The sequence below is a fragment of the Prinia subflava genome, chromosome 8, assembly GCF_021018805.1.
Source record: "Prinia subflava isolate CZ2003 ecotype Zambia chromosome 8, Cam_Psub_1.2, whole genome shotgun sequence".
Lineage (NCBI taxonomy): Eukaryota > Metazoa > Chordata > Aves > Passeriformes > Cisticolidae > Prinia > Prinia subflava.
Window position 1 is genome coordinate 17,901,559 of NC_086254.1, and position 137,367 is coordinate 18,038,925.

Sequence of the window (137,367 nt, forward strand, 5' to 3'; positions counted from 1 at the left end):
CTCTCCTTCTTCCTCTCCTTCTTCTTCTTCCTCTCCTTCTTCTCTTCTTCTTCTCTCCTTCTCTTCTTCCTCTCCTCTCTTCTTCTTCCTCTCCTCTCTTCTTCTTCCTCTCCTTCTCCTTCTTCGTCTCCTTCTTCTTCTTCTTCTTCTTATTCCTCTCCTTCTCCTTCTTCCTCTCCTTCTTCTTCTTCCTCTCCTTCTTCTTCTTCCTCTCCTTCTCCTTCTTCTTCTTCTTCTTCCTCTCCTTCTCCTTCTTCCTCTCCTTCTCCTTCTTCTTCTTCTTCTTCCTCTCCTTCTCCTTCTTCCTCTCCTTCTTCTTCTTCTCTCTCCTTCTCTTTCTTCCTCTTCTTCTTCCTCTTCTTCTTCCTCTCTCTTCTCTCTCTTCCTCTTCTTCCCTTCCCTTCCTCTTCTTCTCTCTCTCTTCGTCTTGCTCTCCTTCTCCTTCTCCTTCTTCTCCTTCTCCTTCTTCTCCTTCTCCTTCCTCTCCTTCTCCTTCTCCTTCTCCTTCTTCTCCTTCTTCTCTTCTTCTCTTCTTCTTCTTCTTCCTCTCCTTCTTCTTCCTCTTCTTCTTCCCCTTCTCCTCTCCTCTCCTCTCCTCTCCTCTCCTCTCCTCTCCTCTCCTCTCCTCTCCTCTCCTCTCCTCTCCTCTCCTCTCCTCGAATCTCCTCTCCTCGAATCTCCCTCTCCTCGAAATCTCCTCTCCTCGAATCTCCTCTCCATCCCTTTCCAATAAAATCCACATCAATATTCATCAATATTCGTCAATATTCATCAATATTCATCAACATTCATCAACATTCATCAACATTCATCAATAGTCATCAACAGTCATCAACATTCATCAATAGTCATCAACAGTCATCAACAGTCATCAACAGTCATCAATAGTCATCAATAGTCATCAATAGTCATCAATAGTCATCAATAGTCATCAATAGTCATCAATAGTCATCAATATTCATCACATTCATCAACAGTCATCAATAGTCATTCAATAGTCATCGATATCATCAATATTCATCAATATTCATCAATATTCATCAATATTCATCAATATTGATCAATATTTCCGTGCCATCCCAGGACAGCGTTGGCATGAACAGAGCAGCCGTAATTCCCTTCCAAAGCCTGCCTGCAGCCTCAGAGTGGCAATTAGCATCAGTAAATTGATGGCAAAATGAGATTTGTTTACTAACAAGACGCAGCTGATGGAGTGTGTGAATCCCCCACTCTCCAGGATTCTTTGTGACAGGAATTTACACAGAAAATAAAAATAAAGATATTTTCTTCCCCTCAAAGCCTTCCAATCAGGCATTAAACTTCATTATCCACTGGGGAAGGAGGTAAAAAACACGTGAGAAAATCACTTTAGCACGGAGACAAACCCACAGCTGCAGCAAAACTTGGCTGCTGCTTAGCACAGAGCAGCAACTGGGTGATGGTTTGAGGAAAAAAACCCTGTTTTCCATCAATTAGAGCATGATTAATCAGTATCCACGCTAACGACGCGAGGGAAGAGTGAATCTTGTAGTCAATAATTCCTCTGGATGCTTTGAGATGGGAAAAATTCCAAAAAAGCATCCCCTGGTGAGAGGAAACTCAAGTTAGTCCTGATAAAAAAGTGCTTGGAAAGGTGCTGGAAAGGATTCACCTAAAAAAAGCTGGAAAATGGGAATATTCAACAACCTCCCATGGCCAGGGCAGCCAGGGAAATGAGCAGGGAAATGAGCCCCATCCTTGCTGGAACACCCGGGAAAATCTGATTTTCTCTCCCAAAAATGAAAAGAGCTCTTGGAAGGTGGATTTGAATGGGAAAAAGGTTCCTGGAAGGTGGATTTGAATGGGAAAAGGCTCCTGGAATGTGGATTACAACAGGAAAAGGCTCCTGGAATGTGGATTTGAACAGGAGCTCCTGGAATGTGGATTTGAGCAGGAAAAGGCTCCTGGAATGTGGATTACAACAGGAAAAGGCTCCTGGAATGTGGATTTGAACAGGAGCTCCTGGAATGTGGATTTGAACAGGAAAAGGCTCCTGGAAAGTGGATTTGAGCAGGAAAAGGCTCCTGGAATGTGGATCTGAATGGGAAAAGGCTCCTGGAAGGTGGATTTGAGCAGGAAAAGGGTTCCTGGAATATGGATTTGAACAGGAGCTCCTGGAACATGGATTTGAACAGGAAAAGGCTCCTGGAATGTGGATTTGAATGGGAAAAGGCTCCTGGAACGTGGATTTGAGCAGGAAAAGGCTCCTGGAATGTGGATCTGAATGGGAAAAGGCTCCTGGAAGGTGGATTTGAGCAGGAAAAGGGTTCCTGGAATATGGATTTGAACAGGAGCTCCTGGAACATGGATTTGAGCAGGAAAAGGCTCCTGGAATGTGGATTTGAGCAGGAAAAGGGCTCCAGGAACATGGATTTGAGCAGGAGCTCCTGGAACACAGATTTGAACAGGAAAAGGCTCCTGGAATGTGAATTTGAATGGGAAAAGGGCTCCTGGAAGGTGGATTTGAGCAGGAGCTCCTGGAAGGTGGATTTGAACAGGAAAAAGGTTCCTAGAACATGGATTTGAGCAGGAAAAGGTTTCTGGAATGTGGATTTGAATGGGAAAAGGGCTTCTGGAGGGTGGATTTGAACAGGAAAAGGCTCCTGGAATGTGGATTTGAACAGGAAAAGGCTCCTGGAATGTGGATTACAACAGGAAAAGGCTCCTGGAAGGTGGATTTGAGCAGGAAAAGGGTTCCTGGAATATGGATTTGAACAGGAGCTCCTGGAATGTGGATTTGAATGGGAAAAGGGCTCCAGGAATGTGGACTTGAACAGGAAAAGGTTCCTGGAATGTAGATTTGAGCAGGAAAAGGGTTTCAGGAATGTGGATTTGAATGGGAAAAGGGCTCTTGCAAGGTGGATTTCAACAGGAAAAGGGTTCCTAGAACATGGATTTGAACAGGAGCTCCTGGAAAGTGGATTTGAACAGGAAAAGGCTCCTGGAATGTGGATTTGAACTGGAAAAGGCTCCAGGAATGTGGATTTGAATGGGAAAAGGCTGCTGGAACATGGATTTCAACAAGAAAAGGCTCCTGGAACATGGATTTGAACAAGAAAAGGCTGCTGGAACATGGATTTCAACAAGAAAAGGCTGCTGGAACATGGATTTGAGCAGGAAAAGGCTGCTGGAATGTGGATTTTAGCAGGAGCCCCCGGATGAGCAGCTCGGGAGCCCAGCCTGGGTCAGTGCAGGGTCAGGCAGGGCCGTGGCCGCGCGCTGCTCCCTGCAGAGGCTGGGAAGGGGCAGACCCAGGAGCAGCTCCTGGATCCGAGCATTCCCCGCTCCCTGGAAGTTCCCCTGGAATAACAACGAGCTCTGGCAGCGCTCCTGAGGGGCTGGAGACGGCTGCTGCTCCAGCCCGGCCTCCGGAGCTGCCTCGGGCAAGATCCATGGGACAACAGAGCCCCCATCCCACAGAAACGGGAGGTTTGTGCCTCATCCCCACAAAAATGGGATTTTTGTGCCTCTCCCCATCTCACAAAAACGGGATTTTTGTGCCTCTCCCCACACAAATGGGATTTTTGTGCCTCTCCCCACAGAAACGGGAGGTTTGTGCCTTTCCTCATCCTCACAAAAATGGGATTTTTGTGCCTCTCCCCATCTCACAAAAACGGGATTTTTGTGCCTCTCCCCACACAAACGGGATTTTTGTGCCTCTCCCCACACAAACGGGAGGTTTGTGCCTTTCCTCATCCTTACAAAAACGGGAGGTTTGTGCCCCATCCCCACACAAATGGGAGGTTTGTGCCTCTCCTCATCCCCACAGAAACAGGATTTTTGTGCTTCTCCCCCACAAAAACGGGATTTTTGTGCCTCTCCTCATCCTCACAGGGGAGGTTTGTGCCTCTCCCCATCCCCACAGAAAAAAGGGAGGTTTGTGTCTCCCATCCCCACAAAAACGGGAGGTTTGTGCCCCTCCCCATCCTCACAGAAACGGGAGCTTTGTGCCTTTCCTCATCCTTACAGAAACGGGAGCTTTGTGCCTTTCCTCATCCTTACAGAAACGGGAGGTTTGTGCCTCTCCCACTCAAAAACGGGAGGTTTGTCTCTCCCAGCCTCACACAAACGGGAGGTTTGGGTCTCCCATCCTCACAAAAATGGGATGTTTGTGCCTCTCCCCACAGAAATGGGATGTTTGTGCCTCATTCTCACAGAAACGGGAGGTTTGTGCCTCTCCCCATCCCCACAAAAACGGGAGGTTTGCATCTGTCGTCATCCTCACAGAAATGGGAGGTTTGTGCCTCTCCCCATCCTCACAGAAACAGGATTTTTGTGCTTCTCCCCCACAAAAACGGGATTTTTGTGCCTCTCCCCACAAGAACGGGTGGTTTGTGCCTCTCCCTCACACAAACGGGAGGTTTGTGCCTCTCCCCATCCCCACAGAAACGGGATTTTTGTGCCTCTCCCCTGGCACCAGCCACAGCCCCTGGGTTTTTTTCCAGCTGCAGCAGCGTTACAGACACAGATCCACACTCTGGAATCTGGAAATCCACAGGGATCAAACGCTGGGATCCCCGAGCCTCCCGCAGCAGCACCTTACAACCGTTTCCATGGCTGCCAGAGCATCCCACAACACTCAGCTCCTGGCTCTGCACGGGAGGCGGCTGCTCCTTCCAGAACCATCCCAACTTTGCCATCCCGGGCACGTGGATCCGGCCAGGGCACGGAAAACACACCTGGAGCTGCACACCTGGAGCTGCACACCTGGAGCAGCACACCTGGAGCACAGCACACACAGAGCACAGCACACACAGAGCACAGCACACCTGGAGCAGCACACCTGGAGCTGCACACCTGGAGCACAGCACACCTGGAGCTGCACACCTGGAGCTGCACACCTGGAGCAGCACACCTGGAGCTGCACACCTGGAGCTGCACACCTGGAGCACAGCACACCTGGAGCTGCACACCTGGAGCCGCACACCTGGAGCCGCACACCTGGAGCACAGCACACCTGGAGCACAGCACACCTGGAGCTGCACACCTGGAGCACAGCACACCTGGAGCACAGCACACCTGGAGCACAGCACACCTGGAGCAGCACACCTGGAGCTGCACACCTGGAGCAGCACACCTGGAGCACAGCACACCTGGAGCTGCACACCTGGAGCACAGCACACCTGGAGCTGCACACCTGGAGCTGCACACCTGGAGCACAGCACACCTGGAGCTGCACACCTGGAGCTGCACACCTGGAGCTGCACACCTGGAGCTGCACACCTGGAGCAGAGCACACCTGGAGCACAGCACACCTGGAGCACAGCACACCTGGAGCACAGCACACCTGGAGCTGCACACCTGGAGCTGCACACCTGGAGCTGCACACCTGGAGCAGCACACCTGGAGCTGCACACCTGGAGCTGCACACCTGGAGCTGCACACCCGGAGCAGCACACCTGGAGCACAGCACACCTGGAGCACAGCACACCTGGAGCACAGCACACCTGGAGCTGCACACCTGGAGCTGCACACCTGGAGCAGCACACCTGGAGCTGCACACCTGGAGCACAGCACACCTGGAGCACAGCACACCTGGAGCACAGCACACCTGGAGCTGCACACCTGGAGCACAGCACACCTGGAGCTGCACACCTGGAGCACAGCACACCTGGAGCACAGCACACCTGGAGCTGCACACCTGGAGCTGCACACCTGGAGCACAGCACACCTGGAGCACAGCACACCTGGAGCAGCACACCTGGAGCTGCACACCTGGAGCTGCACACCTGGAGCTGCACACCTGGAGCAGCACACCTGGAGCACAGCACACCTGGAGCACAGCACACCTGGAGCACAGCACACCTGGAGCTGCACACCTGGAGCTGCACACCTGGAGCACAGCACACCTGGAGCACAGCACACCTGGAGCAGCACACCTGGAGCTGCACACCTGGAGCTGCACACCTGGAGCACAGCACACCTGGAGCACAGCACACCTGGAGCACAGCACACCTGGAGCAGCACACCTGGAGCACAGCACACCTGGAGCTGCACACCTGGAGCTGCACACCTGGAGCTGCACACCTGGAGCACAGCACACCTGGAGCTGCACACCTGGAGCTGCACACCCGGAGCAGCACACCTGGAGCTGCACACCTGGAGCACAGCACACCTGGAGCACAGCACACCTGGAGCTGCACACCTGGAGCTGCACACCTGGAGCACAGCACACCTGGAGCTGCACACCTGGAGCAGCACACCTGGAGCTGCACACACAGAGCCAGCCCCCAGGAGCCGCAGCTCCTCTGCCAGTGCCGTGACAACAGCAGGAGAAGCTTCCCCAGGAGCTGTCCCCACGCCTGCTGGAGTCACAAATCGAGGCTGAGCCTCAGTGGTTCCACTTTTACACAAGTTCTCCCCTCCCCTCCGTGGTTTTCTGGTCCAAAATTCAAATTGTTTGAGTCACACCAGCCCCGTTTGGCCGTGCTCACGCCGGCCCCACCCTGATCACGATCACAACCCTGGCTGGGGACCACCAGGACCACCAGGACTCCAAACTGGTGTTCCAGCAGCTCCTGCTCTTGGGGTGCTCCTGGTGCTCTCCAGAGCCAGCCCTGCCCGTGCTCCCCAGCCTCTTTCAGGGGATTTCTGCGGCGCCTTGCACAAAATGGTTTTTTGTTTGATTTGCCTGTGAAAAAGTTCATTCCAGCCCCAAGGAATTCTGACAGGACCTTCCTGGCACAGCCCTGGGCTTGTGCTCAGAGTTGTTTTCTCCTCCTCTCCCTGCAAGGATCCCAGGGCAGAACTCCCTGGACACAGCCCAGAACCTCCCTTGCTCACCCCTCCTCATCCAACACAGCCAAAATTCAACAACAAATATTCACCGCCCTAAAGATTTCCACAAAACTTAAAGATATTCTCAAATAATCTCCAAACCAGCTGCAGGCACAGTAATTCCAATCCCCACGGAAACAGGGCAGGATCACAGCCCAGCAGCAAAACCTCAGCCCAGCGTGGCAGAGAGATTTACTGGGAAATCCTAAACGCCTTTCCAAAGGTCAGCAGGTCACGGCTGAACTTCTCTCACCTCCTTTCCCAAGCCCCCTCAGCTCCTTCCTGGCAGCAATTTCTTCCTAACACACATCCGATATAATCTCATTAGCAGCTTAGTGTCAGCTCGCCTTCCTCCCTTTGCCCAAATATTTCACAGCCAGGAGCTCCCAAAGTTATTCCGTGCTGAGATTCCAATTCTCAGCCCCTGAGAATCCAGGGACTCCAATTCCTGCCAGGCTCCCACTGCCCACACAGCTACAACAAAGAAAAACCCCCAAAAAACCCCCCAAAAACCCCCAAAAAGCCCAAAACCCCCCCCCCAAAAAACCCAAAAAAAACCCTCAAGAAACCCCCCAAAAAAACCCCTCAAAAACACCAAAAAACCACTCAAGAAACCCCCAAAACCCCTAAAAAAAACCCCAAAAAACCCCCTCAAGAAACCCCAAAAAACCCCAATAAAACCCCCCAACCCCCCCCCAAAAAAACCCCAAAAAACCCCCAAAAAAACCCTCAAGAAACCCCCCCAAAAAACCCCCCAAAAAAACCCTCAAGAACCCCCCAAAAAAACCCTTAAGAAACCCCCCAAAAAAACACCCAAAAAACCACTCAAGAAACCCCCAAAACCCCTAAAAAACCCCAAAAAAACCCTCAAGAAACCCGCCCAAAAAACCCCCAAAAAACCCGCCCAAAAAACCCCAAACCCCCCCAAAACCCACAAAACACCCCCAAAAAACCCACAAAACCCCCCAAAAAAAACCCACAAAACCCCTCAAAAAACCCCTCAAGAAACCCCCAAAAAACCCCCAAAAAACCCCCCAAAAAACCCAAAAAACCCCTCAAGAAACCCTCCCAAAAAACCCACAAAACCCCTCAAAAAACCCCTCAAGAAACCCCCAAAAAACCCCAAAACACCCCCCAAAAAACCACCCAAAATGGGCCAATTACCAGCAAACAACCACCAATGAGGCCACCAATGAAACTCGGGAAAATCCCCCGATTTCCATTTCTTCAGGGCTGCTAATGGCACCGCTGATCAAAGGCTGATTAAACTCATTATGCTGCTTCCTGGGCAAGGCTGGGAGCACTGGGAACATCCTTTGCCTCAAAGCCAGCACGGTGCTAAACCACATTTGGAAAATTTCACTCCAGCCAGGCAGGCCAGGAATGAAAGCAGGATTTTTTTTTTTTAAATTCTCGGTGTGTTATTTGTTTTGGGAAAATAAAAACCCGAGCCTGAATCCCTTTCACTCTCTAGGAAACATCCACTAATCCACTGGAGAACTAGGTGTGTCTGAGCCCTAAAAGTGGATTAAGTGAGGAAGGGATGAAGCTTCAGGGTTCTTTGGCCACCAAGAGCAGCACCCAGCACCCACAGCCGAGGATCAATCCTGGCATCATTAAAGGGGAGAAGTTTCCAGAGAAAACACAGGGGTGGTTTTAGGAATCACCCGAGGAGGTGGAACAGAGCTGAGCCACCACTGACACTCCCTCACAACCTGTTCGCAGAGGAACTGAGGCCAAAGGGACACGTGTGACAATCAAAGGTGACAAATTCGGCGACAAACCCTTCGTTTTGCGGGGATGGAGATGGGAGACACGGTGTGCAAGTGAGGCACAGCGCTGTCCCCTCTGGCTGTGACACGGGGGAATCCCCGCCTGGGACAGCCACAGGGACAACCCCGGGGCAGGGACAGGGGACAAATTGGTGTCCTCAGGGTGTGGGATTGATCCACAGCAGCATCACCCGGACAGGCATCAATCCATCCCCTGCCCATTCCCGGGAGAGCGGGGCTGGAAAAGGTGCCGGGGGTGGCAGCGTGGGGACACAGGGACACCCCGACACTGCCTGGGGACACTGAGCCAGCACAGAGGGACCTCAGAGCCCGGGAGGGGCTGGGTGGGGATGGAGAGGGAGGCAAGGCTGGGTTCAGAGAGTGCCGGGGGAGAAAAAGAGAAAAAGCTGCTCTGGAGGGGAGGGAAAAGGCCGAGCCTGAGGGGAGCGGGGCAGGGGCTGAGGGGGTCGGGCATGGCTGAGGGGCAGGGCCGGGAATGAGGGGAGGAGGAGGATGAGGAGGAAGAGGAGGATGAGGAGGATGAGGAGGAAGAGGGGGATGAGGAGGAAGAGGAGGAAGAGGAGGAAGAGGAGGAAGAGGAGGAAGAGGAGGAAGAGGAGGAAGAGGAGGAAGAGGAGGAAGAGGAGGAAGAGGAGGAAGAGGAGGAAGAGGAGGAAGAGGGGGATGAGGGGGATGAGGGGGATGAGGGGGATGAGGAGAATGGGGGGGAAGAGGAGGATGAGGGGAAGAGGAGGATAAGGAGGATAAGGAGGAAGATGAGGAGGATGAGGGGAAGAGGAGGAAGAGGGGGATGAGGGGAAGAGGAAGATGAGGAGGATGAAGGGAAGAGGAGGATGAGGAGGATGAAGGGAAGAGGAGGAAGAGGAGGATGAAGGGAAGAGGAGGATGAAGGGAAGAGGAGGATGAGTAGGATGAGGAGGAAGAAGCGAAGAGGAAGAAGAGGAGGAAGAGGCCCCGAGGCCCCGCTCCGGGGGCTGTGAGGGCCGGGGGTGTGGGGGCCGCGCCGCCCGCTCTCACCGTGTGGTTCGCCCCCCACATCAGGACGCTGAGCAGCGGCTCCGAGGCCCGGAACAGCTTCACCTTCTGGCACACGAAGTGTTTCTTCTTGGTCTTGGTCTTGCTGGCGCTCAGGGCCGAGCCCACCGCGGCCACGGCTCCCGCCGCCGTCCCCGCGGCCCCCGCGCAGTTCGCGGCCATGGCGGACCCGACCGACCCCCTCCCCGCGCCCCCCTACCAGCGCCTCCGCATGGTTCCGCCCGGCCCGGCTCGCTCCCCCCTCCCGGGCAGTGGTACCGCCCGGCAGCCCCGGCCCGTTTCGCTTCCCCCTCGCCGGCCCTGCTCCGCCCCCCCCCGCCGCCGCCGCCGCGGTGGTTCGGTCCCCGTCCCCCCCCCCCGCCCGCCCCCGCGGTGGTTCGCTCCGCCGCGGCCGGCCGAGCCCGCTCCGGCCGCGCGCCGAGGAGGCGCCAAGATGGCGGCGGGCTGAGGGGGGCGGCGAGCGGGACGTGCCATGTCCCGCCCGAGCGGGGGGAGCCGCGGGCGCCAGCGGCGGGAGAGCTCCGGTTCGGGCGGCGGCAGGAGCGGGGAGAGCCGCGGAGCGCAGCTGGGCTGTGAGAGGCAACAACGGAGAGGGAGAACGGACGGAGCAGGAGCCAGAGGGGAAAAAAGCCTCGTTCCCTCCTCCTCTTCCCGGAGATGGTCTCGCCCAGTCGGGCGCCGGGCAGGACCACGCCCCGCTGCGAACGGACCAATCAGCGGCGAGGCGGCTGGAGTTATGAATGGGCTGTTACACACGTCACGCGCCGCCGTTTAAAGGGCCCGAGGCTGCGCGGGGACCCCGGCGGGAGCCTCGGGGGGACCCCGGCGGGAGCCTCGGGGGGGACCCCGCCGGGAGCCTCGGGGGGGACCCCGCCGGGAGCCTCGGGGGGGACCCCGCCGGGAGCCTCGGGGGGGACCCCGCCGGGAGCCTCGGGGGGGACCCCGCCGGGAGCCTCGGGGGGGACCCCGCCGGGAGCCTCGGGGGACAGCGGGGACCCCGCCGGGAGCCCCGGGGGACAGCGGGGACCCCGCCGGGAGCCTCGGGGGGGACCCCGCCGGGAGCCTCGGGGGGGACAGCGGGGACCCCGCCGGGAGCCCCGGGGGACAGCGGGGACCCCGCCGGGAGCCTCGGGGGGACCCCGCCGGGAGCCTCGGGGGGACCCCGCCGGGAGCCTCGGGGGGACCCCCCCGGGAGCCTCGGGGGACACCGGGGACCCTCCAGCCCCGGGCACATCCCGGGGCTGCCGCAGCCTCCCGAACCCCGAGCAGCCCTTCCCGCCCACAGCCAGTTCACCCCCGGCCCTCCCATCCCCAACCCCGGAGCCACAAAGGACATTTAACAAACGCCAGCGAAGTTTCTTAATTAAAAAGGCAAAATGAATCTACAGTGCTGTACATATACACATTACTTACATTACAAAATCCCAGAGAAATATTGGCTGCGTCAGCTACGCCCTGCTCATTCCCTTTTCTTTCCCCCTCTCAGAAACTGCTTCTTTTGGGGTCAAAGATTAAGGAAATAAATCTTGTGAGCCACCAAATGCCACCAAATGCCACCAAATGCCACCACGCTGTGAGGTGTGGATGCAAACGGTGACAGCGTGGAACGGGGGCCGTGCAGCTCTGTCAAACTCCACGGAATCACCTCTCCCGTGGGTCTGCTCTGCTCTGGATTTTAAGGGTTAATAAAAATAGACTTTAAACTCTGGCACGAAGAGCAGAATTTGGTGGTGATGTACAAAAGTGGCACCGCTCAGGAGAGGAGGAGAAGCTGTGGCAGGTCACAGGTGGGACACAAAGGACTCCCAAGGCACCAGGTCCTGAACTCCCAGAGCTGGAATTATTCTGGAATGTTCCTGGAGAGCTCTCACCTCTGGGAATAAACATCCACAGGGGCAGGATGGGTTTCACCTCTGCATGAAATTCTTCTCCAGGGCAGCAGGAGTCCTCTGCAGGGAGTGGATGTTGCGTTTGACCCGATCCTCCAGGCTGGAGGTGGAGGCGCTCTCCAGCTTCAGACGCCTGCAGGGGACAGGGCACAGAGAGAAATCCCAGCTCTGACACCCAGGGACAGCAGCTTGGGGTGAGGGAGGGGATTTGGGGATGGAATTCCTCCCTGCCAGGGGCTGGGATGGGATTCCCAGGGGAGCTGTGGGTGCTCCTGGATCCCTGAGGTGTCCCAGGCCAGGCTGGAGCACCCTGTGACAAAGGGAGGTGACAATGGGAGGTGGCCCTGTCATGGCAGGGGTGGCACTGGAGGGGGTTTAAGGTCCCTTCCCACCCAAACCATTCCAGGATTTTGTGAGCCCAGCTCTGGGAATCTTCAGGGCTTTGCTGCCACAAACACAAGGGATTAAATCCCCCCTGTGTCATTGTTTTATTGCCAGACACAGATTCCACTCCCACGGGGACTTACACTGCTACAAACTCCCAAAACCAGAGGATTTCTAAATATCTGCACATAAAACACCCCAAAAACCAGAGAATTTCTAAATATCTGCACTGCTACAAACTCCCAAAAACCAGAGGATTTCTAAATATCTGCACATAAAACTCCCCAAAAACCAGAGAATTTCTAAATATCTGCACATAAAACACCCCAAAAACCAGAGAATTTCTAAATATCTGCACATAAAACACCCCAAAAACCAGAGAATTTCTAAATATCTGCACATAAAACACCCCCAAAACCAGAGAATTTCTAAATCTCTGCACTGCTACAAACTCCCCCCAAAAAAGAGAATTTCTAAATCTCTGCACATAAAACACCCCAAAAACCAGAGAATTTCTAAATCTCTGCACATAAAACACCCCAAAAACCAGAGAATTTCTAAATATCTGCACATAAAACACCCCCAAAACCAGAGAATTTCTAAATCTCTGCACTGCTACAAACTCCCCAAAAACCAGAGAATTTCTAAATATCTGCACATAAAACACCCCAAAAACCAGAGAATTTCTAAATATCTGCACATAAAACACCCCAAAAACCAGAGAATTTCTAAATATCTGCACTGCTACAAACTCCCCAAAAACCAGAGAATTTCTAAATATCTGCACATAAAACTCCCAAAACCCAGAGAATTTCTAAATATCTGCACATAAAACACCCCAAAAACCAGAGAATTTCTAAATATCTGCACATAAAACTCCCCAAAAACCAGAGAATTTCTAAATATCTGCACATAAAACACCCCCAAAACCAGAGAATTTCTAAATATCTGCACATAAAACACCCCCAAAAACCAGAGAATTTCTAAATCTCTGCACTGCTACAAACTCCCCCAAAACCAGAGAATTTCTAAATATCTGCACATAAAACACCCCCAAGGGTGGCAAAACACCAGCAATGCCCAGCTTGGGTCTGATTCCTGAGCAGCAAGAAGCATTTTTTGGGCTTGAGGGGAAAATTAAACCTCTGTAAGAGCCAGGGGAGATGTGGAACTCGACGACCTGAACCAGCCCAGACCTGGAGGAGCTGAGTGAGGAGGAGGAAAAAAGGAGGAGGAAAAAAGGAGGAGGAAAAAAGGAGGAGGAAAAAAGGAGGAGGAAAAAAGGAGGAGGAAAAAAGGAGGAGGAAAACAGGAGGAGGAAAAAAGGAGGAGGATAAAAGGAGGAGGAAAAGAGGAGGAGGAAAAAAAGGAGGAGGAAAAAAAGGAGGAGGAAAAAAAGGAGGAGGAAAAAAGGAGGAGGAAAAAAAGGAGGAGGAAAAAAAGGAGGAGGAAAAAAAGGAGGAGGAAAAAAGGAGGAAGAAAAAAAGGAGGAGGAAAAAAAGGAGGAGGAAAAAAGGAGGAGGAGGAAAAACCGAGGAGGAAAAACCGAGGAGGAAAAAACGAGGAGGAAAAAACGAGGAGGAAAAAACGAGGAGGACAAAAGGAGGAGGACAAAAGGAGGAGGACAAAAGGAGGAGGACAGAACTCACTGGAAGAATTTGCCGTCGCTGCTGTGCAGTTTCTGCTGCTCCCTCTCCCTCTCCTGGTCCCTCCTGTGCCTCCTGACGCTGTTGGCTCTCTCCTCCTCTCTGAGTTTGGCGTTTTCCATCATTTGCTGCCGTTTTCTCTCCAGTTCCTCGGGGCTGAGGTTTCTGTTGGGGTGGAAATCGTGTCTGGAGGGGTTTGCTGGGACCCCTCGTTCTCCTCTCTCTGGGGGAATTGTTCAGGTTGGGGAAGGTTCAGCTCAAACAAAGCTGGGGCAGATTTGGGGGATTTTTTTGCAAAGCTTGTGAGGATATTTTTAAATATCTCATCTCCCAGCAAGAAAGTGGAATATTTAAAAAGATTTTTTAAAATATATAAGTATTTTTAATATTTTTATTAAAATTCTATTTTTAATATTTTTATTAAAATTCTATTTTATTTTATTGTTATATTTTTATTCTATTTATATTTAATATAAATAGTTTTAATTGTGGTGAATATTCAATATTATATTAAAATATTGTATAAATATATATTGAAATATTATATAAATATATATTAAATATTTTAAAATATTTTTTAAAAATATAAGTAGTTTTAATATTTTTATTAAAATTTTATTTTATTTTATTATTATATTTTTATTTTATTTATGTTTAATATAAATAGTTTTAATTGTGGTGAATATTCAATATTATATTAAAATATTATATAAATATATTAAATATTATATAAATATATTAAATATCATATAAATGCATATTAAATATTATATAAATATATTAAATATCATATAAATGCATATTAAATATTATATAAATATATTAAATATTATATAAATATATTAAATATTATATAAAATATTATAATTTTAATTTAATATAAATATATTTTTAATTTATATTTATTTTTAATTTTTCAATTAATTAAATTTTAATTTTAATTTTTTAATTTTTTAATATTTTTTTAATTTTTTTTTCTCCCTCTTTAATTGCTCTCCTAATTGGTTTTAATTGATCACCAATGATGTCAGGATCCTTTTTTTTTGCCTGAAGGAACAAAACCTCCCAATTAACACTCCCTGGGAGTGTTATTATTATATTTTCATTTTATTTATATTTAATATAAATAGTTTTAATTGTGGTGAATATTAAATATTATATTAAAACATTATATTGAAATATTACATTAAAATGTTACATTAAATATATATAAAATATTATATAAAATATTATAATTTTTAATTTAATATAAACATAGTTTAATTTATAAATATTTTTAATTTTTCAATTAATTTAATTTTAAAATTATTTTTTACTTTTTTAATATTTTTTAATTTTAATTTTTTTTCTCCCTCTTTAATTGCTCTCCTAATTGGTTTTAATTGATCACCAATGATGTCAGGGACAGGGGACAGGGACAGGGGACAGGGATGGGACAGGACACTCAGGGACAGGGGACAGGGGACAGGGACGGGGGACAGGGGACAGGGACGGGGGACGGGGACAGGGACACTCAGGGACAGGGGACAGGGACAGGACACTCAGGGATAGGGGACAGGGGACAGGGGACAGGGGACTCAGGGACAGGACACGCAGGGACAGGGACAGGGGACAGGGACAGGGGACAGGGACAGGGGACAGGACACTCAGGGACAGGGACAGGACACTCAGGGACAGGGACAGGGGACAGGGGACAGGGACAGGGGACAGGGACAGGCCCCACTGACCTGGTGTAGCCCGAGGGGTGCTGGCGCTTGAAGCTCTTTTTTGGGGAAGGGCTCCTGGTTCTGCCTTTCTCCTCCCGGCTGCTGTGGCTGCAAGGCCAAAATTCCCTCATTAGCACCAAAATCCTCCTCGTTAGCACCAAAATCCTCCTCATTAGCACCAAAATCCTCCTCATTAGCACCAAAATCCTCCTCATTAGCACCAAAATCCTCCTCATTAGCACCAAAATCCTCCTCATTAGCACCAAAATCCTCCTCATTAGCACCAAAATCCTCCTCATTAGCACCAAAATCCTCCTCATTAGCACCAAAAATCCCTTTATGAGCACCAAAAATCCCTTTATGAGCACCAAAAATCCCTTTATGAGCACCAAAAATCCCTTTATGAGCACCAAAATCCCCCTCGGGAGCACAAAAAAACCCTCATGAGCACCAAAAAACCCTTCAGGAGCACCAAAAACCCCCTCGGGAGCACCAAAATCAACCCTGGGAGCACCAAAAACTCCCCTGGGAGCACCAAAAAACCCCTCGGGAGCACCAAAAACCCTTTATGAGCACCAAAACCCATTCATTAGGCCAAAACCCATTCATGAGCACCAAAATCCCCCTCGGGAGCACCAAAATCCCCCTCGGGAGCACCAAAAACCCCCTCGGGAGCACCAAAAACCCCTCAGGAGTACCAAAATCCCTTTATGAGCACCAAAATCCCTTTATGAGCACCAAAAATCCCTTTATGAGCACCAAAATCCCCCCCGGGAGCACCAAAATCCCTTTATGAGCACCAAAATCCCTTTATGAGCACCAAAAATCCCTTTATGAGCACCAAAAATCCCTTTATGAGCACCAAAATCCCCATTTAATCCCATTTATAAACCCTCCCAGGGGTTTTTAACACATCCTGAGGCCTAGGGGTCTCCCAGAGCTGCAGGGCTGTTCCCTGGTCACTCTAGAAACAAATCCTACTCTGAATTCATTTTTTAATTGCTTTATCAGCAAGCGACAAATTACCTGCTTTTATAACTTTATCTGTATTAAATAAAGGTAACTTAACAGCTCTGAATGATCAGCTTGAAGAGAACTGGGATTCCATCAGCAATCAACAAATAAATATTTTTATAATTTTATCTGTATTAAAGACAATTTCCCAGCTCTGAATGATCAGCTTGAAGAGAACTGGGATCTCATCCAATCATGAAATACCTGTTTTGTTATAATTTTATCTGTATTAAATAAAGATAATTTAACAGCTCGGAATGATCAGCTTGAACTGGGATCCCATCAGCAATCAACAAATAAATATTTTTATAATTTTATCTGTATTAAAGACAATTTCCCAGCTCTGAATGATCAGCTTGAAGAGAACTGGGATCCCATCAGCAAACAAATAAATCGTTTTATAATTTTATCTGTATTAAATAAAGATAATTTCCCAGCTCTGAATGATCAGCCTGAAGAGAACTGGGATCCCATCCAATCATGAAATACCTGTTTTGTTATAATTTTACCTGCATTAAATAAAGGTAATTTAACACCTCTGAATGATCAGTTCAAAGAGAACTAGGATCCCATCAGCAATCCACAAATATCTGTTTTGTTATAATTTTATCTGTATTAAATAAAGATAATTTCCCAGCTCGGAATGATCAGCTTGAAGAGAACTGGGATCCCACCCAATCATGAAATACCTGTTTTTAGGACTTTATCTGTATTAAATAAAGATAATTTAACAGCTCGGAATGATCAGCTTGAACTGGGATCCCATCAGCAATCAAGAAATACCTGTTTTGTTATAATTTTATCTGTATTAAATAAAGATAATTTAACACCTCTGAATGATCAGTTCAAAGAGAACTAGGATCCCATCAGCAAATCCACAAATATCTGTTTTGTTATAATTTTCTCTGTATTAAATAAAGATAATTTAACAGCTCGGAATGATCAGCTTGAAGAGAACTGGGATCCCATCCAATCATGAAATACCTGTTTTGTTATAATTTTATCTGTATTAAATAAAGATAATTTCTCAGCTCTGAATGATCAGCCTGAAGAGCACTGGGATCCCATCAGCAAACAAATAAATTGTTTTATAATTTTATCTGTATTAAATAAAGATAATTTCCCAGATCTGAATGATCAGCCTGAAGACAACTGGGATCCCATCCAATCATGAAATACCTGTTTTTAGAACTTTATCTGTATTAAATAAAGGTAACTTAACAGCTCTGAATGATCAGCTTGAAGAGAACTGGGATCCCATCAGCAATCAACAAATAAATATTTTTATAATTTTATCTGTATTAAAGATAATTTCCCAGCTCTGAATGATCAGCTTGAAGAGAACTGGGATTCCATCAGCAATCAACAAATACCTGTTTTTATAATTTTATCTGTATTAAATAAAGATAATTTAACAGCTCGGAATGATCAGCTTGAAGAGAACTGGGATCCCATCAGCAAACAAATAAATGGTTTTATAATTTTATCTGTATTAAATAAAGATAATTTAACAGCTCGGAATGATCAGCTTGAAGAGAACTGGGATCCCATCCAATCATGAAATACCTGTTTTGTTATAATTTTATCTGTATTAAATAAAGATAATTTAACAGCTCGGAATGATCAGCTTGAAGAGAACTGGGATTCCATCAGCAATCAACAAATAAATATTTTTATAATTTTATCTGTATTAAAGATAATTTCCCAGCTCTGAATGATCAGCTTGAAGAGAACTGGGATCCCATCCAATCACAAAATACCTTTTTTTATCATTTTATCTGTATTAAATAAAGATAATTTCTCAGCTCTGAATGATCAGTTCAAAGAGAACTAGGATCCCATCAGCAATCCACAAATATCTGTTTTGTTATAATTTTATCTGTATTAAATAAAGATAATTTCCCAGCTCTGAATGATCAGCTTGAACTGGGATCACATCAGCAATCAACAAATAAATATTTTTATAATTTTATCTGTATTAAATAAAGACAATTTCCCAGCTCTGAATGATCAGCCTGAAGAGCACTGGGAGCCCATCCAATCATGAAATACCTGTTTTGTTATAATTTTATCTGTATTAAATAAAGATAATTTAACAGCTCTGAATGATCAGCTTGAAGAGAACTGGGATTCCATCAGCAATCAACAAATAAATATTTTTATAATTTTATCTGTATTAAAGATAATTTAACAGCTCTGAATGATCAGTTTGAACTGGGATTCCAGCAGCAATCAACAAATAAATGTTTTTATAATTTTATCTGTATTAAAGATAATTTAACAGCTCTGAATGATCAGCTTGAACTGGGATTCCATCAGCAATCAAGAAATACCTGTTTTGTTATAATCTTATCTGTATTAAATACAGGTAATTTAACAGCTCTGAATGATCAGCTTGAACTGGGATTCCATCAGCAATCAACAAATAAATATTTTTATAATTTTATCTGTATTAAAGACAATTTCCCAGCTCTGAATGATCAGCCTGAAGAGCACTGGGATCCCATCAGCAAACAAATAAATTGTTTTATAATTTTATCTGTATTAAACAAAGATAATTTCCCAGCTCTGAATGATCAGCCTGAAGAGCACTGGGAGCCCAGGCCTGCAGGGTGTGACCGCAGAGGGTGACCCCAACAAACCCTGGCACTGTCCCCTCCTGGGAGCGCCAGGACAGGGCTGGGGACAGCGGGGACAGCAGGGGTGGCACTCAGTGACCCCACTCACAGTCTGCCGTGCCTGCCGGGCAACGCCGGGGCCGTCTCGGGGCTGCTCCTGCCGGGCCGGCTCCGGGGGGCTCTGCCGTGGCCCGGGGGGCTCCGGGAGCGCCGGCTCTGCTCGGGCTCCTTCACCTGCAATGCAGAAATCCCCGCTGAGCACGGAGAGCTGGGGGCTGGAAGGGAATTCCTGCCCGGGGTGGGATTCCCTGAGGGGCTGGAAGGGAATTCCTGCCCGGGATGGGATTCCCTGAGGGGCTGGAAGGGAATTCCTGCCTGGAGTGGGAGAGGTGGGGGCTGGAAGGGAATTCCTGCCCGGGGTGAGATTCCCTGAGGGGCTGGAAGGGAATTCCTGCCCAGGGTGGGAGAGGTGGGGGCTGGAAGGGAATTCCTGCCCGGGGTGGGATTCCCTGAGGGGCTGGAAGGGAATTCCTGCCCGGGGTGGGAGAGGTGGGGGCTGGAAGGGAATTCCTGCCTGGAGTGGGATTCCCTGAGGGGCTGGAAGGGAATTCCTGCCCGGGGTGGGAGAGGTGGGGGCTGGAAGGGAATTCCTGCCCGGGATGGGATTCCCTGAGGGGCTGGAAGGGAATTCCTGCCCGGGGTGGGATTCCCTGAGGGGCTGGAAGGGAATTCCTGCCCGGGGTGGGATTCCCTGAGGGGCTGGAAGGGAATTCCTGCCCGGGGTGGGATTCCCTGAGGGGCTGGAAGGGAATTCCTGCCCGGGGTGGGAGAGGTGGGGGCTGGAAGGGAATTCCTGCCCGGGATGGGATTCCCTGAGGGGCTGGAAGGGAATTCCTGCCCGGGGTGGGATTCCCTGAGGGGCTGGAAGGGAATTCCTGCCCGGGGTGGGATTCCCTGAGGGGCTGGAAGGGAATTCCTGCCCGGGGTGGGAGAGCTGGGGGCTGGAAGGGAATTCCTGCCCGGGATGGGATTCCCTGAGGGGCTGGAAGGGAATTCCTGCCCGGGGTGGGATTCCCTGAGGGGCTGGAAGGGAATTCCTGCCCAGGGTGGGATTCCCTGAGGGGCTGGAAGGGAATTCCTGCCTGGGGTGGGATTCCCTGAGGGGCTGGAAGGAAATTCCTGCCCGGGGTGGGATTCCCTGAGGGGCTGGAAGGGAATTCCTGCCCAGGGTGGGAGAGGTGGGGGCTGGAAGGGAATTCCTGCCCAGGGTGGGATTCCCTGAGGGGCTGGAAGGGAATTCCTGCCCGGGGTGGGATTCCCTGAGGGGCTGGAAGGGAATTCCTGCCCGGGGTGGGATTCCCTGAGGGGCTGGAAGGGAATTCCTGCCCGGGATGGGATTCCCTGAGGGGCTGAGGCTGCTCCTGGAGCCCTGGGGTGGTCTGGGACAGCGGCAGCCGGCCCTGCCCACGGGACAGGAGGAATTCTGCTGTCCCTTCCCACCCATTCCAGGATTTCTGTGTCCCTTCCCACCCATTCCAGGATTTCTGTCCCTTCCCACCCATTCCAGGATTTCTGTGTCCCTTCCCACCCATTCCAGGATTTCTGTCCCTTCCCACCCATTCCAGGATTTCTGTGTCCCTTCCCACCCATTCCAGGATTTCTGTGCCTTCCATGATTCCTGGCCCTTCCCACCCATTCCATGATTCCTGTGTCCCTTGCAGCCCATTCCACAATTCCTGTCCTTTCCCACCCATTCCATGTCTGCTGGCCCTTCCCATCCATTCCATGATTCCTGTCCCTTCCCTGATTCCTGTCCTTTCCCACCCATTCCATGATTCCTGTCCCTTCCCACCCATTCCAGGATTCCTGTCCTTTCCCACCCATTCCGTGATTCCTGTCCCTTCCCACCCATTCTATAATTCCTGTCCCTTCCATAATTCCTGTCCCTTCCATAATTCCTGTCCCTTCCAGCCCATTCCCTGATTCCTGTGTCCCTTCCTCACCCATTCCAGGATTTCTGTCCCTTCCTCACCATTCCATGAGTCCTGTCCCTTCCCACCCATTCCCTGTTTCCTGTCCTTTCCCTCCCATTCCAGGATTCCTGTCCCTTCCCACCCATTCCAGGATTCCTGTCCCTTCCCACCCATTCCATGTCTGCTGGCCCTTCCCATCCATTCCAGGATCCCTGTCCCTTCCCACCCATTCCATGATTTCTGTCCCTGCCATGATTTCTGTCCCTTCCCATCCATTCCCTGTTTCCTGTCCCTTCCCATCCATTCCAGGATTCCAAGAGGAGCATCTGAACAAACTTTATCCCAAATTCTGAACAATAATCAAGCCAAGCCCTGAATAATTTGAATTTTAAGGCTTAGATGGCTCCAAATTGAATTTAAAAAAATTATTCATTCATATTCCACTCCTAATCCTGTTCTAGTTGCTGCAGCAATTCCCAAATCCTTGGTTTTCCCTGGTTTTTCCCTGGTTTTTCCCTGGTTTTTCCCTGGTTTTCCCCTGGGTTTTCCCTGTTTTTCCCCGGGTTTTCCCTGGTTTTTTCCTGGTTTTCCCCGGTTTTTCCCCTGGTTTTCCCCTGGTTTTCCCTGGTTTTTCCCTGGTTTTCCCTGGTTTTTCCCTGGGTTTTCCCTCTTTTTTCCCTGGTTTTTCCCTCTTTTTTCCCTGGTTTTTCCCTGGTTTTTCCTGGTTTTTCCCTGCTTTTTCCCTGTTTTTTCCCTGGGTTTTCCTGGTTTTTCCCTGGGTTTTCCCTGGTTTTTCCTGTTTTTTCCCTGGGTTTTCCCTGTTTTTTTCCCTGATTTTTCCCTGGTTTTCCCTGGGTTTTCCTGTTTTTTCCCTGGGTTTTCCTGTTTTTTCCCTGGGTTTTCCCTGGGTTTTCCTGTCCCTTCCCACCCATTCCAAGATTCCATGGAAAATGAGGAGCATCCAAATTATCCCAAATTCTGAGCAATAATCCAGCCAAGCCCTGAATAATTTGAATTTCAAGGCTTAGATGGCTCCAAATTGAATCTAAAATTTATTAAATCCTATCCCAAATTCTGAGCAATAATCCAGCCAAGCCCTGAATAATTTGAATTTCAAGGCTTAGATGGCTTCAAATTGAATCTAAAATTTATTAAATCCTGTCCCACCCCTAACCCTGTCCCAGCTTTTCCCAAAAATCCCAATTTTCCCTCTCCCAGGGTTTACCTGCAATCCATATCCTGGAATTTTGGATGATGCAGCTTTCCAGGAGGAACTGTCCACCCTTTTCTGAGACCTAAAAAGAAAATAAAACCCTATTTTATATAGAATTTTTTTTTATTTAGAAATTTTTATTATTTAGAAAATTTAGAAGCAGATAAACAGCGAGAATAAATCAATTTTTTAATAATTAAACTCATTTTATCACATTAATAACGCAAAACCAGCGGAGCAAAGCCACATCCAACAAAACATTTAATTAAAAGCGTTAATTAGGAAGACAAAGCTCGGGGAGAGGAGGTAAGAAACAGGCTGGAATGAAATTAAATTAATTAAAATTAAATAAAACTCACTTATTTCTGCCCCTGTCCTCGTCAGAGCTGGAGCTGTGGCTGCTGGAGCTGCGCCTTCGGTGCTTTTTGTGCTTTTTTTTCTTCTCCTTCTTCTTCTTCTTCTCCTTTTTATCCAAACTGTTCTGCAGCTGCAAAAGGGGCAAAAAATTCCCTCAAAATCACCAAAATTCCCTGGGGGAAAGCTCCAGAGGAAAAAAAAAAAAAAACCTTTACAAGGAATAGGAAAAATAAAATTACGGCCGCTCTGAATTGAGGGGCGTTTGTGGGATTTTGCTGATTTAAAAATGGATTTGGAGGAGAAATGTCTGGATAAAAATATTTATATTAAAATATAAGATTAAAGATATTTATAAATTTAAAAATGTAAAGGTAAAAAAACTCATTTAATGAGATTTTTGTTCAAAATTGAGGGGTTTAAGGAGCAAGCAGAGCTCAGATCCTTGTGCTGAGCAAGAAAAATTCTGATTTTTGCTCCTCCCCTGGCTCACCAAGGCTTTGATTTTCTTCATTTTCACCGGATTGTTCAGAACTTCTCTTTTCTTTTCCTCCTCCTTCTTCCTAAAGCAGGAAAAAATAAAAAATCAGATTTTTTATCACATTTTACAGAGAGGATGCAGCACAAAAACAGAAAGCAGGAAAAAAAGAGAAATATTTTGTATTTATTACAACTGAGGAGGAATTTCACATTTTCTGCTCCTTTTTAGAATAAAAGGATTTGTTTCCAAGAGAATACCCTTACAAAAATGTTATATTATTTCATTATATTATTATGTTATTATTATATTAAATTATTATATCATTATACTACCATTATATTATTATATTATTTCATTTGTCATTATTATATTATCATATCATTATAATTAATATTATTTATAATAATTTGTATACTTTTATTAATAATTTATACATATTAAAATATCTATCTATTAATTAATATAATAAATATTTATACTTATATTTAATTTTATTTCTAATGATCTATAAATATCATAAGTATTATAAATACATATTATATATTTCTATATATATTTGTATATATTTCGTATCTTTTTATATTTTATATTTTATATTTTATATTTATTTTATATAATATATTACATATTATAAGATATATTTATAATTTACTAATATATAATTACAATATAATTATATATATTTAAATATATATATTATATTATATAAAATATTTTTATATTTATTTATTTTAGATATATGCCCTGATCTCTGCCAAGCTCTTGTTACTGATTTCTCCTTTATTATCCATCATGAAACTTTTAAAAATCCCACAAAAAATTGAATTATTTGCGAAGGGATGCCCTGACCTCTGCCAATCTCCCGTTACTGATTTATCCTTTATTATCCCTTATGAGAACTTTGAAAAATCCCAAAAAAATGTGGATTACTTTGTGGAGGGACGCCCTGACCTCTGCCAATCTCCTGTTACTGATTTATCCTTTATTATCCCTCACAAAACTTTGAAAAATCCCCCCAAAATTTGGATTACCTTGTGAAGGGATGCCACAACCTCTACCAAGCTCCTATTACTGATTTCTCCATTATTATCCCTCACAAAACTTTGGAAAAATCCCAGAAAACTGGAATTACTTTGTGGAGGGACGCCCCAACCTCTGCCAAGCTCTGTTATTGATTTGTCCCTTATTAGCACTCACAAAACTTTGAAAAATCCCCCCAAATAATTTGGATTACTTTGTGCAGGAATGCCCTGACCTCTGCCAATCTCCTGTTACTGATTTCTCCCTTATTATCCATCATGAAACTTTGAAAAATCCCCCCAAAATTGGGATTACCTTGCAGAAGAATGCCCTAATCTCTGCTGAGCTCCCATTACTGATTTCTCCCTTATTAACCCTCACAAAACTTTGAAAAAAACCCCAAAAAAGTGAATTATTTGCAAAGGGATGCCCTGATCTCTGCCAAGCTCCCATTACTGATTCATCCCTTATTATCCCTCACAAAACTTTGAAAAATTCCCAAAAAACTGGAATTACTTTGTGGAGGGATGCCCTGACCTCTGCCAAGTCCTGTTACTGATTTCTCCTTCATTATCCATCATGAAACTTTTAAAAATCCCACAAAAAACTGAATTATTTGCAAAGGAATGCCCTGACCTCTGCCAATCTCCCGTTACTGATTTATCCTTTATTATCCCTTATGAGAACTTTGAAAAATCCCAAAAAAATGTGGATTACTTTGTGGAGGGACGCCCTGACCTCTGCCAATCTCCTGTTACTGATTTCTCCCTTATTATTCCCTCATGAAACTTTGAAAAATCCCCCCAAAATTGGGATTACCTTGCAGAAGAATGCCCTAATCTCTGCTGAGCTCCCATTACTGATTTCTCCCTTATTATCCCTCACAAAACTTTAAAAAATTCCAAAAAAAAAGGGATTATATTGCAGAGGGATGCCCTGATCTCCACCAAACTCCTGTTATTGATTTGCCCCTTACTGTCCCTCATGAAACTTTGAAAAATTCCCAAAATTTGGGATTACTTTGCAGAGGGATGCCCCAACCTCTAACAAGCTACTGTTACTAATTTCTCCCTTATTATCCCTCACGAAACTTTGAAAAATTCCCAAAAAACTGGAATTACTTTGTGGAGGGATGCCTCAACCTCTGCCAAGCTCTGTTACTGATTTGTCCCTTATTAACCCTCATGAAACTTTTAAAAATCCCACAAAAAATTGAATTATTTGAAAAGGGATGCCCTGACCTCTGCCAAGCTCCCATTACTGATTCATCCCTTACTACCCCTCACAAAACTTTAAAAAACCCCCCAAAAATGTAAATTATTCACAGAGGGATCTCTCTCTCCCCCACCTGATCATGAAGAGCGGGTCCTCGCGGATCTTGGTGGCCATGTCCAGCACGGAGCTGGCCGCGGGCCTGGCGAAGGTGGAGCCGGGCAGCAGCGCCGTGTCCCCGTCCCCAGCCCCGACCTTGTCCAGGATGAATTTATCCACGGGGCGCCCCATCAGGTACTCGTCCCTGCTCACCATGCCCCCAGGGCCCTGGTACATCCATTCCAGCTTCTCCTCGCGCTTCCTGGGGAAAAAAAATAAAACTCTTTTTATTTATCCTTCCAGGGTGGTGTTTGAAGGGTGTGGGGTGTCGGAGTGAGGCCCCGAGGATGGGGTGGGAGGGATGGGGCTGCTCTGTTGGGAGGGCTGGGGTTGTTCAGACTGAGGGGGTTGGGATTGTTCATCTTGGGAGGGCTGGGATTGTCCAGACCAGGAGGGTTGGGATTGTTCAGCCTGGGAGGGTTGGGGTTGTTCAGCCTGGGAGGGTTGGGATTGTTCAGCCTGGGATGGATGGGGCTGATCTGTTGGAAGGGCTGGGATTGCTCAGCCTGGGAGCATTGGGATTGTTCAGTCTGAGAGGGTTGGGATTGTCCAGCCCCAGAGGGTTGGGATTGTTCAGCCCGAGAGGGATGGGATTGTTTAATCTGGGATGGATGGGATTGTTCAACCTGGGATTGTTCAGCCTGGGATGGATGGGATCATTCAGCCCGGGAGGGTTGGGGTTGTTCTCTCTGTCCTGTCCCCGTGCTCTCTGTGCTGTCCCTGTGCTGTCCCTGTGCTCTCTGTGCTGTCCCTGTGCTGTCCCCATGCTCCCTGTCCTGTCCCTGTGCTGTCCCCATGCTCCCTGTCCTGTCCCTGTGCTGTCCCCGTGCTCTCTGTGCTGTCCCTGTGCCTTCCCCATGCTCTCTGTCCTGTCCCTGTGCCTTCCCCGTGCTCTCTGTGCTGTTCCCATGCCCTCTGTGACCTCCTCATGCCGTCCCCATGCTCTCTGTCCTGTCCCTGTGCTCTCTGTCCTGTCCCTGTGCCATCCCTGTGCTCTCTGTCCTGTCCCTGTGCTGTCCCCATGCTCTCTGTGCTGCCCCTGTCCCCTCCCCGTGCCCTCTGTGTCATCCCTGTGCTCTCTGTGCTGTCCCTGTGCCCTCCCCGTGTTCTCTGTGCTGTCCCTGTGCTGTCCCCGTGCTCTCTGTCCTGTCCCTGTGCCTTCTCCATGCTCTCTGTGCTGTCCCCGTGCTCTCTGTGCTGTCCCTGTGCTCTCTGTGCTGTCCCTGTGCTCTCTGTGCTGTCCCTGTGCCTTCCCCATGCCCTCTGTCCTGCCCCCGTGCCATCCCCGTGCTCTCCGTGCTGTCCCTTGTGCTGTCCCTGTGCTCTCTGTGCCATCCCCGTGCTCTCTGTCCTGTCCCTGTGCTGTCCCCATGCTCTCTGTGCTGCCCCTGTCCCATCCCCGTGCCCTCTGTCCCCTCCCCGTGCCCTCCCGGTGCCCTCTGTCCCCCCGTGTCCCCTCACTGCACGGTGCCCACGTCCTCTGTGCTGTCCCTGTGCCCTCTGTCCCGTCCCTGTCCCCTCCCCGTGCCCTCTGTCCCCTCTCTGTCCCCCCCTGTCCCCTCACCGCACGGTGCCCGGTGCCCTCTGTGCTGTTCCCATGCCCTCTGTCCCCCCGTGTCCCTCACCGCACGGTGCCCATGTCCTCTCTGCTGTCTCTGTCCCTGTCCCCTCTGTCCCCCCGTGTCCCCGTGTCCCTCACCGCACGGTGCCCATGTCCTCTCTGCTGTCCCTGTCCCTGTCCCCTCTGTCCCCCCGTGTCCCCGTGTCCCTCACCGCACGGTGCCCATGTCCTCTCTGCTGTCCCTGTCCCCTCCCTGTCCCCCTGTGTCCCCTCACCGCACGGTGCCCATGTTCTCTCTGCTGTCCCTGTGCTGTCCCCTCCGTGTCCTCTCCTCGTGTCCCCGTGTCCCTCACCGCACGGTGTCCATGTCCTCTCTGGTGTCCCCGTGCCCTCTGTACCCCGTGTCCCCTCACTGCACGGTGCCCATGTCCTCTGTGCTGTCCCTGTCCCCTCTGTCCCCCCGTGTCCCCCTGTGTCCCCTCACCGCACGGTGCCCATGTCCTCTCTGCTGTCCCTGTCCCCTCCCTGTCCCCCCGTGTCCCCTCACCGCACGGTGCCCATGTCCTCTCTGCTGTCCCTGTCCCCTCCCTGTCCCCCTGTGTCCCCTCACCGCACGGTGCCCATGTCCTCTCTGCTGTCCCTGTCCCCTCCCTGTCCCCTCTGTCCCCCCGTGTCCCCTCTGTCCCCCCGTGTCCCCTCTGTCCCCCCGTGTCCCCTCACCGCACGGTGCCCATGTCCTCTCTGCTGTCCCTGTCCCCTCTGTCCCCCCGTGTCCCCTCCTGTCCCCTCACCGCACGGTGCCCATGTCCTCTCTGCTGTCCCTGTCCCCTCTGTCCCCCCGTGTCCCCTCTGTCCCCCCGTGTCCCCTCACCGCACGGTGCCCATGTCCTCTCTGCTGTCCCTGTCCCCTCCCTGTCCCCCGTGTCCCCTCACCGCACGGTGCCCATGTCCTCTCTGCTGTCCCTGTCCCCTCCCTGTCCCCCCGTGTCCCCTCACCGCACGGTGCCCATGTCCTCTCTGCTGTCCCTGTCCCCTCCCTGTCCCCCCGTGTCCCCTCACCGCACGGTGCCCATGTCCTCTCTGCTGTCCCTGTCCCCTCCCTGTCCCCCCGTGTCCCCTCACCGCACGGTGCCCATGTCCTCTCTGCTGTCCCTGTCCCCTCCCTGTCCCCCCGTGTCCCCCCGTGTCCCCTCACCGCACGGTGCCCATGTCCTCTGTGCTGTCCCTGTCCCCTCCCTGTCCCCTCCCTGTCCCCCTGTGTCCCCCCGTGTCCCCTCACCGCACGGTGCCCATGTCCTCTCTGCTGTCCCTGTCCCCCCGTGTCCCCTCACCGCACGGTGCCCATGTCCTCAGCGTAGCGCTGCATCTCCTCGCGCGCCCGCTCCTCCTGCAGCTCCCGCTGCAGCTCCTCGATCTTCCTCCGCTCGGCCTCGTGCTTCTGCTCCGCCTTCCACACCTTCTCCACATTGCGCAGCGTCTGCGGGTGCCAGCTCTTCTTCAGGTTCTGTGGAGAGAGATTGGCACTGGGATTGGCACCGGCACCGGGAATGGCACCGGGATTGGCACCGGGAATGGCACCGGGACTGGCACCGGGATTGGCACCGGGATTGTCCCAGCCCACCAATGCCAGGAGCCAGGCCCGGAGAACGGCCCCGGGAGCGGCCTCAGGTCCCGGTGAAGCCGCACATCCCCACCCCGAGGGCCCCTCAGCCCCGCCGGGCCCCTCCCGGTCCCTCCCCGGCTCCTCTTGGTCCCTCCCGGTCCCTCCCCGGCCCCTCTCAGTCCCTCATGGCCCCTCTCGGTCCCTTCTCGGCCCCTCCCGGTCCCTCCCCGGCCCCTCCCGGTCCCTCCCCGGCCCCTCCCGGTCCCTCCTCGGCCCCTCCCGGTCCCTCCCCGGCCCCCCACGGCCCCTCACGACCCCTCTCCCACCCCGGCCCCCTTCAGCACCCACTGACCCCCCCTCAGTCTCCCCTCAGCGCCCCCGGCCCTGCCCCGACCCCTTCAGGCTCGCCCGTCCCCCCTCACTCCCCTCATACCTCCTGAACTCTTTGATTTCCCCTCCCGGTCCCACTCAGCCCCCTCTGCCCCCCTCAATCCCCGCTTCCCCTCACGGCCCTCCCGGCCCCCTTCACGCTCCCCTGGCCCCTCACAGCTCCTCCGGTTCCCCTCACAAACCCCCCGGTTCCCCCGTTCCTCTCACAGCTCCTCCGGTTCCCTCATTCCCCGGTTCCCCGTTCCCCTCTCAGCCCCTCCGGTTCCCCGTTCCCCTCACAGTTCCCCCAGGTTCCCCCGTTCCCCTCACAGCCCCCCCGTTCCCTCATTCCCCGGTTCCCCGTTCCCCTCACAGCCCCCCATTCCCCTCTCAGCCCCTCCGGTTCCCCGTTCCCCTCACAGTTCCCCCAGGTTCCCCCGTTCCCCGGTTCCCCTCTCAGCCCCGCCGTTCCCCTCACAGTTCCCCCGTTCCCCTCTCAGCCCTCCCAGTTCCCTCATTCCCCGGTTCCCCGTTCCCCTTTCAGCCCCGCCGTTCCCCTCACAGTCCCCCCGGCTCCCCCGTTCCCTTCACAGTTGCCCCGTTCCCCTCACGCCCCCCCTCCGGTCCCCTCACCAGGTCTCCCCCCCCCATCTTGGCTGCCGGGCGAGCGCGTCCCCCGCCGCTACCGGGACAGGAAATGCGTCACCACCGCGCGCTGCCGCTTGGGTTTCCGCGCGGCTTCTTTCCTTCCTCCCTAAGTGCGTCACTTCCGGCGCGCCGCTGAGGCGGTGGGAAATATGGCGGCGCGCAGTAGGGGCCGTGCGGAAGGAGGAGGAGTGAGGAAAAAAAACGGCGGAGGCCCCTCAGTACCGGGCCTCGGGTGTGTTTTTATTCCTTTCATAAAATCCAGAATGGTTCGGGTGGGAAGGGAGCCCAAAGCTCGTCCATTCCCACCCCCGCCATGGTCAGGGACGCCTTCCGCTACCCCTGGTTGCTCCAAGCCCTGTCCAGCCTGGCCCTGGGCACTTCCAGGGAATTAAGACAAGATCTGAGGCTGTTTCAAATGAGGCTGGTTGCAGCAATCCCAAAGAATCGCCTGGAGGTGATGAAGTGAGTAATTAAAAAAGCACCTAAACCCACGGGACGAGTCCGTCCGGCTCTGCTCGCCACAAAACGCGCGGAGGGGGCGGGCAGCGCCTCTGGCTCGGATCTTTGGTGCCAAAGTGCTCCGGCCCAGAGTTCAGTGACGCGCAGCCTGCCCCGGGCCAGAGCCCGGGCGGTTCTGTCACCTCCGGGTCAGAACCTGCGACCTCCCGGTCTGTGGTGGGGTAGAACTGAGGGTCTGCTGTGCCGGGGCGGGCCAGAGCTGGCGGGATACAGCCGGTGATGTCCCGGGATACAGCCGGTGATGTCCCGGGATACAGCTGGTGATGTCCCGGGATGCAACCGGTGATCTCCCGGGATACCGCCGGCGATCTCCGGGGATACCGCCGGCGATCTCCCGGGATGCAGCCGGCGATCTCCCGGGATACCGCCGGTGATGTCCCGGGATACCGCCGGCGATGTCCCGGGATACCGCCGGCGATCTCCCGGGATGCAGCCGGCGATCTCCCGGGATGCAGCCGGCGATCTCCCGGGATACAGCCGGCGATCTCCCAGTTTGGAGTTTGTGATCTCCCAGGACAGAACTGGCGGCACCCCGGCGGAGCCAGGCCGGGTCTCGAACCCGTGACCTCGCGGTCCCCAGCCCGCCGCGCTGCCCCCGCGCCACCCTGCCCACGGCGCCCCCCGCGCCCCCCCCGCTCCGCGCGCCCTGGGCGTGGCTCAGGGGCAGCGCTGCCGCCTGCGGGGCGGGAGGTCACGCGTTCGAGCCCCGGGGCTGCCCAGCCGGACAGGTTCGGACCTCAGAGCCTGCAGGGAACAGCTCAGAAATTCTAATTATCCACATAATTATTAAATTAAGGGTAATTACTCCAACAGGAAAAACTGGCAGCTGGTGAGTTGGTGTGGCCCTGCAGAGGGGGACGTGGCAAAGTTGAGAGTTCAAAACATCCCTGAGTGATTCCCGAGACCTCAGAGGGGTAAGAAGGGCTCCCCATGGGCTCTGTGTGAGGGATTTATGGGGAAAAAAAGGGGAAAAAAGGAAAAAAGCAGCAAAATAGAAAAGAGAGGGGGCACCTGGAGTTGAACCAGGGACCTCTTGATCTGCAGTCAAATGCTCTGCCACTGAGCTATACCCCCTGGGACACTGCTGGGAAAAACAGCAATAAAATCCATGGAAAAATAGAAAAAATTATATTAAAAAGAGCAGTAAAATCCCTGAAAAAAAATAAGTTAAATAAAAATAAAAATGAGAAAAAAAATCCCTGAAAAAAATTTTTAAAATTTTATAAAAAAGAGCAATAAAATCCCTGAAAAATGTAAAAAAAATTGTAAAAAAGAGAAATAAAATCCCTGAAAAAAATTTTTAAAAACTTTTAAAAAGAGCAGTAAAATCCCTGAAAAATTTGTAAAAAAAGTATTAAAAAGAGCAATAAAATCTCTGAAAGAAAAAATTTTTTAAAAATTATTAAAAGGAGCAATAAAATCCCTGAAAGAAAAAATTTTTAAAAATATATAAAATAGAGCAATAAAATTCCTGAAAAAAATTTAAAAAAAAATATAAAAAAGAGCAATAAAATAATTTCTGCACAGGACAAGGAAAAATGTCTGCAGGCACAGACACCGTGGGTATAAAAAGGGGAAATCTCATTTTTTAATGGAAAAAAAGGAGAAAAGAGAGGGGGCACCTGGAGTTGAACCAGGGACCTCTTGATCTGCAGTCAAATGCTCTCCCACTGAGCTATACCCCCTGGGACAGTGCTGGGAAAAACAGCAATAAAATCCATGGAAAAATAGAAAATATTATATTAAAAAGAGGAATAAAATCCCTGAAAAAAAATAAATTAAAAAAAAATAAAAATGAGAAATAAAATCCCTGAAAAAAATCTAAAAAGGTATTAAAAACAGCAATAAAATCCCTGAAAAAATGTAAAAATAATTGTAAAAAAGAGCAATAAAATCCCTGAAAAAATGTAAGAAAAAAAAACTGTAAAAAACAGCAATAAAATCCCTGAAAAAAAAAATTAAAAAATATATAAAAAAGAGTAATAAAATCCTTGAAAAAAAATTTAAAACATTATAAAAAAGAGCAATAAAATCCCTGAAAGAAAAATTTTTAAAAGTATATAAAATAGAGCAATAAAATCCCTGAAAAAAAATTATAACAAAGAGCAATAAAATCCCTGAAAAAAAATTTAAAAATTATAAGAAACAGCAGTAAAATCCCTGAAAAAATTTTTTAAAAATTATAAAATAGAGTAATAAAATTCCCGAATCCCAGCTCGGGTTTTATTCCCATTACAGGTAAATGTCCCAGGCACATCTGCACAGAAACAAATTCTGTGTCTGGGCTTTGTCACTGCCCCAGAGGTTGGGTTCCTGCAGGATTTGTGTCCTTCAGGGCTCAGATTTTAATCCTGCAGTTTTTAATTCTGCAGGCACAGAAACCGTGGGTATAAAAAAGGGGAAATCTCATTTTTTAATGGAAAAAAAGGAGAAAAGAGAGAGGGGGCACCTGGAGTTGAACCAGGGACCTCTTGATCTGCAGTCAAATGCTCTCCCACTGAGCTATACCCCCTGGGACAGTGCTGGGAAAAACAGAAATAAAATCCATGGAAAAATAGAAAAAATTATATAAAAAAGAGCAGTAAAATCCCTGAAAAAATGTAAAAAAAATTGTAAAAAAGAGAAATAAAATCCCTGAAATTTTTTTTTTTTAAATTATAACAAAGAGCAATAAAATCCCTGAAAAAATTTTTAAAAATTGTAAAAAAAAAGCAATAAAATCCCTGAAAAATGTAAAAAAAATTGTAAAAACGAGCAATAAAATCCCTGAAAAAATGTAAGAAAAAAAAATTGTAAAAAAGAGCAATATAATCCCTGAAAAAAATTTTAAAATTTTATAAAAAAGGGCAATAAAATCCTTGAAAAAAAATCTAAAACATTATAAAAAAGAGCAATAGAATCCCTGAAAGAAAAATTTTTTTAAAATTATAAAAAAAGAGTAATAAAACCCTGAAAAAATTAAAAAAAAAATCATAATCAAGAGCAATATAATCCCTGAAAAAAATTTTAAAAAAATATATAAAAAAGAGCAATAAAATCCCTGAAAAAAAAATTTAAAAATATATAAAAAAGGGCAATAAAATCCTTGAAAAAAAATTTAAAACATTATAACAAAGAGCAATAAAATCCCTGAAAAAAAAGTTAAAAATTATAAAAAACAGCAATAAAATCCCTGAAAAAAATTTTTAAAAATTATAAAAAAGAGCAATAAAATCCCTGAATCCCAGCTCAGGTTTTATTCCCATTACAGGTAAATGTCCCAGGCACATCTGCACAGAAACAAATTCTGTGTCTGGGCTGTGTCACTGCCCCAGAGGTTGGGTTCCTGCAGGATTTGTGTCCTTCAGGGATCGGATTTTAATCCTGGAGCTCCCAGCCCTTGGAAAAAAAGCAATAAAATCCATGAAAAAATGTTTAAAAAATTATAAAAAGAGGAATAAAATCTCTGAAAAAAAATTTAAAAAAAAACCTGAAAAATCCGTGAACAAATTAAAAAAAATTATAAAAAAGAGCAATAAAATCCCTCAAAAAATTAAAAATAATTATAAAAAAGAGCAATAAAATCCCTCAAAAAATTAAAAAAAAATTATAAAAAAGAGCAATAAAAAAATTTCTGCAAGGAACAAGGAAAAATGTCTGTAGGCACAGACACCGTGGGTATAAAAAAGGGGGAATTCTCCTCATTTTTTAATGGAAAAAAGAAGGGAAAGGGGGCACCTGGAGTTGAACCAGGGACCTCTTGATCTGCAGTCAAATGCTCTCCCACTGAGCTATACCCCCTATTAATATGAATATATATTATTAATACTATATATGAGCCATATTAAATTCATTCAAAATGAATTGAAATTTATACAGTTAAATTCAATTTTAAAGACTCAGGTTTTTCTCTCTGTGGGTTGGATCCCTTCACCTGAGAGGCCAAAGGCTGTGCAGGGAGTAAAATGTGATTAATTATGAGAAATGATGGGGATTATGAGAAATGATGGGAATTATGAGAAGTTATGGGAATTATGAGAAATGATGGGGATTGTGAGAAATTGTGGGAATTATGAGAAATGGTGGGAATTATGAGAAATGGTGGGAATTGTGAGAAATGATGGGAATTATGAGAAATGATGGGAATTATGAGAAATGGTGGGAATTATGAGAAATGGTGGGAATTGTGAGAAATGATGGGAATTATGAGAAATGATGGGAATTATGAGAAATGGTGGGAATTATGAGAAATGGTGGGAATTATGAGAAATGGTGGGAATTATGAGAAGTTATGGGAATTTATGAGAAATTCTGGGGATTATGAGAAATTCTGGGGATTATGAGAAGTTATGGGAATTATGAGAAGTTATGGGAATTATGAGAAATTCTGGGGATTATGAGAAATTCTGGGGATTATGAGAAATTCTGGGGATTATGAGAAGTTATGGGAATTATGAGAAATTCTGGGGATTATGAGAAATTCTGGGGATTATGAGAAATTGTGGGAATTATGAGAAATTGTGGGAATTATGAGAAATTCTGGGAGTTATGAGAAGTTATGGGAATTATGAGAAATGATGGGAATTCTGAGAAGTTATGGGAATTCTGAGAATTATGAGAAGTTATGGGAATTATGAGAAATGATGGGAATTATGAGAAGTTACAGGGGTTGTGAGAAGTTATGGGAATTATGTGAAGTTATGGGGATTATGAGAAGTTGTGGGAATTATGAGAAGTTATGGGAATTATAACTGGAGTTCAAGTGGATAAATGATGAAAAAGTGATAAATTCTGGTAGATCTGGTGTTTACAGAGAATTAAAAACAGGAAAAGCGACCCAGGGAGTGGTTACTCAGGTAAAGCACAATCCCTTCACTTCTCCAGCAATCAGGATTTCCTGATTAATTTCTGGATGAATCCAGATTGATTTCTGGATGCTGAACCAACACCCCACACACAGCACGAGCTCAGGGCTCTCCGTGGATTTTTGCTGTGGGGAATTTTTGGGAAAAGGAAGAGGAAAAGAGGGAAAAAAGAGAGAGGGGGCACCTGGAGTTGAACCAGGGACCTCTTGATCTGCAGTCAAATGCTCTGCCACTGAGCTATACCCCCTGGGACAGCTCCTGCACCAGGGAAAATTAAAAATATCAAAAATCCAAACAAAGTTTTGCTGTCTGTGCTTGGATCCCTTTCCTCAACAGCTCCCTGAGCACCTTGAGTTACCTGCCCGAGGTACAGGGAGTTAAATTTTATAAATGATGGTGAAAATTATAATTTCTGGTGATGATCACTGAGAATTAAGGATGGAGAAAAGCCCCAAAATTTCCTCTGTTCCTGGGGTGCTGCAGCTCAGAACCAACACCCCACACACAGCACGAGCTCAGGGCTCTCCGTGGATTTTTCCTGGGGGGAATTTTTGGGAAAAAGGAGAGGAAAAGAGGAAAAAAAGAGAGAGGGGGCACCTGGAGTTGAACCAGGGACCTCTTGATCTGCAGTCAAATGCTCTCCCACTGAGCTATACCCCCTGGGACACTGCTGGGAAAAACAGCAATAAAATCCATGGAAAAATATTAAATAAATATATAAAATATAACAATGAATTCCCTGAAAAATTAAAAAAAATATTAAAAAGAGCAGTAAAATCCCTGAATCCCAGCTCAGGTTTTATTCCCATTACAGGTAAATGTCCCAGGCACATCTGCACAGAAACAAATTCTGTGTCTGGGCTTTGTCACTGCCCCAGAGGTTGGGTTCCTGCAGGATTTGTGTCCTTCAGGGCTCGGATTTTAATCCTGCAGTTTTTAATTCTGCAGGCACAGACACCGTGGGGATAAAAAAGGGGAAATCTCATTTTTTAATGGAAAAAGGGAGAAAAGAGAAGGGGACACCTGGAGTTGAACCAGGGACCTCTTGATCTGCAGTCAAATGCTCTGCCCCTGAGCTATACCCCCTGGGACAGCTCCTGCACCAGGGAAAATTAAAAATATTCATTGGGAAAGAGAGAAGATTTTCTTTCTGTGGGTTGGATCCCTTCATTCAACAGGGGAATGAAGGGATCCCATTCCGTTTTCCAGTCTGGATCCAGTCCCGGTTTTTCCCCCATTCCGTTTTCCAGCCCAGATCCAGTCCCGGTTTTTCCCCCATTCCGTTTTCCAGCCCGGATCCAGTCCATGTTTTTCCCCATTCTGGATCCAGTCCCGGTTTTCCGCCATTCTGGATTCCAGCCCCGATCCAGTCCTGGTTTTCCCCCATTTTCCAGCCCAGTTCCAGTCCTGGTTTTCCCAGTTCCGCTTTCCAGCCCGGATCCAGGCTCAGTTTTCCCCCATTCCGGATTCCAGCCCAGATCTAATCCCGGTTTTCCCAGTTCCATTTTCCAGCCCAGATGCAGTCCCGGTTTTCCCAGTTCAAGATTCCAGTCCTGGTTTTCCCCATTCCATTTTCCAGCCCGGATCCAATCCCAGTTTTCCCAGTTCCGTTTTCCAGCTCAGATCCAATCCCAGTTTTCCCAGTTCCGTTTTCCAGCCCGGATCCAGTCCTGGTTTTCCCCCATTCCGTTTTCCAGCTTGGATCCAGTCCCGGTTTTTCCCACATTCCAGATTCCAGCCTGGATCCAGTCCCGGTTTTCCCCCATTCCAGATTCCAGCCCAGATCCAGTCCTGGTTTTCCCCTATTCCAGATTCCAGCCCAGATCCAGTCCTGGTTTTCCCCCATTTTCCAGCCTGGATCCAATCCCAGTTTTCCCAGTTCCGTTTTCCAGTCTGGATCCAATCCCAGTTTTCCCCATTCCATTTTCCAGCCTGGATCCAGTCCCGGTTGTCCCAGTTCCGTTTTCCAGCCTGGATCCAATCCCGGTTTTCCCCCATTCCAGATTCCAGCCCAGATCCAGTCCTGGTTTTCCCCCATTTTCCAGCCTGGATCCAGTCCTGGTTTTCCCCCATTCCATTTTCCAGCCCAGATCCAATCCCAGTTTTCCCAGTTCCGTTTTCCAGCCTGGATCCAGTCCTGGTTTTCCCCCATTCCAGATTCCAGTTCTGATCCAGTCCCGGTTTTCCCCCATTCCGGATTCCAGCCTGGATCCAGTCCCAGTTTTCCCAGTTCCAATCCCAGTTTTCCCAGTTCCATTTTCCAGCCCGGATCCAGTCCCAGTTTTTCCCATTCTATTTCCCAGCCCAGATCCAATCCCAGTTTTCCCAGTTCTGTTTCCCAGCCCGGATCCAGGCTCAGTTTTTCCCATTACACAGAATTTCTCCCATTTTCAGCACGTCGGGCGCAGGGGGCGCCTCAGGCAGACCCGGATTTCCCTTGAGCAGTTCCTGCGAGTGATTCCTCACCCCGTGAACTTTTCCAGGGCCTCGGAGCTCCCAGCGCAGCTCCCACCCCGCATTCCCTGCCCGGCACAGCCTCCCACACCCCCCAGCAGCTCCCAACCTTCCCCTGCAGGATTTGGGCAGAAGGAAAAGGAGAAAAGAGGGAGCTGAACCTCTTGATCTGCAAATTCTCCCTCCCTGAGCTTCCCATGGGCATTCCCAGCAGGAATCTCCCTGCTAATTACCATCCCAGCAAAGCTCTGCTAATTAATCCCGGGACAAACCCCGAGATCCTCCCCAAAATCTCATCCCTGCCCTCACCAACACCCGCAGACGCTGAGGGGAATCAGCTGCCTTCCTTCCCTCTGGTGAGCCAGCACAGCTCAGGGGGGAAAAACCTGGGAATTCCGGGCTCCCACCACATTTTTGGGGATAAAAAGCTGGAAAAAGGGAGGGGGCACCCGGATTTGAACCGGGGACCTCTTGATCTGCAGTCAAATGCTCTGCCCCTGAGCTATACCCCCACCTGGACAGGTGAGCCAGGTGAGGCTCCTTGTGGCCAGGTGAGGCTCCTGGTGGCCACTGACGTGGCTCTGTCACATTCCAGGACTGGCTGTCACCTCTCTCTGCCCTGCCTGGCACACCCAGCCCTCCCTCAGCCCCACACCAGGGCTCTCACCACGCTCCCGCTGCTGAATTCCCTCTAAAAAACCCCAAATGTGGAAAAAGGAAAGGAAGGTTTGACTTGAAAATGTCACCGTGCCTCTGTTTGGTCTTCAGGGGCTCCAAAGCCACCCCGGTGTCACCTGAGGGCCAGGGAATCACAGCTCCCACTCAAACCCTTCCTTCCTTTGCTCCAGGAACACTGGGAAAACCAAACAGCCCGAGCTCTTCCCTGCCCGCTGTTCCAGAAGGTTCTGAGCTGATCCCGAGCTCTTCCCTGCCCGCTCTGTTCCAGAAGGTTCTGAGCTGATCCCGAGCTCTTCCCTGCCACTGTTCCAGAAGGTTCTGAGCTGATCCCGAGCTCTTCCCTGCCCGCTCTGTTCCAGAAGGTTCTGAGCTGTTCCCGAGCTCTTCCCTGCCACTGTTCCAGAAGGTTCTGAGCTGATCCCGAGCTCTTCCCTGCCACTGTTCCAGAAGGTTCTGAGCTGATCCCGAGCTCTTCCCTGCCCGCTCTGTTCCAGAAGGTTCTGAGCTGATCCCGAGCTCTTCCCTGCCACTGTTCCAGAAGGTTCTGAGCTGTTCCCGAGCTCAGCCCAGCCCGCTCTGTTCCAGAAGGTTCTGAGCTGATCCCGAGCTCTTCCCTGCCACTGTTCCAGAAGGTTCTGAGCTGTTCCCGAGCTCAGCCCAGCCCGCTCTGTTCCAGAAGGTTCTGAGCTGTTCCCGAGCTCTTCCCTGCCCGCTGTTCCAGAAGGTTCTGAGCTGTTCCTGAGCTCTTCCCTGCCCGCTCTGTTCCAGAAGGTTCTGAGCTGTTCCCGAGCTCAGCCCAGCCCGCTCTGTTCCAGAAGGTTCTGAGCTGTTCCTGAGCTCTTCCCTCCCGCTCTGTTCCAGAAGGTTCTGAGCTGATCCTGAGCTCAGCCCGGGCTCTCCAGGTGCTGCTGGCACTGAGCTTTCAGCTCCAGCCACCCCTCAGGTGACAGCAGTGGCGTCCCCGTGTCCCCAGCCAAGGGACATTCCTCATGTCCAGCAGCTCCTGGGACAGCTCAGCCTCAGGCCCCATTTCACTCCTCACACAAGAAGAAAATTCTGGGAATTCTCCAATTCTGAGGTGCCACAGACCCCTCCCAGCTCCCCCCAGACACGGCACCAGTTCAGGTCACTCAAATCTGAGCTGCTCCAGGGATTCTTCAGGGCCCTCCCTGAAAAGCAGAACTGTTAAACCCCCCAATCCCCCTCTCCCAAAAACCCTTCCCAGCACAATCCTGCTCCTCCCTGGTGATAAAAACACCCCGGAATTGGTACAAGGAGATTTATTTAGAGTCCCTGGCCAGGATCAGGCGATGCTGCCGGCGTTGGAGGCGATCCTGGGCCACAGATCCGCACATTCCTTGGCCACAGGGCCTGTGATGGCTGAGCCTGGAAAACAGGGACACCACGGGGTTAGCGCCTCCCCGAGGGGCTGGGATGGAATTCCAGAGAAGCTGTGGCTGCCCCTGGATCCCTGGAAGTGTCCCAGGCCAGGCTGGACAGGGTTTGGAGCACCCTGGGGCAGTGGGAGGTGTCCCTGGGATGAGCTTCCACCCAAACTGTGCTGGAATTCTGCGATTTGGAGCTCACAGGGCAGCACCTCCCACCCCAAATCCCACCTGAGGGGAACCTTGAGTCCTTTCCCCCAGCAGAGCTCAGCCCGGTGGCACTGCCAGCCCCGCTGTGTCCCCAGCAGGACACAATTGCCAGAGGGACACAATTCCCAGTCCCAGTGGGACACGATTCTCAGTCCCACGGGGGGACACGATTCCCAGTCCCAGGGGGACACAATTCCCACTCCCAGGGGGACACAATTCCCACTCCCAGGGGGACACAATTCCCACTCCCAGGGGGACACAATTCCCACTCCCAGGGGGACACAATTCCCACTCCCAGGGGGGGACAAGTCCCAGGTCCTAGCAGGAAACACAATTCCCAGTCCCACGGGGACACGATTCCCAGTCCCAAAGGGACACGACTCCCACTCCCACGGGGACACCATTCCCACTCCCACGGGGACACCATTCCCAGTCCCACGATTCCCACTCCCACGGGGGACACGATTCCCAGTCCCCACAGGGACACAATTCCCAGTCCCACGGAGGGACAATTCCCAGGTCCTAGCAGGAAACACAATTCCCAGTCCCACGGGGACACAACTCCCAGTCCCACAGGGACACGATTCCCAGGTCCTAGCAAGAAACACAATTCCCAGATGGACACAATTCCCAGTTCCACGGGGGGACAATTCCCAGTCCTAAAGGGTCACAACTCCCAGTCCCACGGGGACACGATTCCCAGTCCCAGTGGGACACGGTTCCCAGTCCCAGTGGGACACGGTTCCCAGTCCCAGTGGGACACGGTTCCCAGTCCCAGTGGGACACGATTCCCAGTCCCAGTGGGACACGATTCCCAGTCCCAGTGGGACACGGTTCCCAGTCCCAGTGGGACACGATTCCCAGTCCCAGGGGGACACGATTCCCAGTCCCAGTGGGACACGATTCCCAGTCCCAGTGGGACACGATTCCCAGTCCCAGTGGGACACGATTCCCAGTCCCAGGGGGACACGGTTCCCAGTCCCAGGGGGACACGGTTCCCAGTCCCACGGGGACACGGTTCCCAGTCCCACGGGGACACGGTTCCCAGTCCCACGGGGACACGGTTCCCAGTCCCACGGGGACACGGTTCCCAGTCCCACGGGGACACGGTTCCCAGTCCCACGGGGACACGGTTCCCAGTCCCAGTGGGACACGGTTCCCAGTCCCACGGGGACACGGTTCCCAGTCCCACGGGGACACGGTTCCCAGTCCCACGGGGACACAATTCCCAGTCCCACAGGGACACGATTCCCAGTCCCACAGGGACACGATTCCCAGTCCCACAGGGACACGATTCCCAGTCCCACGGGGACACAATTCCCCCAGGACACCGCCCCAGCCTCACCTTTCATCTCCCCTTTGTTGTTGACGATCACCCCCGCGTTGTCCTCGAAGTACAGGAACACCCCGTCCTTCCTCCGGTACGATTTGCGCTGCCGGATCACCACGGCCGGGTGCACTGCCAGGGAAAGGGCACAGGGGCCCTCAGGATCCCAAAGGAATCCCACAGGATCCCAAAGGAATCCCAAAAGAATCCCTCAGATCCCACAGGATCCCAAAGAAAACCCACAGGATCCCAAAGGAATCCCAAAAGAATCCCTCAGGGATCCCTCTGAATCCCAGAGATCCCAAAGGAATCCCTCAGATCCCACACAGATCCCAAAGGAATCCCTCAGAGATCCCTCAGAATCCCACAGGGATCCCAAAGGAATCCCAAAGGAACCCCTCAGATCCCATACGGATCCCTCAGATCCCACAGGGTCCATCAAATCCCACAGGGATCCCAAAGGAATCCCTCAGATCCCACCGGATCCCAAAGGAATCCCACCCCGCCGTTCCCGAGCGTCCCTGTCCCGCCGCCGATTGAAATCAGCAGCACCGGCAGCTGCCACTTCACCCAAAAGCGGCGCCTTTGCTGTGCCCTTCCACGACAGCTCCCAGAGCCACGGCGGGGCCCAGCGAGTGCTTTAGAGAAGGGTGGGGGAGCCTCTCCTGGGGGCCCCTCTCCCAGGAATCCCGGGATAAGGGTGGGAATCCCGGGATAAGGGTGGGAATCCCGGGATAAGGGTGGGAATCCCGGGATAAGGGTGGGAATCCCGGGATAAGGGTGGGAATCCCGGGATAAGGGTGGGAATCCCGGGATAAGGGTGGGAATCCCGGGATAAGGGTGGGAATCCCGGGATAAGGGTGGGAATCCCAATTCCCGAATCCCTGGGTCCCGAATCCTCGGCTCCCCGATTCCCGCCGAGTCCCTGATTCCCGAATCCCCGGTTCCCCAAATCCTCGGTTCCCTGAATCCCCGGTAACCGCCGAATCCCTGAATCCCCGATTCCCCGGTCCCCGAATTCCCAAATCCCCGGTTCCCTGCATCCCCTGTTCCCGCCGAATCCCCGGTTCCCCGGTTCCTGCCGAGTCCCCGGCTCCCCGGTTCCCGGTGAATCCCCTGGTCCCCCGATCCCCAATTCCCCAATCCCCGGTTCCCCGAATCTCCGAATTCCCTGGTTCCCGAATAATCCCCGGTCCCGCTCACCCTTCTTCCTGAGCTCGGGCTTGCCCTTCTTCACGGTGGCCATCACCATGTCCCCCACGCCGGCCGCGGGCAGCCGGTTCAGGCGGCCCTTGATGCCCTTCACGGAGATGATGTAGAGGTTCTTGGCGCCTGCGGGAGCGGAGCCGCTGTTAGCCCGGGATTCCCGCCGCTATCCCGGGATTCCCGCCGCTATCCCGGGATTCCCGACGTTACCCCGGGATTCCCGGGGAGCACCACCCTTATCCCGGGATTCCGGAGGAGCAGCACCGCCCTTATCCCGGGATTCCCGCCCCTATCCCGGGATTCCCGGGGAGCAGCACCGCCCTCATCCCGGGATTCCCGCCCCTATCCCGGGATTCCCGGAGAGCACCACCTTTATCCCGGGATTCCGGAGGAGCAGCACCGCCCTTATCCCGGGATTCCCGCCGCTATCCCGGGATTCCCGCCGTTATTCCGGGATTCTCACTGCTATCCCGGGATTCCCGCCGCTATCCCGGGACTCCCGCCGCTATCCCGGGACTCCCGCCGCTATCCCGGGACTCCCGCCGCTATCCCGGGACTCCCGGGGAGCAGCACCGAGGGCCCTTCCCCAGGGGCTCCCCCGGTTCCCGGCGCCTCCAGCCCCGCGCTCACCGGTGTTATCGGCGCAGTTGATCACGGCTCCCACCGGGAGCCCCAGCGAGATGCGGAACTTGGCCCCGGACGAACCTCCGCGTCCTGCGGGGCGAGAACAGCGTTAAGGGCCCGCTGCGGCCTCACGGAGCGGCCGCGCCCGGCGCGGAGCCCGCCCCGCCCGAGCCTCACGGGGAGGCCCGCGGCGGCATCACCCGCGCCATCCGCTCCCGCCCGGCCTCAGGCGCCTCTCCGCGGGTCCCCGCCGCGCCGGGGCGGCCGCGGGACCGGCGGATGGCGGCGGATGGAGGCGGATGGCGGCGGAGAGCGGCGCCGGCCTCACCTCGCTTGGACATCTTGGCGCCGGAAGAGGCGGTGGATGTCACGTGACGCTGATGTCACGTGACGCGCCCGCCCCGCCCCACGAGCGCGGCGCCCCCTGGCGGCGGCGGGAAACGCCGCAGCCTCACCGGTACCGGGGAGCACCGGGAGCACCGGGAACGGAAAGAGGAACCGGGGATAATCCGGGCGAGGAAACTTTGGATAGTGGGAGATTAGGGAAAAAAAAAAATAAAACGAAACCACCACAGCAAAACAAGGGGGCACCCGGATTTGAACCGGGGACCTCTTGATCTGCAGTCAAATGCTCTGCCACTGAGCTATACCCCCGCTTCCTCACAGGGGCCGCTGTGCGATTCTTTACCGCTCACTCAGGCCTGCGCAGTCCTCACTCGGAGCGGGGGCTACGCGTGCGTGCAGACGCGACCCTCCCGCCTCAACCCCCCGCCCCCGGAAATACCGACAAAAAGGCAAATAAAGGACAAAAAAAAAATCAAAAGTATTCATTGAGGGGGCACCCGGATTTGAACCAGGGACCTCTTGATCTGCAGTCAAATGCTCTACCACTGAGCTATACCCCCGCCCGCGCCCGCACCCGCCAAAGCCACCTCCACTCCCGCCCCGCACCCAAAGGTCCCCGGTTCGAATCCCGCCGCGCCCTAAACGTAAATATATTTTTTGCGGTTTTTACGCCGTTTTCGGCCCCTTTTTAGGGCGGTTTCAGCCTTCCTGAGGGCGTGCGCTCCGTTCGCACGCGCGTTACGTGTGCGCGCACGCGTCGGCGGCCGCTCCGCCCCCGCCGTCCCTTCCCCTTTTCCCCCACCGCCTCCTCCCCTTCCCGACTATTTAAAGTCGCGACATCGCGGGCGGCGGCTCAGTGGAAGAAGAAGGCGGCGGCGGAGGAGGGTGGGAATAATTATTTTTTTTCCCCTTTTCCACGCGAGTTGGCAGCCATGAACCCCAACTGTGCGCGCTGCGGGAAGATCGTGTACCCCACGGAGAAGGTGAACTGCTTGGATAAGGTGAGTCCCGGAGGGTCGCACGTGGCGAGGGGAACGAGGATTTGGGGTTTTCCCCCCGTAGGATGGGCTGATTCCTCCCTCGCCCCCCATTCCCGGGGGTTTTCCCACCTTATCCCGTTTTTCCGGGGGTCTCCGTTCGCATTCCAGCCCCTCCGCCCCTCCGCGGGCGGCGCTTCCTTATGGACGCGGCGCTTCCCCCCCGCCCTATTCCCGGCACGATTTCCACTCTTCCCACCCCGAACCCCGCTTTTCCCGCCGGGATTTCCACGCCGAATCTCCTCTGTTTGAAACCGCGTTATCCCGGGAGGACATTCCAAGGAATCTGGGTCTTTCCCACCCCCCATTCCCAGGGATTTCTCCACGTTTCCCGCTCCCAACCCCCTTTTCCCGGGGGGATTTCCACGCTGTCCCCTCCTGGTGTCCCGAGGAGGGGACAGGGATGGGCGATCTTTGCCCGGGGCGGCTCCGCCACCATCGCCCTGCTCTTCCTTCCATAGCAAATATTTCTATTTATTCGAATATCTGCGATTCGAAAGCAGCACAGCCGTGCGGAGGCCCAAGGAAAGCAACAGTTAACGCTTCCCTGGAGCCGGGAACCTCATCTGGTTTCCATTATCGAGCTTTTCCCCCTTTTTTTTTGTCCAAATCTTCCATCCCCATTGATCCTTCCCTGTTCCAAACGCTCCGGGGCTGCCTCCCTTAACCTGGAGTCATTTTTTGAATATTTTTCCCCCCTCCAAAGCTCTGGTGGAACACGGAAGGTGATGCTGGCTCTCCATTCCCGCTGCTCTTCCCATGGGATTGATTTTCCTCCTCCCCCTCCTCTCCCAGGCTTCTGGGACAACCAGTTTAGGGACTAAAAAAAAAGAAAAAAAAAAAAGAAAAAGTAACTGGGAAGAACTCTCCTCTCTCTCCCGCGGCATTCCTGAGCTCCGGCAGACCCTGTTGCTCGCATTTTTAAGGGATGAGGCTTTTCCTGAGGCCGGGAAGGGCTCGGGGCTGAACTTTCACCCCGGAGTTTTGAGATTTTGGGGCTGCGAGGGGCCCTGGGAGCCTCCAGGAGCTGCTGGGGCTTGGGGACAAAAGGAAGGAAAAAGGGGTTGGGGACAGCTGGAAAGGAAAAAGGGGATTGTGGATATTTGGAGAGGAAAAGGGGTTGGGGGACAGCTGGAAAAGAAAAAGGGGATTGTGGATATTTGGAGGGGAAAAGGAGTGCTGGGGTTGTGATATTTGGAAGGGAAAAGGGGTTGGGGGATGTGGATAAAAGGAAGAGGAGAGGATTTTTGGGGTTGTGGATATTTGGAAGGGAAAAGGGGTTGGAGGATGTGGATAAAAGGAAGGGGAGAGGGGTTTGGGGATTGTGGATATTTGGAAGGGAAAGGAGATTTGGATATTTGGAAAAGAAAGAGGGGGATTGGGGATAACTGGAAGGGAAAAGGAGTTGGGGGATGTGGATAGAAGGAAGAGGAGAGGGTTTGGGGGTTGTGGATGTGTGGAAAGGAAAGGGAGTTTTAGGCTGGGGATATTTGGAAGGAAGGAGTGCTGGGATTTGGGGATAACTGGAAGGGAAAAGGAGGTTTAGGGGTTGTGGATATGAGGAAGGGAAGGGGGGTTTTGAGTTTTGGATACCTGGAAGGGAAAGGGGATTTGGGGGTAACTGGAAGGGAATGGGGATTTGGGGATAACTGGAAGGGAATGGGGATTTGGGGATAACTGGAAGGGAAAAGGTTTAGGGGTTGTGGATATGAGGAAGGGAAGGGGGGTTTTGAGTTTTGGATATTTGGAAAGGAAAGGGGAATTTGTGGATACCTGGAAGGGGGTTTGGGGGTAACTGGAAGGGAAAGGGGGTTTGGGGGTAACTGGAAGGGAAAGGGGGTTTGGGGATAACTGGAAGGGAAAGGGGGTTTGGGGATAACTGGAAGGGAATGGGGATTTTGGGATAACTGGAAGGGAATGGGGATTTTGGGATAACTGGAAGAGAATGGGGATTTTGGGATGACTGGAAGGGAAAGGGGAATTTGGGGATATTTGGAAGGGAAAGGGGGGTTGGGGGTTGTGGATCTTTGGGAAGGAAGGGGAGTGCTGAGATTGTGGCTGGAAGGGCAGAGGAGCACTGGGGGTGTCTGGAAGGGCCGGGCAGTGCCTGGGAGGGAACCGGGATCCCCGGGATGAGCCCGGAGCTCCCGGAGACGCCGAGCTCCGGCTGGGGGAAGCAGACAGGAGCCCGCAGTCACCATCTTGTCCTCCCCGGGCTCCTCAGCCACTTCCTCTTCCTAAAAACCCTGCCAGGGCCGGCCCGTGGTGCGGCTCACCCCGCCCTGAGCGCCCGCGGCTGCCTTTTCCCGGAGAGCCCGGGGAGCCGTGGGCAGGCGCTTGGGGAGCCCTGGCCCGGATTTTCCCTTTCCTTGGAGTGTGTCCCTGCTTTTCCAGGCTTGGAGAGCCCCTGGCCCTGCTTTTCCTGGCCCTTGGAGAGCCCCTGGCCCAGCTTTTCCAGCCCTTGGAATGTGTCCCTGCTTTTCCAGCCCTTGGAGTGTCTGTCTCTGCTTTTCCAGCCCTTGGAGCTCCTCTGTCCCTGCTTTTCCTGGTCCTTGGAGTGTGTCCCTGCTTTTCCAGGCTTGGAGAGCCCCTGGCCCTGCTTTTCCTGGCCTTTGGAATGTGTCCCTGCTTTTCCAGGCTTGGAGAGCCCCTGGCCCTGCTTTTCCTGGCCCTTGGAATGTGTCCCTGCTTTTCCAGGCTTGGAGAGCCCCTGGCCCTGCTTTTCCTGGCCCTTGGAATGTGTCCCTGCTTTTCCAGGCTTGGAGAGCCCCTGGCCCTGCTTTTCCCAACCCTTGGAATGTGTCCCTGCTTTTCCAGCCCTTGGAATGTGTCCCTGCTTTCCCAACCCTTGGAGTGTCTCTGTCTCTGCTTTTCCAGCCCTTGGAGCTGCTCTGTCCCTGCTTTTCCCAGAGTGTCTCTATCCCAAGAGTTTCCCATTCCTTGGAGCTCCTCTGTCCCTGCTTTTCCAGGCTTGGAGAGCCCCTGGCCCTGCTTTTCCAGCCCTTGTAGCTCCTCTGTCCCTGTTTTTCCAGCCCTTGGAGAGTGTCCCTGCTTTTCCAGGCTTTGGAGCTCCTCTGTCCCTGCTTTTCCTGGCCCTTGGAATGTGTCCCTGTTTTTCCCATTCCTTGGAGAGCCCCTGGCCCTGCTTTTCCAACCTTTGGAGAGTGTCCCTGCTTTTCCAGCCCTTGGAGTGTCTCTGTCTCCGTTTTTCCCAACCCTTGGAGTTGCTCTGTCCCTGCTTTTCCCAACCCTTGGAGCTGTTCTGTCCCTGCTTTTCCCAGAGTGTCTCTATCCCAAGAGTTTCCCATTCCTTGGAGCACCTCTGTCCCTGCTTTTCCCATTCCTTGGAGAGCCCCTGGCCCTGCTTTTCCCAACCTTTGGAGTATGTCCCTGCTTTTCCCATTCCTTGGAACACCTCTGTCCCTGCTTTTCCTGGCTTGGAGAGCCTGTGGCCCTGCTTTTCCCAGAGTATCTATATCCCAAGAGTTTCCCAGCCCTTGAAGCTCTTCTGTCTCTGCTTTTCCAGCCCTTGGAGAGCCCCTGGCCGTGCTTTTCCCATTCCTTGGAACACCTCTGTCCCTGCTTTTCCCATTCCTTGGACTGTGTCTCTGTTTTTCCCAGTCCTTGGAGCGGCTCCCTGCTTTTCCCATTCCTTGGAACACCTCTGTCCCTGCCTTTCCAGCCTTTGGAGCACCTCTGTCCCTGCTTTTCCCAACCCTTGGAGCTCCTCTGTCCCTGCTTTTCCAGCCCTTGGAGTGTGTCCCTGTTTTTCCCATTCCTTGGAGCTCCTCTGTCCCTTCTTTTTCCATTCTTTGGAGTCTCTGTCCTTGCCTTTCCCAGTCCTTGGAGCGTGTCCCTGCCCTTTTCCAGCCCTCGGAGCTGCTCTGTCCCTGCCCTTCCTGAGTCCAAAGGGCGGCCGGGCGGTGTTGGCACACACGGGGCCGTGGTGTTGGCACACACCGGGCGGTGTTGGCACAGGCTGGGCTGTTTTGGCACAGGCAGTGCCGGGAGGGCACAGCCCTGGCACAGACACGGCTGCTTCACCCCCAGAGCCAGGGAAAATCCACTTCCCTTTGGGATTTATGGAAAACTCCCCGTGTGACCGCCTGCCCGGGTGGCTTTGGGGACGTTGCTGTCCCTGCCCCCACGGGGCTCTGGTTTCCGCTGGGGAAGTGACACCGGAGCCGAGGGCTGGGCTGGGCTGGGCTGGGCTGGGCTCCCCAAGTTCCCCCTGAGCTCCCCCAGGCCCTGCCTCCTCCAGCCCAGCCCGGGGGGACCCTCCTGGTGCTGCCCTCAAACCCTGGGGACTCTGAGTTTGCTCCAGATGTGGAGGTGGCTCCAGATGTGGCTTTGCCTGGTGGTGCCCAGATCAGCTGTGGCTCCCCTGGATCCTGTCCCAGGCCAGGCTGGAGCACCCAGGGACAGCGGGAGGTGTCCCTGCCGTGGCAGGGGTGGCACAGGACGGGATTTCGGGTCCCTTCCCACCCAAACCATTCCATGGCTCCACTTTTACACAGGGAGAAATGCACTCGGGACGGGATTTTGGGGAGAAAACTCTGCCTTGTGAGGGTGGTGAGACCCCAGCACAGAGCAGCTGTGGCTCCCCTGGATCCCTGGAAGTGTCCCTGGACGGGGTTTGGAGCACCCAGGGACAGCGGGAGGTGTCCCTGCCATGGCAGGGGTGGCACAGGACGGGATTTCAGGTCCCTCCCCACCCAAACCATTCCATGATGCCCCTTCCCAGATCCACGGAGCGTTGCTCCACTTCTACCGATGAACAAATGGAGTCAGGAAGGGATTTTGGGAGGGAATTCCTCCCTGTGAGGGTGCTCAGACCCTGGCACAGAGCAGCTGTGGCTGCCCCTGGGTCCCTGGAAGTGTCCCTGGGTCCCTGGCGGTGTCCCTGGGTCCCTGGAAGTGTCCCTGGACGGGGTTTGGAGCACCCTGGGGTGGTGGGAGGTGTCCCTGGTGGGATTCCAGGTCCTTCCATCCCAAATCATTTTCCAGTGAGGTTTGATTGGTCAGGAAAGCTCCCAAAATGCGTTTGGAACCCGTCCTCCTTCTCCAGGGCGAGCAGAGCGTTCCTGGGAGCCGAAATAACTCCGGGTCCCCTGTGCCCGGCCCTGCCCCGGCCTCCTTTCGGCGCCGCCTCCGATTCTGGGGGCCAGCGCTGGTCCTGTCCCCGCTGGAGGGACACAGAGGGCAGGGAAAGGGGCTGGGGGGCACCCCAGGGCCCTGAAGGGGCAGAGGAGGGGTTTGGGGGTACCCCAAGGCCCTGGAGGGGCAGGAAAGGGGTTTGGGGGCACCCTGACCCCCTGGAGGGGCAGGAAAAGGGGTTTGGGGGCACCCCAGGGTCCTGGAGGGGCAGGGAAAGGGGCTCAGGGCACCCCAGAGCCCTGGAGGGGCAGGGAAGGGGCTCAGGGGCACCCCAGGATCCTGGAGGGGCAGGAAAAGGGTTTAGGGGTACCCTGACCCCCTGGAGGGCAGGGGAAGGGGCTCAGGGGCACCCCAGGGTCCTGCAGGGCAGAGAAAGGGGTTCAGGGGGCCTGGAGGGCAGGGAAGGGGGTTTGGGGGCACCCCAGGGTGCTGGAGGGGCAGAGAAGGGTCTCGGGGGCACCCTGACCCCCTGGAGGGCAGGGAAATGGGTTTGGGGGCACCCCAGGGTGCTGGAGGGTAGGAAAGGGGCTGGGGGGCACCCCAGGGTCTTGGAGGGGCAGTTCCTGCTGTTCCTGCTCCCAGAGCTGGGATTGGGATTTGTTCCCTCCTGGATCACAGGGATCTGCTGCTTGTCCCAGATTTGGGGTTGGAGTTGTTTTCCTTCTGGATCACAGGGATCTGCTGCAGTTCCTGGTTCTGGAATTGGGATTCTTTCCCTGTTGGATCACAGGGATCTGCTGCTGTTCCCAGATTTGGGATCAGTGTTGTTTCCCTGCTGGATCACAGGGATCTGCTGCTTTTCCTGGATGTGGGGCTGGGGTTGTTTTCCTCCTGGATCACAGGGACCTGCTGCAGTTCCCAGATTTGGGATTAAAGCTCTTTCCCTGCTGGATCACAGGGATCTGCTGCAGTTCTTGGTTCTGGAATTGGGATTTGTTCCCTCCTGGATCACAGGGATCTGCTGCTTGTCCCAGATTTGGGATTGGAGTTGTTTTCCTGCTGGATCACAGGGATCTGCTGCAGTTCCTGGTTCTGGAATTGGGATTTTTTTCCCTCCTGGATCACAGGGATCTACTGCAGTTCCCAGATTTGGGATTAGTGTTGCTTCCCTGCTGGATCACAGGGATCTGCCGCTTTTCCTGGATGTGGGGCTGGGGTTGTTTTCCTCCTGGATCACAGGGATCTGGTGCTGTTCCCAGATTTGGGGTGGGGAATTTGTTCCCTGCTGGATCACAGGGATCTGCTGCTTGTTCCAGATTTGGGGTTGGGGTTGTTTTCCTTCTGGATCACAGGGATCTGGTGCAGTTCTTGGTTCTGGAATTGGGATTCTTTCCCTGCTGGATCACAGGGATCTGCTGCTTTTCCTGGATTTGAGGTCGGGGTTGTTCCCTCCTGGATCGGAGGGATCTGCTGCAGTTCCCAGATTTGGGGTTGGGGTTGTTTTCCTTCTGGATCACAGGGATCTGCTGCAGTTCTTGGATTTGGGATTGGGGTCATTTCCAGGCTGGATCACAGGGATCTGCCGCTTTTCCTGGATTTGGGATTGCAATTCTTTCCCTCCTGGATCAGAGGGATCTACAGCTATTCTTGATTCTGGAATTGGGATTCTTTCCCTGTTGGATCACAGGGATCTGCTGCAGTTCCCAGATTTGGGATTGAAGCTCTTTCCCTGCTGGATCACAGGGATCTGCTGCAGTTCTTGGTTCTGGAATTGGGATTCTTTCCCTGCTGGATCACAGGGATCTGCTGCAGTTCCCAGATCTGGGATTCAGCTGTTGATCCACCCTGGGAAGGGCTGGAGGAGCCAAAAACCCCGGGCTGGGCACAGGGGAGGAACAAATTCATCGCTGAGAGCGATGGAAGGAGGAAAATCCTCCTGTCCCGGCCGAGCCAGGGCTTGAGCACGGCTGTGACACAGGGGAGGGGACAGCAGGGCCTGGGGAGGGGACAGCAGGGGAGGGGACAGCAGGGCCTGGGGAAGTGACAGCAGGGGAGGGGACAGCAGGGCCTGGGGAGGGGACAGCAGGGCCAGGGGAAGTGACAGCAGGGGAGGGGACAGCAGGGCCTGGGGAGGGGACAGCAGGGCTGGCTCAGGGTGTGGCACCAGGGGAGGGGACAGCAGGGCCTGGGGAGGGGACAGCAGGGGAGGGGACAGCAGGGCCTGGGGAGGGGACAGCAGGGCTGGCTCAGGGTGTGGCACCAGGGGAGGGGACAGCAGGGCTCGGGGAGGTGACAGCAGGGCCTGGGGAGGTGACAGCAGGGCTGGCTCAGGGTGTGGCACCAGGGGAGGGGACAGCAGGGGAGGGGACAGCAGGGCCTGGGGAGGGGACAGCAGGGCTGGCTCAGGGTGTGGCACCAGGGGAGGGGACAGCAGGGCTCGGGGAGGTGACAGCAGGGCCTGGGGAGGTGACAGCAGGGCTGGCTCAGGGTGTGGCACAGGGGAGGTGACAGCAGGGCCTGGGGAGGGGACAGCAGGGCTGGCTCGGGCTGTGGCACAGGGGAGGGGACAGCAGGGCTCAGGTTGTGGCACAGGGGAGGGGACAACAGGGCTCAGGGTGTGGCACCAGGGGCGGTGACAGCAGGGATCAGGGTGTGGCACCAGGGGAGGTGACAGCAGGGATCAGGGTGTGGCACCAGGGGAGGTGACAGCAGGGATCAGGGTGTGGCACCAGGGGAGGGGACAGCAGGGCTCAGGGTGTGGCACCAGGGGAGGTGACAGCAGGGCCTGGGGAGGGGACAGCAGGGCTCAGGGTGTGGCACCAGGGGAGGTGACAGCAGGGCCTGGGGAGGGGACAGCAGGGCTCAGGGTGTGGCACCAGGGGAGGTGACAGCAGGGCTGGCCCGGGGTGTGGCACAGGGGAGGTGACAGCAGAGCTGGGGCTGTGGCACAGGGGAGGGGACAGCAGGGCTCAGGGTGTGACACCAGGGGAGGTGACAGCAGGGCTCAGGGTGTGACACCAGGGGAGGTGACAGCAGGGCTCAGGGTGTGGCACAGGGGAGGTGACAGCAGGGCTGGCTCAGGGTGTGGCACCAGGGGAGGGGACAGCAGGGTTCGGGGTGTGGCACAGGGGAGGTGACAGCAGGGCTCAGGGTGTGGCACAGGGGAGGTGACAGCAGGGCTGGCTCAGGGTGTGGCACCAGGGGAGGTGACAGCAGGGATCAGGTTGTGGCACAGGGGAGGTGACAGCAGGGCTCAGGGTGTGGCACCAGGGGAGGTGACACCAGGGCTCAGGGTGTGGCACAGGGGAGGTGACACCAGGGCTTGGCTCCCAGCCTGGGCTCTGAGAGGGAAAATGGAAATCCCAGCAGGAAGCAGGAGCTGGATTTTGTGGCTGAGCGTTCACGGCCTGGGTGTCACATCCTCCTGTCCTCTAATTAGCGTTTGGAGCTGCTAATTGGGCTTTTGGCGGTGTTTTCACTGATTTTGGGGGGCTGTGAGCACTGAAGGTTTTGCTCCAGGAAATTCCCATCCCTGGGGGTGTTTAAGGAAAAATTGGATGTGGCACTCGTGGGGTTGGACTCGGTGATCCCGGGGGTCTCTCCTGCCCCTGGGATTTTGGGGTTTGGGGGTTTTGAGTTTGGGGTTTTTTGAGGGTTTTTGAGGTTTGGGGTGTTTGGGGTTTTTGAGTTTGGGGATTTTGGGTTTTGGGGTTTTTGGGGGGTTTTAGGGTTTGGGTTTTTTGAGGTTTGGGGATTTTGGGGTTTTTGGGGGTTTTGAGTTTGGGGGTTTTGAGTTTGGGGGTTTTTGAGGTTTGGGGATTTTGAGGTTTTTGAGTTTGGGGATTTTGGGGTTTGGGGTTTTTGGGGTTTGGAGATTTTGAGGTTTGGGGTTTTTGAGGTTTTTGAGGTTTGGGGTTTGGGGTTTTTGGGGATTTTGAATTTGGGGTTTTTGAGGTTTGGGGATTTTGAGGTTTTTGAGTTTGGGGTTTTTGGGGTTTGGGGTTTTTGGGTTTTGGGGATTTTGAGGTTTGGGGATTTTGAGGTTTTTGAGGTTTGGGGGTTTTTGAGGTTTGGGGTGTTTGGGGTTTTTGAGTTTGGGGATTTTGGGTTTTGGGGTTTTTGAGTTTGGGGTTTTTGGGGGGTTTTAGGGTTTGGGTTTTTTGAGGTTTGGGGATTTTGAGGTTTTTGAGGTTTGGGGGTTTTTGAGGTTTGGGGTGTTTGGGGTTTTTGAGTTTGGGGATTTTGGGTTTTGGGGTTTTTGAGTTTGGGGTTTTTGGGGGGTTTTAGGGTTTGGGTTTTTTGAGGTTTGGGGATTTTGAGGTTTTTGAGTTTGGGGTTTTTGGGGTTTGGAGATTTTGAGGTTTGGGGTTTTTGAGGTTTGGGGATTTTGGGGTTTTTGGGGATTTTGAGGTTTTTGAGTTTGGGGTTTTTGAGTTTGGGGTTTTTGAGTTTGGGGTTTTTGAAGTTTGGGGATTTTGGGGTTTTTGGGGTTTGGGGATTTTGAGGTTTTTGAGTTTGGGGTTTTTGGGGTTTGGGGTTTTTGGGGTTTGGGGATTTTTGAGGTTTGGGGTTTTTTGTGTCCCCGTGCTGACCCCTGTCCCCTTGGCCCCGCAGTTCTGGCACAAGTCGTGTTTCCACTGCGAGACCTGCAAGATGACGCTCAACATGAAGAACTACAAGGGCTACGAGAAGAAGCCCTACTGCAACGCGTGAGTGATCCGGGGGGATCCGGGGGGATCCTGGGGGATCCGGGGGGATCCTGGTGTGGGGCCTGGTGGGGGATCCTTCTGTGGGATCCTTCTGTGGGATCCTCGTGTGGGACCTTTGGTGGGATCTCCTGTAGGGCCTGGTGTGGGATCCTTTGGAGAGTCTCACCCCAAATTTGGGGGTTTAGGGAGGTTTTGGGTGAGTTTCATCCCAAATTTGGGGGTTTAGGGAGGTTTTGGGTGAGTTTCATCCCAAATTTGGGTGGTTTGTGGTGGTTTTGGGGCCATATTTACCCCAAATTTGGAGGTTTTGGGGCAGTTTCATAAAGTCTCAACCCAAATTTGGGGGGTTTGTGGTGGTTTTGGGGCCATTTTTACCCCAAATTTGGGGGTTTTAGGGCAGTTTCATGAGGACTCACCCCAAATTTGGGGGTTTAGGGAGGTTTTGGAGCATTTCACCCCAAATTTGGGGGTTTAGGGAGGTTTTAGAGAGTTTCACCCCAAATTTGGGTGGTTTGTGGCGGTTTTGGGGCCATTTTTACCCCAAATTTGGAGGTTTTAGGGCAGTTTCATGGAGTCTCATCCCGGATTTGGGGGGTTTGTGGTGGTTTTGGGGCCATTTGAACCCCAAATTTGGGGGTTTTGGGGTAGTTCCATGAAGTCTCACCCCAAATTTGGGGGTTTAGGGAGGTTTTGGAGCATTTCACCCCAAATTTGGGGGGTCTGAGGTGGTTTTGGGTGAGTTTCACCCCAAATTTGGAAGGTTTAGGGCACTTTCATGGAGTTTAACCCCAAATTTAGAGGGTTTGTGGTGGTTTTGGGGCCATTTCCACCCAAATTTGGGGGTTTTAGGGCAGTTTCATGAAGTCTCATCCCAAATTTGGAAGGTTTAGGGTAGTTTCATGAAGTCTCACCACAAATTTGGGGGGTTCAGGGAGGTTTTGGGTGAGTTTAACCCCAAAACTGGGGGGTTTGGGGCGGTTTTGGGGCCATTTTTACCCCAAATTTGGGGGTTTTAGGGCAGTTTCATGGAGTTTAAACCCAAATTTAGAGGGTTTGTGGTGGTTTTGGGGCCATTTTCACCCAAATTCGGGGGCGCTGCTGGAGGGGGATCTGCCTGTGCTGGGCCAGGCGGGCTCTGCCTTTGGGGGTGACAATTTTGGGGTGTCCAGAGGAGCAGGGGGAGCGTCCCTGATCCCAAACCCTTCTCCCAAAATTCCCGTGCGGGATGGAGAAATGGGAAATTCCTGACATTCCGAGGAGTCTGCGCAACCTCGGCTTTTCCTCCCGGGGCTCCCTTTGATGCCGCTGCTGCTTTAACCCTTCCCAGCCTGGATTGAGCACAGAAAATCCCCAAAATCTTTTGTTTTTCCCCATTTTCCTCCCCGAGGGAAGAGCTGGGATGAATTCCCAGGAGGGGCTGAGATGTGGACGAGAAAGGAAAACTCCAAATTTGGGTTTTTTTGGGGTTGGTTCTTTCTCAGCTTCTCCCAGTGAACCACAAACTCCAGGATATCCCAGGAATTCCCAAATTTTGTGGAATTGGAGCACAAGGACATCCCGTATCCAGGGAAAAGGGGGTGGAAAAGCAACGTTTATCCTGGCAGGGACGAGGCTGCTTTTCCAAACGTGCCTCAGCACAGGCTCCTCTCTGTTCCAGCCGTGGCCTCCTGCCAAATTCCTGACTTTTTCTTTTCTTCTGGAGGGCAGGAGGAGGAAGAGGGCCGGGCTTCCTCCAGCCCTGACATCCCCCATAAATCCGGGAGAAGATTTTTGGTGCCAGCGCTGTGGGAGTTGCTTGGGGATTGTCCCCAGGCCTGTCCCTGTCCCCTCCTTGGCTCCAGTTGGGAACTGGGAGGGACTGGTGGCTCCTGGAAGTGACACTCGGGGCTGGGCTGGGCTCTGAGGGCTTTGAAAAGCAGAAAATCCAGGGAAACGTGAGATTCCTCCAAATGGAAGGTGGGGAGAAGCTGGAGATGAGAGCCGGGCACAACTCGAGCTCCAGGCTCCAGCTCCTCCCAAAAATGAATTTTTATAGAATTTTAACTTTGAGCTGGCTGTGGGATCGGGGAGATCAGGCACAAATCCCGGCTGGAAAATCCTCCCTGAGGGCTCCAGGCTGGGAGTTCAGTCTGGGCTGTGTCCAGAGGCACCCCTGGGTGCTGGGGGTGCCCAGAGGAGCCAGGCTGGGATGGGGAGAAGGAGAAAATCCGGGGCTGGGGGCTCCTGCTCCTCCCCGGGGCCACCAGGACCTCCCCGGGGCCACCAGGACCTCCCCGGGGCCACCAGAACCTCCCTGGGGCCACCAGGACCTGCCTGGGGCCACCAGGAGCAGCTCCTGCTCCTCCCCGGGGCCACCAGGACCTCCCCGGGGCCACCAGGACCTCCCCGGGGCCACCAGGAGCAGCTCCTGCTCCTCCCCGGGGCCACCAGGACCTCCCTGGGGCCACCAGGAGCAGCTCCTGCTCCTCCCCTGGGCCACCAGGACCTCCCCGGGGCCACCAGGACCTCCCTGGGGCCACCAGGAGCAGCTCCTGCTCCTCCCCGGGGCCACCAGGACCTCCCCGGGGCCACCAGGACCTCCCCGGGGCCACCAGGAGCAGCTCCTGCTCCTCCCCGGGGCCACCAGGACCTCCCTGGGGCCACCAGGAGCAGCTCCTGCTCCTCCCCTGGGCCACCAGGACCTCCCCGGGGCCACCAGGACCTCCCTGGGGCCACCAGGAGCAGCTCCTGCTCCTCCCCGGGGCCACCAGAACCTCCCTGGGGCCACCAGGAGCGGCTCCTGCTGGCCCTGGGCCACCAGGACAGAGCCAGGGCCAGACTTTGGGATTTTCCTTGCTTTCCTGCTGGATTCATCCACGACTCGAGCTCCAGGCTCCAGCTGCTCCCAAAACCAAATTTTTATAGAAATTTAACTTTGAGCTGGCTGTGGAATCGGGGAGATCAGGCACAAATCCCGGCTGGAAAATCCTCCCTGAGGGTTCCAGGCTGGGAGTTCAGTCTGGGCTGTGTCCAGAGGCACCCCTGGGTGCTGGGGGTGCCCAGAGGAGCTGGGTTGGGATGGGGAGAAGGAGAAAATCCGGGGCTGGGGGCTCCTGCTCCTCCCCGGGGCCACCAGAACCTCCCCGGGGCCACCAGGACCTCCCTGGGGCCACCAGGACCTCCCTGGGGCCACCAGGAGCAGCTCCTGCTCCTCCCCGGGGCCACCAGGACCTCCCCGGGGCCACCAGGACCTCCCCGGGGCCACCAGGAGCAGCTCCTGCTCCTCCCCGGGGCCACCAGGACCTCCCTGGGGCCACCAGGAGCAGCTCCTGCTCCTCCCCTGGGCCACCAGGACCTCCCCGGGGCCACCAGGACCTCCCTGGGGCCACCAGGAGCAGCTCCTGCTCCTCCCCGGGGCCACCAGAACCTCCCTGGGGCCACCAGGAGCGGCTCCTGCTGGCCCTGGGCCACCAGGACAGAGCCAGGGCCAGACTTTGGGATTTTCCTTGCTTTCCTGCTGGATTCATCCACGACTCGAGCTCCAGGCTCCAGCTGCTCCCAAAACCAAATTTTTATAGAAATTTAACTTTGAGCTGGCTGTGGGATCGGGGAGATCAGGCACAAATCCCGGCTGGAAAATCCTCCCTGAGGGTTCCAGGCTGGGAGTTCAGTCTGGGCTGTGTCCAGAGGCACCCCTGGGTGCTGGGGGTGCCCAGAGGAGCTGGGTTGGGATGGGGAGAAGGAGAAAATCCGGGGCTGGGGGCTCCTGCTCCTCCCCGGGGCCACCAGAACCTCCCCGGGGCCACCAGGACCTCCCTGGGGCCACCAGGACCTCCCTGGGGCCACCAGGAGCAGCTCCTGCTCCTCCCCGGGGCCACCAGGACCTCCCCGGGGCCACCAGGAGCAGCTCCTGCTCCTCCCCGGGGCCACCAGGACCTCCCTGGGGCCACCAGGACCTCCCCGGGGCCACCAGGAGCAGCTCCTGCTGGCCCTGGGCCACCAGGACAGAGCCAGGGCCAGACTTTGGGATTTTCCTTGCCTTCCTGCTGGATTCATCCACGACTCGAGCTCCAGGCTCCAGCTGCTCCCAAAACCAAATTTTTATAGAATTTTAACTTTGAGCTGGCTGTGGGATCGTGGAGATCAGGCAAAAATCCCGGCTGGAAAATCCTCCCTGAGGGCTCCAGGCTGGGAGTTCAGCCCGGGGAGGATCCAGAGGCGCCCCTGGGAAATGCCAGGGCCAGGCTGGGCTGGGCTGGGGTCTGAGTTCCCAGGAATTCACCTCGGGCTGGGAGTGGGACTGCTCCAACCCCCTCTCCTGCTGGTTTTTTGGGAATGCTTCTTTTGGGGCAGGACTGGGATGGAATGGGGTGTGAGTTCTTGGGGATTCACCTCAGTCTGGAAGTGGCATCACTCCAAACCCCTCTCCTGCTGTGTTTTTTTGGGTGGAAATTCTGCTTTTAGGGCAGCACTGCGGTCTGAATTCTCAGGAATTCACCTCCATCTAGAACTGGGATCCCAAACCCCTCTCCTGCTGTGTTTTTTGGGGAAATGTTGCTTTTAGCACAGCACTGGGGTGTGAGTGCTTGAGGAGGATTCACCTCCATCTGGGAGTGACATCACTCCAAATCCTTCTCCTGCTGTGTTTTTTGGGGAAATGCTGCTTTTAGGGCCAGACTGGGATGGAGTGGGGTCTGAGTTCTCAGGGATTCACCTCAGTCTGGGAGTGGGGTCACTCCAAACCCCTCTCCTGCTGGTTTTTTTTGGGGAAATGCTGCTTTTAGGGCAGCACTGGGGTCTGAATTCTCAGGAATTCACCTCCATCTGGGAGTGGCATCACTCCAAATCCTTCTCCTGCTGTGTTTTTTGGGGAAAATGCTCCTTTTAGGTCAGGATTGGGATGGAATGGGGTCTCTGTTCTCAGGATTCACCTCCATCTAGAACTGGGATCCAAACCCCTCTGCTGCTGTGTTTTTGGGGAAATGCTGCTTTTGGGGCAGGAATGGGCTGTGAGTTCCCAGGAATTCACCTCCATCTGAGAGTGGGGTCACTCCAACACTGCTGTGTTTTTTGGGGAAATGCTGCTTTTAGGGCAGGACTGGGATGAAATGGGGTCTGAATGCTCAGAGATTCACCTCAGTCTGGCAGTGACATCACTCCAAACCCCTCTCCTGCTGTGTTTTTTGGGGAAATGCTGCTTTTAGGGCCAAAAAGGGATGTGAGTTCCCAGGAATTCACTTCCATCTGGAAGTGGCATCACTCCAAACCCCTCTCCTGCTGTGTTTTTTTGGGGGAAATGCTGCTTTTAGGGCAGGATTGGGCTGTGAGTTCCCAGGGATTCACCTCCATCTGGAACTGGGATCCCAACCCCTCCTCTGCTGTGTTTTTTGGGCAGATGCTGCTTTTAGGGCCAGACTGGGATGAAATGGGGTGTGAGATCCCAGGGATTCACCTCAGTCTGGGAGTGGCATCACTCCAAATCCTTCTCCTGCTGTGTTTTTGGGGAAATGCTGCTTTTAGGGCAGTACTGGGGTCTGAGTTCCCGGGAATTCACCTCCATCTGGAAGTGGCATCACTCCAACCCCCTCTCCTGCTGCGTTTTTCGGGGGAAATGCTGCTTTTAGGGCAGGATTGGGCTGTGAGTTCCCGGGAATTCACCTCAGTCTGGGACTGGGATCCCAACCCCCTCTCCTGCTGTGTTTTTTTGGGAAATGCTGCTTTTAGGGCCAAAAAGGGCTGTGAGTTCCCAGGAATTCACTTCCATCTGGAAGTGGCATCACTCCAAACCCCTCTGCTGCTGTGTTTTTGGGCAGATGCTGCTTTTGGGGCCAGACTGGGATGAAATGGGGGTGTGAGTTCTTGGGGATTCACCTTGATCTGGGAGTGGCATCACTCCAAATCCTTCTCCTGCTGGTTTTTTTTGGGGAAATGCTGCTTTTAGGGCAGCACTGGGGTCTGAATTCTCAGGAGTTCACCTCCATCTGGAACTGGGATCCAACCCCCTCTCCTGCTGTATTTTTTGGGAGAAATGCTGCTTTTAGGGTCAGACTGGGATGGAATGAGGTCTGACTTCTCAGGGATTCACCTCCATCTAGAACTGGGATCCAAACCCCTCTGCTGCTGTGTTTTTTTTTGGGGAAATTCTGCTTTTAGCACAGCACTGGGGTGTGAGTACTTGAGGATTCACCTCCATCTGGAAGTGGCATCACTCCAAATCCTTCTCCTGCTGTGATTTTTGGGAAATGCTGCTTTTAGAGCAGGATTGGGATGGAATGGGGTCTGAATGCTCAGAGATTCACCTCCATCTGGAACTGGGATCCAAACCCCTCTGCTGCTGTGTTTTTTGGGGAAATGCTGCTTTTAGGGCCAAAATGGGCTGTGAGTTCCCAGGAATTCACCTCCATCTGGGAGTGGCATCACTCCAACCCCCTCTCCTGCTGTTTTTCGGGGAAAATGCTCCTTTTAGGGCCAAAAAGGGATGTGAGTTGCCAGGAATTCACTTCCATCTGGAAGTGGCATCACTCCAAACCCCTCTGCTGCTGTGTTTTTTTGGAGGAAATGCTGCTTTTAGGGCCAGACTGGGATGGAATGAGGTGTGAGATCCCAGGAATTCACCTTGATCTGGGGCTGGGATCCAACCCCCTCTCCTGCTGTTTTTTGGGGAAATTCAGCTTTTAGCACAGCACTGGGCTTGTGAGTTCATGAGGATTCACCTCCATCTGGGAGTGGCATCACTCCAACCCCCTCTCCTGCTGTGATTTTGGGCAGATGCTGCTTTTGGGGCCAGACTGGGATGAAATGGGGGTGTGAGTTCTTGAGGATTCACCTTGATCTGGGAGTGGCATCACTCCAAACCCCTCTCCTGCTGTTTTTTTTTGGGGGAAATGCTGCTTTTAGGGCCAGACTGGGATGGAATGGAGTCTGAGTTCCCAGGGATTCACCTCAGTCTGGGAGTGGGGTCACTCCAAATCCTTCTCCTGCTGTTTTTTTTTTGGGGAAAATGCTCCTTTTAGGTCAGGTTTGGGATGGAATGGGGTCTCTGTTCTCGGGAATTCACCTCCATCTGGAACTGGGATCCCAACCCCTCTCCTGCTGTTTTTTGGGGAAAATGCTGCTTTTAGGGCAGGAATGGAGAGTGATTTCTCAGGAATTCATTTCCATCTGGAACTGGGATCCAGCCCCTCTCCCACTGCAGGGCTGGGAAAGGTGGGAACCGCGGATCCCATGGAAACCCCAGCGCTGCTGCGGGCTCTGGATTCGCCTCCTCCCCTCTCCCTGCCCGGGGGATTCCCGGTGACCCCTCCCGGGGGGGGCGATCCCGGCTGGACGAGCTCTGATCCGCCCGGGAATTGCCGGGCTCAGGCCGCTGCTAATGCGGGAGCCAGACGGGGCCGTGTGACCTGATTGAACAGCGCCGCTAAAGCCGGGGCTGGGCAGCCCCCGGGAATCCTCGGCGGGCAGCAGCAGACGGGATTCGGTGGGATTTGGAGCGGGGAAAACCCGGGGGTTGGAGGGAGAAAAACCCGGGATTTGGAGGGAGAAAAACCCGGGGTTTGGAGGGGGGAAAACCCGGGGTTTGGAGGGAGAAAAACCCGGGGTTTGGAGGGAGAAAAACCCGGGGTTCTGTGGGATTTGGAGCAGAAAAAACACAGGGTTCTGTGGGGTTTGGAGGGAGGAAAACCCTGGGTTCTGTGGGATTTGGAGAGAGGAAAAACCCGGGGTTTGGAGGGAGAAAAACCCGGGGTTTGGAGGGAGAAAAACCCGGGGTTTGGAGGGAGAAAAACCCGGGGTTTGGAGGGAGAAAAACCCGGGGTTCTGTGGGGTTTGGAGGGATGAAAAACCCGGGGTTCTGTGGGATTTGGAACCAGGGGTTCTGTGGGATTTGGAGCGGGGAAAACCTGGGCTTTGGAGGGGGGAAAAACCCTGGGTTCTGTGGGATTTGGAGCAGAAAAGACCCGGGGTTCTGTGGGATTTGGAGGGAGGAAGACCCTGGAGTTCTGTGGGATTTGGAGCAGAGAAAACCCGGGGTTCTGTGGGGTTTAGAGGTGGGAAAACCCCAGGATTCTGTGGGATTTGGAGAGAGGAAAAATCTGGTTCTGTGCGGTTTGGAAGGGGGAAAACCTGGGGTTCTGTGGGATTTGGAGGCAGGAAAATGTGGGGTTCTGTGGGGTTTGGAGGGGGGAAAAACTCGGGGTTCTGTGGGATGAAAAACCTGGGATTCTGTTGGATTTGGAGCAGGAAAAACCCGGGGTTCTGTGGGATTTGGAGCGGGGAAAAAGCCAGGGTTCTGTAGAGCAGCTCCTGGGAGCTGATGGGGAAAAAGCAGGTCCCAATCCAGGGAGAAGATCCCAAATCCAAAATTCCCTGAGGATTGGACCTCCTCTTCCCCAGGGAGCAGCTCCTGGGAGTTAGTGGGGGGAAAAGCAGATCCCAGTCCTGGGGGAGGATCCCAAATCTGAAATTCCCTAAGGACTGGAGCATCTCTTCCTCTGGGAGCAGCTCCTGGGAGCTGATGGGGGGAAAAAACAGATCCCAGTCCTGGGGGAGGATCCCAAATCCAAAATTCCCTGAGAATTGTAACTCCTCTTCCTCTGGGAGCAGCTCCTGGGAGTTAGTGGGGGAAAGCAGATCCCAATCCCAGGAGAGGATCCCAAATCCGAAATTCCCTAAGGACTGGAGCTCCTCTTCCCCAGGGAGCAGCTCCTGGTAGCTGGCGGGGGAAAAGCAGATCCCAATCCAGGGAGAGGATCCCAAATCCAAGATTCTCTGAGGACTGGAGCATCTCTTCCCCAGGGAGCAGCTCCCAGGAGCTGGGGAGAGAAGTGGAGCCCAGGGGAGGATCCCAAATCCATTCTGGGAGATCCCAAACCCCTGGGTGGATCCCTGCTGCCCGTGCAGCACAAACTGCCTCAAATCCTTGTGAGATCTCCCCCAAATCCCAAGGAAATCCAATCCCAGCCCCACCCCTGCCTGTCCCAGTGCTGTGTGTTTCCCGGGTTATTTTAATGTTGGGAAGGATGAAGTAGAAAGACCTTGCAGATATGGGGGTTTAGATTCTGGGAGTCTGAGTTCAACAGAGATAGAAATAAAAGCAAGCTTTGAAATTTAGGGTACAGAGCCATCAGCTAGTGAATAAAGATGTTCCAAGCTGAGGGGCAGACTGTTTGATTAAACAATCCCCTTCTGCCTGCCTTAGGTGATGGGACAATTCTGTTGGGTGTAAATAAATGTTATCTTGTATTAGATTGCTTAGTCCAACACAGACTATTCAACCTGGAAAGATATTTAATGTACGGAATTCCGAACCTCCCTCTCTTATCCCGTCCTCTCTTTTGCCTTCCTCTCTTTCCTCTTATCCCCTCTTTTCCCCTGCCCTTTTTCCCCTCTTTTCCCTCTTCTCTTTCCCCCCTCTTTCGCCCTCTTTTCCTGCTCTCCCGGCCTGCTTTAGCTACAAGTAAGGCCCTCACAATAAATCACCTGCTGCCCCTGCTGCTTTGCTTATAGAGATATTTTGTCACCGACTCGACTGTCACGGAGTTACTCCTTCATTCCCCATTCCCTCCTCCTCTCCTCCCGCGGTTTTCCCGTTCTCCCGGGTCTCAAGGTTAATTTTCCTTGAGATTCTCCTCGGGGTTGGTGTTCCCCAAGGTGCTCAGGGTTCCCCCAGGGTTGCTGTTCCCTGGGAGTTTCCTCTGGGTTGGTGTTCCCAGAGTTAATCAGGTTTTCAGTCTTCTCTTTGCCCTGGGTGTTTCACACCAGAGGCAGAGACGACAAGCTGAGTCCCCAGTGCACATTTCCAAGGTTTTTATTCTTCATTATCTCAGTTCTGTCCCAGCTCTGCAGGGCGTCCCCAGCAGAGCAGGACACGGGGGGGACTGGGCGGGTCAGAGGGTCCCGGACCCTTTGTACCATTCCCTGACCCAAGCACCGTCCACAATGAACTTTTTATTTATAAAATTGTACCAATGCTCACTGCCTATGCTAACCTGTCATTTCTACTCTAAACCAATCTCTAAAATCCAACTCAGCAGAAAATGGGGGACGAGAACCAGAACAAGGAGCACAGGGGCCACTCCCCAATTCCTCCATCTTGTCTCTTCAGCCCCATATGCTAAGAATCCTAAATTCTATATTTATATTCTATAATAAACCATCCACTACTTATTTTAAATTCTTAGGGTTTGTGATTCTTCCTGCATGTGAGTGTTCACTGCCATGGCAGGGATCAGAGGCAGTGTCCTCCTGGGATCTGTGTGGGTCTGACTGAGCCCCCTGGACAGACCCCAGACCCCCCTGGACAGACCCCAGACCCCCTGGACAGACCCCAGACCCTCCTGGACAGACCCCAGACCCCCCTGGACAGACCCCAGACCCCCCTGGACAGACCCCAGACCCCCCTGGACAGACCCCAGACCCCCTGTCCGGTCTCCAAACCCTCCAGGGTGGCCAGAGGGATGTTCTAGACTCCGACACCCGGGCTCCCCGGGGTGGATTTTGTGCCGATTCCGGAGCCCGGGGCAGGGATGCGGTTTCCATGGCAATGGGAGCATCGCTCTGCCGAGCTGGAGCTGCTGCCCCGGGCTGGGGCTGGATCCCGCTCCCGGGCGTTCCCGGGGGTGTTCACAGCGGGAATGTCGGGGAAAGGGCGGGGAAAACCCGCTGGGTTTGGAAAAACCCCGGGCTGAGGTGGTGGGAATCACCTCAAAGGGCTGGGAGTGTTCCCAGGGGGAATCTGGGATCTCCCAGAATCCCAGGAATGGTTTGAGTTGGTTCTGCTTATAGGGCTGGGAATGCTCTGGGATTCCCAGGGGGAATTTGTGATTTGGGATCTCCCAGAATCCCAGGAATGGTTTGAGTTGGTTCTTCTCATAAGAGCTGAGAATGTCTCGGATTCCCAGGGGGAATTCATGGTCTGAGATCTGAGAATTCAGAATTCATGGTCTGAGAATCCCAGGAATTCCCAGAATCCCAGGAATGGTTTGGGTTGGTTCTTCTCACAGAGCTGGGAGTGTCTGGGATTCCCAGGGGGAATTCGTGATTTGGGATCTCCCAGAATCCCAGGAATGGTTTGGGTTTTCTCTCCTCATGGGACTGGGAATATTCTGTGCCTTCCCATGGGGAATTTGGGATCTGAGATCTTCCAGAATCCCAGGAATGGTTTTGGTTTGTTCTTGGCTCTTCTCACCGGGCTGGGAATGTCTCGGATTCCCAGGGGGATTTCATGGTCTGGGATCTCCAAGATTCCCAGGAATGGTTTGGGTTGGTTCTTCTCACAAGAACTGAGAATGCTCTGGGATTCCCAGGGGGAATTCATGATCTGGGATCTCCCAGAATCCCAGGAATGGTTTGGGTTTTCTCTCCTCATGGGGCTGGGAATGTTCTGTGCCTTCCCATGGGGAATTTGGGATCTGAGATCTCCGGGAATCCGGGGATGTTTTGGCTTGGTTCTTCTCACAAGAACTGGGGAATGTTCTGGGATTCCCAGGGTGAATTCATGGTCTGGGATCTCCCAGATTCCCGGGATGTTTGGGCTGGGGGCTCTCTCCAGTCCCCCCTTCCCCAGCCCAGGGCGCTCAGGAGCTGCTCCCCCAAATCGGCTTCGTTTTCCCTGACCCTGCTCTGAGCCAGGCTGGGGCTCCCCAGGATCCCAGGAGGGGAACCCAGGAGTTCCAGGAGTTCCAGGGGCTCCAGGAGCTCCAGGGGTTCCAGGAGTTCCAGGAGCTCCAGGAGTTCCAGGGGCTCCAGGGGTTCCAGGAGTTCCAGGGGCTCCAGGAGCTCCAGGAGTTCCAGGGGCTCCAGGGGTTCCAGGAGCTCCAGGAGTTCCAGGGGCTCCAGGAGTTCCAGGGGCTCCAGGAGTTCCAGGGGTTCCAGGAGCTCCAGGGGCTCCAGGAGTTCCAGGGGCTCCAGGAGTTCCAGGGGCTCCAGGAGTTCCAGGAGCTCCAGGAGTTCCAGGGGTTCCAGGAGCTCCAGGGGCTCCAGGAGTTCCAGGGGCTCCAGGAGTTCCAGGACCTCCAGGGGCTCCAGGAGTTCCAGGAGCTCCAGGGGTTCCAGGAGTTCCAGGGGTTCCAGGAGTTCCAGGGGCTCCAGGAGTTCCAGGGGCTCCAGGGGTTCCAGGGGCTCCAGGAGCTCCAGGGATTCCAGGAGCTCCAGGAGTTCCAGGGGCTCCAGGAGTTCCAGGGGCTCCAGGGGTTCCAGGAGTTCCAGGAGCTTCAGGAGCTCCAGGAGTTCCAGGGGCTCCAGGAGTTCCAGGAGCTCCAGGAGTTCCAGGAGCTCCAGGGGCTCCAGGAGCTCCAGGGCTTCCAGGAGCTCCAGGAGTTTCAGGAGCTCCAGGGGTTCCAGGAGTTCCAGGGGTTCCAGGAGCTCCAGGAGTTCCAGGGGCTCCAGGAGTTCCAGGAGCTCCAGGAGTTCCAGGGGTTCCAGGAGTTCCAGGAGCTTCAAAAGCTCCAGGGGTTCCAGGAGCTCCAGGGGTTCCAGGGGTTCCAGGAGTTCCAGGAGCTCCAGGGGCTCCAGGAGCTCCAGGGGCTCCAGGGGCTCCAGGAGTTCCAGGGGTTCCAGGAGTTCCAGGAGTTCCAGGGGTTCCAGGAGTTCCAGGGGCTCCAGGAGTTCCAGGGGCTCCAGGAGCTCCAGGGGCTCCAGGAGTTCCAGGGGTTCCAGGAGTTCCAGGAGCTCCAGGGGCTCCAGGAGTTCCAGGGGTTCCAGGAGTTCCAGGGGCTCCAGGAGTTCCAGGGGTTCCAGGAGTTCCAGGGGCTCCAGGAGTTCCAGGGGCTCCAGGAGCTCCAGGGGCTCCAGGAGTTCCAGGGGCTCCAGGGGTTCCAGGAGTTCCAGGAGCTACAGGAGTTCCAGGAGCCGAGCTCAGGGCTGTTCCCTGCTGCCCACAGAGCCCAGGGGCCGCTCTTAGTGGATTAATGAATTAATGGATTAATGGATTAATTAAACCCCGGCTCCTCATGGTGCCTGGGCTGGGGTTGGATCCTCTGGAATTATGGAATCACCAGCACTGGAAAACCTTCCGAGATCAGAGTCCAACCACTCCCCCAGCACTGCTCTGTCACCACCAAATGTGTGTGTCCCACGAGCTTCTGGAAATTTCCAGGGATTTATTGATTTATTCCCCCCTTCCCTGTCCCACTGAGCCGATTTTCCCTGGAATCCCCCCTAAACCTCCCCTGCAGTGTCCTCCTGCTCCTTCTGGCGAGCTCGGGAGGCCTCCCAGAAAATCAGATTTTATCCTGGTTGGGGTTTGAATGCAGAAATTTTTCTGGATTCCTGGTGGGAATCCTGGGCTCCAGGAAGGAGCCGGAGCTCCGGGTGGGGTCTCCACTTGGATAATTTTAATTAAACAGGGATTATTGGGATGCTCAGTGAGCAGGAGTTGAGGAGAGGAGCAGGAGCTGGGCAGGAACCGTTCCATGACTCTGGGATGGAGATGTGGGGTCTGGAGTGGCACAGGTTGGAGTGACAGCCCTGGAACGGGGATCAGACCCCCCAAAACACCAGGGAGACCCCAAAACCACCAAGGAGACCCAAAAACCACCAAGGAGACCCCAAGAACACCCCCACTCTGCAGGGCTGTCCTCAGGGGCTCAGCCCTGGTCACCAGCAGGGAGGGGACACTGGGATGGCTTTGCAAGGGAAGTTATCCCTGATTTAATGTGGGTTTTGAAGGACACTGGGATGGCTTTGCAAGGGAAGTTATCCCGGTTTTTATGTGGATTTTCAGGGACATTGGGATGGCTTTGCAAGGGAAGTTATCCCGGTTTTTATGTGGATTTTCAGGGACATTGGGATGGCTTTGGAAGGGAAGTTATCCCTGATTTAATGTGGATTTTGAGGAATACTGAGATGGCTTTGTAAGGAAAGTTATCCCTGTTTTTGGGTGGATTTTGAGGGACACAGAGCTGGCTTAGGAAAGGAAATTATCCCAGTTTTGCCTGGATTTTGAGGGACACAGGGATGGCTTTGCAAGGGAAATCGTTCCATGACTCCAGGATTCCATAGTTAAATCATTCCATGTGTTTCCATGTGTTTCCATGTGTTTCCATGTGTTTCCATGTGTTTCCATGTGTTTCCATGTGTTTCCATGTGTTTCCATGTGTTTCCATGTGTTTCCATGTGTTTCCATGTGTTTCCATGTGCTTCCATGTGCTTCCATGTGTTTCCATGTGTTCCCATGTGGTTCCATGTGGTTCCATGTGGTTCCATGACTCCAGAGTTCAATCATTCCGTGTTTCCATGGTTCAGTCATTCCATGTTTCCATGATTCCACGATTCCATGTTTCCATGATTCCATGACTCCAGAATTCCATGACTCCATGATTCCATGTTTCCATGATTCCACAGTTCAATCATTCCATGTTTCCATGATTCCATGGTTCTATCATTCCATGATTCCATGGTTCCATGGTTCCATAGTTCAATCATTCCATGGTTCCATGATTCCATGATTCCATGACTCCAGAATTCCATGTTTCCATGATTCCATAGTTCAATCATTCCATGATTCCATGATTCCATAGTTCAATCATTCCACGATTCCATTATTCCATGATTCCATGATTCCATAGTTCAATCATTCCATGGTTCCATGATTCCATGACTCCAGAATTCCATGTTTCCATGATTCCATGGTTCTATCATTCCATGATTCCATGGTTCCATGGTTCCATAGTTCAATCATTCCATGGTTCCATGATTCCATGACTCCAGAATTCCATGTTTCCATGATTCCATAGTTCAATCATTCCATGATTCCATGACTCCAGAATTCCATGTTTCCATGATTCCATAGTTCAATCATTCCATGATTCCATGATTCCATAGTTCAATCATTCCACGATTCCATTATTCCATGTTTCCATGATTCCATAGTTCAATCATTCCATGTTTCCATGATTCCATAGTTCAATCATTCCATGATTCCATGATTCCATGTTTCCATGACTCCATGGTGGGAGTTTCTCCGCCGTGGCCGGTGGGGACAGGGGACGGTGACGGTGACATTAACGGCGGTGTCCTCCCCTGGCAGACACTACCCGAAGCAATCCTTCACCATGGTGGCAGACACGCCCGAGAACCTGCGCCTCAAGCAGCAGAGCGAGCTCCAGAGCCAGGTAAATCCCAAATTCCCAAATTCCCGTGGAAAAACCCCACGCGGACCTTCCCCGCTGTGCTTTTCCCTCTGGGGGTTCCCTGCTTTGGGAATTCTCTCTGTGTGTGACCCCTGGAGGTTCCTGGATTAACCTTGGGTAGGGGGAAATCCAGAGGGGCCCCTCCAGCCATGACAATTCCGTGATTCCATGGATGCCCCTCAAATTCCCAAATTCCCATGGGAAAACCCCACACTGACCTTTCCCAGGGCATTTTTCCCTCCAAAAATTTTTGGGAATTCTCTCTCTGTGTGTGACCTGTGGAGGTTCCTGAATTAACCTTGGGCAGGAGGAGCTCCAGAGAGGCCCCTCCAGCCCTGACAACTCCATGATTCCCTGGATGCCTCTCAAATTCCTGAATTCCCATGGGAAAAACCCACACTGACCTTTCCCAGGGCATTTTTCTCTCCGAAAACTTTTGGGAATTCTCTCTGTGACTCGTGGAGGTTCCTGAATTAACCTTGGGCAGGAGGAGCTCCTTCCAGCCCTGACAATTCCATGATTCCCTGGATGTCCCCCAAATTCCCATGGGAAAACCCCACAATGACCTTTCCCGGGGCATTTTTCCCTCCAAGGTTTCCCTGTTTTGGGAATTCTCTCTGTGACTCGTGGAGGTTCCTGAATTAACCTTGGGCAGGAGGAGCTCCTTCCAGCCCTGACAACTCCATGATTCCCTGGATGCCCCTCAAATTCCTGAATTCCCATGGGAAAACCCACAAAGACCTTTCCCAGGGCATTTTTCTCTCCAAGGTTTCCCTGTTTTGGGAATTCTCTCTGTGTGTGACCCATGGAGGTTCCTGAATTAACCTTGGGCAGGAGGAAATCCAGAGGGGCCTTTCCAACCCTGACAATTCCATGATTCCCTGGCGCTTCCCAAATCCCTCCCAAGCCCTGGCACTTCCTGGGAGAGGCAGGTTTGTGCTGCTGGGATTCCCGGAGGGGCGGATCCGCCTCTCCCACGCCCGCTTTGCCTTTTCCCAGCTGGATTCCAGGTGTGGAATAAAAAACTCAGGAGCCTCACCTGGGCCCAGGTGTGCACCCTCCAAATTTTTCCTGTGAACCCAAACCTCACTGGGAGCGTCAGTTCTGCAGGAAAACTGCTGGAAATGCAGGAATGGGAATTTTTTTGGGAGGGTTGACCCTGCCTGGGGAAGCAGCCAGGGCAGGGAAGATGGAGCAGGGAAAAAATTGAGGAAAAAATTCAGGATTTATCAGAGGATCTGCCTGGTGGGATTTGGGATCTTGCTCAGGGATTCCTTGTTTTTCCAGCCTGGAATTCTCCCAGCCCAGCAGCTCCTGGAGCACCAGGAGAGGCTGAGGGAGGCGGGAGGGGAGGGAATCCCAATCCCTGCAATTCCCTGGAGGGAGCCAGGCACGAGCAGGATGAGAGGGAGCGGCCTCACCTCGTTCCAGGGGAGGTTTAGGTTGGGAAAAATCATTCCAGTGGAGGGGTCACTGTCCCTGGAAATGTCCCAAAGCCACGTGGAGGTGGCACTTGGGGACCTGGGTCAACTCTGAGCACGGGGCACGCTTGGATTCTGTCCTCAGAGCTTTTCCAGCCGTAACAATTCCACGTTTTCCTGGGCTCTGCCTCTGTCTGAGCTGTGCTGGAGCATCCCCTGAGCTTTGATGTCCCAGCCCTGCTCACGTGTGCTCCGAGCTCGCTGTGCCGGAAAAAATCCCGGAAAAAATCCCGGAAAAAATCTGTGCCCAGCGGCGCTCCTGCCCCGGGAGCCACTGAATTCCCATTTTTCCATGGAAAAGGGGCAGTGGGGCAGCGCTGGGTGCTGTCAGCAAGGCCTGATGGAGCAGGAGCTTTCCGGGCTGTTTTCAGTGGGATTTCTGGGATTTTGTGTTTTGGGATCAGATCCGTGCTCTGAAGGAGGCTGTGACCTTCCTGCCTGCTCTTCCCGTTAGCCCGAGAGTGTCGGGAGCTGATTCCTTGGGAATGCAGCCAGGAGGAGGAGGAGGAGGAGGAGGAGGGGGAGCCTCACCTGCTGCAGGGCCAGGGCCACCCTGGGGTCCCCCAAGCTGGGCTTTTCCTGCCCCCAAGCTGGGCTTTTCCTGCCCCCCAAGCTGGGCTTTTCCTGCCCCCCAAGCTGGGCTTTTCCTGCCCCCAAGCTCGGCTTTTCCTGCCCCCCAAGCTGGGCTTTTCTCCCCCAAGCTGGGCTTTTCCTGCCCCCCAAGCTGGGCTTTTCCTGCCCCCCAAGCTGGGCTTTTCCTGCCCCCCAAGCTGGGCTTTTCCTCTCCCCCCAAGCTGGGCTTTTCCTGCCCCCCAAGCTGGGCTTTTCCTGTCCCCCAAGCTGGGCTTTTCCTGCCCCCCAAGCTGGGCTTTTCCTCTCCCCCCAAGCTGGGCTTTTCCTGCCCCCCAAGCTGGGCTTTTCCTGTCCCCCAAGCTCGGCTTTTCCTGCCCCCAAGCTGGGCTTTTCCTGTCCCCCCAAGCTGGGCTTTTCCTGCCCCCAAGCTGGGCTTTTCCTCTCCCCCCAAGCTGGGCTTTTCCTCGCCCCCCTAAGCTCGGCTTTTCCTGTCCCCCAAGCTCGGCTTTTCTCCCTGCCCATCCCCCTGGGAGTGGCTCAGCAGATCCCTGGCTCAGGCTCAGAGCTGAGCCCAGCCTGGGGCTGGATTTGTGTCCACGCAGCGATGGCAGGGACAGGGGGAGGTGACAGGGACACAGGGGGAGGACAGGGACAGGGGGACAGCAGGGACTCGGGGGTGGCAGGGACACGGGGGTGGCAGGGACACAGGGACGGCAGGGACAGGGGGACGGCAGGGACAGGGGGGTGACAGGGACAGGGGGGATGGCAGGGACACGGGGATGGCAGGGACACAGGGACGGCAGGGACAGGGGGACGGCAGGGACGGGGGGGTGACAGGGACAGGGGGGATGGCAGGGACAGGGAGACGACAGGGACAGGGGACGGCAGGGACACGGGGGAGATGGCAGGGACAGGGAGGTGACAGGGACACAGTGACACCGTGGCTTTTCCATGGCAACCACGGAGCTGCTGCTGCTCCTCCCCGCAGTCTGCGGGCGTTTCCTGGGCTGTGTCAGAGCAGGGCAGGGGAGGGACCTGAGCCCTGCCGGGGATCGCAGCCCCCGGGACAGGGGCGGGCACAGCCCTGGGGGACGGGGGGGCTGCTCTGGGGGGCTCCTCTTGCAGGGGGACAGGGACAGGGTGACAGGGACGGGGTGACAGGGATGGGGTGACAGGGATGGGGTGACAGGGACAGGGTGACAGGGATGGAGTGCTGGACACCCCCAGGGATGGGATGACGAGGATGAGGAGCTGGGATCCTGCAGGGATGGGGCTACAGGGATGGGGTGACAAGGACAGGGTGCTGGACACCCACAGGGATGGGGTGACAAGAATGGGACACCGGGCACCTGCAGGAGTAGGGGACAGGGTGACAGGGACAAGGTGACAGGAATGGGGTGATAAGGACAGGTTGCTGGACACCTCCAGGGATGGGGTGACAAGAATGGGACAGTGGGCACCTGCAGGAGTGGGTGGCAGGGACAGGGTGACAGGGACAGGGTGCTGGACGCCCACAGAGGTGGATGATGAGGATGAGGAGCTGGGATCCTGCAGGGACAGGGTGACAGGGACAGGGTGACAGGGATGGGGTGACAGGGACAGGGTGACAGGGACAAGGTGCTGGACACCCCCAGGGATGGGGTGACAATAATGGGACACTGGGCACCTTCAGGAATGAGGTGGCAGGGGTGGGACACCAGGCACCTGCAGGGGTGGGTGACAGGGACAGGGTGACAGGGGTGGGTGACAGGGATGGGGTGACAGGGATGGGATGACAGGGACAGGGTGCTGGACACCCCCAGGGATGGGGTGACAAGAATGGGACACTGGGCACCTGCAGGAGTGGGTGGCAGGGACAGGGTGACAGGGACAGGGTGACAGCGATGGGACACTGGGCACCTGAAGGGACAGGGTGGCAAGGATGGGACACTGGGCACCTGCAGGGGTGGGTGACAAAGACAGGATGGCAGGGACAGGGTGACAGCAATGGGACACTGGGCACCTTCAGGGGTGGGTGACAATGACAGAGTGGCAGGGACAGGATGGCAGGGATGGGACACTGGGCACCTGCAGGGACAGGGTGGCAGGGACAGAGTGGCAGGGACAGGATGGCAGAGATGGACACTGGGCCCCTGCAGGAGTGGGTGACAATGACAGGGTGACAGGGATGGGACACTGTGCACCTGCAGGGGTGGGTGACAATGACAGGATGGCAGGGACAGGGTGGCAGGGATGGGACACCGAGCACCTGCAGGGGTGGGTGACAATAACAGGGTGGCAAGGGCAGGACACTGGGCACCTGCAGGGGTGGGTGACAATGACAGGGTGGCAAGGGCAGGACACCGGGCACCTGCAGGGGTGGGTGACAATAACAAAGTGACAATGACACGGTGGCAGGGCCAGCCAAGCCGCAGCGGCCGCGTGTCCCTCCCCTGTCCCTCTATTTGTGTCCCCGCGGTGGCGCCTCCCGTTCCGCTCACGCTGGGTAATGATGCCCTGAGAGGCCAAAAATGTCCCCAAAGTGCCACCCCCGGTGCCACCACCGGCCGCTCCCAGCCCACGCGTGGCGGGGAAATCGCAGCTCCACCCGAGGCTCCCGGGCGGGGGTGGCACTGCCACTGCTGTCCCTGCCGTGCCAGCGGTGTCACCTCGGTGCTCCCGGGCGGGGGTGGCACTGCCACTGCTGTCCCTGCCGTGCCAGCGGTGTCACCTCGGTGCTCCCGGGCGGGGGTGGCACTGCCACTGCTGTCCCTGCCGTGCCAGCGGTGTCACCTCGGTGCTCCCGGGTGGGGGTGGCACTGCCACTGCTGTCCCTGCCGTGCCAGCGGTGTCACCTCGGTGCTGGTGGCAGCGGGGAGGGTTTGATGTGCTGGGCTGTGACGTGTGAAGGGTTTTCCCTGTGGGGAACTCACCCACCCCAGGAAAATTAATTGTGGGGCTCGTTTTGATTTATTAAATTATAATAATAATAATAATAATAATCATCATCATCATCATCATCATCATCATGGGGATGCTGCCAGGAGGATTTTTAGGGCTGAATTCTTCCTGTGTCCTCAACGCCAGCAGGGTGGAAAAGCGAGGAAGGTGGAGCAGGGTGGGACTGAGGAAAAAAAATTGGGACTGAGGAAAAAAAATTGGGATTTAGGAAAAAAATATTGGGATTTAGGAAAAAAAAATTGGGATTTAGAAAAAAAATATTGGGATTTAGGAAAGAAATTGGGATTTAGGAAAAAGAAAATGGGATTTAGGGAAAAAAAAGAATTGGGATTTAGGGAAAAAAAATTGGGATTTAGGGAAAAAAAATTGGGATTTAGGAAAAAAAATGGGGATTTAGGAAAAACAATTGGGATTTAGGAAAAAGAATTGGGATTTAGGAAAAAAAAAGGGGATTTAGGAAAAAAATGGGATTTAGGGAAAAAATGGTGATTTAGGAAAAAATTGGGATTTAGGAAAAAATTGGGATTTAGGGAAAAAAAATGGGATTTAGGAAAAAATTGGGATTTAGGAAGAATTTGGGATTTAGGGAAAAAAATTGGGATTTAGGAAAAAATTGGGATTTAGGAAAAATTTGGGATTTAGGGAAAAAAAATTGGGATTTAGGAAAAAAAAATGGGGTTTAGGGAAAAAATGGGATTTAGGGAAAAAAATTGGGATTTAGGGAAAAAAATTGGGATTTAGGGAAAAAGGAATGGGGATTTAGGAAAAAAAGAATTGGGATTTAGGGAAAAAAATTGGGGTTTAGTAAAAAATAAATTGGGATTTAGGAAAAAAAATTGGGATTTAGGAAAACAATGGGATTTAGGAAAAAAGAATTGGGATTTAGGGAAAAAGGGATTTAGGGAAAAAAATTGGGGTTTAGTAAAAAATAAATTGGGATTTAGTAAAAAAAATGGGGATTTAGGAAAAAAATGGGGTTTAGGGAAAAAAATTGGGGATTTAGGAAAAAAAATGGGTATTTAGGGAAAAAAATTGGGATTTAGGAAAAAAAAATTGGGATTTAGGAAAAAAATGGGATTTAGGGAAAAAAATTGGGATTTAGGAAAAAAAAATTGGGATTTATCAGAGAGGGATCAGCTCAGGGATTCCTTCCAGCCTGGAATTCTCCCAGCTCAGCAGCTCCGTGGGGTGCCCTGAGCAGCACAGGGACAGCATCCACCCTCCAGAGGGAAACATCCCTGCTGGATATTAATAATTGTTATTAATTGTAATATTAATTATATTATTAATTAGAATCAATTATATTATTAATTATAATCAATTATATTATTAATTATATTATCATATATATAATTGATATATATAATATAATATAACATATAATAATAATATTATAATATAATGTATAATATATATGATATAATAATATATATCATATATATTATATGTATTATATATATAATTGATTTTATATATATATAATCAGTTATAATATTATTAATATCCTGCCTGGGATGGAGGGCACCCTGTGTCACCAGCCCGGTGTCACCAGCTCGGTGTCACCAGCCCGGTGTCACCAGCTCAGTGTCACCTGCCCGGTGTCACCAGCCCCGTGTCACCAGCCCCGTGTCACCTGCCCGGTGTCACCAGCCCGGTGTCACCAGCCCCGTGTCACCTGCCCGGTGTCACCAGCCCGGTGTCACCAGCCCCGTGTCACCTGCCCGGTGTCACCAGCCCGGTGTCACCAGCTCGGTGTCACCAGCTCGGTGTCACCAGCCCTGTGTCACCAGCCCCGTGTCACCAGCTCAGTGTCCCCAGCTCGGTGTCACCAACTCGGTGTCACCGGCCCCGTGTCACCAGCTCGGTGTCACCAGCCCGGTGTCACCAGCCCTGTGTCACCAGCCTTGTGTCAGCAGCTCGGTGTCACCAGCCCTGTGTCACCAGCCCGGTGTCAGTCACCAGCCCTGTGTCCCCAGCCCGGTGTCACCAGCTCGGTGTCACCAGCTCGGTGTCACCAGCCCTGTGTCACCAGCCCGGTGTCACCAGCTCGGTGTCACCAGCCCCGTGTCACCACCTTGGTGTCACCAGCCCGGTGTCACCAGCTCGGTGTCACCCCCCAGAGGTGGCAGCGTGTCCCCAAGTCCCTGCTGTCCCCACGGGGAGCTGGGCCCAGCCCGAGTGAGCCCAGGGGAGAGCGGAGCCCCCTCCTGCCCCGGGGGGAGCGGGGGCTGCGGGCTCAGGGCGGCCCCGGGGGTGGGGGGTCCTGGAAAACCCCTCTGGGCATGGCTGGGGAGATCTGGGGGATCTGGGAGGATCAGGGAGGATCTGGGGGGCTCAGGGAGGCTCTGGGGGGCTCTGGGGGGGATCTGGGGGGCTCTGGGGGGATCAGGGAGGATCTGGGGGGCTCTGGGGGGGATCTGGGGGGATCTGGGGGGCTCAGGGAGGATCTGGGGGGCTCTGGGGGGCTCTGGGAGGATCTGGGGGGATCTGGGGGGATCTGGGGGGGCTCTGGGGGGCTCAGGGAGGATCTGGGGGGATCTGGGGGGCTCTGGGGGGCTCTGGGAGGATCTGGGGGGCTCAGGGAGGCTCTGGGGGGCTCAGGGAGGATCCGGGGGGCTCTGGGGGGCTCAGGGAGGCTCTGGGGGGCTCTGGGAGGATCTGGGGGGCTCAGGGAGGATCCAGGATGCTCAGGGGTTTTCAGGGATGGACAGGGAGGCTCAGGGAGGGTCAGGGATGTTCTGGGATTTTCAGGAATGCTCAGACAGGCTCAGGGATGTGCAGGGATTTTCAGGGATGCACTGGGGATGCTCAGAGAGGCTCGGGAATTTTCAGGAATGCTCTGGGATTTTCAGGGATGCTCAGGGAGGCTCTGGGATTTTCAGGGATGCTCAGGAATCCTCAGGGAGGCTCTGGGATTTTCAGGGATGCTCAGGAATGCTCAGGTATTTTCAGGGAGGCTCAGGGAGTCTCAGGAATGCTCAGGGATTTTTCAGAGATTCTCAGGTATTTTCAGGAATGCTCAGGGATTTTTCAGGGTTGCTCAGGGATGCTCAGGGACTCTCAGGGATGCTCAGGGATTTTCAGGGATGTTCAGGGATTCTCAGAGATTCTCAGGGATGCTCAGGGGTGGACAGAGATGTTCAGGGATGCTCAAGGATGCCCTGGGATTTTTCAGGGATTTTTCAGGGATGCTCAGGGATTTCTCAGGGACTCTCAGGGATTTTCAGGGTTGCCCCAGAGCGGGGCAGGAGCCCTGGCAGGCCCGGGGGGGGCCCTGGGGGGGTCCCAGCCCCGCTCAGGCCCCGCTCTGCCCCCGCCCAGATCCGCTACAAGGAGGAGTTCGAGAAGAACAAGGGCAAAGGCTTCAGCGTGGTGGCCGACACGCCCGAGCTGCAGAGGATCAGGAAGACCCAGGACCAGATCAGCAACGTGAGTGGTCCCCGTGGGGACACCGGGACTGGGACTGGGACTGGGACACCGGGACTGGGACACCGGGACTGGGACACCGGGAATGGCACTGGGACTGGGACAGGGACACCGGGACTGGGACTGGGACTGGGACTGGGACACCGGGACTGGGACACCGGGACCGGGACTGGGACACCGGGACTGGGACTGGCACTGGGACACCGGGACTGGGACACTGGGACTGGGACCGGGACACTGGGACTGGGACACTGGGACTGGGACACTGGGACTGGGACTGGGACTGGACTGGGACACCGGGACTGGGACACCAGGGCAGGGACAGGGACACCGGGACTGGGACTGGGACACCGGGACTGGGACTGGGACACTGGGACTGGGACTGGGACTGGGACACCGGGACTGGGACTGGGACACCGGGACAGGGACACCGGGACCGGGACACTGGGACTGGGACTGGGACACCGGGACTGGCACTGGGACTGGGACTGGGACACCGGGACAGGGACACCGGGACCGGGACTGGGACAGCGGGACTGGGACCGGGACACTGGGACTGGGACCGGGACACTGGGACTGGGACTGGGACACTGGGACTGGGACTGGGACACCGGGACAGGGACACCGGGACTGGGACTGGGACACCGGGACAGGGACACCGGGACTGGGACTGGGACACCGGGACTGGGACACCAGGGCAGGGACAGGGACACCGGGACTGGGACTGGGACACCGGGACTGGGACTGGGACACTGGGACTGGGACACTGGGACTGGGACACCGGGACTGGGACACCAGGGCAGGGACAGGGACACCGGGACCGGCACTGGGACACCGGGGCTGGGACCGGACTGGGACACCGGGACACCGGGACTGGGACACCGGGACTGGGACACCGGGGCTGGGACCGGACTGGGACACCGGGACACCGGGACTGGGACACCGGGACACCGGGACCGGGACACCGGGACAGGGCGGGAGGGGAGGGCACAGCTGTGAAAAACAGCCCAGAAACAAATCCCAGGATCACAAATTCTGGGATCACACATTCTTGGAATCACAAATCCCTGGGATCAGAAATTCCTGGGATCACAAATTCCTGGGATCACAAATTCCTGAGGGGTTTGGGGTGCAGGGAGAGGGTGCCAGGGGGGCAGGAATGGGGTTTGGGGTTCAGGGCTCCCCAGTGGGAGCTCACACAAACCCCAGGCAGCCCCAGCAGGGCGGGAGGGAATTTCCATCCCCTCTTTCTGTGCCCCCCTCGTGCAGCTCCGGGCATCCCCCGGGGTGTGACGGGCACCAAACCCCGGGCAGGGAACGGGGTCCGAGCTGGAAGGATCCCCTGGGGCCGGGGCTGGGTTTGGGGACACGGGGTGACAGCAGAGAGCTGGGGCTGGCCCTGGTGGCCCCCCCTGAGCCTCTCACAGCCCTTCCAGCCGTGTCTGGCTCGGTGGCAGCCGGGGGTGGCCCTGACCCACTTTAGCACAGACAGCGAGCGCGGCGCTCCCGGCCCGGGGGCAGCGACGGGCGGGGAGGGGGGGCCAGCCCAGCCCGGCCCCAAAACGGCCTCGGGGGTTTTAAAACCCCTGGGAATGGGGCTGGGCACGGCCTGAGCACATCCTGGGGCTGTTCCTGGGGCTGTTCCTGATCCCGAGCCCATCCTGGGGCTGTTCCTGTTCCTGGGGCTGTTCCTGGGGCAATTCCTGTTCCTGGGGCAATTCCTGTTCCTGAGCCCATCCTGGGGCTGTTCCTGTTCCTGGGGCTGCTCCTGGGCAATTCCTGGTCCTGAGCCCATCCTAGAGCTGTTCCTGGGGCTGTCCCTGCTCCTGAACCTGTCCCGGGGTTGTTTCTTCTCCTGAGCCCATCCTGGAGCTGTTCTTGGGGCTGTTCTTGGGGCTGTCCCTGTTCCTGCTCCTGAAGCTCTTCCGGGGCTGTTTCTTCTCCTGAGCCTGTCCTGGGGCTGTTCCCAGGGCTGTTGCAGCTCCTGGGGCTGTTCTTGGGGCTGTCCCTGTTCCTGGGGTTATCCAGAGGCTGTCCATGATCCTGGGGCAGATCCCGGGGCTCCTGAGGCTGTTCCCGAGGCTGTCCCTGTCCCAGGGCTGTTCCCGAGGCTGTCCCTGTCTGTGTCCCTGTTCCTGAGGCTGTCCCTGCTCCTGAGGCTGCTCCTGGGGCTGCTCCTGAACCTGTCCTGGGGTTGTTTTTTCTCCTGGGGCTGCTCCTGGGGCTGTTTCTGCTCCTGAGCCCATCCTGGGGTTGTTTTTTCTCCTGTCCCTGCCCCTGAAGCTGTTCCCGAGGCTGTCCCTGCTCCCAGGGCTGTTCCTGGGACTGTCCCTGTCACTGTGGCTATTCCCGAGTCTGTGATCCCGGGGCTGTCCCTGTCCCCATCCCTGTCCCTGTCCCCATCCCTGTCCCCTGTCCCCTGTCCCCATCCCTGTCCCCTGTCCCCTGTCCCCACCCCTGTCCCCTGTCCCCTGTCCCCATCCCTGTCCCCATCCCTGTCCCCGTCCCCATCCCTGTCCCCTGTCCCCTGTCCCCATCCCTGTCCCCATCCCTGTCCCCATCCCTGTCCCCATCCCTGTCCCCTGTCCCCATCCCTGTCCCCTGTCCCCATCCCTGTCCCCTGTCCCCTGTCCCCATCCCTGTCCCCTGTCCCCATCCCTGTCCCCGTCCCTCCTGCAGATCAAGTACCACGAGGAGTTCGAGCGCAGCCGGATGGGGCCCAGCCCCGGCGAGGCGGCCGAGCCCGAGCGCCGCGGGTCCCCCGAGAGCGGCGGCTACCGGCGAGCGGAGCAGCAGCAGCAGCAGCAGCACGGGCAGCCCGGGGCCGCCGGTGAGGGCACGGCCGGGGCTCCTCCACGGCCCGGACCACGGGATGGGGGCCAGCCAGATCCCAGTTTGGGATCCACTCAAATCCCAGTCTGGGATCCACCCAAATCCCAGCCGGGGGCTCCTCTGTGCCCCGGATCACGGGCCGGGGTCCAGCCACGGCCTGGTCTGGGATCAGCCACAGCCCAGTTCATGGATCCCCCCAGATCCCACTCTGGGGTCCAGCCACGGCCCAGTTCATGGATCCGGCCAGATCCCAGTTCATGGATCTACCCAGATCCCAGTCTGGGATCCAGCCACAGCCTGGTCTGGGATCCAGCCACGGCCCAGTCTGGGATCCACCCAAATCCCGGCCGAGGGCTCTCCTGCACCCCCAGTCCCGGTCTGGGATCCAGCCACATCCCAGTTCAGGATCTACCCAGGTCCCAGTTCATAGATCCACTCAGATCCCAGTCTGGGATCCAGCCACAGCCCAGTCTGGGATCCACCCAAATCCCAGCCGGGGGCTCCCCTGTGCCCCCATACCACGGGCTGGGGTCCACCCAAATCCCAGTCTGGGATCCATCCTTCCCTCCACACCCCAGTTCATGGATCCACCCAGATCCCAGTTTGGAATCCAGCCACAGCCCGGTCTGGGATCCAGCCACATTCCAGTTTGGGATCCAGCCAGATCCCGGCTGGGGGCTCCCCTGCGCCCCAGATCACGGGATGGGGTCCAGCCACAGCCTGGTCTGGGATCCAGCCACATCCCAGTTCATGGATCCAGCCCCATCCCAGTTCAGGATCTACCCAGATTCCAGTCTGGGATCCAGCCATATCCCAGTTCATGAATCCAGCCAGATCCCAGTTGATGCATCCACCCCCATCCCAGTTCAGGATCCACCCCCATCCCAGTTCAGGATCCACCCCCATCCCAGTTCACGATTCAGCCAAATTCCACTTCAGGATCCATCTAAATCCCAGCTCAGGACCCATCCTTCCCTCTACATCCCAGTTCAGGATCCAGCCACATCCCAGTTCAGGATCCACCTAAACCCCATCCCCAGTCTCCCCTTCCCCACCCCAGCTCAGTCCCCCTTTCCCTCCCCATTCCCAGTTTGGGATCCATCCTTCCCTCCCCATTCCCAGTTCAGGATCCATCCTTCCCTCCCCATTCCCAGTTCGGGATCCATCCTTCCCTCCCCATTCCCAGTTTAGGATCCATCCTTCCTCCCCATTCCCAGTTCGGGATCCATCCTTCCCTCCCCATTCCCAGTTTAGGATCCATCCTTCCCTCCCCATTCCCAGTTCAGTCTCCCCATTCCCAGTTCACATCTCCCCTTTCCCTCCCCATTCCCAGTTCAGTCTCCCCTTTCCCTCCCCAGTTTTCCAGCACCACCAGCAGCAGCCGCAGCCGTCCCCAGCTCAGTCCTACGGCTACAAGGAGCCGGCGGCTCCGGCCTCGTCCCAGCGCAACGCCCCGGCCGGAGGGGGGGTGAGTGCGGCCAGTGCCACCCCGGGGTCCCTCTGTGTCCCCAGCCCCGGGACAGGCCCTGGGGAGGGGTGGGGGCCTGGCTTTGGCACCGAGACCCCCCCCGGAGCCAGCCCGGGAGGGGCTGTGACCCCTCTGTCCCCAGGGAGCGGCAGTGACAGTGACCCCTCTGTCCCCCCAGGAGGGGCTGTGACCCCTCTGTCCCCCCAGGGAGGGGCTGTGACCCCTCTGTCCCCCCAGGAGGGGCTGTGACCCCTCTGTCCCCGGGGAGGGGCTGTGACAGTGACCCCCGTGTCCCCTGGGGCTGTTTGGTGTCCCCTGTGACCATGCCATCGCCCCCTGCGTCCCCTGGGGCTCTGACAGTGACCACTGTGTCCCCTGGGGCTGTCCCTGTGTCCCCTCGGGCTGTTCCCTGTCCCCTGTGGCTGTGGCAGTGTCTCCTGTGGCCATGCCATCCCCCTGGTGTCCCCTGGGGCTGTTCCATGCCCCCTGTGTCCCCCGGGGCTGTGACAGTGACCCACCCCCATGTCCCCTGTGACCGTTCCCTGTCCCCTGTCACTGTTCATGTCCCCTGTCACTGTTCCGTGTCCCCTGTGACTGTTTCATGTCCCCTGTGACCGTTCCGTGTCCCCTGTGACCGTTCCGTGTCCCCTGTTTCATGTCCCCTGTGACTGTTCCCTGTCCCCTGTGACTGTTTCATGTCCCCTGTGACCGTTCCATGCCCCCTGTGACCGTTCCGTGTCCCCTGTGACCGTTCCGTGTCCCCTGTTCCATGTCCCCTGTGACCATTCCGTGCTCCCTGTGACCGTTCCGTGTCCCCTGTGACCGTTCCGTGTCCCCTGTTCCATGTCCCCTGTGACCGTTCCGTGCTCCCTGTGACCGTTCTGTGTCCCCTGTGACCGTTCCGTGTCCCCTGTTCCATGTCCCCTGTGACCGTTCCATGCTCCCTGTGACCGTTCCGTGTCCCCTGTTCCATGTCCCCTGTGACCGTTCCGTGCTCCCTGTGACCGTTCTGTGTCCCCTGTGACCGTTCCGTGTCCCCTGTTCCATGTCCCCTGTGACTGTTCCGTGCTCCCTGTGACCGTTCTGTGTCCCCTGTTCCATGTCCCCTGTGACCGTTCCGTGCTCCCTGTGACCGTTCCCTGTCCCCTGTGACCGTTCCATGTCCCCTGTGACCGTTCCGTGTCCCCTGTTCCATGTCCCCTGTGACTGTTTCATGTCCCCTGTGACTGTTCCCTGTCCCCTGTGACCGTTCCATGTCCCCTGTGACCATCCCGTGTCCCCTGTTCCATGTCCCCGTGTCCCCACAGAAGCGTTTCCGCGCCGTCTACGATTACAACGCTGCGGACGAGGACGAGGTGTCATTCCAGGACGGTGACACCATCATCAACGTGCAGCAGATCGACGACGGCTGGATGTACGGCACGGTGGAGCGCACCGGCGACACCGGCATGCTCCCGGCCAACTACGTGGAGGCCATCTGAGCCCGTGTCCCCTCCCCGCCCTCCGAGCCGCGTCCCTGTGATGTCCCCGTGGTGTCCCCGTGGTGTCCCCGTGGTGTCCCCGTGTCCCCTCTGTGGCCGGTTCTGCTCCGGGGTGGCCCCGAGGGGCCGGGCGGGGGTGGGGGTCAAAGGCCTGGGGCTGTCCCGGTCCTGAGGGGCTCCGGGATCCAGGAAAGGGAGGGAGAGGCCAGTCAGGACCAGATTCCTGCCCCATCCCAGTTCGGGATCCATCCCTGTCCCAGTTCGAGATCCAGCCCCGTCCCAGTTCAGGATCCAGCCCTGTCCCAGTTTGGGATCCAGCCCTATCCCAGTTTGGGATCCAGCCCTATCCCAGTTTGGGATCCAGCCCTGTCCCAGTTTGGGATCCATCCCTGTCCCAGTTCGGGATCCACCTCTGTCCCAGTTCGGGATCCACCCCTGTCCCAGTTCGGGATCCACCCCTGTCCCAGTTTGGGATCCACCCCTGTCCCAGTTCGGGATCCTCTCCCATCCCAGTTCGGGATCCATCCCCAGTAGGGGGATGAGCCCCCCTGAACTGGGATGAGCCCCCTGGATTGGGATGAGCCCCCCAAACTGGGATGAGCCCCCTGGAGCAGAGATCAGCACCTCTGGAACTGGGATGATCCCCTCTGGAACTGGGATAAGCCCCCCCCTGAACTAGGATGATCCCCCCAAACTGGGATGAGCCCCCCAAACTGGGATGAGCCCCCTGCATCCCCAGCTCGCTCCAGGCTGGAATCTCAGAGTCCTCTGGGGGATCTTTTTCCTCCCACCCGGGATTTTCCTGCTTTTCTCCTGCTGAGTGCGGAGTGCTGCCACCACCCTGGGCCCGTCCCGGGTGACTGACTGTCCCCAGGGTGACTGTCCATCCCCTGGGTGACTGTCCATCCCCTGGGTGATTAATTGTCCCCTGGGTGTCCATCCCCTGGGTGACTGTCCATCCCCTGGGTGACTGTCCATCCCCTGGGTGATTAATTGTCCCCTGGGTGTCCATCCCCTGGGTGACTGTCCATCCCCTGGGTGACTGTCCGTCCCCTGGGTGACTGTCCGTCCCCTGGGTGATTGTCCCCACGGTGACTGTCCCCAGGGTGGCTGTCTGTCCCCACGGTGACTGTCCCCAGGGTGGCTAATTGTCCCCACGGTGACTGTCTGTCCCCAGAGTGACTGTCCATCCCCTGGGTGACTGACTGTCCCTGGGGTGACTGTCCCCTGAGTGATTCATTGTCCCCAGGGTGACTGTTCCCAGGGTGTCCATCCCCACGGTGACTGTCCCCAGGGTGGCTGTCTGTCCCCAGTGTGGCTGTCTGTCCCCTGGGTGCTGTGGCCCCACCCTGTCCCTCTCACCCTGGCGCTCTTTGGTACCAATCACTCCGCGCTGCTGTCCTGGACCAAAACCTCCACTCCCCGTCCCCTCCTCGTCCCGGGGGTCCCGGGGTGGGCCAGGCCCGGGTCAGACTGGAACGGGACAGGCCCGGGTCAAACTGGAATGGGCAGGAGCAGCGGGAATCCCCCCGGTGACATCGGGGTGTCCCCGCGGGGCCGGGATGCTCCTCCCGGGGGTGGCACCGCCTTTGCCATTCCCACAGGAATAAAACGGGAATGAGGGACCAAAGCCGCCCCTTCCCCCCCTTGGAGATGCCCGGGAAGGTGTTGGGGCAGCGGGAGGAATTTTTTGTCATTTTTTTGTCATTTTTTTGTCATTTTTTTGTCATTTTTGTGAAGCTTGAGACATTCCTTGGTCCTGTTGGGGACATCCTTGGGGACTCTTTTCCCTCCCTCCCTCCCAGAGACGGACAGAGACTCCCGGGAGGGGACAGAGACCCCCGGGGAGGGGACAGAGACCCCCGGGAGGGACAGAGACCCCCGGGGAGGGGACAGAGACCCCCGGGAGGGACAGAGACCCCCGGGAGGGGACAGAGACCCCCGGGAGGGGACAGAGACCCCCGGGAAGGGGACAGAGACCCCCAGGAGGGACAGGGACCCCCGGGAGGTTCAGGGACCCCTGGGAGGGACAGAGACCCCTGGGAGGGGACAGAGACCCCCGGGAGGTTCAGGGACCCCTGGGGAGGGACAGAGACCCCCGGGAGGGACAGAGACCCCCTGGGAGGGACAGGGACCCCCGGGAGGGACAGAGACCCCCGGGGAGGGGACAGAGACCCCCTGGGAGGGACAGGGACCCCCGGGAGGGATGGGGACCCCCGGGAAGGGACAGAGACCCCCGGGAGGGACAGAGACCCCCGGGAAAAGGGAATTGCGGCCACAGCGGGGTGGGGACAGGGACAGGGACAGCGGTGACACAGGACAGGAGGGGCTGTCCAGGCCTGGTGCTAAAACAGGGAGCACAAGGGCAGGGGGAGCCGCCTCCCCCTGCTAAATTCTCTTTTTCATCACATTCTGGGAATCGGGGCGGGAGCACCAATGTGAATAAACCCTTTTTTAACGGACCAAATAACACAGGAAATTCCCTTTTTGGGATACGGACCTTTTTTTAATCCTCCCTCAGAAGCGTTGTCCTTAAATTCTCTCCCCTCTCCCGTGCCCCTTTCACCCCTCTACCATTGGAAACAAACCTCTTATTGCTTCATTTCTGCCTTTTCTCTCAACTTTATGCACTTTTTTGCCTTTTTTTTTTTTTCATAGCTGAAAAAATAAAGCACCTAAACCTGTATTTAAAATAAATAAATAAAGAGTAAAAAAAAAAACCAAACAAAAAAAAGAAAATCACCCAAACACAAGGAAGAAGAACAATTAAAAAGCTGAATAATTGCTTTTCATCATGTGTAAAATAGACCTCGTCCATCCCAGCTTCCCTGGTCTCAGTGCTGAGCTTAGAACGTGTTTTTTTCCTCGGGATCCGTCGCTTGATTGGAATTTTGTCCTTGTGTCCTTCCTGGGTTCAGCACCCACCAGTTAAAAAAAAATTAAATAAATTATTTGGCCTTTTTATCCAAAATAAATAAACCCCTCAGAATGGACCAACCCGACCAATTCTCTTCCCGGTTTACTCAGACTGAAAATAAAAGTTTAATTTTTACCTGCTGATTGTGCTGGTTTTGATTGTGGCCGCTTTTCCGGCCGTTTTTTGGGTTTTTTTCCTGCTTTTTTGGGACTGGGGGAGGTTCCAGAGCCGGGCTTTTCATCTCCCCTGAGCCTGGGATTTATCTCCTTGGCTCATCCCATTTTTTATTTTTTTGGAGAGCCCGGGGGTTTCCGGGAGCCCTGGGGATTCAGCGGCTGCAGGTGCGATTTTTTCAGCGCTGTTTAAAAACAAAACCCCGGCAGGTGTGTGGGGAAGGGTGGTGTTTATCAACAGCTCCGGGAAAATAAAAAAAGGACGAGGAAAACAAAGGGAAGGAAAAAACAAAGCAGCAGTGCCAGGGAAGGCGAAAGAGCACCGGGAAAGGTGAATTTGGGGTGATTCTGGTGGGATCATTTTCTCATTATTTTCTCATTATTTTCTTTTTTTTTTTTCCTCTTTTTTTCTCATTTTTCTCTTTTTTTTTTCTCTTTTTTTTTCCTCTTTTTTTTTCTCTTTTTTCTCCTTTTTTTCTCCTTTTTTCTCCTTTTTTTCTCCTTTTTTTCTCATTTTTTCTCTCATTTTTTTCTCATTTTTCTCATTTTTTCTCATTTCTTTATCCTTTTTAAATCTTTTTTTCTCATTTTTTCTCGTTTTTCTCATTTTTTTCTCATTTTTTTCTCATTTTTTTCTCATTTTTTTCTCATTTTTTTCTCATTTTTTTCTCATTTTTTTCTCACTTTTTTCTCACTTTTTTCTCTCTTTTTTCTCTCTTTTTTTCTCTTTTTTTTCTCATTTTTTCTCAACTTTTTCTCATTTTTTTCTCTTTTTTTTTCTCATTTTTTCCCTCCTTTCCCCAAAGGCCGGGCCCGTTCCCAGCTGCCCCCACATCCCCGCGGGCCCCCCTGAAGTGGGGAGCGCTTTGGGGAGGAGGGGCAGGGGCAGGACGAGCCCCCCGCTCCCTTCCAGGGCTGGGCCGGGCGCGGCTGCATCGCCGCATCCCCGCTGGAACGCGGCTCCGTCAGCTCCGGCATCATCTCCGCATCCTGAGCGGGCAGGGCAGGGGAGGGGAGGGCAGAGCCTGCCCGGAGCTCGGAGCCCCCTGGAACCCTGCCCGGAGCCCCAGAACCCTGCCCGGAGCCCCCCAGAACCCTGCCCGGAGCCCGGAGCCCCCCGGAACCCTGCCCGGAGCCCCAAAACCCCGCCCGGAGCCCCCAGAGCCTGCCCGGAGCTCGGAGCCCCCCAGAACCCTGCCCGGAGCTCGGAGCCCCCCAGAGCCTGCCCGGAGCCCCCAGAACCCTGCCCGGAGCCCGGAGCCCCCCGGAACCCTGCCCGGAGCCCGGAGCCCCCCGGAACCCTGCCCGGAGCCTGCCCGGAGCCTGCCCGGAGCCCCCAGAGCCCTGCCCGGAGCCCTGCCCGGAGCCCAGAGCCCCCCAGAGCCCGGCCCGGAGCCTGCCCGGAGGCCCCAGAGCCTGCCCGGAGCCCGGGAGCCCCCGGAGCCCTGCCCGGAGCCCCCAGAGCGCTGCCCGGAGCTCCGAGCCCTGCCCGGAGCCCTGCCCAGAGCCCCGGAGCCCAGTCCAGTAGCCCAGAGCCCTGCCCGGAGCCCCCCAACCCCGCCCGGAGCCCCAGAGCCTGCCCGGAGCCCTGCCCGGAGCCCCGGAGCCCCCCAGCCCTGCCCGGAGCCCCGCCTGAACCCCCGCAGCTCCGGAGCCCCGCCCGCAGCCCCTGCCCCGCTCCTCCCTCCTTCTCTCCCTCCTTGTCTCCCTCCCTCCGGCCCTCCCTCGCCATGCTGGACATTTTCATCCTGATGTTCTTCGCCATCATCGGCCTGGTGATCCTGTCCTACATCATTTACATGCTCTGAGGAGCCGCCGCGGGAGATGCGGCTCTGCCGCGGCCTCGCCAGCCCGGGGGCGCCCAGGTGAGCTCCGAGCCCCGCCAGGTGCGGATTTCAGGGGGCATTTTCGGGGTCGGTGCTGTTGGTTTTGGCCGCCCGGGCCCGAAGGAGGCACCGGGGTGGATTTACAAAGCAGAGGCCGCTCAGCGCTGCCGGGCTGTCCCCGCTGGGAAAAGCCGCTCTGCGCAGCACGGGCCGCGCTGGCTTCGGCTCCCGAGAGGGGGAGAAGGGAACAGCTCCGGGAGAAGCCGGGAGGGATCCTGAGGGGCCAAAGGAGGGTCCCGGGGTCGGGGGCGGCTGCGGCCCGCACGGAGCTGCTCCATCCCCGCTCCTCCTCCACGGAGCTGCTCCATCCCCGCCTCTCCCGCACGGAGCTGCTCCATCCCGCACGGAGCTGCTCCAGCTCCATCCCCGCACGGAGCTGCTCCATCCCCGCCTCTCTCGCACTGAGCTGCTCCAGCTCCATCCCCGCTCCATCCCCGCACGGAGCTGCTCCAGCTCCATCCCCGCTCCATCCCCGCACGGAGCTGCTCCATCCCCGCACGGAGCTGCTCCATCCCCGCACGGAGCTGCTCCATCCCCGCACGGAGCTGCTCCATCCCCGCACGGAGCTGCTCCAGCTCCATCCCCGCGGCCCCCGCGGCCCCCGCGGCCCCCGCGGCCCCGGGCCCGGCTCACACCGCCCTCTCCCCTCTCCCCTTTCTCTTTCTCCTTCTCTCCCGCAGCCTCCGCCCGGTTCGCGTCCCTCGGAGCCTTCTGGAACAGCGTTAACCCCTGCGAGCCCAGCGCGGAGCACGGAGCGGTCACCGAGCCGTGGACGGGAATGGGGGGACACGGGAGGGGGCTCCGAGGGGCTGTCCCGCTGCCGGGACCCGGCTAATCCCCCTGCCAGGACCTGTGTCCTTCCCACTGCCAGGACCTGTGTCCTTCCCGCTGCCAGGACCTGTGTCCTTCCCGCTGCCAGGACCTGGCTAATCCCCCTGCCAGGACCCGTGTCCTTCCCACTGCCAGGACCTGTGTCCTTCCCGCTGCCAGGACCTGGCTAATCCCCCTGCCAGGACCCGTGTCCTTCCCGCTGCCGGGACCCGGCTAATCCCCCTGCCAGGACCTGCGTCCTTCTCGCTGCCAGGACCTGTGTCCTTTCCCCTGCCAGGACCCGTGTCCTTCTCGCTGCCAGGACCCGGCTAATCCCCTTGCCAGGACCTGCGTCCTTTCCCCTGCCAGGACCGGTGTCCTTCCCCCTGCCAGGACCCGGGATGGCCCCGGTGACGCCCGCGGTGTCCCCGGGGGGGGGCAGAGGGTCCTGTCCCCCCTTTTTTTGTGCCCAGGCCGCTCGTCTGGGCTGAATTTCAGGAAATCGCTTCTGATTTTGATGAGCAGCGCCCAGGGAGCGGAATAAAGAGAAATAAAGCTGAATAAAGAGAAATAAAGCTGAATAAAGTGGAATAAAGCGGAATAAAGAGAAATAAAGAGAAATAAAGCGGAATAAAGTGGAATAAAGCGGAATAAAGAGGAATAAAGAGGAATAAAGAGGAATAAAGAGGAAATAAAGAGGAATAAAGAGGAATAAAGAGGAATAAAGAGAAATAAAGAGGAATAAAGCGGAATAAAGAGGAATGACAAGGAGAGGGAGGATGGCTGCTGGTGGCACTGCAGGGTGGGGGACGCGCGGCTCCAGGGACAAATTCCCTGAGCTCCGAGGGCTCCGGGACATCCCAGGAATGTCCAGAGCTCGGAATTCCAGAGGCTGAGGCTCCTCCGTGTCCCCCAGCACGAGCAGCAGCCCCTGGGGAGGGGTCCCTGCCACCTCCTGTCCCCTTGGGAGGGTCCCTGAGTGTCCCCAGCCTCCCTCGGGGCCCTCTCTGGTGTCTGGGAAGCTCCAGGCCTCGGATAGGGAAGGGAGCGCTTCTGACACCATGGAAATTCCCGTGGGATGGAAAGAACATTTCAGAGCTCCATTTTTGCCCTGCTTGGAGATGTCTGCGGAGGTGTTGGGGGCAGCAGGAGGATTTTTCTTGTCCTTTTTTGACATTTTCTTGTCCTCTCCTTCAATCCCTGCCCTTCCACCGCCTCTCACGGGCAGGGACTGGAAGTTTCACCCTCCTAGAAGGCAAAAATTTCACATTCCTGGTGTCTCCCAGGGTTTTATTTATATATACATAAATATATATATACTATATATATATTTATATATATATATAATATATATATTTATATATTATAAATATATATTTATATATTATAAATATATATTTTATATATTATATATATTATATATTTTTTTATATTTTATATTTTTTATATATATATATATATTTTTTTTAGCAATGAACACCCGAAATACCCAAAATAGGATAAAATTTGCGCCCCTTCCACGGAAGCACCGCACAAACCGTGTGGGAGAGCGGGACCCAGGGAGAGCAGGGGGCCAGGAAAAGCTGGAATGCGCTGGTGTGACTCAGGAGAGGGCGTTCACAGGGGGAAAAAAAAGAGATTTCAGAGCCTGGGAATGCTGGATGCGGTCACTGCTGCCGGCTGAGTGGAATTTCCTGCCAGCAAAAATCCTGAGAGAAATTCCAGGCTGGGAATTTCCCCCCGAGCCGCCCCGGAGGGGAGGAAACGCTGCTCCCTCACCCCAGCTCCAAAAATAGCCGGGAATGGGGAGCCTGAGACATTCCTGGAGGGATTTCTGCGGGAATTTCGCGTTCTCGGCCGCCTCCTCTCCTGCGGGCCGAGGGGAGAGCGATCGGGGAGGAACGCGCGGAATGGAAATTTCAGAGTGAACCCGGGAGCTCCCGGGGCTGACAGAGCTCAGCAGCCCCGTCCCGCAGGCCCCGGGGGCTGGGGAGGGCTGCGGGAAGGGAACCGGGGGGTTCGCAGCCCCCCAAAGGCCGCAGAGGGCAGGGATGGTTCCCCTGCACCAGCCAGGACCCAGCCCTGCCGCGGGGGGTTTGCTCCTGGCTCGGGGTTTTTGCTAAAATTTGGCAGCAGAAGGAAAATCCGCTTTTTTCTCATCCCAGCTCGGCTGGACCTGGACTCTGTCTGTGAAATCCAAGCCCTTTAACTTCATTGGAAAAGGAATTTCCAGGGCTGTCATTTCCCAAGCAAACAGCACCGGGAGCTGGAGTGGCTTTTACCCCCTCACACCGGCGGGATTTGGCTTCTCTCCCTCGGGAAGGAAATTCCCGTTCGCTGGAAATGTGGCCAAAGCTGCCAGCAGCGATGTCCCCGCCCTGGAGCGCCCTGGGCCAGTGTCCCCTGGCTGGGGGTGGCACCGCAAAGTCCCTTCCAACCCCACCCCGGCGCTCCGCGAGTTAATGACAATTAATTGAGCCATCAATAATTCAGCGCAGCCGCCGCGCCGGCATTCCGGCCCCGCAGGGAATGAAAGGCTCCCTCTTGCCGTGGCTGCGCTCTCATAAAGGCTCCCCTTGTGCCCGGCTGGAATTCCTGGCTGGAATTCCTGGCTGGAATTGCGGGGATGAGCCGGGACACGGCACGCACAAAGGGCCGGGCTCTGCTCCCTTCTCCTGCCCCCATCCGGGAGCGATTCCTGCGGATAAAAGACTCGAGGGTCGCGGCTGGAGAATTCCCGGCGGCGATTTCCCGTCGCTGCTCTCACGCCGGGGGGGTTTTCTCCTCAAATTCCAGTCCTGAAATTCCCGGAGTGGGAACCGGAGGTTGGAATTTGTCTCCCTTCAGAAATCAAACAACGGCGGCGCCCTTAAAATGTCACATCCGAGCAGGAAGGAGGGAGAAAATGGGATTTTTCCAGCAGGGAAAGGTTTCACCTCTGCCATCTACCGGCACAGAGCCCGCCTGGAATTGCGGATTCCGAGAGAATTTTTAGCCCGGGAACTTCAGAGCAGTTCCCGAGCTGCTGATGGGAGCAGGCGGAGAAATAAATGAGATAAATCGGGCCCAACTCGGCTGTCCCGAAGTTTCCCGAGCTAAATTGGGGCTGGAGGAATCCTGAGAGGTTTGGGGAGGGAATTTCAGGTGGGAAAAGCGGCTCTGGAGGAGCCTGGGGGCTGCAAACAGCACCGGGAGCTCCAGTGCTGCCCTCGGGGAGGCAACAGAGCAGAAAATCAAACCCTTCTCAAACATTTATCCGTTTAATGAACCAGCGTTCTAATTGAATGTGGTTAATGGGTGTCTTCAACTCGGCTAAATCCTAGAACACTTCAACAGTTGGGGAGAGGGCTGAAGGGTTTTTTTGCTTTACAAAAACCTGGAGGTTGGGAGGGGGAAATGCCTTGATCAAAGCACCGGAGCTGCTTTCAGAAATCACCTTTAGCTGAAGCTGAATGTACAAACCACGGAGCTGAATTAGAGACCTTGACAAGCTGGAGAAATGCAGCTCCTCAAACCCCATCCCTCCCTTTCTCCTTGGATCCCCAAGAGAAAACAAATTTAAGACCTGGAATGTTTTGGGTTCTGGGTTAAGATAAACACGAGTTTCACTCGGTGCCTGCACGCCAGCCCTGGGAGCTGTGTTGTTGTTATTGTGGGTGCAAACACGGCAATTTTCCCAATTTTCAGTGGGAAAAGAAGGAAATTTGTGCTCCCAAGGGAGAGGCCCCAGCTCTCCTCCCTGGAGGAGCAGAGTGGATTCCACTCCTGAGCCCTCCACGAGCTCACCCACGGCCAGGCCCAGCTCCTGGGGAGCTGTTGGGGACATCAGGAGGATTTTCCTGTCCTTTTTGGAAGCCCTCCTTCCACCCCTGCCCTCCTTCCACCCCTGCCCTCCCACCGCCACTCCCGGGCAGGGACTGGAAATTTCACCCTCCTAGAAGGCAAAAATTTCACATTCCCGGTGTCTCCCAGGGTTTTATATTTCTTTTAAGCAATGAATACCTGAAATAACGGGGAAAACTTTGTGCCCCTTCAGTCATCCGTGTGCTGAGCTGGATCCGTGTGTGGAGAGCTGGATCCATGTGTTGAGCTGGATCCATGTGCTGAGCTGGATCCGTGTGTTGAGCTGGATCCGTGTGCTGAGCTGGATCCGTGTGTGGAGAGCTGGATCCATGTGCTGAGCTGGATCCGTGTGCTGAGCTGGATCCGTGTGCTGAGCTGGATCCATGTGCTGAGCTGGATCCGTGTGCTGAGAGCTGGATCCGTGTGTGGAGAGCTGGATCCGTGTGTGGAGAGCTGGATCCGTGTGTTGAGCTGGATCCGTGTGCTGAGGTAGATCCGTGTGTTGAGCTGGATCCGTGTGCTGAGCTGGATCCATGTGCTGAGCTGGATCCGTGTGTGGAGAGCTGGATCCGTGTGTGGAGAGCTGGATCCGTGTGCTGAGGTAGATCCGTGTGTTGAGCTGGATCCGTGTGTTGAGCTGGATCCGTGTGTTGAGCTGGATCCGTGTGTTGAGCTGGATCCGTGTGCTGAGCTGGATCCGTGTGCTGAGCTGGATCCGTGTGTTGAGCTGGATCCGTGTGTTGAGCTGGATCCGTGTGTTGAGCTGGATCCGTGTGTTGAGCTGGATCCGTGTGTGGAGAGCTGGATCCGTGTGCTGAGCTGGATCCGTGTGTTGAGCTGGATCCGTGTGTTGAGCTGGATCCATGTGTTGAGCTGGATCCGTGTGCTGAGCTGGATCCGTGTGCTGAGAGCTGGATCCGTGTGTGGAGAGCTGGATCCATGTGTTGAGCTGGATCCATGTGCTGAGCTGGATCCGTGTGCTGAGAGCTGGATCCGTGTGTGGAGAGCTGGATCCATGTGTTGAGCTGGATCCATGTGCTGAGCTGGATCCGTGTGCTGAGAGCTGGATCCGTGTGTGGAGAGCTGGATCCGTGTGTGGAGAGCTGGATCCGTGTGCTGAGCTGGATCTGTGTGTGGAGAGCTGGATCCGTGTGTGGAGAGCTGGATCCGTGTGTTGAGCTGGATCCGTGTGCTGAGGTAGATCCGTGTGTTGAGCTGGATCCGTGTGCTGAGCTGGATCCGTGTGTTGAACTGGATCCGTGTGTTGAACTGGATCCGTGTGCTGAGCTGGATCCGTGTGTTGAACTGGATCCGTGTGTTGAACTGGATCCGTGTGCTGAGCTGGATCCGTGTGCTGAGGTAGATCCGTGTGTTGAGCTGGATCCGTGTGCTGAGCTGGATCCGTGTGCTGAGCTGGATCCGTGTGTTGAACTGGATCCCTGTGTTGAGCTGGATCCCTGTGGAGAGCTGGATCCGTGTGTTGAGCTGGATCCGTGTGTGGAGAGCTGGATCCGTGTGTTGAGCTGGATCTGTGTGCTGAGCTGGATCCGTGTGCTGAGGTAGATCCGTGTGTTGAGCTGGATCCGTGTGCTGAGCTGGATCCGTGTGCTGAGGTAGATCCGTGTGTTGAGCTGGATCCGTGTGCTGAGCTGGATCCATGTGTTGAGCTGGATCCGTGTGCTGAGCTGGATCCGTGTGTTGAGCTGGATCCGTGTGCTGAGCTGGATCCGTGTGTTGAGCTGGATCCGTGTGTGATTTATTTATCACATGTGCTGAGCTGGATCCATGTGTGATTTATTTATCACATGTGTTGAGCTGGATCCGTGTGTGATTTATTTATCACATGTGTTGAGCTGGATCCGTGTGTGATTTATTTATCACATGTGTTGAGCTGGATCCGTGTGTGATTTATTTATCACATGTGTTGAGCTGGATCCGTGTGTTGAGGTAGATCCGTGTGCTGAGAGCTGGATCCGTGTGCTGAGCTGGATCCATGTGTGATTTATTTATCACATGAGTTGAGGTAAATCCATGTGCTGAGCTGTCCCTGGTACAGGAATTTCGGGCAGAACCGGAGAAATGTCCAAAGGAGAAGGAGGAGAAGGGGGAGAAGGCAGCAGCAGCAGCAGCAGCAGCAGGAGCAGGGCGGGCTCGGGGCTCCGGGGCTCAGGTGCTGCTGCCCATGGCCAGGTCCAGGATCTCCCTGTGGAAGCTGGCCTGGGCGCTGAGCAGGTGGGACAGGCTCAGGGAGGCGCTGTCCTCCCCGTCCCGCTGCCCTGCAGGCCACAGACACCGCAGAGGGGCAGAGCTCTCAGCAGAGGGGCAGCAGCCTTTTTAACCACAAAATTCACAACTTTCCCCCATAAATTCTTCATTTTTAACACCAAAATTCACAACTTTCCCCCATAAATTCTTCATTTTTAACACCAACGTTCCCAATTTTTAACCCCCAAATTCCCAATTTTTCACACCCAAATTCCCAATTTTAATCCCAAAATCCCCCGTTTTGTAACCCCAAAATTTCCCGTTTTTAACCCCAAAATTCCCAATTTTGCCCCACGGCAGCACAGCTGGGAGGGAGCACGGCAGGAGCACAGGGCCAGAGAGGAACAAATCTGAGCCTGGAGCTGGGCTGGGCTGAGCTGAGCTGGGCTGGGCTGGGCTGGGCTGGGCTGAGCTGGGAGGGACAGTGGGAGATGTCCCTGCCATGGCAGGGGTGGCACTGGATGAGGTTTAAGGTCCCTTCCCACCCAAACCAGTCTGAAATCCTGGAAATGTGGGATTCCCTGTCCTCAGAGCCCTCAGGCTCTGCAGGACTGCCCTGCCTGGGGAGAGAGGGAGGGCCAGGCTGTCCTGAACTGCTCCAGTGTTGGATTCTAGAACATTCCTGTGGCCACCCTGCAGGGTCTGAGCCCGGACAGGGGGTCTGGGGTCTGTCCAGGGGCTCAGGCAGCCTCACACAGAGCCCAGGAGGGCACTGCCTCTGATCCCTGCCATGGCAGTGAATGCCCACAGGGTGTGGAGAATCACAAGCTGGGAGAATTCAAAATAAGCAGTAGTTAGTTAATCACAGAGTGTAAATGTAGAATTTAGGATTTTTAGTGTATGGGGTTGAAGAGACAAGATGGAGGAATTGGGGAGTTGTCCCTGTGCTCCTTGTTCTTGTTCTCATCCCCCATTTTCTGCTGAGTTGGGTTTTAGAGATTGGTTTAGAGTAGAAATGCCATCTTAGCATAGGCAGTGAGTATTGGTAAAATTCTGTAAATAAAAAGTTCATTTTGGACGGTGCTTGGGTCAGGGATACTGTACAGAAGGGGCTCTCTGACCTGCCCAGTCCTGCTGGGGACGCCCTGCAGAGCTGGGACAGAACTGAGATTGGATTTTAGAGATTGGCTTAGAGTAGAAATGACATGTTAGCATAAGTAGTAGGTATTAGTACAATTTTGTAAATAAAAAATACGTTTTGGACAGTGCTTGGGTCAGGGGTACTGTACAGAAGGGACCCTCTGACCCGCCCAGTCCCCCGCGTGTCCTGCTCTGCTGGGGACGCCCTGCAGAGCTGGGACAGAACTGAGATAATGAAGAATAAAAACCTTGGAAATGTGTACTGGGGACTCAGTTTGTCGTCTCTACCTCTGGTGTGAAACACTTGGGGCAAAGAGAAGCCTGAAAACCTGATTAACTCTGGGAACAGCAACCCAGGGGAAACACCCAGGGAACAGCAACCCTGGGGAACCCTGAGCACCTTGGGGAACACCAACCCCGAGGAGAAGCTCAGGGAAAATGAACCCTGAGCCCCCAGGGCCCAGCCTTACCTGCCAGCACTGCCTGCAGCGTGTCCATCAGCAGGTGAGCAAAGGTGTTCTCCAGGCACTGCAGGAAGCTGTGCCTCTCCCCGGGGCTGCTGAACACCCTGCACACCCTCTGCAGCATCCTCACCGCCCAGTCCATGCAGTACCGGTCCTTCTCACACACCTGGCGCCAAAGGAAGGGTTAAAAACACACGGGTTTTATGGTGAAAGATCAAAATTCAGCATTCACTCCTGGATCTGCATCAGCTGGGCCCAGGCCTGGAAAATCAGGGGTTGTGACAGGGGCATGGGGGTTGTGACAGGGACACAGGGGTTGTGACAGGGACACAGAGGTTGTGACAAGGACAGGGGTTGTGACAGGGACACAGAGGTTGTGACAGGAACACAGAGGTTGTGACAAGGACACAGGGGTTGTGACAAGGACACAGGGGTGGTGACAGGGACACAGATGTTGTGACAGGGACACAGGGGTGGTGACAGGGACACAGATGTTGACAAGGACACAGAGTTTGTGATAAGGACACAGAGGTTGTGACAAGGACACAGGGGTGGTGACAGGGACACAGATGTTGACAAGGACACAGAGTTTGTGATAAGGACACAGAGGTTGTGACAAGGACACAGGGGTGGTGACAGGGACACAGATGTTGACAAGGACACAGAGTTTGTGATAAGGACACAGAGGTTGTGACAGGGACACAGAGGTTGTGACAGGGACACAGGGGTTGTGACAGGGACAGGGGTTGTGACAAGGACAGGGGTTGTGACAAGGACACAGGGGTTGTGACAGGGACACAGGGGTTGTGACAGGGACAGGGGTTGTGACAAGGACACTGAGGTTGTGACAAGGACACAGGAGTTGTGGCAGGGACACAGGGGTTGTGACAAGGACAGGGGTTGTGACAGGAACACAGATGTTGTGACAAGGACAGAGGGGTTGTGACAAGGACACAGAGGTTGTGACAGGGACACAGATGTTGACAAGGACACAGAGTTTGTGATAAGGACACAGATGTTGTGACAGGGACACAGAGGTTGTGACAAGGACACAGAGGTTGTGACAAGGGCACAGAGGTTGTTCCTGTGGCACAAAGGGGGCTCTGATCCTTTTGCTCCTCCTCAGGGTTGTGCTGGGCAGGGAGCAGAGGGGTGGAAGAGCTCCCAGCTGGATTTATCCCTGGATTGTGGGATCAGGTGGGGACAAACCTTTCCAAATTCGGGGCACAGAGCAGAGCTGTACTCACCAGAGCCATGAACACCATGAGCCTGGCCAGCTCCACGGCCCTGCCGTTCACAGCTTTGCTGGCCAGGAAGGTGAAGCAGACGCTGTTCCCGCTCAGCAGGAGCAGCCGCGCGTTGTTCTCCATCAGCCACTCCTGGGGAACCACTTTGGGAGGAGGGGAGAGGATTTCAGTCACCCCTGAGCACAAATGATCCCTGCTGGGGCAATCAGAGCTCTCCCCGCCAGCTCTGGGACACAACCTCAGCCAGAACTCTCTCAGTGTAAAGTTGGTAAAATCAGAATTTTGCCGGAGCAAACCGCACGTTTGGACAAAGTTTCCTGAATAATTCAAGGCAAGGTTTGTGTTTTAAAAGGTCTGCATGGATTTTAAAAAGGTTTCTCCGTGGGGAAGGACAGCCTGGATGTGTGAGGGACTCTGGCTTTCCCTCATCCCAGCGTGATGAATTTTGCAGTTACTGAGAGGGATTTTTGGAGGATCCACAATCCCAGGGATGAATGATAAAGACAAAAACACACCTGACAGCTCATCCACAAGACTGATAACATCATCTGCTGTCCACTCTCTAGCTTCTGTACCATACAGCAGCTTAATTGCATCAGCTAAACCCTTCAGACTGCTCTCGTCTGTTGGTCCTTCTATCATTTTCTGCCACACCACGTGTCCTGAGTGATATATCAACCACAACTGCTAGTGAGTGACATTTTTTAAACGAGGAACTTGCTCAGCTGAGCCTCACAGCAGAGGCAGAGGAATTCAGGTGACATTGCTGAGGCTTTGTGATTATTTTCCATCTGGTATTTTAGCAGAGACAGTGAGTCAAACTTAAGGAAACCCAGGTTTAATAATTAAGTGAGAAAATGTGTTTTCCTTCAGGGAAATGGGTGCTTCTTTGAGATGGATTTGAGTAAGTTCTACCCCAAGCAGGGCAGAGTAGAGGAACAGAAGAGCCATTAATTTCTTCACTGAATTGTAACTTGTGTGTGTATAATTTTTGTTTTCTGTGTGTTAGTGAGGTCTGGTTGAGGAGAATAATTTTTTCCCGGGAAATGCCATGGCTCAAATGGCTTCAGATGGAGAGAAGGCAGGTTTAGACTGGGTCTTGGGATGGAATCCCTTCCCTTCCCTTCCCTTCCCTTCCCTTCCCTTCCCTTCCCTTCCCTTCCCTTCCCTTCCCTTCCCTTCCCTTCCCTTCCCAAACCTTCCCAAACCTTCCCAAACCTTCCCAAACCTTCCCAAACCTTCCCAAACCTTCCCAAACCTTCCCAAACCTTCCCTTCCCAAACCTTCCCTTCCCTTCCCAAACCTTCCCTTCCCAAACCTTCCCTTCCCAAACCTTCCCTTCCCTTCCCTTCCCTTCCCTTCCCTTCCCTTCCCTTCCCTTCCCTTCCCTTCCCTTCCCTTCCCTTCCCTTCCCTTCCCTTCCCTTCCCTTCCCTTCCCTTCCCTTCCCTTCCCTTCCCTTCCCAAACCTTCCCAAACCTTCCCAAACCTTCCCAAACCTTCCCAAACCTTCCCAAACCTTCCCAAACCTTCCCAAACCTTCCCTTCCCAAACCTTCCCTTCCCAAACCTTCCCTTCCCAAACCTTCCCTTCCCAAACCTTCCCTTCCCTTCCCAAACCTTCCCAAACCTTCCCAAACCTTCCCTTCCCAAACCTTCCCAAACCTTCCCTCCCTTCCCTTCCCAAACCTTCCCTTCCCAAACCCTCCCAAACCTTCCCTTCCCAAACCTTCCCTTCCCTTCCCTTCCCAAACCTTCCCTTCCCTTCCCAAACCTTCCCTTCCCAAACCTTCCCTTCCCAAACCTTCCCTTCCCTTCCCTTCCCTTCCCTTCCCAAACCTTCCCTTCCCAAACCTTCCCTTCCCAAACCTTCCCTTCCCAAACCTTCCCAAACCTTCCCAAACCTTCCCTTCCCAAACCTTCCCTTCCCTTCCCAAACCTTCCCTTCCCAAACCTTCCCTTCCCAAACCTTCCCAAACCTTCCCAAACCTTCCCAAACCTTCCCTTCCCAAACCTTCCCAAACCTTCCCTCCCTTCCCTTCCCAAACCTTCCCTTCCCAAACCTTCCCAAACCTTCCCTTCCCAAACCTTCCCTTCCCTTCCCAAACCTTCCCTTCCCAAACCTTCCCTTCCCAAACCTTCCCTTCCCTTCCCTTCCCTTCCCAAACCTTCCCTTCCCAAACCTTCCCAAACCTTCCCAAACCTTCCCTTCCCTTCCCTTCCCAAACCTTCCCAAACCTTCCCTTCCCTTCCCAAACCTTCCCAAACCTTCCCTTCCCAAACCTTCCCTTCCCAAACCTTCCCTTCCCAAACCTTCCCTTCCCAAACCTTCCCTTCCCTTCCCAAACCTTCCCTTCCCAAACCTTCCCTTCCCAAACCTTCCCAAACCTTCCCAAACCTTCCCAAACCTTCCCAAACCTTCCCAAACCTTCCCAAACCTTCCCAAACCTTCCCAAACCTTCCCAAACCTTCCCTTCCCAAACCTTCCCAAACCTTCCCAAACCTTCCCAAACCTTCCCTTCCCTTTTTTCCCTCCCCTCCCCACAGGGTGAGGGTGGTGAGGGCCGGGATGGATTCCCCAGATCTGCCCCATCCCTGGAGGTGTCCCAGGCCACGTTGGACCGCGTTTGGAGCACCCTGGCACAGCGCCAGCTGTCCCTGCCATGCCACGGGTGGCACTGGCTGGGTTGGGACATTCAAACCCGTTCCGTGACTCCATAACCCCAACCCCATCCCATTTTTTGGCATTTCCTGCCGGCAGATCCCCCTTTCCCCCGCTCACCGTCGCGGGAGGACACGGGCCCGAAGATGAGGTAGAGCAGGCGGGCCTGGTGGACCATGGGCCAGGGCTTGAGGATGCGGCTGAGCCAGAAGGCGCGGTCGCTGCGGGGGCGCAGCAGCACGGCCCGGCAGAAGAGGCGGATCCGCAGCTCCAACCCGCGGGCGCTGCCTGCGGGAACGGCGGGCTCAGCCCCTGCGCCCTCCCCGAGGGGTTTAAACCCTGTTCAATCCATTTTTTATCTCTTGCTTCCTGAATTTTAGATGCTTTTCCTTCCCTGCCGCCCTCCCCGAGGGGCTTGTAACCTGTTTAATCCATTTTTTATCTCTCACGTCCTGAATTTTAGATGCTTTTCCTTCCCTGCAGCCCTCCCTGAGGGGTTTAAACCGTGTTTAATCCATTTTTTATCTCTTGCTTCCTGAATTTTAGATGCTCTTCCCTCCCTGCCGCCCTCCCCGAGGGGTTTAAACCCTGTTTAATCCATTTTTTATCTCTTGCTTCCTGAATTTTAGATGCTTTTAGCTCCCCTGCTGCCCTCCCCGAGGGGTTTGTAACCTGTTTAATCCATTTTTTATCTCTTGTTTCCTGAATTTTAGATGCTTTTCCTTCCCTGCAGCCCTCCCCGAGGGGTTTGTAACCCATTTTTTAAATCCATTTTTTATCTCTTGCTTCCTGAATTTTAGGTGCTTTTCCCTCCCTGCCGCCCTCCCCAAGGGGTTTAAACCGTGTTTAATCCATTTTTTCTCTCTTCCTTCCTGAATTTTAAATGTTTTTCCTTCCCTGCCGCCCTCCCCGAGGGGTTTAAACCCTGTTCAATCCAATTTTAATTCTTGCTTCCTGAATTTTAGGTGCTTTTCCCTCCCTGCCGCCCTCCCCGAGGGGTTTGTAACCTGTTTAATCCATTTTTTATCTCTTGCTTCCTGAATTTCAGGTGCGTTTCCCTCCCTGCCGCCCTCCCCAAGGGGTTTAAACCCTGTTTAATCCATTTTTTATCTCTTCCTTCCTGAATTTTAGGTGCTTTTCCTTCCCTGCCGCCCTCCCCGAGGGGTTTAAACCGTGTTTAATCCATTTTTTATCTCTTGCTTCCTGAATTTTAGATGCTCTTCCCTCCCTGCAGCCCTCCCCGAGGGGTTTAAACCCTGTTTAATCCATTTTTTATCTCTTGCTTCCTGAATTTTAGGTGCTTTTCTTTCCCTGCCGCCCTCCCCAAGGGGTTTAAACCCTGTTTAATCCATTTTTTATCTCTTGCTTCCTGAATTTTAGATGCTTTTCCCTCCCTGCAGCCCTCCCCGAGGGGTTTAAACCCTGTTTAATCCAATTTTAATTCTTGCTTACCTGAATTTTAGATGCTTTTCCTTCCCTGCCGCCCTCCCCGAGGGGTTTGTAACCCATTTTTTTAATCCATTTTTTATCTCTTGCTTCCTGAATTTTAGGTGCTTTTCCTTCCCTGCAGCCCTCCCCGAGGGGTTTAAACCCTGTTTAATCATTTTTTATCTCTCACGTCCTGAATTTTAAATGCTTGTCCAGGGGTGACAGGACATTTTCATGCTTTGTATCCCAAATCGTGGGGTGTTTTTTCTGTTCCCATCTTCTCAGTTTGTTTTGTCTATAGCTGAGCCCCTCCCCTGGCTGCTACCTTAGGCTGCTTTGCTGGCTTTTCTCTCTTACTTTCTGCTTTTTCCTTGCTTTTTTGCCATTTTTCTGCTTTTTTTTTGCCATTTTTCTGCTTTTGTTTTTCCCTTTCTTTCCTTCCTCCCTTCCCTGAAGACATCAGACCTGCTTCGGGCCCTGATTCGGGAATGCCAAGGGAAAACTCCCGGATTCTGCACCTGAGAGAAGCTTTGGCACCTCCCCAGCAGAGACTGCTCACCCTCTCTTGGACTGCTGAAAACATTTCTTGTCATCTCGGACTGTTTTTCTTGTGTTGGGGAGTGTTTTTTTGTTGTTTCTGAATAAACAAATTTTTTCCACTTTTCCTCTGAGGAAATTCCTCCCGAACCCGGTGGTGGGGGAGGGAGTTGTGGAGATTTTTTTCCCTAATTTGTCCTAAACCAGGACAATGTTTTTTGTCCTAAACCAGGACAATGTTTTTTGTCCTAAACCAGGACAATGTTTTTCCCTGTTTCAGGGGTGGGATGTGCGGGTTTGGGGTTTGGCAGCGGGAGGAACCCAGAAATTCCCTGCTCCGTGTTGGGAAGTGGGAGAGTTTCTTGTGAGGGGTTTGTCCCATTTGGGTTCAGAATTGTTCAACCTCGCTTTTTACAGCTTGGTTTTATTTCTAACTGGGTCCTTCCCCTTTGATTTCACTGGTCTAGAGCAGGAAATACCCAAATCCTAGAGCAGGAAATATTCAAATCCTAGAGCAGGAAATATTCAAATCCTAGAGCAGGAAATATTCAAATCCTAGAGCAGGAAATACCCAAATCCTAGAGCAGGAAATGAAATATTCAAATCCTAGAGCAGGAAATACCCAAATCCTAGAGCAGGAAATGAAATATTCAAATCCTAGAGCAGGAAATACCCAAATCCTAGAGCAGGAAATGAAATATTCAAATCCTAGAGCAGGAAATGAAATATTCAAATCCTAGAGCAGGAAATATTCAAATCCTACAGCAGGAAATATTCAAATCCTACAGCAGGAAATACCCAAATCCTAGAGCAGGAAATACCCAAATCCTAGAGCAGGAAATGCTCAAATCCTAGAGCAGGAAATACTCAAATCCTAGAGCAGGAAATATTCAAATCCTAGAGCAGGAAATGCTCAAATCCTAGAGCAGGAAATATTCAAATCCTAGAGCAGGAAATGAAATACTCAAATCCTAGAGCAAGAAATATTCAAATCCTAGAGCAGGAAATATTCAAATCCTAGAGCAGGAAATGAAATATTCAAATCCTAGAGCAGGAAATACTCAAATCCTAGAGCAGGAAATGAAATATTCAAATCCTAGAACAGGAAATATTCAAATCCTAGAGCAGGAAATGAAATATTCAAATCCTAGAGCAGGAAATACCCAAATCCTAGAGCAGGAAATACTCAAATCCTACAGCAGGAAATACCCAAATCCCAATCAAATGCTGTTGAAACCAAGACACGAGTGATGCTTTGTCTTGATAATTGATTTAAAATCCCTGAAAAGCCTCTCAAAACAAATCCCTTAGAAGACAGAATCACTGCTGGGTGCCCTTGGGGAGCACCAAACAGCCGTGGGCACCGAGGGGAAGCCCAGAATTGGTGCAGGACACCCCCAGAACACCCAGCAGGGTCAGGAACCCCCCTCAATCCCACCTGAGTTCCTTTCAGAGCCATTTCCTGATTTTTGGGGGGTTTTTTGGGACTCGTGGCTGCTCTGTTACCTGGTTTCCCCTCAATCCCACCCGGGTTCCATTCGGAGCCATTTCCTGGGTGGAATTTTGGGTTTTTTGGGACTTGTGGCTGCTCTGGTTTGCCCTCAATCCCACCCAAATTCCTTTCAGAGCCATTTCCTGGGTGGAATTTGGGATTTTTGGGACTCGTGGCTGCTCTGAGTTACCTGGTTTCCCTCAATCCCACCCAAATTCCTTTCAGAGCCATTTCCTGGCTGGAATTTTGGGTTTTTTGGGACTTGTGGCTGCTCAGGGTTACCTGGTTTCCCCTCAATCCCACCCCCATTCCTGTTGGAGCCGTTTCCTGGTTTTTGGGATTTTTGGGACTCGTGGCTGCTCTGTTACCTGGTTTCCCCTCAATTCCATTCGGAGCCATTTCCTGGTTGGAATTTTGGGATTTTCGGGACTCGTGGCTGCTCAGAGTTCCTGCTTTGCCCTCAATCCCACCCATGTTCCTTTCAGAGCCATTTCCTGGGTAGAAATTTGGGTTTTTTGGGACTTGTGGCTGCTCAGAGTTACCTGGTTTCCCCTCAATCCCACCTGAGTTCCTGTTGGAGCCGTTTCCTGTTTTTTGGGATTTTGGGGACTCGTGGCTGCTCTGTTACCTGATTTGCCCTCAATCCCACCCGTGTTCCTTTTGGAGTCATTTCCTGGGTGGAATTTTGGGATTTTCAGGACTCGTGGCTGCTCTGGGTTACCTGGTTTGCCCTCAATCCCACCCACGTTCCGTTCAGAGCCATTTCCTGGTGGAATTTTGGGTTTTTTTGACTCGTGGCTGCTCTGTTACCTGCTTTGCCCTCAATCCCACCCGTGTTCCGTTCAGAGCCGTTTCCCGATTGTGAATTTGGGTTTTTTGGGACTCGTGGCTGCTCAGAGTTACCTGCTTTGCCCTCAATCCCACCCAAATTCCTTTCAGAGCCATTTCCTGGGTGAAAATTTGGGTTTTTTGGACTCGTGGCTGCTCTGAGTTACCTGCTTTGCCCTCAATCCCACCCGGGTTCTGTTCGGAGCCATTTCCCAGACGGGAATTTTGGGGTTTTTGGGACTTGTGGCCGTTCTGTTACCTGGTTTCCCCTCAATCCCACCTGAGTTCCTTTCAGAGCCATTTCCTGGATGGAATTTTGGGTTTTTTGGACTCGTGGCCGCTCTGTTACCTGCTTTGCCCTCAATCCCACCCGGGTTCCATTCGGAGCCGTTTCCTGACTGTGAATTTGGGTTTTCTGGGACTCGTGGCTGCTCAGAGTTACCTGGTTTCCCCTCAATCCCACCCAAATTCCTTTCAGAACCATTTTCTGGATGGAATTTTGGGTTTTTTGGGATTTGTGGCTGCTCAGAGTTACCTGCTTTGCCCTCAATCCCACCCACATTCCATTCAGAGCCATTTCCTGGGTGGAATTTTGGGATTTTTGGAACTTGTGGCTGCTCTGTTACCTGGTTTGCCCTCAATCCCACCTGGGTTCCTTTTGGAGTCGTTTCCTGGTTGGAATTTTGGGGTTTCTGGGACTCGTGGCCGTTCTGTTACCTGGTTTCCCTCAATCCCACCCAAATTCCATTCAGAGCCATTTCCTGGGTGGAAATTTGGGTTTTTTGGGACTCGTGGCTGCTCTGGTTTCCCCTCAATCCCACCCACGTTCCTTTTGGAGCCATTTCCTGGCTGGAATTTTGGGATTTTGGGGACTCGTGGCTGCTCTGGGTTACCTGCTTTGCCCTCAATCCCACCCAAGTTCCTTTCAGAGCCATTTCCTGGGTGGAATTTTGGATTTTTTGGGATTCGTGGCTGCTCGGAGTTACCTGGTTTCCCCTCAATCCCACCCCCGTTCCTGTTGGAGCCGTTTCCTGTTTTTGGGATTTTTGGGGACTCGTGGCTGCTCTGAGTTACCTGCTTTGCCCTCAATCCCACCCAAGTTCTGTTCTGAGACATTTCCTGGCTGGAATTTTGGGATTTTGGGGACTCATGGGTGCTCTGGGTTACCTGCTTTGCTCTCAATCCCACCCAAGTTCCTTTCAGAGCCGTTTCCTGGGTGGAAATTTGGGTTTTTTGGGACTCGTGGCTGCTCTGTTACCTGGTTTGCCCTCAATCCCACCTGAGTTCCTGTTGGAGCCATTTCCTGTTTTTTGGGTTTTTTGGGACTCGTGGCTGCTCTGAGTTACCTGGTTTGCCCTCAATCCCACTCGCATTCCATTCAGAGCCATTTCCTGGGTGGAATTTTGGGATTTTTGGGACTCGTGGCTGCTCTGTTACCTGCTTTCCCCTCAATCCCACCCGGGTTCTGTTCAGAACCATTTCCTGGGTGGAATTTTGGTTTTTTTGGGACTCGTGGCTGCTCAGAGTTACCTGGTTTCCCTCAATCCCACTCGCATTCCATTCAGAGCCATTTCCTGGTTGGAATTTTGGGTTTTTTGGGACTCGTGGCTGCTCTGTTACCTGGTTTCCCCTCAATCCCACTCGCATTCCATTCAGAGCCATTTCCTGGGTGGAAATTTGGGTTTTTTGGGACTTGTGGCTGCTCTGGTTTCCCCTCAATCCCACCCGGGTTCCATTCAGAGCCATTTCCTGGTTGGAATTTTGGATTTTTGGGACTCGTGGCTGCTCTGCTTTCCCCTCAATCCCCCCCTGTTCCTTTCAGAGCCCTTTCCCAGCTGGAATTTGGGATTTGACCTGGTTTGCTGCTCACCACCGTCTGCACTTTCCTCGCGAGGTCGCCGAGCTCCCAGAGGAAGTTGAACACCCTGTGGCACTCGAGCTCGTCCCAGCCCGCAGTCAGGACCTGCAGGGGACACAAAATCAGCAAAGGGACAGGAAATTCCCCACTCACAGCAGATAAATTCAATTTATTCTGAGGTGTCTCACGAGAGGGAGGGAAGGGTCGCTCTTCTCTCCCTTTATGAGGAGCCTCTGCCTGCCTCAGGTGGTGCTTAAGGCCTTGGGACTGAATTTGGCCAGAAAAAGAAACTTTCTAATATGATTTAAATCATCAAAAAGCAGAAATTTGTCAGCCTGGTGCCTCCCAGAGTTAAACCTTGCCAAAACACAAACCTCGCCTTGAATTATTCAGGAAACTTTGTGGGGTTTGCTCGGTCAAAAAGCGCTGAGAGCGTCCCAAAATCTGATTTATGACTGATTTACTACAAAATGGCCCAGCACCAATAATCACCTGCTCTTCTAAGATTTAAAATTATTTTTAATGTTAATTTTAAGCTACCACATGCATAAAATATTCTGTCCTCTGATGTGTGGAGCCTTTTTCATGGAAATGAAAGTGTCTCTGCTCTTGACCTGTGAATTTGGAGCTGATAAAATGCTCCCTTCAAAATCAATAATAGAAATAATAGAATAAATAAATATATAAATAATATAATAAATATATCAAAAATACAAAAATATAAATATATAAATATACAAAAATATAAATATACAAAAATATAAAAATATAAAAATATAAATATATAAATATATAAATATATAAATATATAATAAATATAATAAATATATCAAAAATACAACAATACAAAATTATAAATATATAAATATACAAAAATATAAATATACAAAAATATAAAAATATAAACATATAAACATATAAAAATATAAACATATAAATATATAAATATATAAATATATAAATATATAAATAATATAATAAATATATCAAAAATACAAAAATACAAAAATATAAATATATAAATATACAAAAATATAAATATATAAATATATAAATATACAAAAATATAAATATACAAATATACAAAAATATAAAAATATAAAAATATAAAAATATAAAAATATAAAAATATAAAAATATAAAAATATAAAAATATAAATATATAAATATATAAATATATAAATATATAAATATATAAAAATATAAATATATAAATACATAGATACATAGATATATAAATATATAAATATAAATTTATATTTATATAAATATTTCTATATTTATATAAATATTTCTATATTTATATAAATATATTAATAAAATAAATAATATAAATAATAAATTCCTAATCCCAGACTGGTTAGGAGTGAAAGAAATTCTCAGCAGTCGAATCAGCACCAGAAAAAAAACCCAGAGAACAAACACCACTCAAAAAAACCCCAATTTATGCTTAAAAAAATCTTTCAAAATACAAACTAATTGATGAAAAACGCTTTAATTTTATTGTTTATTACCTGCAGGAAAGCCCCGTAGCACTGCAGGCCCAGGCAGTGCAGGGGGCTGGCGCAGCCGCTCAGCTGGAAACAGGGAACCTGCAGGGGCAACGGGGAGTTAATTGTGTTAATTAGGCAATTGTTAATTGCTGATATTGAATTGTGAGGGGAAATCCTCAATTAGGAGGGGGATAAGAGGGGTGAGTTAGGGGGGCGTGGTGGAAAGGGGAGCTTGCAGTGAGTTGTGGCGGCTGCTTTGGGGTTTATGTTGAGTGAAAATTGAGGGGTGCAAAAGGGGTTTGGGAGGAAAATCTCAATTTCAGGGAGGAAAAATCCCATTTTCAGGGAGAAAAAATCCAATTTCAGGGAGGAAAATCCTCAATTTTCAGAAAAGAAAAACCCCAATTTTCAGGGAGGAAACCCCCAATTTTCAGGGAGGAAACCCCCAAATTTCAGGGAGGAAAAACCCCAATTTTCAGGGAGGAAAAAACCCAATTTTCAGGGAGGAAAGATCCAATTTCAGGGAGAAAAACCTCAATTTCAGGGAGGAAAAACCCAAATTTCAGGGAGGAAAACCTCCAATTTCAGGGAGGAAAAAACCCAATTTCAGGGAGGAACAACTTTATTTTCAGGGAGGAAAAACCCTATTTTCAGGGAGAAAAACCTCAATTTTCAGGGAGAAAAACCTCAATTTTCAGGGAGGAAAAACTCCAATTTTCAGGGAGGAAAAATCCCAATTTTCAGGGAGGAAAAATCCCCAATTTTCAGGGAGGAAAAACCTCATTTTCAGGGAAGAAGACCCCCAATTTTCAGGGAGGAAAACCCCCAGTTTTCAGGGAGGAAAGATCCCATTTTCAGGGAGGAAAATCCCAGTTTTCAGGGAGGAAACCTGCAATTTTCAGGGAGGAAACCTGCAATTTTCAGGGAGGAAAAAATCCAGTTTTGGGGAGGAAAACCTCGATTTTCAGGAAGGAAAAAACCCAATTTCAGGGAGGAAAACCTCAGTTTTCAGGGAGGAAAAATCTAGTTTCAGGGAGGAAAAACCCAATTTTCAAGGAGGAAACCCTCAATTTTAAGGGAGGAAAAACCCAATTTTAGAGGAGGAAAATCCCCAATTTTCAGGGAGGAAACCCCCAAATTTCAGGGAGGAAAAACCCCAATTTTCAGGGAGAAAACCCGCAATTTTCAGGGAGGAAAAAGCCCAATTTCAGGGAGGAAAATCCTCAATTTTCAGGGAGGAAAATCCCCAGTTTTCAGGGAGGAAAGATCCAATTTCAGGGAGAAAAACCTCAATTTCAGGGATGAAAAACCCAAATTTCAGGGAGGAAAACCTCCAATTTCAGGGAGGAAAAAACCCAATTTCAGGGAGGAACAACCTCATTTTCAGGGAGGAAAAACCCAATTTCAGGGTGGAAAAAGCCTATTTTCAGGGAGGAAACCTCCAATTTTCAGGGAGGAAACCTCCAATTTTCAGGGAGGAAAACCCCAATTTTCAGGGAGGAAAACCGCCAATTTTCAGGGAGGAAAAATCCCAATTTCAGGGAGGGAACCTGCAATTTTCGGGGAGGAAAAATCCAATTTCAGGGAGAAAAACCTCATTTTCAGGGAGGAAACCCTCAATTTCAAGGAGGAAAAGCCTTGTTTCCAGGGAGGAAAAACTCCAATTTCAGGGAGGAATAACCCTCAATTTTCAGAGAGGAAAAACCTCAATCAACAGAGTTGATAAAAGTCCTTTTACAAAGCATTTCTCCTAAAATTTGACAGTTATAAATGAAAATATGAGGTGGAGGTGAATCTTCCTGCATGCTAAGAGTACTGAGGGTACATAAGGGTTATATAAAAGATAAATAAAAGGTAAAAAAAAAGGTAAATAAAAGGTAAATAAAAGGTAAAAAATCCCTGTTTCCTTCCATATGTTATTTAGGAAAGATAGGCATTTTATTTAGTTATTTCCAGAGTTGATAAAAGTCCTTTTATAAAGCATTTCTCCTAAAATTTAACAGTGATAAATGAAAATATGAGGTGGAGGTGAATCTTCCTTCATGCTAAGAGTACTGAGGGTACATAAGGGTTATAGAAAAGGTAAATAAAAGGTTAAAAAAGGTAAATAAAAGGTAAATAAAAGGTAAATAAAAGGTAAAAAATCCACATTTCATTCCATGTGTTATTTAGGAAAGATGGGCATTTTATTTAGTTATTTCCAGAGTTGATAACACTCCTTTCACAAAGCATTTCTCCTAAAATTTGAGTTATAAATGAAAATATGAGGTGGAGGTGAATCTTCCTGCACGCTAAGAGTACTGAGGGTACATAAGGGTTATATAAAAGATAAATAAAAGGTAAAAAAAGGTTAAAAAAAGGTAAAAAAAAGGTAAATAAAAGGTAAAAAATCCCCATTTCATTCCATGTGTTATTTGGAAAAATGGGCATTTAATTCCATATGTTATTTAGGAAAGATGAACATTTTATTTAGTTATTTCCAGAGTTGATAACACTCCTTTCACAAAGGATTTCTCCTAAAATTTGAGTTATAAATGAAAATATGAGGTGGAGGTGAATGTTCCTTCATGCTAAGAGTACTGAGGGTACATAAGGGTTATAAAAAAAGTAAACAAAAGGTTAAAAAAGGTTTAAAAAATGTAAATAAAAGATAAAAACCCCAATTTTGGTATCAAACTTACCCCCGAGAGCACCTTGTGCACGTACTTGAGCCTGTCCCTGGTGGGCAGCAGCATCGTGCACCTCTTGAGCAGCAGCCCTGTGGCAGAGGGGTGACACACACAGCATCAAAAAACCAAAATAAAACCAAAATAAAACCAAAATAAAACCAAAATACACCCTGGGGGTGCAGGCAGAGAGCTCCCTGCACCCTCTGTGAGTTGTTTATGGTGCTGTTTAAAGCCCCTGTTACTCACACTTGGAGCTGTATTAAAATCCCTGCGTTGCTTTGGGAATTAAATTCAAAATATTGGACAGAAATGTTCACTTGTTGCACCTCTCTGCTGGTTTTCCCCTGACATCATCACCCGGATTTTTTTTTTCAGAGATTTTGGGGTACCTGGAGGAGCTGGGACACTCAGGGATATTTTTCCATAAATCAGAGATTTTGGGATGCCTGGAAGAGCCAGGACACACAGGGATTTTTTCCCTAAATCAGAGATTTTTGGGACCCCTGGAGGAGGCGTGACACACAGGGATATTTTTCCATAAATCAGAGATTTTGGGACACCCGAAGGAGCTGGGACACTCAGGGATTTTTTCCATAACTCAGAGATTTTGGGATGCCCAAAAGAGCTGGGATAAGCAGGGTTTTTTCCATAACTCAAAGATTTTTGGGACACCCAAAGGAGCTGGGACACACAGGGATTTTTTTCCATAAATCAGAGATTTTTGGAGTGCCCAGAAGAGCTGGGATAAGCAGGGTTTTTCCCAAACTCAGAGATTTTTGGGACACCTAGAAGAGCTGGGATAAGCAGGGGTTTTTTCCATAACTCAAAGATTTTTGGGATAACTGGGAGAGCTGGGATAAGCAGCGTTTTTTTCCATAAATCAGAGATTTTTGGGACCCCTGGAGGAGCCAGGACACACAGGGATTTTTTCCATAAATCAGAGATTTTTGGGATACCCGAAGGATCCAGGACACACAGGTTTTTTCCATAACTCACAGATTTTGGGACACCCGAATTATCCAGAACACTCAAATTTTTTTTCCCCTACCTCACAAATTTCAGAAGCACTCCAATCAACCCCTCATTGCTGAAAGACCTTATTTATCTCCCCTATTTTATTTTCCTAACTCAGAGATTTTGGGACACCCGAAGGAGCCAGGACACACAGGGGTTTTTTCCCATAAGAGATTTTTGGGATACCCAGAAGAGCTGGGATAAGCAGGGTTTTTTTCCATAGCTCAGAGATTTTGGGGTACCTGGAGGAGCTGGGACACGCAGGGTTTTTTTTCCTTAAATCAGAGATTTTGGGATGCCCAGAGGAGCCAGGACACACAGGGTTTTTTCCATAAATCAGAGATTTTTGGGACCCCTGGAGGAGCCGGGACATGCAGGATTTTTCCCATAAATCAGAGATTTTGGGACACCCGAAGGAGCTGGGACACACAGGATTTTTTTCCCTAACTCAGAGATTTTGGGATATCCAGAGGAGCCAGGACACACAGGGATTTTTTCCATAACTCAGAGATTTGGGAATGCCCAAAACAGCTGGGATAAGCAGGGATTTTTCCACAACTCAAAGATTTTTGGGATACCCAGAACAGCTGGGCCACGCAGGGTTTTTTCCCATAAATCAGAGATTTTGGGACGCCCGAATTATCCAGAACACTCAAATTTTTTCCCCTACCTCACAAATTTCAGAATCACTCCACTCAACCCCTCATTGCTGAAAGACCTTATTTATCTCCCCTATTTTATTTTTTTCCCTAACTCAGAGATTTTGGGATGCCCAGAAGAGCTGGGATAAGCAGGGATTTTTCCATAAATCAGAGATTTTGGGATGTCTGGAGAAGCCAGGACACTCAAGTTATTTTTCCCCTACCTCACAAATTTCAGAATCACTCCGCTCAACCCCTCATTGATAAAAGACCTTATTTATCTCCCCTATTTTATTTTTTCCCCTAACTCAGAGATTTTAGGACACCCGAAGGAGCTGGGACACACAGGGGGTTTTTTCCATAACTCAAAGATTTTGGGATGCCCAGAAGAGCTGGGACACACAGGGTTTTTTTCCCTAACTCAGAGATTTTGGGATACCCAGAAGAACTGGGACACTCAGGGATATTTTTCCATAACTCAGAGATTTTTGGGATACCCAGAAGAGCTGGGATTAGCAGGGTTTTTTTCCCTAACTCAGAGATTTTGGGACACCCGAAGGAGCTGGGACACACAGGGGTTTTTTTCCATAAATCAGAGATTTTGGGACTCCTGGAAGAGCCAGGACACACAGGGTTTTTTTCCATAAATCAGAGACTTTGGGATGCCCAGAACTGGGACATGCAGGGTTTTTGGGGTTTTTTTCCCTAACTCAGAGATTTTGGGACATCCAGAAGAGCCAGGACACACAGGATTTTTTTCCCTAACTCAAAGATTTTTGGGATGCCCAGAAGAGCTGGGACACTCAGGGATTTTTTTCCCTAAATCAGAGATTTTGGGACATCCAGAAGAGCCAGGACACGCAGGATTTTTTTCCCTAACTCAAGGATTTTTGGGATACCCAGAACAGCTGGGCCACACAGGATTGTTTTTCCCTACCTCACAAATTTCAGAATCACTCCACTCAACCCCTCATTACTGAAAGACCTTATTTATCTCCCCTATTTTATTTTCCTAACTCAGAGATTTTGGGACACCCGAAGGAGCCAGGACACACAGGGGTTTTTTCCCATAAGAGATTTTTGGGATACCCAGAAGAGCTGGGATAAGCAGGGTTTTTTTCCATAGCTCAGAGATTTTGGGGTACCTGGAGGAGCCGGGACACGCAGGGGTTTTTTTCCTTAAATCAGAGATTTTGGGATGCCCAGAAGAGCTGGGATAAGCAGGGATTTTTCCATAACTCAAAGATTTTTTGGGACACTCAAAGGAGCTGGGCCACGCAAGGTTTTTTCCCATAAATCAGAGATTTTGGGACACCCGAATTATCCAGAACACTCAAATTATTTTTACCCTACCTCACAAATTTCAGAATCACTCCACTCAACCCCTCATTGCTGAAAGACCTTATTTATCTCCCCTATTTTTTTTTCCCTAACTTACAGATTTTTGGGGAACCCGAAGGAGCTGGGACACACAGGGTTTTTTCCCTAAATCAGAGATTATGGAATACCCAGAAGAGCTGGGACACACAGGGGTTTTTTCCCATAAGAGATTTTTGGAATACCCAGAAGAGCTGGGCCACGCAGGGATTTTTTTCCCTAAATCAGAGATTTTGGGACACCCAGAAGAGCCAGGACACACAGGGGTTTTTTTTCCATAAATCAGGGATTTTTGGGACCCCTGGAAGAGCCGGGACATGCAGGATTTTTTCCATAACTCAGAGATTTTTGGGACACCCAAAGGAGCAGGGACACTCAGGGGTTTTTTCCATAAATCAGAGATTTTGGGACACCCAGAAGAGCCAGGACACACAGGGTTTTTTTTCCACAACTCAAAGATTTTTGGGACACCTAAAGCATCCAGGACACTCAAAGTATTTTTCCCCTACCTCACAAATTTCAGAATCACTCCACTCAACCCCTCATTACTAAAACACCTTATTTATCTCCCCTATTTTATTTTCCCTAACTCAGAGATTTTTGGGATACCCAGAAGAGCTGGGATAAGCAGGGTTTTTCCCAAACTCAGAGATTTTTGGGATACCCAGAAGAGCTAGGCCACACAGGGATATTTTTCCATAAATCAGAGATTTTGGGGTACCTGGAGGAGCTGGGACACACAGGGATTTTTCCATAACTCACGGATTTTTGTGATACCCAGAAGAGCTGGGACACTCAGGGATTTTTTTCCATAACTCAGAGATTTTGGAATGCCCAGAAGAGCTCGGATAAGCAGGGTTTTTTCCCATAAATCAGAGATTTTTGGATGTCTGGAGGATCCAGGACACTCAGGGTTTTTTTCCATAACTCAGAGACTTTGGGATGCCCAGAAGAGCCGGGATAAGCAGGGATTTTTCCATAACTCAGAGATTTTTGGGATACACACAGGGGTTTTTTTCCATAACTCAGAGATTTTGGGACACCCGAATCATCCAGCACACTCAAATTATTTTTCCCCTACCTCACAAATTTCAGAATCGCTCCACTCAACCCCTCATTACTAAAACACCTTATTTCTCTCCCCTATTTTATTTTTCCCCAGGCCACAGCCTGGCTGTGCTCTCACCCAGGGCTCGGTAGTGCTGCAGGACGGCGGCTGCGGCGGGCGGGGCCCGGTGGAAGTCCCGCAGCAGCAGGCGGCGGCTCCCGGGCGCGGTGCTGATGTAACTCATGAGGAGGGCGCGGGTGGGTTTGGACACCGCGCTCAGAGCGCTGAGGTCCCGCACTGCAACAAAGGAAACACCGGGACCTCGAAATTCCAGCGGAGAGAGGGGAAAAATGGGCTGGGCACGAGTCAGTGACAGCTTGTGGCTTAGGAAACGAGGCCACCAAATGAGAGTCATAGATCAAACAGAAATTATTTATTTGTTTGTTCGTTTGTTTGTTTGTTTAGCATGACATTTATTTATTTGTTTGTTTGTTTGTTTATAAATTAAACAGAATTTATTTATTTATTTATTTATAAATTAAACAGGTTTCGATTATTAATTTACTTAACACGTTTATTTATTTATTTATTTATTTATTTATTATAAATGAAACAGAATTTATTTATTTATTTATTTATCAATTAAACTGGTTTCGATTATTTATTTATTTAACATTTTTATTTATTTATTTATTTATTTACTTGTAGATGAAACAGACATTTATTTATTTATTTATAAATTAAACAGAATATTTATTTATTTATTTATTTATTTACTTGTAGATGAAACAGACATTTATTTATTTATTTATAAATAAATAAATTAAACAGAAATTTTATTTATTTATTTACTTATTTATTTATTTGTAGATGAAACGGACATTTATTTATTTATTTATTTATGTGTAAAACAGACTTTATTTATTTATTTATAAATTAAACAGACTTTATTTATTTATTTATTTATCAATTAACCCGGTTTCGATTATTTATTTATTTAACGTAATTATTTATTTGTTTATTTTCTAAATTAAGCGGAAATATTTATTTATTTATAAATTAAACAGAATTTTTATTAATGTATGTATGTATTTGTTTATAAATTAAACAGAAAATATTTATTTATTTATTTATAAATTAAACAGAAATTATTTATTTATTTATTTATTTGTAGATGAAACAGACATTTATTTATTTATTTATGTTTAAAACAGATTTTATTTATAGATTAAAGACGACTTTATTTATTTATTTATTTATTTATTTATTTATTTATTTATTTATTTATTGAACAGAATTTATTTATTTATTTATAAATTAAATGGAAATTTATTTATTTATTTATTAAATAGAACTTTTAATTTTTATTTTTATTTATAAAACAGAAGTTATTTATTTATTTATTTATTTATTAGCCAGAAAATTTATTTGTTTATTTATAAATCAGAATTTATTTATTTATTTATTTATTTATTTATTTATAAAACCAGACATTTATTTATTTATAAAACCAGACATTTATTTAGTTACTAAACAGAAATATATATTTATTTATAATTTAAACAGTTATTTATTTCTGTATTTGTTTATTAAATAGAACTTTTTATTTTTAATTTATCTATTTATAAAACAGAATTTATTTATTTATTTATTTATTTATTTATTTATTTATTTACAAATTAAACAGAGATGTTTATTTATTTATTTATTTATAAATTATATTAAATTAAATTAAATTAAATTAAATTAAATTAAATTAAATTAAACAGAAATGATTCGCCGTTAATATGTTTTGACAGTGAACTGGAGCGGTCAGAAATGGACAGATCTAAGGAATAATTTTCACATTTGATAGGCAAAAAGAACTTCAAAGAGGTTGTGGCTATCACTAAAATTCTGGCCAGTTGTTTTTTGATACTTAAAAAGCTGAAAATTCAGAGTTAAAGTCCCATCAAATTTTAATTTAATTTAAAATTTTAAACAACAGCGCTTTGTAAATGAAGAAAAAAGGGAAAAAATGGGTGGCAAATTAGAGATCTGGATGTTCCCGCTGTACCTGGGAGATAACTCAGCACCATCTGGAAGAGCTCCAAGGGCAGCGCTTGGAAATGTCCCAGCGCTGTCACAGCCGGGGGGTCCCTGTGCGCTGTCACAGCCGGGGGGTCCCTGAGCGGTGTCACAGCCGGGGGTGTCACAGCCGGGGGTGTCACAGCCGGGGGGTCCCTGTGCGCTGTCACAGCCGGGGGGTCCCTGAGCGGTGTCACAGCCGGGGGTGTCACAGCCGGGGGTGTCACAGCCGGGGGGTCCCTGTGCCCTGTCACAGTCGGGGGTGTCACAGCCGGGGGGTCCCTGCGGGCTGTCACAGCCGGGGGGTCCCTGTGCGCTGTCACAGCCGGGGGTGTCACAGCCGGGGGGTCCCTGTGCCCTGTCACAGTCGGGGGTGTCACAGCCGGGGGGTCCCTGCGGGCTGTCACAGCCGGGGGGTCCCTGTGCGCTGTCACAGCCGGGGGTGTCACAGCCGGGGGGTCCCTGTGCGCTGTCACAGCCGGGGGTGTCACAGCCGGGGGGTCCCTGTGCGCTGTCACAGCCGGGGGGTCCCTGTGCGCTGTCACAGCCGGGGGTGTCACAGCCGGGGGGTCCCTGTGCGCTGTCACAGCCGGGGGTGTCACAGCCGGGGGTGTCACAGCCGGGGGGTCCCTGTGCGCTGTCACAGCCGGGGGTGTCACAGCCGGGGGTGTCACAGCCGGGGGGTCCCTGTGCGCTGTCACAGCCGGGGGGTCCCTGTGCGCTGTCACAGCCGGGGGGTCCCTGCGCGGGGCGCGGCGCCCGCTCCGCCTGTGCCGCTGCCTGCGGCCGCTCCGCGCCATCGCTCCTGCGCTCCCATAAACCCAACCTGCAGAAAAAACACAAAAATCAGCGTTAAAATCTGATTTTCTGAGGAGGAAAAGGCTCCCGGGATGAGGCTGGGAGGGAATGACTCCCTTGGAGACGCAGAGAGGGGAAATCGCCTCTGTGTGTGGGATGAACGGCTGAGTTATTCGCTAAATAACCAAATTATTAAATATTAAATAAATGTTAAATAAATGTTAAATAAATGTTAAATAAATATTAAATAAATGTTAAATAAATATTAAATACCTATTAAATAAATATTAAATAAATATTAAATAAGTATTAAATAAATGTTAAATAAATATTAAATACATATTAAATAAATGTTGAATATTAAATAAATATTAAATAAATGTTAAATATTAAATAAATATTAAATAAATGTTAAATAAATATAAAATAAATATAAAATAAATGTTAAATAAATGTTAAATAAATATAAATTAAATATAAAATAAATATTAAATACATATAAAATAAATATAAAATAAATATTAAATACATATTAAATAAATGTTAAATAAATGTTAAATAAATATTAAATAAATATTAAATAAATGTTAAATAAATATTAAATAAATATAAAATAAATGTTAAATAAACGTTAAATAAATATTAAATAAATGATAAATAAATATTAAATAAATATTAAATAAATATTAAATAAATATTAAATAAATATTAAATAAATGTCAAATAAATATTAAATAAATGTTAAATAAATATTAAATAATTAAATAACTAAATTACATAAAGAATAAACCGTGTTCTAGCTGATAATTTAAGTATAAATAATGTCTGGGGGAATGGAGGGTTCAGCTGATTTTAGGGGAGGAAGAGACAACAGAACCGAGGGCACAGAAGGGAATTCTTGGGGAATTACAAGCGACAATAATTAACAACATCGCTTTAATTTGTCACACTAATTATTCCACAGAACACCACAATTCCAGGGCTGTTATTGAAAGGATCCTCGCCCTTTTTTGGAGCGATAATTTCTGATTGTGTAGGACCAAACCAACCTTCCAACCCTGCTTTTCCCGCAGCGCTGGGTCGGGAATTTATTTATTAATTTCAATATAAAGTGATATAAAAATAAACGGGAATGGCAGCGCCTCAGGCTTTTCCAAAACCACCAGAGCTGAAAACACCCCGGGGCTGGCCGGCTCTGGGGAGATGGGAATTGTGAATTTAAGGAATTTTTTACATCACCGGGAGCATTTTTTAAAAAAAATTTAATTGTGGGATATTTCTGGCTTGTTAAAGAAGCTGAAAACTTCCACAGAGCTTGGAAAAGCTCCTAAAATTAGTGGGGTTAGGATTTTAGGAGGGAAAATCGACAAAAAGCCTCTAAGAAAAATCACCTATAGATAAAAATTTATATTAAAAACGCTTCTCTTCCAAAACCAAGGATTTTTACACGCGGAATTGTGGATTCCGAATAAATTCCTTGTGGGCCACACAAAAATCAGCCCATTCCCTGTTTATTGCCTAAATCTGGTGCATATTTCTGATCCAGGCTTTAGAAATCAAGTTGCAATCTTATTATGTTTTCTTCTCTTCCCATTCTCCTTTCTCTCTGGAGCTATGGAATATTTCAGTGTTTTTGTTTTGTTTTTTTTAATTCTTACCTTGGCTCTCTGTGGAAGGAAAAATCTTTTATCACCAGGGAGGTTTTTGGGGAAGGATTTCTCTAAGATTTGTCTGTTTGTGTCCAATCTGGTCAAAGTTAAATTGATTATCACTGTTTTAATGCGGAGCAGAGCTAGATAAAATTAAGATAAATAAAAGTGAGTGCAAACAGCCTCCCATTTGCTTCCTCTTTGACTTAACGTGGGTTTTTTTAATTTATTTTTTTATTTCTTAGGGAGTTGAGCCAGAGCAGGTTGTGCATCTGCTGCTGGGACACCGCTGTTTGGAGAACTGCTTAATCCACACTGGAAATTGAAATGTAAATGTTAAATATTTAACGAGCTAAACTCATAATATTAACTAACAAGGGTCATCTTGTTTGTCCCTATAAAGTAATTTGTTTACAAAGCAGAAAGCCTCAACTTCCACCCCTTAAGCAGTCGCTAAACTGCTGCTAATGGATGCATTTTAGTGCTGATATTTTTCGGAGCCCTGTGTTAGCATTTGGCAAATATTTATTGTAAAAAAGGTGTTTACTCTGGAGATTGGTTTGGGATGTTTCCCTTTCCCTTCCTCATCACCGCCAGCATAAACCCAGTGGCTTTGAATTTTAACTCCATGTGGGTTTTCATTGTTTTTTTCCTGATTTTCTCATGTCTTTCGTGGTATAAAAACAAAATAAAAAAGAGCGGAGGAGGATAGGAGAAAATAAAATAACAATTTTCAAGTACAAGCTGAAGTGGGGGATGACAAACCCTAGAGCACAGAGTGCGCCTTAATACTTGTTATCTCTAACCTGCACTGAACATTTTTGTTTAAAAAATGCTAGTTTTATTTATGAGAAAGGCTTTATGTAAGATTGATGGTGCAAATCAGTCCCAAAACCACCTAAATTGGAGAATAATGTGAGTATAAAGCAGAGCTGAGGGTTCCTGGCCCTGCTGTTGATGTGGTCAGGCTCTGAGGGGGAAGGCTCCCAACAGAGGTGGACAACATTAAAATTTACCTATTTTTCCCTCATTCCAGGCTGGATTTGCTCCTCAGGCTTCAATATTTGATGAAATGGGTTATTTTTGGCCTTTTACCTGTGTTTTTGGGTCAGATTTAGGCCAAAGGATGGGGCAGGCTGTGTCCTCCGCCACAGCCCCTCTCTCCCAAGCCACTAAAATTCGTGGCTAAAGGGCTGAAATGGGGGACCCGCACCCCAAAACCTACATAAAACTAAAAGAGGATGTCTCAAAATCGACGGTACTCACATAAAACACTTTATCAGCAGTTTTTTACCTCAGGGAAACCCGCTCTCCACAAACAGCCCGGCTTGGCGCCCACAGGGAGCTCTGAGGGGATGGGGGTGAGGGGCCACCAAACCCCGAGTCCCTGAGGGGAAACAAACCCCAAACCACCATTTTTAAATCAGTATTATTTAAACTCAACTCTTTAAAGCCTTATTTCAGTCCGAAGTTGCTACCTGTTGGGGTTAAAAGGGGTTCTGGTCGTAGGAGCAGGGGCGGGTGTGTACAGGCAGCACAGCCGTGTTTGGGAGCCTCAGGCAGGAGCAGAAATGTTGGCACGGATTAAAAACCAACACTGTAAGTTTCGATTTGGTATCTGTCAGTGTGGCCACAGACGTGTTGGAGGGAGGAAATGATCACAGACAACAACAGCGGTGTTTCGTTAGTGTTATTGGCGGTTTCGCTCTTTTTTTTAGGTGAATTTATGCGAATTTTGGGTAAAAAATAATTTTCCCGCCTTTTCGCCCGCGGCCCCTCTCGGCGCGCGGGGGAGGGGGAAGGGGGCGGGGCGCGAGAGGCTCGCGCGCGGCGTTTCCCGCCCACGCTGCCCCCGCCCATCTCATGAATATTTAAATTAGCCACGCCCCTCTCCATAACGGCAGCTTGATACACGTTCGTGTGGCCACGCCTCCCTCATGAATAATCAATGAGGGAGCTGATGGCGGGGCGGGGGGACACCGGGGGGACTCCGGGCGACATGGTGGCCTCAGGCCAGGGCTGGCCCGAGGGTGGGGGCGTGGGGTGGGGTGTGGTAGGTGTGGGCCCGGGGCGGCTCAGGTGTGTGGGATGGCACAGGTGTGGGGTGGCACAGGTGTGGGGTGTCACAGGTGTGGGGGGTGTCACGAGTGTGGGGTGTCACAGGTGTGTGGGGTGTCACAGGTGTGGGGTGTCACAGGTGTGTGGGGTGTCACAGGTGTGGGGTGTCACAGGTGTGTGGGGTGTCACAGATGTGGGGGGTGTCACAGGTGTGTGGGTGTCACAGGTGTGGGGGGTGTCACAGGTGTGGGGTGTCACAGGTGTGTGGGGTGTCACAGATGTGGGGGGTGTCACAGGTGTGGGTGTCACAGGTGTGTGGGTGTCACAGGTGTGGGGGGTGTCACAGGTGTGGGGTGTCACAGGTGTGTGGGGTGTCACAGATGTGGGGGGTGTCACAGGTGTGGGTGTCACAGGTGTGTGCGGTGTCACAGGTGTGGGGGGTGTCACAGGTGTGGGGTGTCACAGGTGTGGGGTGTCACAGGTGTGGGTGTCACAGGTGTGGGGTGTCACAGGTGTGGGGTATCGCTGGATTTTGGGGAGGAGCTTTAATGTCCCTTCACCCGCCCCATTCCAGGGTTCTGGAGTTCTCCAGCTGTACCAGGAGGAGCCCCCGATCCCTGCTCACCCTGAGGACCCCAGGAACTGAGATTTAATTTTAATAGATTAAATAATTTCATTTTAATAGATTTAATTTTAATAAATTAAATAATTTAATTTTAATAGATTAAATAATTTAATTTTAATAGATTTTTAACCACCTCGAGGTGCCTCTGTCAGACACCACATTCCTGTTCGAACTGCCTTTAAAACAACTTTAAATTGTTTTTAATTTTTTTTTTAATTTTTAAATTTTTTTAATTTTTTAAAATAAATTTTTTGGAAGTGGCTGACTCAGAATAACTCCGAATTCTCCCGGGACAGCAGCTGGAGCTCCCTGCTGCTCCAAAAGCAGCTCCCATACGATGGCAGCCGAGCCCTGCAGCTGCTTTGAATTAAATTCTTGCCCAGTATTTTTATTTTTTTCCTCCAAAGGCAATTTTTTTGTTTGTTTTCCTTCTTGGCTTGTTTGGTCGGTTGATATTTGGTTTTTATTTATTTTCCTTTTTTTCCCCCCTATGTAACTACTGAGAGAACTCTCCTCGGTGAAGCAGAAATAGAAATAGAAATAGAAATAGAAATAGAAATAGAAATAGAAATAGAAATAGAAATAGAAATAGAAATAGAAATAGAAATAGAAATAGAAATAGAAATAGAAATGGAAATGGAAATGGAAATGGAAATGGAGATGGAAATGGAAATGGAGATGGAAATGGAAATGGAAATAGAAATAGAAATAAAAATAGAAACAGAAATAGAAATAGAAATAGAAATAGAAATAGAAATGGAAATGGAAATGGAAATGGAAATGGAAATGGAAATGGAAATGGAAATGGAAATGGAAATAGAAATAGAAATAGAAATAGAAATAGAAATAGAAATAGAGCAAAAATCACCCTCAAATGAGGGAAATGGCATCGTCTGGGAACAGATCCTTAAATTAATGAGGTAATTACGCCACCGTGACTGCGACGTTTTTGATGAAAAGTTAAATTAGACAAATGTACAAAAATAACAAAATCCAAGATTGGGTGAAATCTTTCCCTGGAATCTCATCCCACCTCCAAAAATCCTGCTGGGTGCATTGCACCCCCTAAAAAAATAAACAAAACCCTGCAAAACCCAGAGAATCCCAAATTATTTATTTACTCCAAGGTTTCTGGAAATGACCAGATTCCAATGGGAGGAAAAAAATTATATATATATATATAAAATAAAACAAAATAAAATAAAATAAAATAAAATAAAATAAAATAAAATAAAATAAAATAAAATAAAACAAAATAAAATAAAATAAAATAAAGTAAAATAAAATAAAATAAAATAAAATAAAACAAAAATAAAACAAACCAAAATAAAATAAAATAAAATAAAATAAAATAAAATAAAATAAAATAAAATAAAGTAAAATAAAGTAAAATAAAACAAAACAAAACAAAACAAACCAAAATAAAATAAAATAAAATAAAATAAAATAAAGTAAAGTAAAACAAAAAACAAAATAAAATAAAATAAAATAAAATAAAATAAAATAAAATAAAATAAAATAAAATAAAATAATTAAACAGAGGTGTCCTGGAGTATCCTGGAACAGCTTTTTTTATTATTATTTATTATTATTATTATAATTTTGGAGCCTGAGAGTATTTTAAGGATTTCCTGAGGCTTCAGCTCACGGAGCCGGCGCTGCACAGACGCTGCGGTGATTGCGGTAATTAACGGGAGCGTTAATTGCGTCCCGGCGGGGTGACGCCATCGCCTGCGGTTTGTTCGATGACTCACGGGCCGGGTTTGGCTTTCTGGGTTTTAATCCCGTCAGGGTTCCTGAACCGAGAGGAAAAGGCACAAAAAAATTGAATTTTGCCGAATTCTCCAGGGCTGGGCTGGGGGAGCCTCGTCTGTCCCGCCCGGCTTTGGCGGGAGCTCGGAATTCTGCTGGAAATTCCAATTTTGGTGCAGCTGCCGCTGTGAGAGCGGTAAAATAATCCTAAAATCCTAAAATCCTAAAATCCTAAAATCCTAAAATCATAAAATCCTAAAATCCTAAAATCCTGAAATCATAAAATCATAAAATCCTAAAATCCTAAAATCCTAAAATCCTAAAATCCTAAAATCCTAAAATCCTAAAATCATAAAATCATAAAATCCTAAAATCATAAAATCCTAAAATCCTAAAATCCTGAAATCATAAAATCATAAAATCATAAAATCCTAAAATCCTAAAATCCTAAAATCCTAAAATCCTAAAATCCTAAAATCCTAAAATCATAAAATCATGAAATCATAAAATCATAAAATCATGGAATGGTTTGGGCTGGAAAAGACCTCAAAGCCCATCCAGGGACACCGGGGACACCGGGGACACCAGGGACACCAAGGACACCGGGGACACCGGGGACACTGGGGACACCAGGGACACCGGGGACACCAGGGACACCGGGGACACCAAGGACACCGGGGACACCGGGGACACCGGGGACACCAAGGACACCGGGGACACCGGGGACACCAAGGACACCAGGGACACCGGGGACACCAAGGACACTGGGGACACCAGGGACACCAAGGACACCGGGGACACCGGGGACACCAAGGACACCGGGGACACCAAGGACACCGGGGACACCGGGGACACCGGGGACACCAAGGACACCGGGGACACCGGGGACACCAGGGACACCGGGGACACCTCCCGCTGCCCCAGGGTGATCCAAATCCATCCAGCCTGGCCTGGGGCGTTTCCAGGGATCCAGCAAATCTGGGAATTCCAGCCCACCCATCCCAGGTGATCCCTTTTCCCTGGACAGGTGATCCCTGATCCCTGGGAAGGTCACCCTCCATCCCTGAGCCCTGGACAGGTGATCCCTGAGCCCTGAGCCCTGGGAAGCTGAACCCCCTCCCCAGTCCCAATTCCTGGACAGGTGATCCCCCCATCCCTGATCCCTGGACAGGTAATCCCTGATCCCTGATCCTGATCCTGATTTTTAAGGCGGTTCCACCCTGCCTTAAAAACACATTTTCCTCCGAAAATATCCCCAAAAATGGATTTATTCTCTATCTTCCCATTAGAAAAATAGAGAATAAATTCATTTTTCTGTGATAAATGAACCCGTTCCCATCCCTCGCTGCTGAGTGAGGGGAGCCAAGGCAAATAAATCAATTTAATACCCAAATTTCCCTCTCCCCCTCCTACCCAGAGCTGGATCCTGCCTGGAAAATGCAAATTCAGATTTATTTTAGGTTTAATTCAGATTTATTTTAGATTTAATTCCTCCACCCACGGGCCCTCTGCTCCCAGTGCTGTTAATTTTGGACCCGGGGTTGCATTTCCAGGCTAAAAATCTGAATTTATTTCCATGGTTGGGGTGATTTTTGCTCAATTTTGGGCAAAAATTTGGGGTTGTTTGGTGTGAAAATCATTTGTTGACAGGGATTTAATTGGCTCCTTAATTTCTGTTAAAATTGGTGATTTAGGTGGGTGTATATTAATGGGATATATTAAAAAAATGGGAATATTGCTATAAAAATGGAATATTTATATCTCTAATTATAGATCTGCTGCTTCTCCAGCTCAGAGAAATAGGGAGAATTCTTTAATAATTATTAAATTTAATTAATTTACCTGATTGCTTTGTTGGCTTCTCCCAGCCTGGAAAAAGCTCCTGAAGGAAAAATGGCATTAATAAGAATAAAGATAATTATTAATATAAATTATTAATAATATTAAAGGTATTAGAAAGATAAAGAATAAATGGATTTATTCTTTATCTTTCTAATGGGAATAAATCAATAGATAAATAGATAAATAGGTAAATAGATAAATAGATAAATAAATAAATAGATAAATAGATAAATAAATAGATAAATAGATAAATAAATAAACAGATAAATAGGTAAATAGATAAATAAATAGATAAATAGATAAATAGATAAATAAATAAATAAATAAATAGATAAATAAATAGATAAATAAATAGATAAAAAGATAGATAAATAGATAAATAAATAAATAAATAGATAAATAAATAAATAAATAGATAAATAAATAGATAAATAGATAAATAGATAAATAAATAGATAGATAGATAAATAGATAAATAGATAAATAAATAAATAGATAAATAAATAGATAAATAGATAAATAGATAAATAGATAAATAAATAGATAAATAGATAAAAGAAAAACCTGGATGTGGAATTATGCCCAGAGATTTCAGGTTGTGAATGAGCTTGAAGTGATTTTTATATTTGAAATAATTCAGAATTCAGAGATCAAAATATTGATCCTGAATGTTGTAAAAAAGCCAAATGATCCAAGGAAAAAAACAATAAATAATCCAAAATAATCTAAATAATCCAAGCAGAATAAATGAGAAAAAAATGAGAATTTTGGTTTAAACCTCAATTATTCGTTCTGAGCCCTGAGAACTCCTCCTGGTAATGATGAGGCAGGAAAAATAATAATTAAAAAAGCCTTAAAAGAAATAATTCCTTGTATTTCTGGAGCATCCATGCAAAAATTGAGGCTGAAATCCACTCCCAGCAGCCCAGGCCATCAGCGAGAATCCACTGCAGGGTTTAATTGGGAAAAAAGGAATTTTTATTTCATATTCAGCCTCTATTCCCATGCAGAAAATCCACAAAAAACTGCAGGAAAAGCAGAATAAAGTGCCTTGAGTCCCTCAGAACAGTCCAGGCTCTGCTGGAAATTCAAATAATACGGAAAACAGGACCTTTATTTATCGAGAAATTCAATTTTAATGTGCAAAAAAAAAGGATTTTTGTCCCCAAAATTCCCTCCTTTGGCTCTGCCCCAGGCCTGGGTTGTGTTTTCCCAGCTCAGAGTAGGAAAAGCAGGGAAAAAATGGAATTTTCCACCTGGGATGTGCCCAGAAACGGTAAAAAAAAGCAGAATTTGGGTTTTTTCACTATTTTTGAGCCCTCCCAGCAGCCCAGGCCATCAGCGAGAATCCTTTGCAGGGTTTATTTGGAAAAAATGAATTTTTATTTCATATTCAGCCTCTATTCCCGTGCAGAGAATCCACAAAAAACTGCAGGAAAAGCAGAATAAAGTGCCTTGAGTCCAGGCTCTGCTGGAAATTCAAATATATGGAAAAAAGAACTTTTATTAATCGAGAAATTCAATTTTAATGTCCAAAAAAAAGGATTTTTGTCCCCAAAATTCCCTCCCTTGGCTCTGCCCCACGCCTGGGTTGTGTTTTCCCAGCTCAGGGCAGGAAAAGCAGCGAAAAAATGGAATTTTCCACCTGGGATGTGCCCAGGAGTGGTAAAAAAAAGCAGAATTTGGGTTTTTTCACCACTTTTTGAGCCCTCCCAGCAGCCCAGGCCATCAGTGAGAATCCTTTGTTGGGTTTATTTGGAAAAAAAAGAAATTTTTATTTCATATTCAGCCTCTATTCCCATGCAGAAAATCCACAAAAAACTGCAGGAAAAGCACTCTCTGTCCCCTTCAAGGGTCACAATTAGCAATTTAACGAACTAATTAAGCAGCCCAGCGAAGCCACGCGGATCCTGGAGGTGAACCCTCAAAATAACCCAAATTATTGAGGTTTTGTCCTCAAAATAACCCGAATTATTGAATTTTTGTCCTCAAAATAACCCGAATCCCCTTTCCTGGGAAGAAGGGGCTGCTTGGAAAGGAGAGTTGGAATTGGGGGTGGAAAAACAGAGGAGGGATGGGAAGGGAAAATTAAATATCAATTAATATATCAATTAAAATGTCAATTAAAATGTCAATTAAAATGTCAATTAAAATGTCAATTAAAGGAGGAGAGAGGGGGAGCGGAGAAAGGGGTGAGGGGGTGGGAGAGGGAATTCCTGGAATTCCAGCTTGGAATGTGTTCCCCATCCAGAGGCATCCCCAAAAATCCTCCCTGCTGCCCCGGGAGGGGAGGAGGGAAGAGGAAAAACAATTAAAAAAAAACAAATCCAGAAATTCCAACTAAGCTGGGAAAATCCACCGCGGTTTTTTCCACACCCAGCGCAGAGCGGATCCAGCAGGATCCAGGCATTGGATCCTTCCAGATCCTGGAATTTGGATTCCAAGGCTGGATTCCTTCCAAAAATTCCTTCCCAAAAAGAAAAAAAAAAAAATCTAATTCTGGGTTTTCTCCCCTCTCGTCGCCGCTGCTCTTCCGGGAGGGACGAAGGAACGGGACAACGGAAGATTCCGGGGCTTTGGGAGGCTCGGGATTCCTCGGGATTCCTTGGGATTCATCGATTCCTCGGGATTCCTCGGGATTCCTTGAGATTCCTTGGGATTCCTGGGGATTCCTTGAGATTCCTGGGGATTCCTCAATTCCTCGGGATTCCTCAGTTCCTTGGAACTCCTCAGGATTCCTCGGGATTCTTCGGGATTCCTGGGGATTCCTGGGGATTCCTGGGGATTCCTTGAGATTCTTTGGGATTCCTCAATTCCTTGGGACTCCTCGGGATTCCTCGGGATTCCTCGGGATTCCTAAATTCCTTGGGACTCCTCGGCATTCCTTGGCATTCCTCGGGATTCCTTGGGATTCCTTGGAATTCCTCGGGATTCTTCGTGATTCCTGGGGACTCCTGGGGATTCCCTGAGATTCCTGGGACTCCTTGATTCCTTGGGATTCCTCGGGATTCCTCAATTCTTTGGGATTCCTCAGGATTCCTGGGGATTCCTTGGGATTCCTTGGGATTCTTTGGGACTCCTTGATTCCTTGGGATTCCTCAATTCCTCGGGATTCCTCGGGATTCCTCAGGATTCTTTGGGATTCCTCGGGATTCCTCAGGATTCTTTGGGATTCCTGGGGATTCCTCAATTCCTTGGAACTCCTCGGGGTTCCTTGGCATTCCTAGGGATTCCTTGGAATTCCTCAGGATTCCTCGATTCCTTGGGATTCTTCGGGATTCCTCAGGATTCCTGGGGATTCCTCAATTCCTTGGCATCCCTTGGGACTCCTCGGGATTCCTTGGGACTCCTCAGTTCCTTGGGATTCCTCAATTCCTCAGGATTCCTTGGCATTTCTGGGAATTCCTGGGGATTTCTGGAGATTCTTTGGGATTCCTCAATTCCTTGGGATTCCTTGAGATTCCTTGGGATTCCTCAGGATTCCTTAGGACTCCTCAGGATTCCTGGGGATTCCTGGGGATTCCTCAATTCCTTGGCATTCCTTGGGACTCCTCGGGATTCCTGGGGATTCCTGGGCATTCCTTGGCATTCCTGGGCATTCCTTGGCATTCCTGGGCATTCCTTGGCATTCCTGGGCATTCCTTGGCATTCCTGGGCATTCCTCGGCATTCCCGGGCATTCCTGGCCATTCCCGGGGATCCCTCAGCACTGCTCGGCCTCCACGATCCCCTCTTTCTCCTGGCCCGGCGCCTCCACCCCGGCGTAGGAGGCGCGGCGGGCGCGGCTGCGGAATTCCATGGCGGGCCAGCGGCGCGGCCTCCGCTGGGGACGGAAACGGGGACACGTCAGGGCCGGGAGCATTCCGGGGTTTTGGAGGAAAAATTGAGGATTTTGGGGCATTCCAAGCCCTTCTCTTTCCGTCTCCTTCGTGGGTTTTGGGGGTTTCTGTGTTACAGGCTGTGGGTGGTCGTTATTGGGTCAGAAATGTAAATAATTAGAGGCGTGACCTCGTTATTGGGGGATTGGTGATTAAATAACCTCGGAAAGAGTTCGGGGGAGGGCACGGATCCGGGATCTGGGGTGGAGGGAAGGACACGGATCCGGGATCTGGGATGGTAGGAAGGATGTGGGTCCACTGAATTGAACTGGCTGGGATGGATGCAGATCCAGGGATCTGCGCTGGCTGGGAAGGACAGGGATCCAGGGATCTGAGATGGTGGGAAGGACACAGATCCGGGGATCTGGGATGGAGGGAAGGATGTGGATCCACTGAATTGGGCTGGCTGGGACAGGACACGGATCCAGGGATCTGGGATGGAGGGAAGGACACAGATCCAGGGATCTGGGCTGGTTGGGATGGATGTGGATCCACTGAATTGGGCTGGCTGGGACAGGACACGGATCCAGGGATCTGCGCTGGCTGGGACAGGACACAGATCCAGGGATCTGGTATGGTGTAGAGGACATGGATCCAGGAATGAGAGGTGGTGGGAAGGACACAGATCCCTGGATCTGAGATAGTGGGAAGGACACGGATCCAGGGATCTGGGATGGTGGAAAGGATGTGGATCCACTGACTTGAACTGGCTGGGAAGGACACGGATCCGGGGATCTGGGATGGTCAGAAGGACACAGATCCAGGGATCTGGGATAGTGGGAAGGACATGGATCCAGGAATCAGAGGTGGTGGGAAGGACAAAGATCCCTGGATCTGAGATGGAGGGAAGGACATGGATCCGGGGATCTGGGATGGGGAGAAGGACAATGATCCCTGGATCTGGGGTGGTGGGAAGGACATGGATCCACTGACTTGAACTGGCTGGGAAGGACACGGATCCCTAGATCTGGGGTGGTGGGAAGGACATGGATCCAGGGAATCGGGAGGACGGGAAGGACACGGATCCACCAAACCAGGACGGGGCTCACGGGATGAATTTCCGCGCAGGGCCGGGCTCCTCACTCACCTCCAGGAAGAAGAGGGCGGCGCCGGACGTGGGGTGGCCGCAGACGTAGAGCCCGGCCAGGACGGCCCCGGCCAGGAGCAGCGCGGCCACCACGACGGCCACCACGGTGCCCGTGGGGACGGGGACACCGCGGGCAGGGGGGCCTGGAAAACAGAACCAGGCTGAGCCCGGAGCGGGGCCGAGACCCCAAAACCCCCCGGAGCACCCCGGGGTGGGGCTGGTGCCCCTTCCCCACCCCGTTCCCAGCGGTTTGGCCAAAATTTGGGAGATAATGTGGATTTTAAGGGATCTGTGGGTGAAAACTCCCAGCTGAGGTTCCCAGGGAATTCAGGGATTCAATCCTGATTTGCAGAGGACACAGCACCAGGGAAGAGGGGTTGGATCCTTCCAGAACCGCTGGAATTTTGGTAAGGACACCACGTTTGGGGCTGATGGAAAGGCTGGGGCTGAGCCAGGATTCCCGGGAAAAGGGAAGGGAAAAGGGAGGGAAAAGGGAGGAAAAAGGGAGGGAAAAGGGAGGGGGAAAAGGGAGGGAAAAGGGAGGGGAAAAGGGAGGGAAAAGGGAGGAAAAAGGGAGGGAAAAAGGGGAGGGAAAAGGGGAGGGAAAAGGGAGGAAAAGGGGAGGGAAAAGGGAGGGAAAAGGGAGGAAAAGGGAAGGGAAAAGGGAGGGAAAAGGGAGGGAAAAGGGAGGAAAAAGGGAGGGGAGAGGGAGGGAAAAGGGAGGGAAAAGGGAGGGAAAAGGGAGGAAAAGGGGAGGGAAAAGGGAGGGAAAAGGGAGGAAAAGGGAAGGGAAAAGGGAGGGAAAAGGGGAGGGAAAAGGGAGGGAAAAGGGAGGGAAAAGGGAGGGAAAAGGGAGGAAAAAGGGAGGGGAGAGGGAGGGAAAAGGGAGGGAAAAGGGAGGGAAAAGGGAAGGAAAAGGGAGGGAAAAGAGAGGGAAAGGGGAAGGGAAAAGGGAGGGAAAAGGGAGGGAAAAGGGAGGGAAAAGGGAGGAAAAAGGGAGGGAAAAAGGGAAGAGAAAAGGGAAGGGAAAAGGGAGGGGAAAGGGAGGGAAAGGGGAGGGAAAAGGGAGGGAAAAGGGAGGGAAAAGGGAAGGAAAAGGGAGGGAAAAGAGAGGGAAAGGGGAAGGGAAAAGGGAGGGAAAAGGGAGGGAAAAGGGAGGGAAAAGGGAGGAAAAAGGGAGGGAAAAAGGGAAGAGAAAAGGGAGGGAAAAGGGAGGGGAAAGGGAGGGAAAGGGGAGGGAAAAGGGACGGAAAAGGGAGGGAAAAGGGAGGGAAAAGGGAGGGAAAAGGGAGGAAAAAGGGAGGGAAAAGGGAGAGAAAAGGGAGGGAAAAGGGAGGGAAAAGGGAGGGGAAAAAGGGAGAGAAAAGGGAGAGAAAAGGGAGAGAAACGGGAGGGAAAAAGGAAGGAAAAGGGGAGGAAAAAGGGAGGGAAAAAGGGGAGGGAAAAGGGAAGGGAAAAGGGAGGGAAAAGGGAAGGGAAAAGGGAGGAAAAAGGGAGGGGAAAGGGAAGGGAAAAGGGAGGGAAAAGGGAGGGAAAGGAGAGGGAAAAGGGAGGGAAAAGGGAGGGAAAAGGAAGGGAAAAGGGAGGAAAAAGGGAGGAAAAAGGGAGGGAAAGGAGAGGGAAAAGGGAGGGAAAAGGGAGAAAAAAGGGAGGGAAAAGGGAGGGAAAAGGGAAGGGAAAAAGGGAGGGAAAAGAGAGGGAAAGGGGAAGGGAAAAGGGAGGGAAAGGGAGAGCTGGGCAAAGGACAATTTATAGCTGGATTTTACTTTATTCTTTTTTTTTTTTTTTTTTTTTTTTTTTTTTATGTCCCAGCCAGAGAAATCGAAAGGAAAAAGAGCTTTGTGTCTATAAATAAATAATGGGAATTCTATGGAAAAATATTAAATTATGTGGAAGAAGCTGGCACGGCAGGAGTCAGTGGGAAAAGCAGACAAACAGGATAAAACAGAATATTCCCAACATTTTTCCACTGGCTGGAATTGCACTAATCAGGGTGAGGACAACGGGAATTGCATCGTGATCTCGGTGGGGTCCGAGATCCTCCCAGAGCACCCAAATCCAGGGAATCCCGAATTCCCTTGGAGCAGAGAGGGGGGGAAGGCCTTACCCTCTCCTCCCGCCAGCTGGTTGAGCTTGGTGTCGTCTGGAAGGAGAAAATGTGGGAAAAACAATAAATGAGGAGATTCCCGTGGGATCCTGGTGCTTCCCACCCAGCTGCTCCCCCGGGATGGATCCTGGGCAGTTTTAGATCCCTGTGGGAAAGGGAGGCACTGGGAAAATCCCGATTTTCCTTCACTCAGGGGCACCTGGAGCACAGAATTCCCCGGGAAGGGGGATTGGAGGCAGAGCCGGGTGTTTGTGTTCAGCCCGGGGAATGTGCAGCCAACACAAATAAATCCAAATAAATCCAAATAAATCCACGGGGAGCTCCAAATCCACTCCTGTTCCTGGGCTCTTCCTGGGGTTACCGGGATCTGCCGGACACGGCTTTGAATGGGGGATCAGGGATCACCTGTGCAGGGATCAGGGATGGAGGACCAGGGATCAGGGATCACCTGTCTGAGGCTCAGGGGTGCAGGGTCACCTGTCCAGGGATCACCTTCCCAGGGATCAGGGATCCTCTATCCCAGGGCTTAGGGATCACCTGTGCAGGGACCAGGGATCACCTGTGCAGGGACCAGGGATCACCTGTGCAGGGACCAGGAATGGGGGATCAGGGGTGCGGGATCACCTGTCCAGAGATCACCTGTGCAGGGACCAGGGATCACCTGTGTAGGGATCAGGAATGGGGGACCAGCAATCAGGGATCACCTGTCCTGGGGATCAGCGGTGTGTGGGGGGTCACCTGTGCAGGGCTCAGGGGTGCAGGGTCACCTGTCCAGGGACCAGGGATCACCTGTGCAGGGATCAGGGATGGAGGGATCACCTGTCCAGGGCTCAGGGATCATCTCTGCAGGGATCAGGGATCACCTGTCTGAGGCTCAGGGATGGAGTGTCACCTATCCAGTGATGAGGGACCACCTGTCCAGCACTCAGGGATCACCTGTGCAGGGATCGGGAATGGGGGATCAGGGATGTGGGGTCACCTGTCTGGGGCTCAGGGGTTCAGGGTCACCTGTCCAGGGATCACCTGTGCAGGGACCAGGGATCACCTGTGTAGGGATCAGGAATGGGGGACCAGCGATCAGGGATCACCTGTCCTGGGGATCAGCGGTGTGGGGGGTCACCTGTCCAGGGCTCAGGGGTGCAGGGTCACCTGTCCAGGGACCAGGGATCACCTGTACAGGGATCAGGGATCACCTGTCTGAGGGTCAGGGGTGTAGGGTCACCTGTCCAGGGATCACCTTCCCAGGGATCAGGGATCCTCTATCCCAGGGCTCAGGAATCACCTGTCCAGGGACCAGGGATCACCTGTGCAGGGACCAGGGATCACCTGTGCAGGGATCAGGGATCACCTGTGCAGGGATCAGGGATTCCCTGTCCAGGGATCAGGAATGGGGGATCAGGGGTGCGGGATCACCTGTCCAGAGATCACCTTCCCAGGGATCACAGATCACCTGTCCAGGGCTCAGAGGTGCAGGGTCACCTCTCCCAGGGCTCAGAGATGTGGGGGTCACCTGTGCAGGGCTCAGGGGTTCAGGGTCACCTGTCCAGGGTTCAGGGGTTCAGGGTCACCTGTCCAGGGCTCCCCCCAGGCCGGGGTGACCCTGCGGGCACCCACCTTCCGTGGTGAGGCTGCCGAGGAAGGGCGAGGAGGTGGCGGAGGGTGACATCGCGGCCGGGCGGTGACACGGAGCCACCCGGGGGGCGCAGGGTAGCGCCCGCCCTCCGCCAGGTCCGCGCAGGTCTGCTCATCCGACTGGGGAATTAAAAATTAAAAATTAAAAATTAAAAATTAAAAATTAAAAATTAAAAATTAAAAATTAAAAATTAAAAATTAAAAATTAAAAATTAAAAATTAAAAAAAAGAGAATTTGGAGCTGATTTTTCCTCCAGATCCGCACAGGTCTGCTCATCCGACTGAGGGAATTTAAATAAAAAGAGAATTTGGAGCTGGTTTTTCCCTCCAGCAGGAATTCCGGGAGGGGTTTGCTTCCCACAAAACAAACAAACAAAACCCACAAAACCCCCAAACAAACAAATCCCCAAAGAACAAAAAACCCATCGAAATAAACAGATAAAGAAAAAAAAAAATTAAGGGAAAAATAAAGAAGAAGAAAGGAAAAAAAGAGCAAAGGCCAAAGCAGAAGCAGATGTTTGCAGCTGTTACAGATGTTACAGATGTTTGCAGCTGTTTGCAGATGTTACAGATGTTTGCAGATGTTACAGGTGTTACAGGTGTTTACAGATGTTACAGATGTTACAGGTGTTGCAGATGTTTGCAGATGTTACAGATGTTTACAGATGTTGCAGATGTTACAGATGTTACAGGTGTTACAGATGTTTACAGATGTTACAGATGTTTACAGATGTTACAGGTGTTACAGGTGTTACAGATGTTAACAGATGTTACAGATGTTACAGGTGTTACAGGTGTTTACAGATGTTACAGATGTTACAGATGTTACAGGTGTTACAGATGTTTACAGATGTTACAGATGTTTACAGATGTTACAGATGTTTGCAGGTGTTACAGGTGTTAACAGATGTTACAGATGTTACAGGTGTTACAGATGTTTACAGATGTTACAGGTGTTACAGGTGTTACAGGTGTTAACAGATGTTACAGATGTTTGCAGATGTTACAGATGTTACAGGTGTTACAGGTGTTACAGATGTTTACAGATGTTACAGATGTTTACAGATGTTACAGGCGTTACAGGTGTTACAGGTGTTAACAGATGTTACAGATGTTACAGATGTTACAGGTGTTACAGGTGTTTACAGATGTTACAGGTGTTACAGATGTTACAGGTGTTTACAGATGTTACAGGTGTTACAGGTGTTACAGATGTTTACAGATGGTTACAGATGTTTACATATGTTTACAGATGTTACAGATGTTACAGATGTTACAGGTGTTACAGGTGTTACAGGTGTTACAGATGTTTACAGATGTTACAGGTGTTACAGATGTTTACAGATGTTACAGATGTTGCAGATGGTTACAGATGTTGCAGATGGTTACAGATGTTGCAGATGGTTACAGGTGTTACAGGTGTTACAGATGTTACAGATGTTTACAGATGTTACAGATGTTAACAGATGTTTACAGGTGTTACAGATGTTTGCAGGTGTTTGCAGATGTTTGCAGGTGTTACAGATGTTGCAGATGTTACAGATGTTACAGATGTTTGCAGCTGTTTGCAGATGTTACAGATGTTACAGGTGTTTACAGATGTTACAGATGTTTGCAGATGTTTGCAGATGTTACAGGTGTTACAGGTGTTTATAGATGTTACAGATGTTACAGGTGTTGCAGATGTTTGCAGATGTTACAGATGTTTACAGATGTTTGCAGATGTTGCAGATGCTACAGGTGTTACAGATGTTTACAGATGTTACAGGTGTTGCAGATGTTAGCAGATGTTTGCAGATGTTTGCAGATGTTGCAGATGTTACAGATGTTTGCAGATGTTACAGATGTTACAGGTGTTACCGGTGTTACCGGGTGTAACAGATGTTACAGGTGTTTACAGATGTTACAGGTGTTACAGGTGTTTACAGATGTTACAGGTGTTACAGGTGTTACAGATGTTTACAGATGTTACAGGTGTTGCAGATGTTACAGGTGTTTACAGATGTTACAGGTGTTTACAGGTGTTACAGGTGTTTACAGGTGTTACAGGTGTTACAGATGTTACAGATGTTTGCAGGTGTTACAGATGTTACAGGTGTTTACAGATGTTTACAGGTGTTACAGGTGTTACAGATGTTTACAGGTGTTACAGGTGTTACAGATGTTTACAGATGTTACAGGTGTTACAGATGTTACAGGTGTTATAGGTGTTTACAGATGTTACAGGTGTTTACAGATGTTACAGATGTTTACAGATGTTACAGGTGTTTACCGGTGTTACAGGTGTTTACCGGTGTTACAGATGTTACAGATGTTACAGGTGTTACAGGTGTTTACAGATGTTACAGGTGTTTACAGATGTTACAGATGTTTACAGATGTTACAGATGTTACAGGTGTTACAGATGTTACAGATGTTGCAGATGGTTACAGATGTTACAGGTGTTACAGATGTTACAGATGTTACAGATGTTAACAGATGTTTACAGGTGTTACAGATGTTTGCAGGTGTTTGCAGATGTTTGCAGGTGTTACAGATGTTGCAGATGTTACAGATGTTACAGATGTTTGCAGGCAGGGGAAGGAGCCGTGGGATGATTTCGCTCTGGGGACACAAACAGGGCTCGTCCCTCCCTGCCTGCAGTGAGTGAGAGTCACCTCCTGGAGGAGGAGAAAAACGGAAAAAAAGGGAAAAATGGGAATGAAGGGAGTGTTGGAATCCAGGATATCCCTGTGGCTGTCCAGGGGGGTCTGGGGTCTGTCCAGGAGGGTCTGGGGTCTGTCCAGGGGGGTCTGGGGTCTGTCCAGGGGCTCAGTCAGACCCACACAGATCCCAGGAGGACACTGACTCTGATCCCTGCCATGGCAGTGAACACTCACATGCAGGAAGAATCACAAACCCTAAGA

General features: G+C 51.4%; 6 protein-coding genes, 1 long non-coding RNA gene and 10 other non-coding genes across 23 annotated transcripts in view; 2 read left to right on the forward strand and 15 right to left on the reverse strand.

The window, feature by feature from the left end:
* Positions 1–10,954: 10,954 nt before the first annotated feature.
* Positions 10,955–29,591, reverse strand: CWC25 (CWC25 spliceosome associated protein homolog). Of its 2 annotated transcripts, XM_063403727.1 has the most exons (10): positions 29,480–29,591; positions 28,206–28,378; positions 25,291–25,515; positions 22,935–23,004; positions 22,447–22,574; positions 22,100–22,169; positions 19,011–19,135; positions 15,291–15,377; positions 13,567–13,728; positions 10,961–11,666 (listed from the first exon to the last, which is right to left on the reverse strand). In XM_063403727.1, the coding sequence occupies exons 1-10, from the start codon at positions 29,495–29,497 to the stop codon at positions 11,552–11,554; spliced, it is 1,173 nt and encodes a 390-aa protein (XP_063259797.1). In that variant the 5' UTR covers positions 29,498–29,591; the 3' UTR covers positions 10,961–11,551. The 2 variants fall into 2 exon arrangements, with proteins under 2 accessions (XP_063259799.1, XP_063259797.1); XM_063403729.1 differs by lacking the exons at positions 28,206–28,378; positions 29,480–29,591 and adding an exon at positions 26,939–26,952 and having other exon boundaries at positions 10,955–11,666.
* Positions 29,592–29,616: 25 nt separating this feature from the next.
* LOC134553708 (uncharacterized) lies at positions 29,617–32,653 on the forward strand. The gene is made up of 2 exons (XR_010081151.1): positions 29,617–29,726; positions 30,827–32,653. It is a non-coding gene; the product is annotated as an uncharacterized LOC134553708 (long non-coding RNA).
* On the reverse strand, positions 31,016–31,087 carry TRNAC-GCA (transfer RNA cysteine (anticodon GCA)). Its single transcript has one exon. It is a non-coding gene; the product is annotated as a tRNA-Cys (tRNA).
* Positions 31,627–31,698, reverse strand: TRNAC-GCA (transfer RNA cysteine (anticodon GCA)). Its single transcript has one exon. It is a non-coding gene; the product is annotated as a tRNA-Cys (tRNA).
* TRNAC-GCA (transfer RNA cysteine (anticodon GCA)) lies at positions 32,454–32,525 on the reverse strand. Its single transcript has one exon. It is a non-coding gene; the product is annotated as a tRNA-Cys (tRNA).
* A 1,068-nt stretch (positions 32,654–33,721) lies between the features above and the next one.
* On the reverse strand, positions 33,722–33,793 carry TRNAC-GCA (transfer RNA cysteine (anticodon GCA)). The gene has a single exon. It is a non-coding gene; the product is annotated as a tRNA-Cys (tRNA).
* Positions 33,794–35,032: 1,239 nt separating this feature from the next.
* TRNAC-GCA (transfer RNA cysteine (anticodon GCA)) lies at positions 35,033–35,104 on the reverse strand. Its single transcript has one exon. It is a non-coding gene; the product is annotated as a tRNA-Cys (tRNA).
* Positions 35,105–35,445: 341 nt separating this feature from the next.
* TRNAC-GCA (transfer RNA cysteine (anticodon GCA)) lies at positions 35,446–35,517 on the reverse strand. The gene has a single exon. It is a non-coding gene; the product is annotated as a tRNA-Cys (tRNA).
* Positions 35,518–35,871: 354 nt separating this feature from the next.
* Positions 35,872–35,943, reverse strand: TRNAC-GCA (transfer RNA cysteine (anticodon GCA)). The gene has a single exon. It is a non-coding gene; the product is annotated as a tRNA-Cys (tRNA).
* Positions 35,944–37,751: 1,808 nt separating this feature from the next.
* Positions 37,752–37,823, reverse strand: TRNAC-GCA (transfer RNA cysteine (anticodon GCA)). The gene has a single exon. It is a non-coding gene; the product is annotated as a tRNA-Cys (tRNA).
* Positions 37,824–39,254: 1,431 nt separating this feature from the next.
* RPL23 (ribosomal protein L23) lies at positions 39,255–43,144 on the reverse strand. The gene is made up of 5 exons (XM_063403731.1): positions 43,070–43,144; positions 42,748–42,831; positions 42,115–42,243; positions 40,930–41,043; positions 39,255–39,375 (listed from the first exon to the last, which is right to left on the reverse strand). The coding sequence occupies exons 1-5, from the start codon at positions 43,080–43,082 to the stop codon at positions 39,293–39,295; spliced, it is 423 nt and encodes a 140-aa protein (XP_063259801.1). The 5' UTR covers positions 43,083–43,144; the 3' UTR covers positions 39,255–39,292.
* A 179-nt stretch (positions 43,145–43,323) lies between these two features.
* Positions 43,324–43,395, reverse strand: TRNAC-GCA (transfer RNA cysteine (anticodon GCA)). The gene has a single exon. It is a non-coding gene; the product is annotated as a tRNA-Cys (tRNA).
* A 179-nt stretch (positions 43,396–43,574) lies between these two features.
* On the reverse strand, positions 43,575–43,646 carry TRNAC-GCA (transfer RNA cysteine (anticodon GCA)). Its single transcript has one exon. It is a non-coding gene; the product is annotated as a tRNA-Cys (tRNA).
* A 277-nt stretch (positions 43,647–43,923) lies between these two features.
* Positions 43,924–86,289, forward strand: LASP1 (LIM and SH3 protein 1). Of its 3 annotated transcripts, none has more exons than XR_010081152.1 (8): positions 43,924–44,087; positions 53,835–53,929; positions 68,934–69,018; positions 77,352–77,459; positions 80,136–80,286; positions 81,647–81,756; positions 83,064–85,303; positions 85,462–86,289. XR_010081152.1 is itself a non-coding variant. In XM_063403730.1 (7 exons), the coding sequence occupies exons 1-7, from the start codon at positions 44,019–44,021 to the stop codon at positions 83,235–83,237; spliced, it is 792 nt and encodes a 263-aa protein (XP_063259800.1). In that variant the 5' UTR covers positions 43,924–44,018; the 3' UTR covers positions 83,238–86,289. The 3 variants fall into 3 exon arrangements, 1 of the variants encoding a protein (XP_063259800.1); XR_010081153.1 differs by having other exon boundaries at positions 83,064–85,245; XM_063403730.1 differs by having other exon boundaries at positions 83,064–86,289.
* Positions 86,290–88,966: 2,677 nt separating this feature from the next.
* On the reverse strand, positions 88,967–90,239 carry LOC134553711 (uncharacterized). Of its 4 annotated transcripts, none has more exons than XM_063403735.1 (3): positions 89,420–90,239; positions 89,159–89,276; positions 88,967–89,063 (listed from the first exon to the last, which is right to left on the reverse strand). In XM_063403735.1, exons 1-3 carry the CDS (start codon positions 90,198–90,200, stop codon positions 89,045–89,047), a joined length of 918 nt encoding a protein of 305 aa, XP_063259805.1. In that variant the 5' UTR covers positions 90,201–90,239; the 3' UTR covers positions 88,967–89,044. The 4 variants fall into 4 exon arrangements, with proteins under 4 accessions (XP_063259805.1, XP_063259803.1, XP_063259802.1 ...); XM_063403733.1 differs by having other exon boundaries at positions 89,021–89,135; positions 89,183–89,276; XM_063403732.1 differs by having other exon boundaries at positions 89,045–89,182; positions 89,230–89,276.
* A 4,793-nt stretch (positions 90,240–95,032) lies between these two features.
* On the reverse strand, positions 95,033–117,060 carry FBXO47 (F-box protein 47). Its single transcript, XM_063404971.1, has 10 exons — positions 117,024–117,060; positions 115,106–115,264; positions 110,900–110,976; positions 108,240–108,317; positions 106,722–106,830; positions 100,703–100,870; positions 98,438–98,584; positions 97,923–98,065; positions 96,682–96,841; positions 95,033–95,142 (listed from the first exon to the last, which is right to left on the reverse strand). Exons 1-10 carry the CDS (start codon positions 117,043–117,045, stop codon positions 95,033–95,035), a joined length of 1,173 nt encoding a protein of 390 aa, XP_063261041.1. The 5' UTR covers positions 117,046–117,060.
* Positions 117,061–127,680: 10,620 nt separating this feature from the next.
* The window catches only part of PLXDC1 (plexin domain containing 1), a 25,694-nt gene continuing 16,007 nt past the window's right edge, over positions 127,681–137,367 (reverse strand). The window contains 6 exon segments of the mRNA XM_063404839.1: positions 127,681–129,580; positions 130,723–130,865; positions 132,830–132,865; positions 134,444–134,486; positions 134,488–134,529; positions 134,531–134,581. Of these exon segments, the coding sequence (XP_063260909.1) occupies positions 129,461–129,580; positions 130,723–130,865; positions 132,830–132,865; positions 134,444–134,486; positions 134,488–134,529; positions 134,531–134,581 (435 nt within the window). The 3' untranslated portion in view covers positions 127,681–129,460.

Excerpts from the sequence above, each read along its gene's own strand:
- CWC25 (XM_063403727.1), bottom strand. Across the intron at positions 25,516-28,205 it reads GAGGACATGGGCACCGTGCG|GAAGCGCGAGGAGAAGCTGG; the intron begins GTGAGGGGACAC and ends TTTTTTCCCCAG. Across the intron at positions 23,005-25,290 it reads GACCCGCTCTTCATGATCAG|GAAGAAGGAGGAGGAAAAGA; the intron begins GTGGGGGAGAGA and ends TTCCTGCTTTAG.
- RPL23 (XM_063403731.1), bottom strand. Across the intron at positions 42,244-42,747 it reads CAACTGCGCCGATAACACCG|GCGCCAAGAACCTCTACATC; the intron begins GTGAGCGCGGGG and ends CCGCTCCCGCAG. Across the intron at positions 39,376-40,929 it reads CAACAAAGGGGAGATGAAAG|GCTCAGCCATCACAGGCCCT; the intron begins GTGAGGCTGGGG and ends CCTGTTTTCCAG.
- LASP1 (XM_063403730.1), top strand. The coding sequence starts at position 44,019 with ATGAACCCCAACTGTGCGCGCTGCGGGAAGATCGTGTACCCCACGGAG. Across the intron at positions 53,930-68,933 it reads AAGAAGCCCTACTGCAACGC|ACACTACCCGAAGCAATCCT; the intron begins GTGAGTGATCCG and ends CTCCCCTGGCAG. Across the intron at positions 77,460-80,135 it reads CCCAGGACCAGATCAGCAAC|ATCAAGTACCACGAGGAGTT; the intron begins GTGAGTGGTCCC and ends TCCCTCCTGCAG.
- LOC134553711 (XM_063403733.1), bottom strand. The coding sequence starts at position 90,200 with ATGTCAAAAAAGGACAAGAAAAATCCTCCTGCTGCCCCCAACACCTCC. Across the intron at positions 89,277-89,419 it reads CGTCACCGGGGCCATCCCGG|GTCCTGGCAGGGGGATTAGC; the intron begins GTCCTGGCAGGG and ends AGAAGGACGCAG. Across the intron at positions 89,136-89,182 it reads TGGCAGCGGGAAGGACACAG|GTCCTGGCAGCGGGAAGGAC; the intron begins GTCCTGGCAGTG and ends GGGATTAGCCAG.
- FBXO47 (XM_063404971.1), bottom strand. The coding sequence starts at position 117,045 with ATGGTGCTGAGTTATCTCCCAG. Across the intron at positions 106,831-108,239 it reads GCTACGGGGCTTTCCTGCAG|GTCCTGACTGCGGGCTGGGA; the intron begins GTAATAAACAAT and ends TGTCCCCTGCAG. Across the intron at positions 95,143-96,681 it reads GCTGCAGGCAGTGCTGGCAG|GGCAGCGGGACGGGGAGGAC; the intron begins GTAAGGCTGGGC and ends TGTGGCCTGCAG.